The sequence below is a fragment of the Phoenix dactylifera genome, chromosome 2, assembly GCF_009389715.1.
Source record: "Phoenix dactylifera cultivar Barhee BC4 chromosome 2, palm_55x_up_171113_PBpolish2nd_filt_p, whole genome shotgun sequence".
Lineage (NCBI taxonomy): Eukaryota > Viridiplantae > Streptophyta > Magnoliopsida > Arecales > Arecaceae > Phoenix > Phoenix dactylifera.
The window spans coordinates 3,590,041-3,732,510 of NC_052393.1; the positions used below are offsets into that span (position 1 = coordinate 3,590,041).

General features: G+C 40.5%; 9 protein-coding genes and 1 non-coding gene across 23 annotated transcripts in view; 7 read left to right on the forward strand and 3 right to left on the reverse strand.

Annotated features, from left to right (window-relative positions):
- Window positions 1-20,655: 20,655 nt before the first annotated feature.
- Window positions 20,656-22,699, reverse strand: LOC103706156 (trans-resveratrol di-O-methyltransferase-like). Its single transcript, XM_008790173.4, has 2 exons — window positions 21,787-22,699; window positions 20,656-21,175 (listed from the first exon to the last, which is right to left on the reverse strand). Exons 1-2 carry the CDS (start codon window positions 22,594-22,596, stop codon window positions 20,873-20,875), a joined length of 1,113 nt encoding a protein of 370 aa, XP_008788395.1. The 5' UTR covers window positions 22,597-22,699; the 3' UTR covers window positions 20,656-20,872.
- Window positions 22,700-37,602: 14,903 nt separating this feature from the next.
- LOC103706157 (thaumatin-like protein 1) lies at window positions 37,603-40,969 on the forward strand. The gene is made up of 3 exons (XM_008790174.4): window positions 37,603-37,992; window positions 38,097-38,790; window positions 40,233-40,969. Exons 1-3 carry the CDS (start codon window positions 37,920-37,922, stop codon window positions 40,411-40,413), a joined length of 948 nt encoding a protein of 315 aa, XP_008788396.2. The 5' UTR covers window positions 37,603-37,919; the 3' UTR covers window positions 40,414-40,969.
- A 3,358-nt stretch (window positions 40,970-44,327) lies between these two features.
- TRNAE-CUC lies at window positions 44,328-44,400 on the forward strand. The gene has a single exon. It is a non-coding gene; the product is annotated as a tRNA-Glu (tRNA).
- Window positions 44,401-45,577: 1,177 nt separating this feature from the next.
- On the reverse strand, window positions 45,578-55,867 carry LOC103706158 (calmodulin-lysine N-methyltransferase). 5 transcript variants are annotated; one of them, XM_026804316.2, is made up of 8 exons: window positions 55,649-55,867; window positions 54,751-54,949; window positions 54,503-54,592; window positions 53,830-53,909; window positions 52,484-52,544; window positions 48,997-49,112; window positions 48,147-48,279; window positions 45,578-46,083 (listed from the first exon to the last, which is right to left on the reverse strand). In XM_026804316.2, the coding sequence occupies exons 1-8, from the start codon at window positions 55,740-55,742 to the stop codon at window positions 45,768-45,770; spliced, it is 1,089 nt and encodes a 362-aa protein (XP_026660117.2). In that variant the 5' UTR covers window positions 55,743-55,867; the 3' UTR covers window positions 45,578-45,767. The 5 variants fall into 5 exon arrangements, with proteins under 5 accessions (XP_026660117.2, XP_008788399.2, XP_038973632.1 ...); XM_008790177.3 differs by having other exon boundaries at window positions 54,494-54,592; XM_039117704.1 differs by having other exon boundaries at window positions 54,494-54,592; window positions 54,751-55,486; window positions 55,699-55,824.
- Window positions 55,868-57,036: 1,169 nt separating this feature from the next.
- On the reverse strand, window positions 57,037-61,914 carry LOC103706159 (endo-1,4-beta-xylanase 5). The gene is made up of 8 exons (XM_008790185.4): window positions 61,595-61,914; window positions 61,481-61,515; window positions 61,152-61,308; window positions 59,590-59,762; window positions 59,404-59,508; window positions 59,141-59,287; window positions 58,374-59,012; window positions 57,037-57,809 (listed from the first exon to the last, which is right to left on the reverse strand). Exons 1-8 carry the CDS (start codon window positions 61,662-61,664, stop codon window positions 57,474-57,476), a joined length of 1,662 nt encoding a protein of 553 aa, XP_008788407.2. The 5' UTR covers window positions 61,665-61,914; the 3' UTR covers window positions 57,037-57,473.
- Window positions 61,915-66,846: 4,932 nt separating this feature from the next.
- On the forward strand, window positions 66,847-76,985 carry LOC103706160 (acyl-CoA-binding domain-containing protein 5). 5 transcript variants are annotated; one of them, XM_008790188.4, is made up of 5 exons: window positions 66,851-68,654; window positions 72,604-72,709; window positions 72,823-72,917; window positions 73,023-73,089; window positions 76,600-76,985. In XM_008790188.4, exons 1-5 carry the CDS (start codon window positions 66,925-66,927, stop codon window positions 76,606-76,608), a joined length of 2,007 nt encoding a protein of 668 aa, XP_008788410.3. In that variant the 5' UTR covers window positions 66,851-66,924; the 3' UTR covers window positions 76,609-76,985. The 5 variants fall into 5 exon arrangements, with proteins under 5 accessions (XP_026660121.2, XP_026660122.2, XP_008788410.3 ...); XM_026804318.2 differs by lacking the exon at window positions 76,600-76,985 and adding an exon at window positions 76,455-76,478 and having other exon boundaries at window positions 66,852-68,654; window positions 72,820-72,917; XM_008790186.4 differs by having other exon boundaries at window positions 66,853-68,654; window positions 72,820-72,917.
- Window positions 76,986-78,701: 1,716 nt separating this feature from the next.
- LOC103706162 (WD repeat-containing protein 25) lies at window positions 78,702-85,983 on the forward strand. Of its 2 annotated transcripts, none has more exons than XM_026804322.2 (4): window positions 78,702-79,057; window positions 82,187-82,351; window positions 83,635-84,119; window positions 85,295-85,983. In XM_026804322.2, exons 1-4 carry the CDS (start codon window positions 78,757-78,759, stop codon window positions 85,595-85,597), a joined length of 1,254 nt encoding a protein of 417 aa, XP_026660123.2. In that variant the 5' UTR covers window positions 78,702-78,756; the 3' UTR covers window positions 85,598-85,983. The 2 variants fall into 2 exon arrangements, with proteins under 2 accessions (XP_026660123.2, XP_008788412.2); XM_008790190.4 differs by having other exon boundaries at window positions 78,706-79,057; window positions 85,226-85,983.
- A 13,235-nt stretch (window positions 85,984-99,218) lies between these two features.
- Window positions 99,219-101,712, forward strand: LOC103706163 (protein HIGH ARSENIC CONTENT 1, mitochondrial-like). Of its 2 annotated transcripts, none has more exons than XM_008790193.2 (6): window positions 99,219-99,380; window positions 99,582-99,659; window positions 99,755-99,828; window positions 99,907-99,977; window positions 100,081-100,134; window positions 101,310-101,712. In XM_008790193.2, exons 1-6 carry the CDS (start codon window positions 99,364-99,366, stop codon window positions 101,400-101,402), a joined length of 387 nt encoding a protein of 128 aa, XP_008788415.1. In that variant the 5' UTR covers window positions 99,219-99,363; the 3' UTR covers window positions 101,403-101,712. The 2 variants fall into 2 exon arrangements, with proteins under 2 accessions (XP_008788415.1, XP_008788413.1); XM_008790191.3 differs by having other exon boundaries at window positions 99,224-99,380; window positions 99,579-99,659.
- Window positions 101,713-103,222: 1,510 nt separating this feature from the next.
- Window positions 103,223-120,521, forward strand: LOC103706164 (choline transporter-like protein 3). The gene is made up of 3 exons (XM_008790194.3): window positions 103,223-104,320; window positions 116,506-116,854; window positions 119,909-120,521. The coding sequence occupies exons 1-3, from the start codon at window positions 103,296-103,298 to the stop codon at window positions 120,170-120,172; spliced, it is 1,638 nt and encodes a 545-aa protein (XP_008788416.2). The 5' UTR covers window positions 103,223-103,295; the 3' UTR covers window positions 120,173-120,521.
- A 7,794-nt stretch (window positions 120,522-128,315) lies between these two features.
- LOC103706166 (26S proteasome non-ATPase regulatory subunit 4 homolog) overlaps window positions 128,316-142,470 on the forward strand; it is a 15,983-nt gene continuing 1,828 nt past the window's right edge. For 2 of the 4 annotated variants that reach the window (XM_008790195.3, XM_008790196.3), the window contains exons 1-9: window positions 128,316-128,427; window positions 128,548-128,661; window positions 128,821-128,926; window positions 130,563-130,677; window positions 130,759-130,968; window positions 131,056-131,368; window positions 135,573-135,699; window positions 136,963-137,066; window positions 137,156-137,242. In XM_008790195.3, the coding sequence (XP_008788417.2) occupies window positions 128,416-128,427; window positions 128,548-128,661; window positions 128,821-128,926; window positions 130,563-130,677; window positions 130,759-130,968; window positions 131,056-131,368; window positions 135,573-135,699; window positions 136,963-137,066; window positions 137,156-137,242 (1,188 nt within the window). In that variant the 5' untranslated portion in view covers window positions 128,316-128,415. The remainder of the gene's footprint in view (window positions 128,428-128,547; window positions 128,662-128,820; window positions 128,927-130,562; window positions 130,678-130,758; window positions 130,969-131,055; window positions 131,369-135,572; window positions 135,700-136,962; window positions 137,067-137,155; window positions 137,243-142,470) is intronic. The other 2 variants (XM_008790197.3, XM_008790198.4) reach the window with 1 other exon arrangement.

Sequence of the window (142,470 nt, forward strand, 5' to 3'; positions counted from 1 at the left end):
ATGTGATGCTTGCTATGTAGGATTTCGTCTTGAAACGTTAATTTCATTGCATAATTCTATTGGTCTCCAACTATTGCATGCTATCAGCACGTCTGTCCTAGAGAAAAAATACAACGAAGAAAGGATGATGGTGAAAGATAAAAAACTAGAGTTGTGAATCTTGGCTCGTGACTCCTGAGGGCTGAGAAAGGGTAAAGAGCCGTGATACTCGTGCAGGTCTTTCTCCCAAAAGAAACGAAAGAGTTCTGGGGATCTCGGAGGGAAAGCGCTCTCTTCGGGCGCGAGACAAGAAAGGGGAGTGTGCGGGGGTAAGTGTGCTTTGAGATTCGTGGGGTGGGGTGGGATCTGTGGGGAGATAGGTCGAACAGTTTGCGGGGTGTGGGCCATGGATGAACCTGGAGCTGGGCAGGACGCGCCGGCGGTGGGGAAGGCCGGAGGGGTGGATCCCAGTGCTCCCAAGTTTGTACCGAAGGGGCGGTCATGGGCGGATGTGGCTAGGGGTGCGCCGCGGGGAGCGATGAGGCAGCCGGAATGGACGAGTCATCGAATCTCTCCACGCGAGCTCGACGTGATGCAGAGGAGATTCACTGAGGTGGTGGTGGTGCCGGAGGAGGAGTTGGAGGCGGCTCGCCTGGAATGGAGGAGCACCACCGTCTTGGTGAGGAGCTTGGGGAGGAGCGTTCCCGGTGATTGGGTGGCAAGGGAGATTCAACGAGCGGGGCGGCTGAAGTACAAGGTTGGTTGTTTTCCGTTGGCGGAGGGCTTCAACGCCATCAGGTTCGCAAACGAGGAGGACAGGGAGGCTGCTTTGCGGAATGGCCCGTGGATGGTGGGTGGCCAGATGATGGCCATGGAGCGGTGGCGGCCAAACTTCATTCCGGGTGCCGGAGGAATCGGTCGAGTGGTGGTTTGGGTCCGTTTGCCGGGTCTTCCGTTGGATTACTGGAAGAAGGAGACTATCTTCCGGGTCGCTGCGAGGGCCGGAATTCCTCTGGAGTTGGATGGCTTCACAGAGAAGGGAACCCGGTTTGGTTTTGCTCGGGTTAAGATCGAGTTGGACGGCTCCGTTCCGCTCACACCGGGCACCTTCGTGATGGGAAGCTCGGCAGGGGTGGAGGTGAAGTTCTGGCAAAGTTTTGTCTACGAAAACTTGCCGGATCCATGCCCTAGTTGCGGGAGGATCGGTCATGCGGAGGTGGAATGCACATTTGTGTCCCCGGCGAGGGAGGCGGTGGAGAAGACGGGGTTGGAGGCGGGGAGGGAAGCTGCTGCGGAGAAGGAGATTTTGGAGACTACTGGGCAGGAGGCAAGGGAGGATGACAGATCCGGGGGAGAGGAGAGGGTTTATGGCCCGTGGCTGGTTACTAACCAGATTGGTTTTCAACGGGCGCCGGTGCCGTCTAGCCGGAGGAAGGTGGTGACCGAGCCCAGGGTGGGGAAGAGCACGGTGCCTACTTCTCCACCTCCTGGGCAAAGCGTGATGGGGACGGTCCGTCTTCGGCGTCTTCTCCGGTGGATCTCGAGGGGTGGCAGAAGCCAACCAAGGTGGCTCACCGGCGGACGCCGGAGAAGGACGTTTCCCAGGGCGCGGCCACAGGCGATCCGAGTCAGCTCGCGCCCGGGTCCGGGTCGGGTGCCGAGTTGGGTGAAAGGCGTGGGGAGCGGGCCATTTCTGAGTTGGGCCCAGCTGTGGGGAAGCCCAGTTCTGGAGGTGGGCTAGGCTCGGGCGGACCGAGCCCGAGTCCGTCGAAACGGGCGAGGAGCCCATCCAAACCGGCGGGCCTAGAGGTGGGAGGCCCATCAGAGGGTGGGACGGCTCTCTCCGCGGCGAGACCAGGGCGGCCGGGGACCCCACTCCACCGGAGGTCCAAGAGCTCCCCTCCGCCTCTTGCGGCGGCGCGAGGCCGACCTCCCCGGAGGGAAAAGGGGCACAGGGCCGGCAGCCTTAACCAGCGGTCGTCCGGTGGGGCGGGGTCGGCTGGGAGAAGTCTGGCTCCGGCGCTATCCACGGTGGCAAGATCGCCTGAGGAGGAGGCGACGGGACAGTTGGGTGCCGGCAGCGGTCCGATGGTGAAGTGCCAAGGTGGAGCAGCCAGGGGCGATGGCTTGGATGCTGGTGCGGGTGCAGGAGAGGCAACCGGTCTGAGGGACTTTCCTACATTCAGTGGGTGCCATACTATGGCACGGGGGCAGAGCTGTGAATCCTCTGAGAGGGGTTTGGGGAGGAAGGCGGCGGGTGAGTCCAGCTCTCTCATCTCTGGTGGTGGTGCTAATTCTGAGGTGAGAGGGGGGATGACAGAGGGATGTGTGGCGAGGGAGATAGCCACAGGAGATGGTGTGTGTCATTTGGCTCAAGCTGGTGATGGAAGGGATCACCAGCGATTGGTTGTTCAGATGATGGAAGCAGCAAAGGGGGTAAAGCCGGTAGGCCCGGGGGGTGGAGGGGCAATTGAAGAAGTGGTGTTTCATGATTGCAGCCCCGGGGTTGGGGGTTGTGAGGTATCATTGGGTGACCAATGAAGGTCATCTTATGGAATTGTCGTGGCGCGGGGAAGCCCTCTTTTGCGCCGGCCTTCCGCAGGATTGTGCAGCTGCATTGTCCGGATATATGTGTGTTGTTTGAGACCCGGCTTTCCGGAAGGAGTCTTCAGAAGGCTAGGAGAGCGGTTCCTCGGTCGTGGGGATTTTATGCAGTTGAGTCCCAGGGGTTGTCAGGTGGTATTATAGTCACCTGGGCGCAGGGCTCTTGCAGGGTGGATGTGTTCCATGTATGTACTCAGGAGGTAGTTATAGTGATTTCGGAGGGTAGTGGTGTTTCTTGGGTGCTTGCTGCAGTGTATGCCAGTACTGACTTCAGGGAGAGGCGGACATTGTGGGAGGAGGCGTCTCAGCTGATTAGTCAGGGGTGCCCTATAATGGTGGCTGGTGATTTCAATTGCATCGTTGATCCTCAGGAGAAGATGGGGGGAAAACCTTTCTCATATGAGAGGAAGGTTAGGGAATTTCAAGATTTTTTGACATCGAATGGTTTGATAGATCTGGAGTTTTCTGGTTCCAGATTTACATGGTGTAATAATCAGCAGGGTCAGGCTAGAGTATGGGAGCGACTTGACAGGGCCTATGCGACTGCTGGGTGGGTTCAGTGCTTTCCGGATCACCGTGTGAGCCATTTGCCCAGCATTGCGTCGGATCACTGTCCATTACTGGTGAGTACAGACACTTTTATTCCAGTTCGGCCCCCATTTAGATTTGAGAAAATATGGCTTTGTTATCCGAGATCATGGGAGATGGTGAGGGAGGCTTGGAGTGCTCCGGTTAGAGGAGATGCTATGTATCGGGTGTCTCGTAGACTGGAGTTGACGAGGCGACGACTGAGGAGGTGGAACCGTGAGGAGGTGGGAGACATTTTCAGGAGGATTGAGGAATCTGAGGAGGCAATTGCTAGGTTACAGGCTCAGGAGGACCAGAGGGGAGGTCTAGCAGATGGGGAGATGGGGGAGCTCAGATCACTATTGACACTGCATGATGGTCTTCTTAGACAGCAGGAGATATTTTGGAGACAGAAATCGAGGGTACAGTGGATTGTGGAGGGGGACAGAAACACTAGATTTTTCCACCAGGCGACAGTTATCAGAAGGCATCAGAACAGGATCAGAGTTATCAGGGATGAGAGGGGGCAGTTGTCAGAGGATCCGGAGAGGATTCAGAGGGTTATGGAGTGTTTTTTCAGGGCCAGGTGGACAGAGCAGCCTACAGGTGGGAGCATAGTGGATATCTACTCGCCTGAGGTTGGGGTGTCAGAGGGGGAGACAGCCGCATTGACCAGACCAGTATCGGAGGAGGAGATCAGAGAGGCAGTGAGGTCCCTCGCGGGGGACAAGGCCCCAGGGCCGGATGGTTTCCCACCCTTACTTTTTCAGAGATATTGGATGATAGTGGGCCGAGATGTGATGGCGGCTATACAGCAGTTTTTCAGTATAGCAGTGATGGCGGCAGATTGGCAGAGGACTTTTATTACCCTGATACCGAAGCGGCAGGATGCCACGGAGCCGAGTCATTTCCGGCCGATTAGCCTTTGTACGACCCTGTACAAGGTGACAGCGAAGATTCTCGCTGTCCGTTTGCGGTGTGTCCTTCCTAGGCTTATTAGCCCAGAGCAGGGAGCTTTCTTGGAGGGGCGGAGTATATCTGATAATGTACTTATTGCCCAGGAGTTTATGTTTGATCTCGGCAGGGCCCCGGTGAGGAGGAGCTTGATGGGGATCAAGCTAGATATGGAGAGGGCCTATGATAAGGTGAGATGGGACTTCTTGCAGCAGTCTTTGCAGGGGTTTGGATTTTTTGAGACTTGGATCAGATGGGTGATGGGCTGTGTACGTGCCCCTTCCTTTGCTATCTTGATGAACGGGACGCCATCCCGTTTCTTTGTGTCGACAGGGGGGCTGCGTCAGGGGTGCCCCCTCTCTCCCCTATTATTCATTATGTGCTCAGATGCATTGTCTAGAGCTCTACGACGAGCTGTGGTCTCTCAGGAGCTGGAGGTTTATAGACCGGTGGTGAGGGCTCCTCCGATTTCTCACTTGTTGTTTGCGGATGACTGTTTGCTCTTGGCCAGGTCGTCGGTGCAGTCGGCTCGGATCATCTGTGGGATTATTCGGGACTACTGTGCAGCTTCAGGACAGCGGGTCAATCAGTCCAAGTCATCTATTATTTTCAGCCCAAAGACCAAAGTAGCTGTGAGGCGTTCGATAGTGGAGATCCTGGGGGTGGGAGAGCAGGAGGGCATGATGACATACCTAGGGGTCCCACTCTCCGGCCAGCGGCTGCGGCGGAGGGATTGTGCAGCGCTGGAGCTCGGTATCAGACGGAGACTCGAGGGGTGGCAGATGCATACACTTTCGATGATGGGTAGGATCACTTTGGTTCGTTCAGTTCTTACCTCGGTCCCTATCTATCTACTTTCCAATACTATCATTCCAGTTACAGTCCTGAGATCCCTTGAGCAGCTGTTTAGGGACTTTATTTGGGGGAGGTGCAGTGGCAGAGGGGGACTCCACTTGGTGGCTTGGGATGTTGTGTGCCAGCCGGCTAGCTATGGAGGATTGGGGGTGCAGTCGTTGGTGGCCACGCGGGAGGCACTAGTTGCTAGACATGCAGTTAGATTTATGCTTGAGCCCGAGGGTATGTGGTCTTCACTGATGAGGGCCAAATATGGTGCCTTGGTTCCTGGGGTGCGAGCTAGCTGTCACCATTCTCCGATTTGGAGGGAGATTTGCACTAGAGTTGGGGTGGTGCTTCCAGAGATTAGATGGATCATAGGTGATGGACGGTCTATTGATGTGCTGGAGGACAGTTGGGTGACCGAGATACCGATCTGCCGTATGCCGACCATGGTTGATGCGACGAGATTAGCTGGATGCAGGGTTAGTGAGCTGCTGACACTAGAGGGGGCTCGATGGAGGGAGGAGATGGTCCGGGAGGTCTTTGGAGAGCGACTGGCGGAGTCGGTTCTATCTATTCCGATTCCCACTGGAGGGGGGGGCGACAGGCTAGTATGGGTTCCGACGGGACGGACGCGGGTACGGGTCAGAGATCTCCGTGCATTGACTGGTAGGGAGCCAGCTCGTCAGATTGAGGGCGGCTGGATATGGAGGTTGCGGATTCATCCGCGAGTGGCTTTATTCATCTGGAAGGTGGCCTGGGGCTGCCTTCCTACGAGGAGCTTGTTAGCCCGGCGTGGCATGGCGGTCTCTCAGTGTTGTGAGGAGTGTGCAGATAGTGAGGAGACGATCGAGCATGTCCTCCTGCAGTGCCCCAGAGCCAGAGAGATATGGAGGAGATCACCGGTCCTACTACCCGACTCGATAGTCTCTGCACAGGATATGATTCAGATGTTGAGAGCCTCCATGCTGAGTCCCCGATCTGTGGAGGTAGGGGTTCTGGTGGCATACCTGTCCTATCACATCTGGTTGGATAGGAATGCCGGTCTGTTTGAGGGGAGGAGGTCGCCTCCGAGGAGGGTGGTGGATAGAGCGACGCTAGCTGCGAGGGAGGTTCTTGCGGCTACCATGCGATTTTCTTCTGGGATAGCCAGGGACATCTGGGGTACTCTCCACGCTGCTTCAGCACCCCGGTTTGCCCTTGTTTCTTGTGTACCCCCACCCCTTGGCTATCTTAAAGTAAATTTCGATGGCAGTCGGTCAGTGGATGGTGTGGTTGGAGGAGTTGGATTTGTGGTTAGGAACCACTATGGCAGGATGATAGCGGCAGGAGGGCGGCGTACGCCTGGACTCTCTGTGGTCGGAGCTGAGCTGCGGGCGGCGTGGGAGGGTATGTCCTATGTGTGGCAGGTTCTTGGTGTGGAGCGGGTATGCCTTGAGGGGGATTCATCTGTGGTTGTCGAGTGGCTCCGAGGGGCGGATCGGTTTGGGGATGGCCATCCCCTCATTAGAGATATACGTAGGATGGTATGTATGATGGGCGACGTTCAGATAGGACATGTGTTTAGAGAGGCGAACAGGGCTGCAGATTGGGTCGCCTCTCATGCTGCCCGGCATTTCGGAGACTTTACTTGGACGTCTGATGATGATGTTCATCCTTACTTGTATCTTTTACTTTTCCGCGATTTAGCAGGTTGTACTTACGTTAGAGTTATATGAATGAGTAGCCGTTTTACCAAAAAACAAAAAAAAAAAAAAAAAAAAAAGAAACGAAATATATAACAGTCGGCGGTGAACGGTGTGACTCATGAGGGCTTTGTTTGTCATCGAACGGACTTGCTTGTGATGCGGTATGAGACCCTGTCCCCACCATGTCACAAGTGATGTGCTGATGACGTGCGTGACGCAAAAATAAGCGTTCCAAGACGGAGAACTTATGGCCTACACGGCATACACTTGGGACAATGCATTCCCCGCTCGTTCTTAGGAGCTGTATTCATCAAGCACTCAGCTTGATATATAATTATAATAATAAAAAAATATACATGGCCACATAGTGCATACCATATATGTATATAGCTATTTTTTTTTTTTGCTTAGGAAAAAAGGGGGGGGGGGGGGAGATAGGGACAAGCCCACCCCCGCGTAGCAGCCCCCATTGGGCCCCCGTTCCACTAGGGGAATGTTTGATGCGGGCAAAAATGACCGTGTGTTAGGCATCCCGACCGATTTTACTCACACTCTCCCCATCCGAAAGGGACAAGCCCACCCCCGCGTAGCAGCCCCCACTGGGCCCCCGTTCCACTAGGGGAATGTTTGATGCGGGCAAAAATGACCGTGTGTTAGGCATCCCGACCGGTTTTACTCACACTCTCCCCATCCGGCTCAGCTACCCTTCTGAGCTCCGGCTCGAGTCCCATGTGTGAGTACGTCACACCTAGCACCACCCCGGTTACTAGAAGTCCAAGATGCGTTCCTATGCCTCATATCCAAGCAGTGGCCGAAGCCAATTTTTTTTTCACATTTGCATAATAAGTAGGCAAGATCATTACCAACTCTAAAACATAGCATGACATTTAATTAAATAGCAACAAAATGGATTAGATACTCGTCTCCTTGATGGAACTCAAACCGAACCTCTCTCTCTCTCTCTCTCTTCTCTCTATTCTATTTTCTCTCTCATCGTGTTTGTTATGCTAATCAGAAGTTTTAACTCTAGAGGAGTGTCAAGGGAATGACCCATGCATCTAAGATAGCTATTGTAAATCCTATTTGGCTTTTAAATTGAAAAATCCTAATCACGACAGACGAGATGTGGACTTTTAGAAGAGTGTCACAATCTTGTCGGATATTTAGATTTGAAATAAGATTAAGAAAGATCAAACAAATACGGTGAGGAAACAAGACTGACGTTAGATATATTTCTTTTAGGCTATGATTATTCTTATCAGAAGGATATTTGACCTTAGTTATCTGGACTGTGAGTTACCTCTACTCCTGGTGTTTTATCATATACATGATTTGATTTATAATTATTATCTACAATTTAAATAATGAAAAATATCTATAAATATGTTATATGCTATATATAAAAATGATTTTTAAAATACTGGATCAAGTATGGCAAGATTTACCTCCACATGAACCAACTTTGTTACATTGATAATTGGTGTTGTACATGTTATATATTGATTTTGTTACTCTCTAGTACGACTATGATCATACAAGTTTAGGATCCAGTCTTCTTCCAGACTTCCAATAAAGCAATCATTGACACATGCCAATTGATGATGTGTTGTAGTTGGAAGTTAGTTTTCTTTCAGATCTAGCTAATCGGGGTTGATTACCTTCTAGGCCTCTAGTGGGATGATCGCTGGCGCTGGTGCATAATTGATGGATGGCATGTTATAGTTAGGATCTAGTCTTTTCTGAGGCTTGCCACAGGTCAATCATAGCTATAGTCGTAAAGGTTAGAAGAGTGACAATCGATGGTCCATATCTATATTGATTAGAAAATTTATTTTTGTTAGATACATTAAATATCTTAAAATCAATATTTGATAGGCATACTCTATGTTATCCATTAATTAGCATGTTTTTATTTGTGATTGAAAATCTTGTTCTATAAAAAATTATATTCCATGCATGACATGCGTAATTTGATTAGAGATATTGGTAACTTGCTGAGCCAGCTCACTGTCTCCCTTCTTTTTTTTTTCCATCTGACGCAAAGAATAGACAGGGGGGACTGAACAAATAGGAGCTTAGGATCTAGAAAACACGTGAGCTTTTCAGTTGAATGAGTAAATTTGTTTGGACATTTGTATGAAATCCCTTTATTGGTTTCTTGACATTATAGACTTTCTCTTTTAAATCATTACATTAGATTAATTGTTCCTTTTGCTACCACTGCCTAAGTTGGAATAATTTTATGTACATATATGTATATACATATGGTGGAAATTATGGAAAGAACACGATGCTAGGATTTTCAATTTTGAAGCCAAATCAAGTTAGTTGTTAATCTCCAAGATCATTAAGTGATGGTTTGTTTGGTTTTCTGTCATTGATATCAAGTTTGAATCAGTTGTTTCATGTTTCATGCTCTGTTTTTACTGCTTTTGTAAGTTGTATTTCATGTCTACTAGATTTAAGGCCTGCCAAGTTCCTTCCATTGTTGGTGGATGAGACATGATTAGCATTTATTAAGGGGAGGTCTATTATCGAGAACTTTCTTTGTGCATATGAGATGGATTGCTTATTGCAATAGATCTAGCCATAAATGTGTCTTATGTAAACTTGATTTTGAAGAAGCGTGAAATTTCTATTAGATGTGCTTCAAAGTAAAGGTTTCTCACCAAAATGGATTGAATGGATCGGTTCCTTGCAGCCATCCGCCTCAATAGTAGTAGTAGTGAATGGAACCCCGGGCAAATGGATCTAGTGCATGCAGAGACTATGACAAGGCGACTCTCCCAGTCTCCCTCCCCAACTCTGTTTATTTTGGTGATTCACATGCTTTCCAGAATCCTCAAGCAAGTCGAATTAAATGGCATCATTGAAGTTATTAGATCTAAACCTAGTTTTTCAAATCTGAGAAGCCTTTATTTTTGCAGATGATACCCTTCTCTTCTGTGGCAGAAGAAAAGAGAGCGTCGTGGCTATCAAAACAGGGTTGCTTCGGTTTTAACAAGCTTCTAGACTCAGAATCACCTTTCACAAAAGCTCCATAATGTGCATGAACATGGAAAGTGATGAAGCTAAACACTTGGCCACCCTTCTGAATTGTAAAAGATGTACCTTTGGCTTCATTATCTTGGTCCTCCATTCAGTGATAGGAAGCTTTCAAAACAAAGCTGGATGCCTCTTACTGGAAGAATTACTTCAACACTGGCATCTTGGAACTCAAGATAATTGACAACTCCACTCTATCTTCAAACTCCTCCAATGGGTGGTGAACAGAATCAACCAAATTAGGAGGACATTCTTATGGATGGGCACATATTCTATCTCCAGCTTTAACTGCCTTGTAAACTAGGATTGTGTGCGCAGAGACAAGAAGGAAGGAGGGATATGCATCAAAAACACCAATGATCTAACTCATCATTGTTAGCTAAATGGGCATGGAAGCTAATCAAAGGTCCAGAAGCAACATGGAGCAGCCAAATAAAGAATGCATACTATGCAAAAAGGAAGTTTGGTATTAGAGTAAGAAAAATATTTATGAGAATTTCACCTATCTGGAAGGACCTTAGCAAGGACTTGAAGGCTTTGTGGAATGGCACCGCTGTCAAATTGGGGAATAGGGAAAATATCAGATTTTGGGAGGATGCTTGGGCTGGCTCTACCCCTATGGCATCCTTATTTGTTGAGCTTTATAAAAGAGCGGTGAAAATTAATGCCTCTGTAGCATCTCACTGGAGTTGGAAGAAACAAAAATGGCTTATAAAGCTTTATGGTTCCCTATCCCTCTTGAGACTCTTCTCCAACTTCTGGACTCTATTAGATGATGTAGGACCAAATCCGGGAAGGTAGACTTCAGTGGCTTCAATGTACTCACGTTGCAAATTCTAAATCAGGAACAGTAGAAAAGGGAGAAGAGAAGGAGGAAGAAGAAGAAAAGAAGGAGAAGAGAAGGAGAAGAGAGGAAGAAGAAACGTGGGGAAGAAAATTGTTAATCTTTCATTAAACCCTAATCATGAAAAGAGGTCCCTATATATAGGGCCAAAATACAAAATTTGCATAAATCCCCTTACACAGAGATAAATCCTAATAAACCCACAAGTAAGCCCTAAAAATGCAAATAAGCCCAGAATAAAATAAACCACAAATAAACCACAAATAAACCCTAAACACAAATAAACCCAGGAATAAAAATAAACAAATATGCAAATAAAATGGGGACCTAGCTGATGTCCCCATCAACTCCTCCCGGGTGAGAAAAACTCGACCTCGTCGAGTGTAGATCGGGTCGGCTGTCGTACTGCTCCAGAAGATCCGGGTCAAGGCGCTGCAACTCAGCTCGCGAAATCCACGACACATCTGATTCGGGTCGACCTTTCCACCGAACAAGGTAACGTTGGTAGCTTCCTCTCCTGGTAGATATAACCTGCTCATCTAATATATGTTCTATGTGTTCTCTGCGTGCATGAAACTGTGGAGGTGGAGGCTCACTAGCAGGTGCTAGATCAGGGTGATCAACAACAGTGGGTGTATCAACAAAAGGGTCAGAAGGAATGAATGTTGATTTCTTGTATGGGACTAAATCTTCAATATTAAATGTCGCATTAATCCCATAGTCTTCAGGAAGATCTACAACATACGCGTTCGAACTGATTTTCTTTAGGACTTTGAACGGTCCCGCACTACGAGATTGCAACTTTTTGAACGTCCCCGAAGGAAGTCGTTCAGGTCTAATTCTTACCATGACTGAATCACCTACATTTAATTCTTTATAACGTCGGTGCAAATCAGCAAGGAATTTATATTTTAAGTTATTAGAGTGAATAAGTTTGCTGATCTCCTGATGCAATGAATGCAGGTGTGAAGCAAATGATTGTGCAGACTCAGAGACTCTATGTTGATGAGACATGAGAATCAAGTCTATGGGTTGCCTAGGTTTATAGCCATTCACCACTTCAAAAGGACTCATGCCTAAGGTCCTATTGACCGAACTATTATATGCAAACTCGGTAGTTGGTAACACGAGATCCCAAGTCCTAGTATGCTCACCTACCAGATATCTGAGAAAACTCCCTAGACTTCGGTTGACAACTTCGGTCTGGCCATCAGTTTGGGGATGATAGGCAGAGAAAAATTTTAACTTGGTACCCATCATATGCCAAAGAGTTTTTCAAAAATAGCTCATAAATTTAACATCCCTATCGGACACAATAGATTTAGGGAGACCATGGAGTCTAACGACTTCGTCAAAATAGAGTTTCGCAATCCTAGAAGCATCAGAAGTCTTAGAACATGGGAGAAAATGAGCCATTTTAGAGAACCGGTCCACTACTACAAAAATAGAATCATGTTTGGTCGAGGTACGTGGAAGCCCTAACACAAAATCCATGCTAACATCTTGCCACAGACAATCAGGAACAAGTAGTGGAGTGTAAAGCCCAGTGTTCTGTTTACGTTGTTTGGCTAATTGACATGTGCGGCACTGAGCGACGATCTTGGCCACGTCTCTCTTGAGACTCGGCCAGAAGAAACGTCTTTCCACCATCTCAATGGTTTTGTCTCTCCCGAAATGCCCAGACAGTCCTCCAGCGTGTACTTCCCATACTAGAAAATCTCTCAAAGAAGTTCGAGGAATACACAATCGGTCGGAGCGAAAGAGATAATCATCTTGTAAAAAGAAATCATCGTGCTCTCTCTCTACTCCATCTCGTAAGGTCAGGTATACATTACTAAAATCGGGACAGGTGGTATATTGTTCCCTGATCCTTTCAAAACCAATTACTTCAGTGCTCATCATGGATAGGAGGAAGATCCGTCGACTGAGCGCATCAGCAGCCTTATTTTCGACTCCAGCTTTATGTTTCAGCACAAAAGTATAGGCTTGTAGAAACTCAATCCATCGGCCGTGTCGAAGGTTTAGTTTCTTTTGAGAATTGAGATACTTTAAAGCCTCATGGTCTGAATACAGGACAAATTCTTGCGGTAGCAAATAGTGTCGCCAATGTCGCAAAGTTTGCACTACCGCATAGAATTCCTTATCATAGGTGGAATAACGCAACCTGCCGTCACTTAACTTTTCGCTAAAGAACGCGACAGGGTGACCTTCTTGGCTTAGCACACCACATATGCCAACGCCAGAGGCATCACATGCGACCTCGAATACCTTAGTGAAATCAGGGAGGCGCAAGACAGGTGCTTCGGTCATCCTATGCTTAATATCTTTAAATGCTTGGGATGCCGACTTAGTCCAGATAAAATCTTCTTTCTTCATGCAATCTGTGATGGGAGACATTATTGAACTAAAATTCCTAATGAAGCGACGATAGAAAGTAGCCAGACCATGAAAACTACGTACTTCTGCTAAGGTCTTGGGCTCAGGCCAATCGACTATCGCGCTTACTTTTTCTGGATCAGCGGAGACACCCTTGGAAGACACTATGAATCCTAAGAAAGTGACGTGATCAGTCAGGAAGGCACACTTCTTAGGGTTTGCAAAGAAGCTTTCTTTTCGCAGGACTTCACAAACCTGCCTTAGGTGTGAGAGATGGAGCTCTTGAGTTTGACTATAGATGAGGATGTCATCAAAATATACAACGACAAATTTGTTCAAGAAAGGTCGAAAGATCTGTGTCATCACCCTCATAAAAGTACTTGGAGCATTTGTTAGTCCGAAAGGCATTACTAACCATTCGTAGAGTCCATCTTTGGTTTTGAATGCAGTTTTCAATTCATCCCCAGGACGAATCCGAATTTGGTGGTACCCACTCTTTAGGTCGATCTTGGAAAAAACTGTAGCACCAGACATATAATCTAAAAGGTCGTCCAGTCTAGGAATGGGAAAACGATACTTAACCGTGATTTTATTGATAGCACGGCTATCAACGCACATCCTCCAAGAGCCATCTTTCTTGGGAGTGAGGAGTGCAGGTACAACACAGGGACTCAAACTCTCACGAATATACCCTCGAGTGACGAGTTCGTCAACTTGGCGTTTCAGTTCAGTGTGCTCGTTTGGATTGAGTCTATGGTGGAGAAGATTTGGCAGGGACGCTCCAGGAATGAGATCAATTACGTGCTGGATATCACGCATTGGAGGAAGTGCCTCTGGAAGATCAGTTGGGAAGACAGAGTGAAACTCCTCCAACAGAGGAACTACGGCGGCCGGATGTTCGGCATTTGACTCCACATTGATAACTCTAGCCACAAGGGCGAACACAGGTGAATGGCTTTCGATATATTTCATTACCTCTTTCGAAGTAATGATGTGAAGTGACTCATCTTTTTGTGGTGTAGCACCCTTCTTCTCAGGGCCGGGCTATCTAGGAGGCAATGAATTCAGTATAATTTTCCGACCATGGAACATAAAACTACACGAATTTGACCGACCATGAAGTGTGACGTCCCTATCGTATAACCAAGGTCTTCCTAGAATGACTTGACCTACGTCCATCGGAAGGCAGTCGCACCAAATCTCGTCTTTATAAGATAGGAATTGAATCGGGACAAGGCATCTTTCTGAAACCGAAATGGACGTCTTATCTACCCAGGCTACTTTATATGGATTAGGATGAGGGGTAGATTTCAGGCCAAGGCGAGATACAACTCCAGACGCAATGGCATTGATGCAACTCCCGCTATCAAATAAGATTTTGCATGTTCTACCATTGATCTTAATAAGTGTATAAAATAGGGAGGTTCTTCGCCAGTCTTGTTCGATCTTTGTTTGGGCTAGTGTGCACCTAACCACATGGAGCCTATGGTTTTGGTCATCCTATCAGTGGGCTCATTTTGGTATTCAATTTGAACAAACTCTAATCCGGTCTTTTCGTCTCCAAAGTCATCTACAAAATCCTCGATGTTTGGTTCATAGACTTCTTCGACACATTCAGTATCCTGGGTTCCTGCTTCCAGTTCAGTCATTAAATAGGTCTTGGCATTACATTGGGACCCAATATGGCCAAACTTTTGGCACCTGAAACACTGAGTTTGGTTTCTTAAGGGCGGATTGGACCCTAATATGCCTTTTCCTTTATCAGTTGATGTGCTTTGAGCAGGCACCGAGAACGTCCTAGTCGGTGTTTGGCTAGAACCGGGCTGGGAAGGATGATTGGAGAGTGGTCTAGGTTGTGGGAGATAGCTTTGATTAGGTCGGGCTCCTGGGGGTAAGAACCGAGAGTCGGTACGTCTCACTACAGGGACTCGTAAAAAACTATCCACATCTTGAGCCAATTGGTATGCCTGGCCAAGGGTAGTAATCTCTCGGAGGATCAATTCTTTCTGGATCTCCTTGCGGAGTCCTGCCCGAAACCTAGAAAGAGTAATAGTCTCCTCTTCGATTACACCGCACCTCATATGAAACTCCTCAAATCGTGCAATGTAATCGGCAACAGTTAAAGTTCCTTGAGTTAGTTTCTGCCACCTATCCATAAGGCGTTGTCGGTAAGAGAATGGCAGATACTTCTCATTCAGTTTTTCTTTCATATCCTCCCAAGTGGTGATGCGTGGAAGCCTCTGGGTCTCACGCCGATGTTCAACGTTATGCCAGTACCAGTGAGCTTGCCCAATAAGCTTCATTTTGGCAAATCGTACTTTTCTATCATCAGTCATATCGTACCACTCAAAATAATTATCCATGGCTGCTCTCCAATCAAGGTATACGCTCGGCTCTAATTGACCAGCAAATGTGGGAGCATCTACTCGTACAGTACGAAGTAGTCGCTCGTCAAGATCGCGCTGGTGATCAGGAGGAAGTTGGTTCCTAGGAGGAAGTTGGTTCCTAGGTGTAGCCAAACCAAGCTCAGGGTAAGCCGCGAATGGGGTTGACGGCTCAGGATTCGTAGGATGTTGCACTAGAGCACGGATCTCTTGTTTGAATTCGTCTTGATCAGCTCGTAATGCAGCTAGTTGGTCCAAAATATCTTGTAAAACTCTGGGGTCCATGGTGGGTAAAGGGGACTGAGAGTCAGTAAGGAGGTACTCTCTACCACTACGGGTGGGCATGCAGGAACTACTCTAGTTGGTGATATGATATGCAATGCTACTAATGAACCCTAATTGACCAAATGTGATGCAGGACAACCTACTAATGCAACCTACTATGAATTCGGAAATCAGCAAATTTTCACAAAAGTAACTTAAAATTAAATGTTACTAATTGGTACTTTGGTTATTTCAGAATTAAAGTAGAAAATTAGTCACTATAAGAAATTAGGTTGCAAGCACGTTTTACGGTCACTCAAAGTCCGAAAGTAATCTGATCTATGGATGTTGAGAACTATCCTGTCGCTAAGGTGTGCTAATTTAATATTTAGATTTAAATGGTGGATAGGATGGGTGTGGTAGTAATTGTTCTAGGTTTTGCAGTTTGACAGAAAAATAAGTTTTGGCATCATAGGAATGTCATGCAAGAGAACTAGAACATAACTAGATAAACAAGCCCAAAAGAAAAAGAAACCTATCACCTGTCGTGAGGTAGGCGACCAAGATGTGTGCTTGTGGGCTGGGCGACGATTGGTGCGCGGTTGTAGCTGATGGACCTTTTCAATTGACTTCTATTTGGATCTGATCACAGCACCTTGGCTAGTCTGCTGGGCTTGTAAAATGGAGGAGAGTGGACCTGCTGAGTTCGTGAGTTGGGATCAGGCCTCAGTAGTGAAGGCCTGCTGGCTTGGGCCTGTGAGGAGGCAGTGGGTGGCCCGGCCCAAAAAAGGGGCCTGTCTGGGTCGATGGAGAGGTGCTCGGGTGAGTTGCAATGGGCGAAGAAGAAAGGGATGAGGGCCAGGGGAAAGGGAGGACGGCGAGCTGTGGGTGAGGAAGCGGTGGTGAGTGGTGGAGGGGTGCGGCAGTGGTGCAAAAGATGGGGAGAGGAACACGGCGGGGCAGTCGGACCGTGAGGAGGAGAGGGCGGCGGAAGGAGGGCGGCGGGCGGCCTGTGGAATCGGTTGGTGGTGAGGAAAATGGGAGGGGATGTACAATGAGGCCGTCGGCGTCAGCTCGGGCCCCGGCGGGATGGTGGCGTCGGCTCGGGCACCGGCGGCTCGGGCGGTAGACGACGGAGGAGAAGGAGGATGGAACGGATCTCGGCGACGGCAGGAGGCGGCACGGGCGGAGGCGGCGAAGGCGGAGCGACACGGACGGCACAGACACAGGGCGGCGCGGCTCGGTTGACGGAGGAGAAGGCGTCGGTGGCAGAGACGGCACGGCAGGGGCGGCGGCAATGGCGTCGGCGGCGGAATCCCTAGGGTTTCCGTTCGACAGAAACAGAGGTTAGTTTTTTTTTTTTTTTGAACCTTAACGGGTTCGGGTTATCGGTTTCGGGTTTCGAATGAAACCCGCTCCGATAACTGTAAAGACCGGCATGTGCAGATCACGTGATTTTTTTTTTTTTTTTTGGAGACCCGGGTTACCGGGTTGGGGTAACGGGTTTAGAACCGACCCGTTACCGTAACTCCTTCAACCTCCCGATCGATTCGGGAGGGCGTTCCGGCCGCTTCGGCGGTGGTTGCGGAGCGGCCGAACGGAACGGTGACGGTGGCTCCGTTGTCGGCGGCGACAGGCGGTGGATGGTCGTGGTGGCGGCCGGGATTTCCTTGTGCGCGGTGGTCGGCGGGTGCGTCGACAGTGCCGAGGGACAAGGTCGAAAATAGGTCGGCGACGCTCTTCCTCTTTCCGGCAGTGGGAGTCACACGTGGTCTTTCGACGCGCTCCGGTGTCCGTGGTCGACGTACGGCGTAGTATTCGTGCGGCCACAGGAATCCGGGAATCCGGCGATGCTCGGCCATACACCGGCTGTCGGTGGTTGCAGGTGGTGGGGCAACGGCGACGACCGAGGGATCAAATCAGATGGACGCGAGGGGAATCCGGCGCAGGGACTGTGGCCCTTTCTTCTCTCTCGGCTGCAGAACTTTTTTTTTTTTCGGTTTGGAAGATGTAGCCGGGAGATGGATCGGGGCTTTGGCAGCAGGGGCAAAACCAGCCTTGCTCTGATACCAAGTTGATGTAGGACCAAATCCAGAAAGGTAGACTTCAGTGGCTTCAATGTACTCACGTTGCAAATTCTAAATCAGGAACAGTAGAAAAGGGAGAAGAGAAGGAGGAAGAAGAAGAAAAGAAGGAGAAGAGAAGGAGAAGAGAGGAAGAAGAAACGTGGGGAAGAAAATTGTTAATTTTTCATTAAACCCTAATCATGAAAAGAGGTCCCTATATATAGGGTCAAAATACAAAATTTGCATAAATCCCCTTACACAGAGATAAATCCTAATAAACCCACAAGTAAGCCCTAAAAATGCAAATAAGCCCAGAATAAAATAAACCACAAATAAACCACAAATAAACCCTAAACACAAATAAATCTAGGAATAAAAATAAACAAATATGCAAATAAAATGGGGACCTAGCTGATGTCCCCATCATTAGACCTTCTAGACTATCAGATTTTCCGGTAGGGAAGCTCATTGTAAGTGGGTCTAGCCCACTTGAGGAGGCCCAATAGCCCACTAGGGCTTGACCTCTTTTGTTTTTGCAGGACAACATGATGTGAGCGCGCGAAGGAAAATAAAAGGAGGCGCGGCAACAGTGGGGCTGCGGCAGAGAAACAAAAAATAAGTGGAGCTGCAGTGAAAAAGAAGAAGAAAAAAAAAGGAGAGAGGGCGGCGGAGCAGAAGGGAGAGTGAGTGAGTAAAAGAAACAGGTGGTTTTTCTTGTGTTTTTTTTTTAGGTGTGATTCTCATATGAAGATTTAACAAACTGGATTTCTATCTAAAAGTTATATTAAATATTATAAGAAGTTGTAGTATTCAATATTAAGAATCTTATTTCATTCTTGGGTTCATCACATTGTGATAGTTTGGGTGAGATCATTGTTACTTTTAAGGAGATGATATTGGAGTTTTTCTAATTTGCTGAGAACTCAAGTTTTGGGCATAAACTTGAGTATTGTAAACTCTATATTCATTATAGTGGATTGATCGGATCTGCCTCGTGGTTTTTTTTCTTTACACTAGAGGATTTTTCCATGTAAATTTGGTGTGTTTTCTTTATACTCTTCAAGTGTTTGATATATTGCCTGTGTGAATATTACTTTTAGTTGGTTTTAGTTTTGGCTTAGTTTTTTTCGCCATATCTCTGTGTTGGCCCCAACAAGTGGTATGAGAGCCGAGGATGTGTGGGTGTGGAGATATTGTGAGAGTAGATGGAGAATTCTTCGGATACCATGATGAACTTAGTGTTTCTAATTATTCTATTTGGAAGCCTATGATGGAGGATATCATTTACTGTAAGGATTTACATGAGCCCATTAAAGGTGCTAATGCTAAGCCAAAAGACATTAGTGATAGTGACTAGAAGAAGATGCACAGGAAAGCTATTGGGTATATTAGATAGTGGATTGATCTTAGTGTGTTCCATTTTGTATCTCAAGAGACAGATGCCTACAGCCTTTAGATGAAGTTAGAGGGTCTCTATGAGAGGAAGACAGCCCAAAACAAAGCCCTTGCAATTAGGAGGCTTGTGAATTTGAAGCTGAAAGAGGGAAGATCTGCTGCTGAGCATTTGAATGAGTTCCAAGACTTGGTGAATCAATTGGCCACAATAAAGATAGTGCTAGATGATGAGTTGCCGGCATTATGCATGTTGAGTTCATTGCTTGACAGTTGGGAGATTTTGATGGTGTCACTTAGCAACTCTGCTTCTGATGGGATGCTACAACTTACTCTGGTAAAAGATAGCTTGTTTAATGAAGAAACAAGAATAAGAGATATGGATAAGGACAGTGCACAAGCTCTTGTTACAGAAAATAGGAGAAGAGGTAAGAGTACATATTTTAAGGGGCGCGGCACTTCTAGAAGTCAGTCTAGTGCAAGAGAAAAAATCGAGTGCTTCTACTGCAATAAAGAGGGTCATATGAAGAAACACTACAAATCTTGCAAAAAAAAATTGAAAGAGAAAAACAATCAGAAGAAGGCCAACAATGAAAATTATTTCGGTAACAAGAGATGGAAACTAACGAGGGGGTCAATGGTATTTGCTAGAGGAAAGCTCTGTTGCACACTTTACAAAATACAAGTAAAGTTGTGCGGTGGTACAGTGAATATTACGGAAGATGATGCTTTACTTGATATGTGGCACAGACGGCTGGCTCACATGAGTGAGAAGGGATTACAGATTTTGGGAAGGAAGTCCCTCATTCCTTTCCATACAGGTATGTCATTGAATCCCTGTGATTATTGTTTACTTGGCAAACATCATATAATTTCTTTTCAAAAAGCCTCTAATAGAAAATCCAATATATTAGATTTGGTATATTCTGATGTGTGTGGTCCCATTGAAGTGGAGTCTTTAGCTGGACGCAAATATTTTGTTACCTTTATTGATGATGCTTCACGAAAAGTGTGCATTTATGTTTTAAGAACAAAAGACTAGGTATTTCAATGCTTCAAACAGTTTGATGTCTTGGTGGAGAGAGAAACAGAAAAGCAATTGAAATGTCTTCATACAGATAATGGAGGTGAGTACACATCTAATGAGTTTGAGAATTACTGCTCAGAGCATGGTATTAAACATGAGAAGATAGTTCCTGGTACCCCACAGCATAATAGTATTGCAGAGAGGATGAATCACACCATTGTAGAAAATAAAAAATTATCTAGCAGTGTAACGTGACGGCGCAATTTTGGGCTCTTTGATTGGACTTTCAAGAGATCTATGTACGTTATGATTGTCCCAGTTCTTGGGCTATCTATCGATAGCCCAATCTTAAATTGGCCTACAGCACTTCACATAATTAAATACTTATTACTATTTCTTGGCCAAGCGCCTAAGATTTGTCCCATATCTCAAAATTAAGCTCCCTTTTTCTTAATTTCCTCTCATGCAGAGAGCTGCTTGAAGCTACATTCATGCTAATGCTAAAGACGGCGAACCAGGTTAAGTGTTGTCTTTAGCATTAGCATTAGCATTGCTGTCTTCAACTTGTTGAGACCAGATTAATATTGTCCAAAAGGATTCCAACTCTTAACGCACAGCAAACCATCTCTAGAGAGGCAAGTGAAGAAGTACCTTCTATTATTTCAGCTCTGAGAAAGCCAATCAACTTTAACACGACGGACAGATGACAAACTCAACGAAGACCAACACAAACAGACTTGCAATACGTTACATAATGAAGATCTGAAATTAAACTGGAAGGAAGCAGTAAACTGATCGATTCATGGTCACTAGTAGATGACTTCCCTTATCGATCCATCCACTAATCAATGATAAACCTCCATAACCGATCGCAAGCCTAATGCTGGTATGATTTTGTAGTTGGTAAAACCTGCATCAGTGAAAATATTTTTCCATTCACCTTCATTCCTTTGCTTCCCTGCGGTGTGGACCATCATGTGCATGTCAAAGAGCAGCTGCGTTTCCACCAACTCCGGACGGCCAATATCGAAGTCGACTACCATTTCGATAATAATCACCTTCCCCCCTTCTTCTTTGGATGGAACAGCCTCCTTGCATCGTTTCAGTATCTTTACGCACTCCTCATCACTCCAATCATGCAGGACCCACTGCAAACATTGACGACAAGAAGTAAGACGAACTGCAAGACTGGACGTTATCAAATACATGGTCATGCTTTTACAAGGACAGTTTAGCTGCCCAAAGAGCTCTGCCAGCTTTGGGTACTTCAGCTTTATCACGACATAAATCAAGACCACCCACTAGGTGGGGTAATGATGCAAGCCATGATTTAGCATGCGATTGATTCTCTAATGTCTTTTAATCACCATGAGCAGATTGACTATGAGAATACTGTAATTTTATAAGGAAACTTAAAGTTCTCCGAGGTCCAAACTTCTCAAACACACAAACTGATGCCGGAAATAATTCTAGATTGTCAAATCCAAACGTGATAAATTCAGGGGATTCACGTTAATCTGCAAGCAGATCATATCAAAATTCAGATATTTAATAAAAATATCAAGTTTATAACTGTTTTAGCTTCTTCTTTTTTAACATAGGATGTGACAACCATATCAAAGTTATGATCCTTCTATCCTCCATCCGAATCTTTAACAAACTACTGTAATTAAGTTTATAACGAGTACTATGGCGTCGAACTGAGCTACTATATATGTATACACCAAGTGAAAACTAGCTAGACCCGGAGTATATATACCTTGAGCAGCACCGCATCAGCAGGAGGAACATACTGAAACATGTCTCCCGCGACAAGCTGGACCGTCTCGCTCGCTTCCGAGCTTGCTACGACGTAAGGCAGCTCAAGGACGGTGCATTTGACCTGTGGATAGGCCTCGGCGATGGCCCGGGCCATCGCGCCCGTCCCACCACCAACATCCACCAGCGACCTCAGGCCCCGGAAGACCTCGGCGCACTCCTCGACGACCAGTTTGGCCACGAACCGAGCGTCGCTGGCCATCCCTTCGTTAAAGAAGCTGTTGAAGCCTGGGCTCTGGCTGGTGGCCTCCACAATACCCCTTTCAGGCGCTGCCTCAAAGGGAGTGGCGGCGGACACCTTGTCTTGCTTGAACCAGCTACTGAGGTGATGCCATGGGTTGAGAAACATTTGGTCCAGCATCAGGAGAAGGGACGAGGAGATGTTCGCATCCTTCTCCTTGACAAGGAGAGCAGACGCGGTGGTGGGGATGTACAACTCTTCGTCGTCGTGGTCCTGACTGTTTCCATCGCGCTTTCGAGCGAAGAATCCCGAGAACACCAGGAGGCGCATGAGGCGGCGCAAGTCATCGTTTCTGATGGGGGGAATGGATAGTTTGGTGGCTAGCTCGAGGAGGGAGATTGGCTTGCCATGGGCGTGGATGATGTCTGCTATGCCGAGCTCCACGGCACACTTGAGGGACATGGAGTTTATGAAGCTAAATATGTGGTTCCAACCAAGAGCTTGAGCCTTCAAGAGCTCCAAAGATTGACATTCTCCATCCAAGGATTCCATCACGCTCGCAGTACTCATTTTCCAGGCTCCGAGTCTCTAATGGATTTGCTACTTGCTAATCTGCCACTAGTATAAATAGATCTTTAGGGTGGCAGCGTCCCAATTTTAGCAGCACTTCTTACACGCTAGATCATAAAATAAGAACAGTATGGAAACGTGAAAATTTCCGAGTTTTAGTTTATTATCAATCTTCTCGGTGGCGGACCCTGCTGTCGGCGGACCGTATTCTCCTTTTCCATGCGATTGCAGTGTAATCGACATCGTACCCGCAGAAGCTGCCCGAATGTAGCGATCTCAGTCACTAGTCCGGACGTGTCCTTGACGCCTCTCAGTCACGGGGCCATGGCTAGCTTCCATGCTATAACGCCAATTAATTCTACGTTTTTCACCAATTTCTTGGGTCGACGTGTCATGGCTTGATGTTTCTCAGTGCCATGTATTTGATTGAGAAACTTAGCGTCACTTTGTTAGAATTTAATTTAATATTATGCAAACTTTTAGGGCCCGTTTGGTTCGCGGAAAAAAAAAAAAAAAAGTGTGGTCAACAGAAAAACAATAAAATGCCTCTTGTTTGGTTGGAGTTTTCAAAGAAGAGAGATAGAAAAGTTGTATTTTCATGGGAATATGATTCTCACATTTAATGGAAAAGTCTTTCCCATAAGAAACATGGGAGGCGGCAATCACTTCATTTTTTATTTTTTCCCAAAAAGATCCTTCAACATTAAAGAAGCATTAAAGGAGCATTAAAAATCTAATTTTTATTAAGGGTATAATAGAAATTATATATAACTTTCTCAGAAAAGTGGATGATCAACCAAATATAAGTATTCCGAAAATCTGTCACTTTTTCATGGTTAACCAAACATGTCAAAATTATTTTTCTAGACATCCTTTTTCTAGGAATCTGCTTCTCAGGAATCATATTTTTAGAAAAAAAAATCTTTCCGCGAACCAAATAAATTGTTAGAGTTGCCAACCATTCCACCTACTTATTATACAAATAAAAAAAAACCTTCAATAGCCGTGCATGACGTGCATTATGCAGCCGTGCATCCATCCATCACAGCCGCTCATTAATTTTTGTGGCAGTACTCGTGTAGGTCTTTCTCCCAAAAGAAAGGGTGACTCGTGAAGGCTAAGAAAGGGTGCAGAGGCGTGAAACTCGTGAAGGTGTTGTCGGGGTTGGCGACGGGCCAAATATTTTGCTATCGAACGGACGTGCTTGCGATGCGGTATGAGACCCTGTCCCCACCATGTCACAGGTGATGCGCTGATGACGTACGTGACACAATAATTGGCATTCCGAAACGGAGAATTTATGGCCTACACAGCATACACGCGTGACAATGCACTCCACCAACCAAAGCCGTATTCATCAAACACTCATCTTGACATATAATTATAGTAAAAAAATATGTGGATGGCCCCATAGTACATACCCCATATATACATATAGCTATTAAATTTTTTTCACATTTGCATAATAAGTAGGTAAAATCATTACCAACTCTAAAATATAGCATGACATTTAATTAAATAGTAACAAATTGGATTAGATACGCATCTCCTTGATGGAACTCAAACCGAATCTCTCTTTCTCTCATTGTGTTTGTTATACTAGTAAGAGGTTTTAACTCTAGAGGAGTGTCAAGGGGATGACCCATGCATCTAAGACAACTATTGTAAATTCTATTTTGGCTTTTAAATTGAAAAATTTTAATCGGGGTTTTAATCGAGTGACAGATGAGATTTGGACTTTTAGAAAGGTGTCACAATCTTGTCGGATATTTAGATTTGAAATAAGATTAAGAAAGATTCTGGATTAAAAAAAATATGGTGAGGAAGTAGGACTGATGTTGGATATATTTCTTTTAGGCTATGATTATTCTTATCAGAAGGATATTTGACCTTAGTTATCTGGACTGTGAGTTACCTCTACTCCTGGTGTTTTATCATATACATGATTTGATTTATAATTATTATCTACAATTTAAATAATGAAAATTATCTATAAATATGTTATATGCTATATATAAAAATGATTTTTAAAATACTGGATCAAGTATGGCATGATTTACCTCCACATGAACCAACTTTGTTACATTGATAATTGGTGCTGTACATGTTATATATTGATTTTGTTACTCTCTAGTACGACTATGATCATACAAGTTCAGGATCCGGTCTTCTTCCAAGCGATCACTGACACATGCCAATTGATGATGTGTTGTAGTTGGAAGTTAGTTTTCTTTCAGATCTAGCTAGTCGGGGCTGATCATTAGCACATACTAATATAATGAAAGCATATTTTTCTGTATGATTTCGGAGTTGATTACCTTCTAGACCTTTAGTGGGATGATCGCTAGCGTTAGTGCATGATTGATGGATGGCATGTTATAGCTAGGATCTAGTCTTTTTTGAGGCTTGCCACGAGTTGATCATAGCTATAGTCATAAAGGCTAGAAGAGTAACAATCGATGGTCCATATCTATGTTGATTAGGAAATTTATTTTGGTTAGATACATTAAATATCTTAAAATCTATATTTGATAGGCATGCTCTATATCATGCATTAATTAGCACGCTTTTATTTGTGATTGAAAATCTTGTACTATGAAAAATTATATTTCATGCATGACATGCTTAATTTGATTAGAGATATTGGTAACTTGCTGAGCCAGCTCACTATCTCTCACTTGGGACTGAACAAATAGGAGCTTAGGATCTGGAAAACACATGTTAGCTTTTCAGTTGAATGAGTAAATTTGTTTGGACATTTGTATGAAATTCCTTTATTGGTTTCTTGACATTATAGACTCTCTCTTTTAAATAATTACATTAGATTAATTGTTCCTTTTGCTACCACTGCCTAAGTTGGAATAATTTTACGTACATATATGTATATACATATGTGGAAATTATGGAAAGAACACAATGCTAAGATTTTCAATTTTGAAGCCAAATCAAGTTAGTTGTTAACCTCTAAGATCATTAAATGATGGTTTGTTTGGTTTTCTGTCATTGATATCAAGTTTGAATCAGTTGTTTCATGTTTCATGCTCTGTTTTTACTGCTTTTGTAAGTTGTATTTCATGTCTCTACTATATTTAAGGCCTGCCAAGTTCCTTCCATTGTTGGTGGATGAGACATAATTAGCATTTATTAAGGGGAGGTCTAGTATCGAGAACTTCCTTTGCGCATATGAGATGTGTTACGGGGGGTTTCCCGAATTTAGTCCCACATCGACCGTGTAGCGGGAAGGTCTGTGCCATATAATGGGGGGCTCAATAACCCTTCCCATAGGAGGCGCCTTTTGTGGGGCAAAACCGTAAGGCGTCGTGAGGAGGGCTCCGGGTACGCTCGACCCCCGAATCGGACCCAAAGCGGACAATACCTTCTGGGGGACACTTTCTCTTCCGTTGCTCAGATCGGTGGGGACTCTGCTGGTGACGGGGTGCAAATCCCGCATCAGATGGCGCTAGAAGGAGGGCCTCGGCCCTCCGCCTATCCAGTAAGGAGCCGACCCGGGCACAGGACCTCCTCGCTGGGGAGCTGTGTTACGGGGGGTTCCCCGAATTTAGTCTCACATCGACCGTGTAGCGGGAAGGTCTGTGCCATATAATGGGGGGCTCAATAACCCTTCCCTTAGGAGGCGCCTTTTGTGGGGCAAAACCGTGAGGCGCCGTGAGGAGGGCTCCGGGTACGCTCGACCCCTGAATCGGACCCAAAGCGGACAATACCTTCTGGGGGACACTTTCTCTTCTGCTGCTCGGATCGGTGGGGACTCTGCTGGTGACGGGGTGCAAATCCCGCATCAAGATACATTGCTTATTGCAATAAATCTAGCATAAATGTGTCTTATGTAAACTTGATTTTGAAAAAGCGTGAAATTTCTATTAGATGTGCTTCAGAGTAACGGTTTCTCACCAAAATGGACTGAATGGATCGGTTCCTTGCAGCCATCGGCCTCAATAGTAGTAATAGTGAATAGAATCCCGGGAAAATGGATCGAGTGCAAGCAGAGACTATGACCTGGCGACTCTCTCTCCTCAACTCTGTTTATTTTGATGATTGACATGCTTTCCAGAATCCTCAAGCAAGTCGAATTAAATGGCATCATTGAAGGTATTAGATCTAAACCTAGTTTTTCAAATCTGAGAAGCCTTTATTTTGCAGATGATACCCTCCTCTTCTGTGGCAGAAGAAAAGAGCGTCGTGGCTATCAAAACAGTGTTGCTTAGGTTTTAACAAGCTTCTAGACTCAGAATCACCTTTCACAAAAGCGCCATAATGCGTATGAACATGGGAAGTGATGAAGCTAAACACTTGGCCACCCTTCTGAATTGTAAAAGATGTACCTTTGGCTTCATTATCTTGGTCCTCCATTCAGTGACAGGAAGCTTTCAAAACAAAGCTGGATGCCTCTTACTGGAAGAATTACTTCAACACTTGCATCTTGGAACTCAAAATAATTGACAACTCTATTGTCCTACTTTATGTCTGTCTTCAAACTCCTCCAACGGGTGGTGAACAGAATGAACCAAATTAGGAGGGCATTCTTATGGAAGGGCACATATTCTATCTCCAGCTTTAACTGCCTTGTTAACTAGGATTGTGTGTGCAGAGTGTAACAACCCAGGACCTCACCCAAAATGGCTAGCCGGAATGTATTATTTGGGTTCCTTGATCCTGTATAAGTACCCAAGATCTACCCAGCGAATAACCGATGTGGGACTAAACGCACGCCGGTCTCACATACTCCCCTCGTTCAAGCCCTGACGTCCTCGTCAGGCTAAGGGTTCAAATCTATTCAAATCTAATCACAAACACCGCGATTGGCCCGTGGTTAGCCCCAATAGATTCGTGCTGCAGTGTCCCCTACTCCACATAAGTTATGGGCCGGGTCCACTCTGATACCATTTGTAACAACCCAGGACCTCATCCAAAATGGTTAGCCGGAAGTTATTATTTGGGTTCCTTGATCCTGTATAAGTATCCAAGATCTATCCAGCGAATAACCGATATGGGACTAAACACACGCCCGCACGAATCCTCACATACTTCCCCGTTTAAGCCCTGACGTCCTCGTCAGGCTAAGGGTTCAAATCCATTCAAATCTAATCACAAACACCACGATAGGTCCGTGGTCAACTCCAATGGATCCGTGCTGCAGTGTCCCCTAATCCATATAAGTTATGGGCCGGGTCCACTCTGATACCATTTGTAACAACCCAGGACCTCACCCAAAATGGCTAGCCGGAAGGTATTATTTGGGTTCCTTGATCATGTATAAGTACCCAAGATCTACCCAGCGAATAACCGATGTGGGACTAAACACACGCCCGTCTCACATACTCCCCTCGTTCAAGTCCTGACATCCTCGTCAGGCTAAGGGTTCAAATCTATTCAAATCTAATCACAAACACCACGATTGGCCCGTGGTCAGCCCCAATAGATCCGTGCTGCAGTGTCCCCTAGTCCACATAAGTTATGGGCCGGGTCCGCTCTGATACCATTTGTAACAACCTAGGATCTCACCCAAAATGGCTAGCCGGAAGTTATTATTTGGGTTCCTTAATCCTGTATAAGTACCCAAGATCTACCCAGCGAATAACCGATATGGGACTAAACACACGCCCGCACATATAGAGACAAGAAGGAAGGAGGGATATGCATCAAAAATACCAATGATCTAACTCATCATTGTTAGCTAAATGGGCATGGAAGCTTATCAAAGGTCCAGAAGCAACATGGAGCAGCAAAACAAAGAATGCATACTATGCAAAATGGAAGTTAGGTATTAGAGTAAGAAAAATATTTATGAGAATTTCACCTATCTGAAGCACCTTAGCAAGGACTTTTAAGGCTGCGTGGAATTGCACCGCTCTCAAATTGGGGAATAGGGAGAACATCAGATTTTGGGAGGATGCTATAGAGTATATGATCAGTAGTTTTACTGAAGTCTCCTTACTCCCTTAGGAGTTGCAGGAGATGTATTTTTATATTGGAATGTTTTGTAATTGATTACAGAGAAGATTAGTATACTCCTAAGATCAAGGTAAGTTAGAACAATTCGAGAACAGCTTAGTTAGTAGCTGGGAGTAGTTGTAAACAACTCGGTTGTTCACTGAAACCTCCCAGGATCTTTCTCAAGGCGGAGGTGACAGTAACGGTGTAACAGCCTCAATAGATGCTTGGGCTGGCTCTACCCCTATAGCATCCTTATTTGTTGAGCTTTATAAAAGAGCGGCGAAAATTAATGCCTCCGTAGCATCTCACTCGAGTTGGAAGAAACAAAAATGGCATATAAAGCTTTATGGTTCACTATCCCTCTTGAAATCTAAGCAACTTGAGACTCTTCTCCAACTTTTGGACTCTATTAGACCTTCTAGACCATCAGATTTTCCGGTAGGGAAGCTCATTGTAAGTGGGTCCAGCCCACTTGAGGAGGCCCAATAGCCCACTAGGGCTTGACCTCTCTTGTTTTTGCAGGACAACATGACGTGAGCGCGTGAAGGAAAACAAAAGGAGGCGCGGCAACAGTAGGGCTGCGGCAGAGAAACAAAAAATAAGAGGAGCTGCAGTGAAAAAGAAGAAGAAGAAAAAAAAAAAAGAGAAAGAGCGGCGGAACAGAAAAGGGAGTTGTTCTTAATAAATTGAGTTTCTATCTAATAGTTGTATTAGATATTATAGGAAGTTGTAGTATATATTATTAAGGATCTCATTCCATTCTTGGGTTCATCACATTGTGGTGGTTTCGATGAGATCATTGTTACTCTTAAGAAGATGATATTGGGGATTTTCTAATTTGTTGAGAACTCAAGTTTTGGGCATAAACTTGAGTATCATAAACTCTATATTCATTATAGTGGATTGATCGAATTTGCCCCATGTTTTTTTCGCTTTAAATTAGAGGATTTTTCCGCATAAATTTAGTGTGGTCTCTTTATGCTTCAGATAGGGACAAAGTTTTCTTTATGCTCTTCAAGTATTTGATATATTACCTGTGTGAATATTACTTTTAGTTAGTTTTAGTTTTGGCTTAGTTTTTTCCGCAATATCCTTGTTTTGGCCCTAACAAGTGGTTTGAGAGCCGAGGTTGTGTGGATGTGGAGATATTGTGGGAGTAGATGGAGAATTCTTCGGGTACCATGATGAAACTTAGTGTTCCAATTATTCTATTTGGAAGTCTATGATGGAGGATATTCTTTACTGTAAGGATTTATATGAGCCTATTGAAGGTGCTAATGCTAAGCCAAAAGACATTAGTGACAGTGACTGGAAGAAAATGCACGGGGAAGCTATTGGGTATATCAGATAGTGGATTGATCTCAGTATGTTCCATCATGTATCTCAAGAGATAGATGCCTACAGTCTTTGGAGGAAAGTTAGAGGGTCTCTATGAGAGGAAGACGGCCCAAAACAAAGCCTTTGCAATTAGGAGGCTTGTGAATTTGAAGCCGAAAGAGGGAAGATCTGTTGCTGAGCATTTGAGTGAGTTCCATGACTTGGTGAATTAGTTGACCACAATGAAGATAGTGCTAGATGATGAGTTGCAGGCATTATTGTTGTTGAGTTCATTGCCTGATAGTTGGGAGACTTTGGTGGTGTCACTTAGCAACTCTGCTCCGATGGGTGCTACAACTTACTCTGGTAAAAATAGCTTGTTTAATGAAGTAACAAGAAGAAGAGACATGCGTAAGGATAGTACACAGGCTCTTGTTACAGAACATAGGGGATTTGGTAAGAGCAGAGATTTTAAGGGGCACGGCACTTCCAGAAGTCAGTCTAGTGCAAAAAAACAAATCAAGTGCTTCTACTATAATAAAGAGGGTCATATGAAAAAATATTGCAAGGCTAGGGTTGTTAATGAGCCGAGCTGCTCAGGCTTGGTTCGGTAAAAGCCCGGCTCAGGCCGGCTCGTTAGTCAAACGAGCCCGAGCCCAAGCCCAATATAAGGCTTGTTTACATCCGAGCTCGAGCAGCTCACGAGCCCAAACGAGCTCTAGTCTCCTAGCCCAAATGAAAGACTCTCAGCCGGCTCAGCCCAAATGAAAGATTCTCGGCCGGCCCAGCCCAAACCAAAGTCTCCCAGAGTCCCTCGTATCGAGCCCGAACCCGAGCTCGTAATTGAAACGAGCTTTACGAGCTCAAGCCCGAGCCTTTGCTTTGCCAAGCAAGCCCGAGCATGAGCCTAATACAGAGCTCGGTATCGAGCCCGAGCCGAGCTCGAGCCTGAGCTTCTGTGAAAGGAAGGCTCGGGCTCGGCTCGGCTCGTTAACAGCCCTATGCAAGGCTTGGAAAAAAAATTGAAAGAGAAAAAGAATCAGAAGAATGCCAACAATAAAGACACCACTGCTTGTGTTTCAGATGAAGCAGTGGCAGTTCTCTGTGTGGGAGAGAATCAGTGTTGTCATATTGCAGATCCCAATGTGGAGTAGGTAATTGACTCAGCATGTTCCTGTCATATCACTTCAAGGAGAGAGCTCTTACACTACTTATAAAGCATGTAATTTTGGCAGGGTAAAGATGGAAAATGATAGTTTTGCTGATATTGTGGAAATTGGTGATATCTGTTTTGTTACCAATGTTGGATGTTCCTTTACACTCAAGGATGTGCGACATATTTCAAATATGCGTCTGAATCTGATCTCTACTAATGCTCTTGATATAGCTCGGTATGAAAATTATTTTGGCAACAGGAGATGGAAATTATTGAGGGAATCAATGGTATTTGCTAGAGGAAAGCTTTATTGCACACTTTACAAAACACAAGTAAAGTTGTGCAGTGGTACAGTGATTATGACTGAAGATGATGCTTTAGCAGATATGTGGCACAGACGGCTAGCTCACATGAGTGAGAAGGGATTATAGATTTTGGAAAGAAAATTTCTCATTTCTTTCCATACAGGTATGTCATTAAATCCCTGTGATTACTGTTTACTTGGCAAGCATCATAGAATTTTTTTTTCAGAAAGTCTCTAGTGGAAAATCCAATAATTGGATTTGGTATATTCTGATGTATATGGTCCCATTGAAGTGGAGTCTTTAGGTGGCCGCAAATATTTTGTTACCTTTATTGATGATGCTTCACGAAAAGTGTGGGTTTATGTTTTAAGAACAAAAAATCAGGTATTTCAGTGCTTCAAACAGTTTCATGCCTTGGTGGAGAGAGAAACAGAAAAGCAATTGAAATGTCGAATAATGAAGGTGAGTACACATCTAATGAGTTTGAGAATTACTGCTCAGAGCATGGTATTAGACATGAGAAGACAGTTTTCGGTACCCCACAGCATAATGGTGTTGTAGAGAAAAAGAATCGCACCATTGTAAAAAAAGTCAGATGTATGTTGAGAATGGCTAAACTGCCTAAGTCATTCTGGGGTAAAGCTGTACTTACTGCGTGCTACTTAATCAACTGGTCTCCATCAGTTCCTTTAGGTTTTGATATTCTTGAAAAAGTATGGACAGGAAAGTACGTCTTCTACTCTCATTTGAAAGCATTTGGATGCAAGGCATTTGCACATGTACCTAAGGAACAATGGACAAAGCTTGATGATAAAGCCATTCCTTGCATATTTGTTGGTTATGGAGATGCAGAATTTGGCTATAGGCTATGGGATCCAGAGAAGAAGAAAATCATCAGAAGTAGAGATGTGGTTTTTTATGAAGACTAGACCTTGGCAGACTTTGAAAAAGTAAAGAAGCCCAGTCAAGCAGTTCAAGGTGTTCCTGACCTTACATCTAGCCCTTTGCCTCCCGAAAGTGCCACTAATGGAGAAGAGATGCAAGTTGAAGACTAAGGTGATGAGCCAGTTGTTAATGAGGATAATTTGTTTGAGCAAGAGGAGCAGTCTACTCTGTCAGAGAGTGTTGAGCAGGGGGAGCAGCCTACTGCGGTAGAGTCTCAGATTAGAAGGTCTACCAGAGAGCGTCGTCCATCAACTAGATACTCTGAATTAGAGTTTGTTTTTCTTACTGAAGAGGGGGAGACAAAGAGTTTTTAGGAAGTGCAGACTTACAAGGACAAGCAAAGTTGGATAAAAGCTATGCAGGAAGAGATGAGTTCTTTACAGAAGAATGACACTTATGAGTTAGTAGAGCTTCCTAAAGGTAAAAGAGCTCTAGAAAACAAATGGGTGTTCAAGCGAAAGATGGATGGTGAAAAGCTAGTAAAGTACAAAGCTTGATTGGTGGTAAAATGCTTCAAGCAGAAGAAAGGTATTGACTTTGATGAGATATTCTCTCCAGTTGTCAAGATGAGTTTCATTCGAGTTATCTGGGTTTGGCAGTTAGCTTGGATCTTGAGCTTGAGCGGTTAGATGTAGAGAATGTTTTTCTTCATGGTGATTTAGAGGAAAAGATCTACATGGTTTAGCCAGAAGGATTTGAAGTAAAGAAAAAAAACACATGGTTTGTAGGTTGAAGAAGAGTCTGTATGGGTTAAAGCAGGCTCCAAGGTAATGGTATAAGAAGTTTGATTCATTCATGGTATATCATGGCTTTACCAAGATAGAGACAGATCATTGTGTGTATGTTAGAAAATTTTCTGATGGTAAATTCATTATTCTTCTGTTATATATAGATGACATGTTGATAATAGGACAAGATGTTTAGTTGATTCGCAGTTTGAAGGCAAAGTTGTCCAAGTCCTTTGACATGAAAGATCTCGGTGCAGCACAACAGATTTTGGGTATGCATATTTTTCGTGACATAAAAGCCAAGAAGCTATGGTTATCATAGGAGTAGTATATTGACTTGAGCGAGTACTTGAAAGGTTTAACATGAAGCAGGCTAAACCAGTTAGTACACCTCTTAGTGATCACTTCAGACTGAGTAAGAAGACTTGTTCTTCTACAAAGGAAGAGAAAGATAGCATGGCAGTAGTTCCTTACTCTGCAGTCGAAAATTTGATGCATGCTATGGTTTGCACACGCCCAGATATTGCTCATATTGTTGGAGTTGTTAGCTAGTTCTTTGTTAATCCTGACAAAGATCACTGGCAAGCAATAAAGTGGATCTTAGATACTTGAGAGATACTCTAAGATGTGCTTGACCTTTGGAGGCTCAAAACCAATTTTGTAAAAAAGGGTTATATATATACAGATATGGCAAGTGACCTTGATGGAAGGTAATCAACTTTAGGGTATTTGTTTACTTTTGCAGGAGGAGCTGTATCTTGGCAGTCGAAACTGCAAAAGTGTTGCCTTATCTACCACTGAGGCTGAGTATATTGAAGCTATTGAAGCAGGGAAAGAGATGCTTTGGATGAGACAATTTCTTCAAGATTTGGGTTTGAAATAAGATGAGTATGTAGTTCATTGTAACAGTCAAAGTGTACTAGACTTGAGCAAGATGCTACATATCATTCACGCATGAAGAACATAGATATGAGATACCATTGGCTATGCCAGACAGTTGCAAAGCAGTTAGTACTACTACAGAAGATTCATACTGAGAAGAACCCAGCTGATATGATGACGAAAGTTGTGAGCAGAGAGAAGTTGAAACTTTGTGTTGGATTGGCCGGCATGGTTCTAACTAGCAAGTTAGAGTACAATCTCTTTTCTCAATGGGCTGGAGAGAGAGATTGTAAGTGGGTCCTGCCTACTTGAGAAAGCCCAATAGCCCATTAGGGCTTGACCTCTTTTGTTTTTGCGGGACAACATGATGTGAGCTCGTGAAGGAAAATGAAAGGAGGCGCAGCAACAGTGGGGCTGCGGCGGAGAAACAAAAAATAAGAGGAGCGGCGTGCTGCAGTGAAAAAGAAGAAAAAAAAAGGAAGAGGACGACGGAACAGAAAGGGGAGTGCGTGAGTGCTCAAGTCCGCGGAAGCCGTAAATTATTTTTGCACGCCGTACGGAGAGAAACAGGTTTCTTTTTCTTATGTGTGTTTTTCACACGGAGATTTAACAAATTAGATTTCTATATAAGAGTTGTATTAGATGCTATAGGGAGTTATAGTCTTCATTTTTAGGGAACTCATTACATTTTTGGGTTCATCACATTGTGGTGGTTTAGGTAAGATCATTGTTACTCTTAGGGAGGTGATATTGGAGTTTTTTCAATTTGTTGAGAACTCAAGTTTTGGGCATAAACTTTAGTATTGTAAACTCTATATTCATTATAGTGGATTAATCAGATTTACCCTGTAGTTTTTTTCCTCTATACTGGAGGGTTTTTCCTCGTAAATTTGGTGTGTTTTCTTTCTACTCTTCAAGTGTTTGACATATTGCTTGTGTGAATAATGCTTCTAATTGGTTTTGGTTTTGGCTTAGTTTATTCCGCAATATTCCTGTTTTGGCCCCAACACTCATCACCAATGGCAACCTTTTAGTTAATTCCTTCTGCAAGTTCATAAACTATGGAGGCATTCTTTGGCCATTTCACAAGGCAATATGGAGAGCAGCAGCCAAGAGAAGGTTAAAGTGTTTATGTGGTTGGCTCTCAAAAATTGCACTTAGGTGAGGTGATGGCAAAAAAAGATGGGGAAGAGGATTGGGTGTTCTCTATGTGGAGCTGACTCAAAGTCCATTTCCCTGTTAATTGTTTCTTTTCCAAAAGTTTGTGGTTCACTCTTAAAACTCAGCTCAAAATCATTGGTCGGCCAAAGGACATTAGAGATCGATTGGCAGCTTGGAGGCGAAGGAGAGCCTAGGGCATTCTTAAGAAAGGATAGGACCAACTCACTTTGGCCATATGTCGGCACATCTGGTTAGAATGAAACTCCAGAGTTTTTCTTCATAAAAAGTCTTTCATCAATGCAATCCTCCACAAAGCTCTTTATTCCTTCATTTAACGGGGGAGCCTGTGTTAAAAAAGCAAAGACGGTCACCAAGCACTTGTGAATCTTCTTGGTCCCCGATGCCAAATCAGAATATTTAGATGGTCTGTGGCTGTTCTGTTTTTCTAGGATGTCATTTGTTCCTTGGCATCTTACTCTGGGAATCACTGTAATTCAGCAAAGCTGTAAATTTTGTTCATATTAATATAATTGGGGGAAGTATGTCGCTTCCTTTATTATAGTTCAAAAAATATACTAAATGCAATGCAAATTGCATTTAGTATGCTGTCCTTCCTACCAAAGTTGGTTAATCCTCACCTGTCATCCCCCATCACCATGTTTGTATCATCACGTCCACCACCATGTTTGGCGTAGCATCAATGTGGCTGAGGACCCATGGGTCGATGCCCTCCTTCTGCGTCTTTGACCGACTACGGTTAGTGTCGAGGCTGAGGAGGGCCTACATGTCTGTGATCTTATGACCCCTGGGGGGGGGCAATTGGGATGAGATTCGACTGGCCCAGTTCTTCGGGAAGCATCTAGCGGAGCGGGTCCGGTCCCTCTCTTTATCAAGGAGTGGTGGACCAAATGTGCGGGTGTGGAGTTTCTCTACCAGAACCAAGGTCAGGATGGGCGATCTTTCCCGCATTCTTAGGCGGGAGTACGAGCCTGGGCCGGACTGTGCTTGGATCTGGCAATTGGGACTCCACTCGAGGGTCGCGTTGTTCCTCTGGAAGGTGGTCTAGGACCGCCTTCCCACGAGAGCTATACTTGGAGAACGCGGATTGAGAATCTCATTGGAGTGTGGGGTTTGTGGTGTGGACGAGACGGTGGACCATGCCTTGTTTCAGTGTACATGGGCTAGGGCCACTTGGTGTCTGGCAGGAGTCCCACAGGTGGTGTGGAGCCGTAGGGACCAGTTCTTACAGGCCATGCATCAGGGCTCGGTGTCCCCGGTGCTTCGTCAGGAGGCGGTCCGAGCGAGCTGTACTGCCTACCAGATCTGGTTGGCCAGGATTGCTCGTATATTCGGCGATCGACGTATGTCGCCGAGACTTGTGGTGGAGAGTGCTCGCGATCAGGCGGCAGAGCTGTGTCACACCATCCCTGTTGGAGGGACTTTAATAGCTCGGAACATCTGGGGTTCCCACTCTGCTTCGACAGTATCCCGTACGGTGTTTTTCACCTGAGAGCCTCCACCCCCGAGTTTCCTCAAGGTCAACTTTGATGGGTCAGTCCTGGACGGTGGCATGAGGGAAGGTGAGAGTTTTGTTATTCGGGACCCGTCTGCCAGAGTTATGGCTGCTGGGGGTAGTCAGTTATTTGACACTTCGGTTCCGAGTGCAGAGTTGAGAGCTGCTTGGGCGGGCCTTCGCCATGCCCGGTGCGTGTTACAGGCTAGGTCCATCATCCTGGAGGGTGATTCAGCCATCGTTATCAGTTGGATCCGGGGGGGGTTCAAGGAGTTACGGTTGTAACCATCTATTGCTCCGAGATATTTGGGCTATGGTTAGGGTTGGAGGGGCCTTTCAGGCCAAGCATATTTACCGTGAAGCCAATGGTGCTACGGATTGGGTAGCTGCGTATGTAGCTTGTCACTTCGGAGGTACCTTATGGACTGAAAATGGAGAGGTGCCTTTGGTACTCCGAGATATCCTAGTGTATCTGTACCCGCCAGGTATGATCCACCCGTTCTAGCAAAAAAAAAGAGGCTAAAAGCTTTCCATCAAAGAAGAAGCCATGGGCCCATTGGAACGGAGCTCAGAGCAGCATGAAAAGGTATTACCGATACGATACGCGTACTAAGGGCTGAGCATATCCTACTTGAGAAGAATGTAGCTACAGTAATAGATTGAATCTGGGAGGAGGGGTGAAGGGGGTTGTAAATCTTCTGCTAAGCGACATCTGGTGGATAATGGATAAGTGCAGTGCCTTTTAGGCCATGTAATGCGTATCGAGAGGCGAATAAGACTGCTGACTGGGTCGCCTCCTATGCTCCTCAATATCTAGAAAGATCCTTTGGCCAATAGAAGGTTTTTTTTTAATTCTGTTGGCCGCACTCAGTAGTGTGAGCAATCGTTGGGTACGTTGAAAATTATAATAATAATAATAATAATAATAATAATAATAATAATAAAATCCGCCAGCATGGGCATTAAGCTCATATTGTTTCACTAACGCTGAAACGAAGAAAACCAAAATGATGGGTGAACTGCCTATAAATGGAGGCTAAAAGGGTGTGCTTAGATTTCCCCCTCCCTCCTCATTAGATAATTTTATGAGTGGTGGTGCCATCCACTCTCTCCTCCATTCCTCCTCCCTCTCTGCCACCTATCACTGTTCCCCTTCGTCCTTTCCTTTCTCCCATCACCACCACCCAATGCACCCCATACCCCACTTCAACTATTCCCATTACCACCAACACTAACTATAGAAACATCGACCCACCAAATTTGTCAAGGAAAAGAGGAAGCAAAAAAAGAAGAAGAAGAAGAAGAAGAAGAAGCAAGAACTAGACGGGAAGAGAGACACAAAGCCCACCAATTGGTTCCTTCTAATGGATCCCTTGCCTCCATCTCCAATTCCCTTTGTAGCACTCTCTCTTTTCCTCCTATTTCTCCTTTCTAGTGGTAATAGTTCTTGCTCCAACCCCTTTAACCTAATTATCCTAAACTTCTTCTTTTTTCTATTTAGAGACTGGATCTGGAAAATTCTTTGATGTTTGTGCTTACAGGGCTATTGGTGGTGGGCGGCACCACATTCACATTCGCGAACAAGTGCGGCTACACGGTGTGGCCGGGGATCCTGTCGAGCTCCGGCAGCTCGGAGCTCGAGACGACCGGGTTCGAGCTGGCCGCCGGCGGTTCCCGGTCGTTCCAGGCGCCGACCGGGTGGTCCGGCCGGTTCTGGGCCCGGACGGGGTGCACGTTCGACGGCGACGGCAAGGGGTCCTGCGCCACCGGAGACTGCGGGACCGGGGAGGTGGAGTGCAAGGGCGGGGGGGCGGCGCCGCCAGCGACGCTGGCGGAGTTCACCCTAGCGAGGCCGGCGTCGGCCAAGGACTTCTACGACGTGAGCCTGGTGGACGGGTACAACCTGCCGATGGTGGTGGAGAGCCGCGGCGGCGCCGGCGCGTGCGCGCCGGCGGGATGCGCGGCGGATCTTAACCGGCGGTGCCCGGTGGAGCTGAGGATCGGGGAGGGGGAGGGGGAGGCGTGCCGGAGCGCGTGCGGGGCGTTCGGGAAGCCGGAGTTCTGCTGCAGCGGCGCGTACGCGAGCCCGGCCACTTGCCGGCCCTCCTCCTACTCCCAGATGTTCAAGTCGGCGTGCCCCAAGTCCTACAGCTACGCCTTTGATGACCCCACCAGCACCTTCACCTGCTCCGGCGCCGACTATACCATCACCTTCTGCCCGGAATCGCTGCCGAGGTATGCATCAACACTAAAAAAAATGAATGAAAAATCTCGATCAAAAACCATATAATGTTCGTTTTGCTTGCATTATTGCAGTTACAATTAAAATTTTGTGAGTCTCATTCTTACAATTAAATCGTTCTTGCTCATGAGAACCTGGATTGCTTTTTCTTTTTCTTTTCTCTTATTTTTTTTTTGGGTATTTGGTTGCCTTCTTTGTTCATCTTTGTTCGTAAATTTGGTATTTAGTATGACAAGTGCTCAAGTAGAATATATGCTTGCAAACGGTGGGTTCCTCTGCATAATTTTTATTTTTCTTTTGATTTTTTTTTTGTTTGCTCTCAATTGCTTTTTCTTTTTCACTGAGCTAAAGATGATAAACAAGAGGAAAATAACAAAGTAAAAAAGAAAAGAAAAGAAATAATGTAGTGAATAGCGATGATGATCTTTCCACTTTGTTCCTCTTGTTTTTTTTTTCACTTTGTTCTTTTCCCACATACCGGTTTAGAAGGTTTTATGACATGGTTGGGTTCAGCTTCAGCCAAGTAACTTGGAAGATGTGTATAAAGTTTGGTCGTTTTTATGTCTCAACCGTGCTTTTAGTCTTTTTTATAGAACTTCCTGTTAGGTAGTTGATTTCGTTAATCAGCCAAATAAACTGGAAAAGTGGCTTTTTAAACATCAGTACCTTCTTTCCCTTTGCTCCACTAATAAAAGGTCTTGTATGGGGGTGAAGTTTAGCTGCTATCTAGGTAGCACTATCTAGTTCATTATGATGCTATTTGCTCGGTATGTGTAGCACTCAGATGACCTTGATGAGTGAGACGTATTTCCTAAACGAGAAGCCGACAATTATTAATTAATTGTCTAAATTTTAGTAGATGTTTCAACAATCCTGACAATATTAAACTATATATATATATATATATATATATATATATATATATATCTATATATATATATATATATATATATATATATATATATATATATATATATATAAAGAGGGACATATTTCCTAAACTATAAACATACAATGATTAATTAATTTTGTAAACTTTAATTGATATGCATCAACAATGGAAACAACATTATGTCCGGATGGTAGTATTTGCATGTATGGTAGCTGATTTCATCACTCAGCCAAGGAAGCTGGAAAAGGTATCACTATCTTAACAGGTAGCTCATTAAATTAAGTTGATGATTAACTGGTTAGCCACATCATCCTAATTTAATTTTCCCCTGAAACAATCATTAAAGTCAGAACCGCTTGTCCCACCTTTTTTAAAGAAAAAACTTTGTTCAGTCTGTAAGATATTGTTTGGTGGTTGTTGAGTTCATGATTCAGCCAAGTTCGGAAACTGGACTTATATTGTTTGAATTGTTAACTTATTGAAATTTGTTATATGAATTGATCAACATAACTCACTGATTTCTTTTGTTGTCATCCAAAATAGTCAGAAATCCTCTACAGATTCTCCAACTCCAAAAACAGGAGGAGGGGTGCTGTTGGAAGATAACTCTTGGCTTGCAAGCTTGGCAACTGGGGCTTCTCCTCCCACCACAGCGAGGTTGTCTTTCATCCACCAATCCCTGGTAATCGTCGCCACCATGGCTTGCATCCTATTGTCGCTATAGCATTAAAAATTCTTCTAGTTCCTCTTCTTATCCACTGCTCTCGCTGTCTCTCTTTGAGGACTGGTAAAAAGGAGTTTCCTTTTAAAGAGAGGTGATGATCCCGCAGCCTTATCGAGGAAGAGAAGTTTGACTCGAGTCAAGTGATGTAAGGCAATGGTTTTGTGCAACTATATTCTATAGATTTCATATTGAGTGTTGGTTAATTCATATGGTGAAAACAAAGATGTATATGTATAGAATAATGTACGGTTGGTGCTTTTGATGGTCATGGGGGGCGTGGGGATGTAGGAATCATGGGGGATGGCTTTTACTCTCCGATTCTTTTTTATGGGGTGGAGGAAAAGAGTAGTTCTGTTAACTTTAGCAACTTGGGTGATGATGGTGGTCAGCTGGTCCTCTGATCACCTTGCTGCAGTGGACCCATAGGTGGTTGGATGCAATGATCACCCTTATGGACTACTTCAATTATCTTTGTTTTTAGTTCCCTTAATTTTGTTCTCTGTTGTTTGGTTGGGGAAGGCCCGGAACTATATAAAATAGTTTTCCTTACTCAGGACTTTAAGATATCTGTCATGTTATCGTTTGAGCTACTAATTGCAAGTCAATTGGCAGACTTTAATAAAAATTCGACTTGAATGATGAATTAATGGCTCCACAAGTTAAATAAGTATTGGTTAATGCAGTTCATGGATGTTATGGTTGTTTTGGCCTAGTTTCAAGAAAGCCAGTTTAGATTGTAAATGCTCTAAATGTTTGTTTTTCTGAAATTTGCAAAGCTAGCGCTTCTGAGAAAAAAAGTTATTGACAGTCCGATTTGTAGCTTGGAACTTTGCACGCGGAAAGAAACGTCGTCAGAGGATGTTGGCTATGAAATGAAGGGACGATGCTAAACGCGGAATGGGACGAAATCGCTGCCAAAAATTTTTACAAGGCGAAAACAAGAAAATCATGCAATCTGAAAGGTCGTGCAACGGGAGCAGATAATTCGACGCTCTCGGTGGATTGGGGTGGGTGAAAAATAGGATTCACGAAGAGCCCCTAAGAAGCTGGCCTACCCAAGACATGGAAGATGCACCACTGCATCGTCCCTTGGGTTGGCTGGGGGAATTTGGAGTTCTTATTCTGCTCTTGTAGCGCTCAGGACCATATCCATATCTTAGGAGCCTTCATCCTTTGGCTTTCTCAAGGTGAACTTCGATGGCGATGTTAGCGAGATTGAGGGCAGCGGAGGTGCAGAGTTCGTCATCAGAGATTAAGAGGCCCAATTGGTGGGAAGGGGGGGCGTTGGATCTTCGAACAGATAGGCATGGGAGGGCGTCTCCTACACAAGACGTGTGTTGGGAGCGGATCGCATTATCCTTGAGCGGCACTTGGCCACGGTGATCGAATGGATCCGGGATCCGGGCAGTATCGCTGGCGGGTTGCGATTGATTCATGATATCCGCCAACTTTTGAGCGAGTGTTCCTCCCCCCAGGCCACTCACGCCTATAGGGAGGCTAACAATGCGGCTGACTGGGTGGCATCCTTCACAGCTCATCACTCCGGAGGGTTTCACTTGGGATACCTATCCTTGGTTCCATTATCCTTGTATTCTCTTATTCTTTTTGATCTTATAGGCTGCATTCACACTCGTTGTGTGTGAGCCGCTATTGTACCAAAAAAAAAAAAAGTCGAACAGCCCACAAGGGCTTCCTACACTTAGTTGATAGGAGCATTACGCACCCACTTCATTGGCTCCTAAAAAATAGTAAAAAAAAGATATTATTTGAGTTTTTTTATACAATCTAAAATCTATCTAATACATAATCGATATGAGATTAAATATTCGCCAGGTCCTCATGAGGCTAACTTTGACCACACGATCCGAAGATGGCAATCGGATCCTGACTCCGCTGCTTGGCCTTGAGTTTCTCATCAACCTCTATGGAATAACCTCTAGAACAGCATGCTACTCGATGTAAATCAAATATAATGATTCAAGGTGCAAAATAAATACATCGAGTAGTGTACTGTTCTATATGGTACTAGAATATAGATTTTGAGATTGATGGTTTGCATGTTTGAGATTCTAAGGACTCTCAATATGGCCATGCCGATAGGGATGGTCGCACGCCTCGAACCAGATAGGTACAGGACCACCTCGTGCCGCCTCCACCGACGTTAGTTGAGATGCGGCACCACCGGCTTATCGGAGCCCAACGGCGGTCGCTCGTGACAATGAAATTAGGTTCTCACAGTGAACTTGGGGGACCATTAATTAGAGAGAGTCACATGCAAACCTTCCAGCAACTGCAATTTGGTGCCAAGTCGCACTCGAGGTCCGTCGTCATTACGTCAACTAGGACTACCCTAGACATCTTGGACTTGGTCTAGAAGCAAACAATATCGCCCGCTGCAAATCTATTACACCAGCACAAGGTGACACCAAAGAATTAAATATAAATTAGCTTCATATCACTCCAAATCTGTTTGCTTGGTGGGGGTGACGATGTTAGTCGATCGTATGACATGGGATTCCAAATCATTTACCATAAGATTGAGTATATTTACAAGCTTGCACAAGATTGCCATTTTTAGATTTTTTTTTTATTTTATTTTTGCGACTATAAAGTGCAAAACATTCACTTTATAATTATATCATATAAATTATAAATTGAATTGTTTACCAACCGCTGCAAAAATACAATTTATGTATTTTTAGTAATATAGAGAGTGAAAATTGATGTACTTTTTGTTTGATAATCTACGCTTATGAATGTCAAAATAAAAAATAAAATAGCCCATGCTTTATTTGATGAATGGTTGTCTATCCCATTTATGATTTATCATTACCATTTGGAGTAGCTTCAAAATACAAATTAAATAGAAAGAGTTATATTTACCAAAAAAAAGAGAGATGCATGTAGAAATAGAAAGAGATTCGATAAAAATGATCATCCACCCATGACGATTTTATATTTCTGCTTATATAGATACAACATACTGTACAATCGGCAGACTTACACACTAACTCTAGCAACTTGCTAGCAGACTCTCTTAACAAATTCAAGTTACAGATGGATGTGTAATCTGGTCAAAATATTGTAATCCGGCCATGCTAAGTTTGAAAATCAAAAAATAGTACATTCCGGAGAATACTAGACACTTTCACCTGGACCACCTACTTCACCTCGCCCACCCATAGGTGGTCCTCCGAGTGGTTGGCGATAAAGAACGCTATCCAATCAGCCACCCCATTGACCTTCCGAAATAGATACTGCGTCTGAATAGCCATCCCATCGCAAATCATGGCCCAAATGGTGTGAATTTTTCTAAGCACCACCACTTTCTATTGGTTTTAACTTGAGCAAAATGTTCGCGGCAAGAAGTCGACTGGGAGGTCTTATGCTGTCCATCCACCACCATATGTCCTAATATGCCGCCAACCCAATCCAATTTATCTCCGTGTGCATCCACGCGTTCGCCTCGTAAAGTTCATGCTCTCTCAATCATTGGCAAAACGTTGGCCTTTCAAAGGAGTCTCCAAGACATGTAGTCTTCTAGCTTTTCGCCAAAGTCCAGTGCGAAAACGAAGGAAAGGAGAATGTTAATAAAGTGAAAGAAACCCGGGAAAAGCTCGAGCAAGTAGCCTCAAAGGGCTCTGGATAGGAGGAGGATTCTCATTCTTAATCGGTAACAAGCTTTGTGCGGTGCTCAACGCTGCCGTCGCAACTTGTGTGTAGTGGGGGGCTGCAAGGCTTGGAAACAAACAAACAAACAACCTTTAGGCGCTGATGGTGTTGCCTTTATGCGTTTTCCGCGGCTCTCTTCGTCTCGAGGCATTGCCAAACCACAGGGCTAAGAAGGAAGAGGACGCCACACCATACCATACATGAACCCATCTTAATATTTCAACGGACGGTGTTTTTCACGTTCCGTTGTAGTCTAGTTGGTTAGGATACTCGGCTCTCACCCGAGAGACCCGGGTTCGAGTCTCGGCAACGGAAGTCGTTTTATATTTTTATTTACTTTTTCTTTATTTTGCGTTTTGTGTTACTCTCAGCGTCTCCCCTGAATGAATAGAGTTATATATATCGAGAGAGAGATTTTTTATTCACTTTTTTCACCGTAAAGTCACCTGGGAGTCATTTGCCTGTGGGTATGTGATTAAAAGGGTATATCATCATTTATTATTTTCTACGTCAACAAGAACGGAATTCAAAGAGATTATCTGATAGCAAGTGACTCAACCAAAGGATCATCACGCAGATGAAAGACCACAGAGCGAAGAAAGCGATGCCACACCAACTATGCAATCCTAGCATCCTAGATCTATATTATCTTTAGATTGGAATCCAACACCACTTGCAGGCATTCATAAACTATACTTTCCCTTCAATATGACGAGAGAATTCCAAAAAGTCGATGAAAGCAACCGCGCCTAGCATTTCCAAATGATGGCACTTACCCATCAAGATAGGAATTCATTCTGGACCAAGCAATTCGCAATTGATTTCGAATGCACGAGATGTTGAAACGTAGCATTGGAAGTCAAACAAGGCACCTATTGCATTCCTCAATCATCTTGATGCTACTTGAACGACCATACTTTTAGGATATTGCTATTTGGCTATGACTATGATGCCTGTAAGATATTTGTCTACTCCCTGGAAGCCACTTAATGAGATTTTAATATGCATAATTTTGCATTCAGAGAGGATAAGGAATAATCTTCTGCGTAAAGGTTCCAGGTGCAGTGACCCATCATTAGTGACCAAGCAATATAAGATCAAGAAAGAAGAATAATCAAAACTTGTTCAGTTGGCACCCACTTATGGATGTACTCAAGAAAGATGTGTAAACAACAATGAAGAGACCTCCAGTAGGCGTAACACTCAGATTTTCAAGAGTAGCAAACTGTGATTCTTACTCTTAACTAATTCAAGAGCTAAAGTTACCACAGTCGAAATCGCCTTCTCTTTGTACACAGACGGTTATAACGTGACAAGCAAGGATGTCTGCATTAAACTTTCACATGAAGTAATCCACACAACTAGGACTAAAGCACTTCACCAATGCACGCTGCAGAATTTACCAAGAAATGTAAACCTAATATAGTGGTTCCAGAACTAACATTTCGGCCGTTTTTGTTCCAAGCTAATCAAAATTAACAGGCTCATGATATGATTAATAATTTTACCCATTGATGATTGATCTTAACCATGAAGCATGTCAAGAATAAGAATGACAATAAGGAGCCCAGCAACTGCACAAAAAAAAAATCTTAATTTCTATATACTTGTTCTGATTAATAAAAGTCAAAATCATGAACACAACTTCCTTTGCAGACCTTGCATTGACGTTCGAAATGACATTACAACGAGAGATGACAGGGTTGTTCAGGTTCATGATGAGTGATCTTTACCAACAAAGGGTAGCAGTGATCTTTGAGATAGTTGGGCCACGAGGTGTCTCTACCTTCTAGGAAATTCTGATGAAGATTCCACACTCGGCTGTCATATTTCTCAACTAATTCATATTGCAAGCCAGCCTCCATGATATTTTCTAAAAACTTGTCCAGTGAATCACCTCTCTTAGGGCTGAGAAAAATAGCTTCAGAGCCCTCTGAATATTTCAACAAGGATTTGACTATACGAGCAAGGCTTTCATGGAATTCCTTAAAGAAAGTACTACAAACAGGAAATATGCAAGTCAGAAGGACAAAAATTGAACATAACAGAATACTGTACATCATTACAATACCTCATAGAACACGATGATCTAATAGTTGCAAACAGTAAAAAAAGAGTTTAACAAGTAAAATAAGAACTTCTATAAGGAAAAAAAGAAGATTAAAATGAGAAAAGACCAGACAAATTTATGTCTGTATGTCAGTGAACAATAGACCAGACATGTACTTGTCAAAGGCGGAAACAATATACCAGACATGACAAACTGCCACAGGACTTCTTAATTATGTTGTTCTAATAATTTCTTTCAAAACTAGCGTTAAAATCATCCCATGTGCAATTTCTACCTCCACTAAATTTGCATCAGGACAGTGAAGAAACATGGCTGTAGAACAACAGTGCTAGAGGTTATACCTGGTGAAAGCAACTAGCATTTGATAAAATAAAAGGAGCTAGAAGAGGTGCAGGAGTGAGTTTTCTGAGAGATTCTAAAGCAGATTGAAGCACTTATGAAGCGGTGCGGAGTGAATTCCTGGAGATTCTATCACAGGTGCTGCACCACAAATATAAGCTTCCTGCGACTAAGATTGATAATTTAGGCATGGGATTGTTTGGAATGGGTTTCTGACAAATAGGTGTTTCTATCTTTGCTTTTAGCATCTATGCTATTAAGATTACAAATAATGCAATGTATCGTAGGCAAGATAGGCATATAGGGACCATTCCCTCCCATCATACACTATCTGGAACATTATTACTGCCTCTTGTTTCAACTACCTTGTAGCCCATTAAATTATTTCAGAGCTCCACAACCAAAAATTTCCCATCTTGTTGAAAAGATACATTGTGCATGATCCATATTAAGGGGACTGTGTGTCTCTGTGCAAGTGTGCATTTATATTACATGGGAAGTATATGCCCTTGATGATGTATTACAATTGGCTGTATAGTATTTATGTACTTATACAATTCGACATGGGAAGTATATGCCCTTGATGATGTATTACAATTGGTGTATATAGTAAATATGTACTTATACAATTCGACAGAGAATGCGAGAGAAAACCATAGATTTAGTCAACCCTTACCTTGAGCACAATATTCTATTTCCATTAGTTATGGATCAGTGACAACAAGGTTCACCAAACTGAGTATATTACATTGATGATGTATTAATTAGATTCATAAAAGAGCGGATGGAAACAATGTGTCCATGGAGCAGTCGGTTATTACTACATGGAGTGTGAGGTGAGGGAAATCTCTTGAAGATAGCAGCAGGGCTAGAAGCATTTATAGCTTGCAGCCTTGTAGCAAGGAGCAATAAATGGTCTGCAAACGAAAATTACTAAGGTGAGACCACCAAGGTTAATCTTTTCAAACAATGTGATAAAGGAGCACATATCAAAAGTCTTAGGCATTTAACTATAGACCACGGTCTGAATCATGCCTTCATCAGGGTGTCAAGAGGAATGTAATACATTTTACATCAAGGGAAATGAACAAACATTACAACAATCTTAAATATTCGATGGATTTTGTGCAGTTATTAGGACTTTTATGCAGCAGTCTGATTTACATTGTTCCACGAAATGCAGTATGCTCAATCTGCATTTTAAGTTAAACATGGAACAAATATTAATTCATTTTGTCAAAGGGCGAAGCATATGAGTTTCTGGTTTAACAGCAAATTATATTTCATTTTGCATGTCAATTTGGTTGAAAGGTAAGGATTTGAACATAGAACTGTACAATATAAACTATAAAGTATAAGCGAAAAGGCTCTTAGTATGCCAGCACAGATGAAGGTGTCACTTTGCATGAAAGCTATTGCCTAGGATTTCCCACATTAATGTTTGGACAATATCTGAAAAGATCTATATTTTTTATACTTTATGCACTAATATTTTGTTTGTAATATTAATAAAATAATGGTTACATAGCCAAAATGAAAATCTTACATATTAGAGTAGCATTCAAAATTTCAAATCTTCATTTCCTCAACAACATACTATAACAATGGGAGAAAAGACAAAATAGTGATTATGAAAAGCAGTGGAACTTACCAGTCACTTGCAACAATAATATCAAAGGAATTCAATATATCTGAAGCTGGCTCTTCATTCCAGTGCAATGTCATTGATTTCACTTTTGTATTCCCAAAAGCTCCAGCATTGACACTTATGTTACGCTGAATATCTGAATGTTAAGGAATCAAGTTAAGAACTCAAACAGCAAACATTAGTTTGGCAGATTCTACTAATGGCAAACACTTGGGATTGTTTTTAGTAATGACCACCCAAAAAGATTTCACAAGACCAAGACAAATGGCATTGTTGACCACTAACACATTTGAAAGTCCTAAATTTGATTAAATTCTCATATAATTTGAATTAAGGTCCGCAATCTCGGTATTAGATATTGTACCAGTAATATCCGCAATCTCGGTATTAGATACTGTACCAGTAATATCTGCAATCTCGGTATTAGATACTGTACCGAAATATTACCGGTTTGGTACGATGCGAGTCAATACAGTACAGTATACACCTTGCGCTAAAACAACTATCAAACTATTTTTCTCACTTTTTATATCGGTATGGGTCAGCCTACAGTTCAAAATGAAGAAAATTCCTAGCTAAATGGTGTTTGATGATCATCTCATGGGCTTCAGCTAACAGCAATTACTCCATGTCATATAGAGTTAAACTCATGTTATTATAGATTACTGTTATGAACTTATGATAATTTAACTACAGCAGACTTCAGAGAGACTTATCCTAATACAACACCTGCAAAGTTCGGATAAGCAATACATAACTTTAGAAGTATCTTGGTGCATTTTGCTGGACAACATCCATATATGCTACCTTAACTATAAAAGAAAATGGAGCATTACCTTGCTGGATAGGATACAATCAACAACCTGTGGATTTCCATCAGAAATTACTACCTCACAAGCATCTGAGCTTGCTGCAATAGCCAATCCAGCTAATCCATAGCCTGATCCAAGTTCAAGTACTCTTTTGGACCTTCATAGTAACATTTGTTTCAGTCAAGAATCATATTAAGTTAAAAACATATATATAACTTTTCAAGAAAATGTAGAAAATGAACACAGGCCTGCTTTCTTTGGCATGAAGTTTCTTCTGTATATATTTACGCTCAAGTCTTAGTGACAAAATGGATGGAATTTTTGAAAGAAAGCTTTTCAGTTTGAAAAACTATTCATTTTGTGCCCAATTGATGCAGAGACAATGAATTCTCAAAATATCTTGAAACTGGTTTCTAGGTATTTTGAACAATGGTCATCATGATGTAAAGTGCAGATTATTGATCACCATGCATTTAACACGAGGTTATTAAACAAAATTACCCTGTGAACAATAAAGCTTTAAAGCCATCCTTTCCGCACATACATATACTGTACATAAAAAGTGGGGAGGGGAGGAAAGTGGGGATAGAGATTTGAATTACTACCCTGCAGGTCATATGATTGACAACCCAAGTTGCTGGTTACGATTAAGAATAATTAAATGTTTAAAAACCCAAATTCTCTGGAAGCATCGCATTTATGAATCAAGTAGAGATCGAGAATAAATTAGAGACACTGGGTGATATATAAATTACAAATTCACATCATAGATCTAAATATGCATAAGGAACAAAAGTCTAACTAGGATACATCTAAACCAAGGTTTGAAGGATCACTGTGTTGGCCTCATAAAGGCCACAAGACATTATATTGACTGACAACTGATACAGCAGGATACGCCCGATTTGGCAAACTGCGCCTAAACTGCCTGGATCGTTGTAGAATGAGCCCAAATTGATTAGTACTGATTGGGACTCCTTTAAAAAACTACCCCACCATATGAAATTGGGAATTGCAGCTAGAAGTAGTAGGGAGTTTCTCACAATGAAGATATGCACCTTTGAAACTTGATTCACTAGTAGGTAAATCTTTTTATTCTTTTTCTCCTTTATTTGAGATTATGAGAGGCTAATCCCCACCTTCTATCCTATACCAACCCCATCCTGAGGCTGACTCCAACAATAATTGAACCCCTGTCCCCCTACCCAAGAGGCAAAGGTGATATCATCCAAGCAGGTCACTAGTATGTAAATCATTAATTACAAGCTAGAACATTGCTCCAGTTGTTAATGTGCAAATATAGTTGTTCCATGCAATTTTTATAACAAGTTATATAAAATTATGTATTGCATATTAAAATGCATGTCAAATAATGATGAAGAAGCTTCAACACACACAAATAGGATGATTAAAGCATTTAAATCAATAAATTTACCATATCTATGCACAATCTGGGCATTAAAATAATAAAACATAAAGAAAAAAAAATTGAGGCCAATAGCCATTCCAAGGCATACAGAATGGCAAGCTGTCTTGGTATGGTATGCGGTATGGCACAGACCATACCAACAAAGGATCAGTATGGCCCCAGCAGCAATACTTAAAACATTGATCTAAATATATTTCGAGTCAATATGTCTTTACCTTGCCATGAAAGACTTACATTTGTAAGCAATATGATGAATGAGTGCAAAACCCTCTTAAGGAAGGTCAATATATGTATCCAAGTTAAGTCATTAACTAGAACAGATATATAAGAGTACGAACCAAACCAGCAGTTACCTGTAGAGAAATTTGCTAGTGTTTCCTCTCTTCCAAAGGGGAAGAACAATCTTACGAAAATTAATCGCAAAGGTCAGGAACAATTCAAGTTGGATAGTTTGTGATGCAGGGATCTGAGGTGGAACGGAAATTCTTTGTGGGGAGAGGACATCTTCACTTCTATATTATAAAGCTATTTCATTCTTTTCTCTAGACAAACATCATAACCTCTCACAAGTTTCCTAGACAAGGATCAAGAGAATACTATCCTCGTGAGCCTCATCCTCATAAATACTCTCACACACACCACAATAATAGTGATACTGACCACTGTTACTTGCGTAACTTAATAACTATGTAGTACTGATGAGCATCTGCAACTACCTTGAACTGTTTTGGTAAATAATAGCTACTATGCTACTTGATGTAGTTGGTAACTGCATTGGTGTTATACTTCTTTCATGCATTTCACTCTAACACACTGCGAAGTTTCAACCTAAAATTACTAGAACCATGTATATAAATCCAATAGAACACAATATACTCCAAAAAGGTGTGTAATAATTTTTCCTAGCTTCTTTTATTTTCATTTTCTATTTTCTATTTTTTCATTCATAACTCAACAAAATGAAACTACTAAAAACATCAGTCCATCCTTGATTAGAGTGTAAATCTTTAATATTTGGCGAGCAATTATAGTTTAAGTTCTGTTGTCTAAAAGATTTTCTAAACAAGGTAGTAAGTTAATACCAAACCACCTCTTGACCTACACACACAGACAGCCCCAATTAACCAACCTCTTCCCCTCTTCCATCTTGAATGTTGATTAGATCACCTCCTCACAAACCTTTGATGTGTCCCCACTCACATTGTGGATGACCATCTGCTTACAAAATTTATGATCCCATCCCTTCCTAACTCCGCCCTAAAACTCATGCTTCATCTCCCTTCTGTCTGCAGCACAACTACGCGATAATAAAGGTCGATTGGAAGCTAAAATAGTTAGGAATGCTTGTGGGGATTAGAATGGACCAAGAGAGGTTACTTTTAGGGGCTTCAAGAGGGGTAGCAACTTGAATGGACACAAATCAAAGTTGATGAGGAATAGGGGAGAGCAAAGCTGAGAGAAATGTTACTGAAAGGATAATAGCAACATAGGGAAGGGTTAGAGAAACAAATTTTTTAGATCCAGCAAAAGGAATAAAGCTAGTGATTGCGTATGCAGAGAAAGGGGTCAGTGATGGGGGTGGGGACTAGGGAAGCAGGAATTAAGATGGAAGAGCAGACATCTAAAGAGAAGATAGGATGGAAACCACTATACAAAAAAGAAAGGAACGAAGAGATGGGCTTCAAGTTTTGTTTCTCATATACCTTCATGAACAACTCTATGGGGCTCCTATCTTATTGATGACCAGCTCTTTACATGTGTGGTAAGGTATCATGCAGAACGTATTATAGGAGTCCGAACATCACATGGAAATGACTGACAACTCTTTTGCCTTACATGAACCAAACTTCCTTGCAGATATTTTATGCATGTCAACACCCCAAAAGGGTGCTTTCATAATTTCCATGCTAGACGCATATTCTTCTCATATGCCCATGTAGTTGTGCATGTGTGATGTATGAAATGGATAAAATTAGGGGAAAAAATAATGCAGTTCATCTGGGTGAAAGCAATTAATGACAACAAAATCCTAATTTCATCTTTCATTGACCAAAGTACTTTTAATAATAGTGAAAGCATATCATGTTTTTCTAACAAACCTGAACATGTCTAGGTGGCTTATACAGAAATAAGCAAGGACATCTTCTGACGGCCAACAACCTGCAGGCAGGGAAGAAAAAAAGAGAAAATATTCAGCCTTAAACGGATCGCAAGTAACTTTGTGTTTAGGATCTCAAATATCATATGGAAGAAAATTTTACAATAATAAGGATGGTAAAAAAGAAAAAATATCTTGAGTAATAGCATTATGTTGATTTGTTTATTTTTTTAATATGTAGTATCAGTTGTTTGCTGATTAAATATAAGCAGCTCAGATAAATAGAACCCATAACATACGTATCAATCTGCATAGGCAGACTACACTATAGATAAAATGCCTAGGAAAGAACATACATGATGGCCAAACAAGCAATTGGAAGATGAAATATGTTAGGGGAACTACATGTATTGCAAGTTCAAACCAGAGATCCCATATGAAGCTTTGTAGTACATGAAAATTAGAAGCATAGATAAGATTGCATGCAGTGATGAATGAAAGCAAGTGACAATCATATGTAGATTGCAGGCCAGGAACTATATATGTACTACTAGAAAAATGGCGGTTACATCCACAAACAATTTGATGATTTTTTATTACCAGTTCCCGTAATCGTAAATGTCACATTCAGAGGACACAATCCGTGTGTGGCTTGCATTATATAATTCTATGTTCCCCATAAAGTTGAATTTAAAAAACCAACATAGTCCTTCTCCCTATTGAGAATTGTCAACTATTTGTTTGTTATAAAGATAAAATCATGTTACTTGCAAGCATGAAAAGTTAGGTTAAGATGTTTTGATAAAAATCCCTGATTTACTGCATCCCATTTTTTTATGAGATGTGCAAAATCTACAAAAAAACTGTAAAGTCACTGACATGCATGGTACTTAATTTTAGCACTTGTGCAGGCAACAGTCTGTTCTTGAGATGCGAAATAAACATGACAAGTGCAGTAGCCAATTACAGAGTACTAACAGTATCAATTCAGCCACTCATGTCTCATTCTACTAGATAGAAGAAAAAGAAAATAGTGTTATGTATTGTTGCTCATGCTTATAAAGAATGCTTCTGTGACCAGAAGATGCATAAAGAATGCTTCTATGACCTGCAGATGAGATCTCTAATGAATGTAAATATCAACTAACCAGCAAATGAACATTATATTCAGATGGATCAACATCAAATAAAAAAAGGAAACTGACAGTCATTTGCTATATACTAGGATTATCGAGGAACACTGCTTTCGATCTCCATAAAACCAATAGATGAGTGCAACAGGATTAGAGAACAACTAACTCTATGCACATTTGGTAGGACCTTTCATCAGGCTTCATGATAACTTACATACAAGCCCTGTTGTGTCAATGCTATATCCCGTAGAGATCTGAAAATCATTTAGGTCAATGCAGTCTTCCATTCTTTGGCTGCAAGGAAATGCCACATGAGAATAGTAACTGGTCATATGACAAGTATTCTTATATCTGAAATTAAGCAGCGGTATTGTTCACATAGCATACTGGCTACTTTGAAGAGCTATGTAATAAAAGCTCTACTTTATAAAGAGATAACAGGTCATATTATCATAATACCAGAAACTTCTGATTAAAGTAAGTAATTTTAGTCAATAAATGAGCTAGAAGGGTACCAAATACATATTGCATTGTTTGTCTTAACATTATTACATTCTTCTGTTATGCATACAAATGCGCTAACTACATCAAATGATGTATTATTGGATTATAATCAGTTTAGTTCTATTATACCTTCTAAGTTTCGTTCCTCAGTTTATATGATGTCCAAGCCCTTTTTGGCATATCGTGAGTCTTTTTTACAGGAGATAGAATCATCATATATCCATTTTTCACTATTAGGAACCATGAATAGGGCACTTAAAATGATACCATTCCATATGTCTTCCAAAAACATAGCACTAAGATAATACAATATGGTAAAAATATAACTATACAAAAACATACTTGGAGAATGCAATAGGCCAACAAGGGTGTACCAAGTGTACCGGTCAATACACTTTGTCAGCATGGCAAAAGGATAAGATATCCCACATCGACCATCAGTTGAGGTGGGGCCAGCTTGTGGTATTTTGAACCTTTATTTAGAGAATAAATAATAAATTTTTTTATGCATTTTTTGTCTTTACGTAAATGTGATTGAAAAGAGAAGTTAATCGATATCAAAATTTCCAAGGTACATAAGTACTTACACCATAAGCACCAGCAATTTGGACAGAAAAACTTTAATACTTACACTAAAGTAAGATTTGGAACACTTGCCACTGGCAACTTGTAACAAATGCACACATCTCTGTGACCAGCTAGATCTTTTGTTCTGGGTGAAGTGCCCAAGTCTTCTGATAAATGGCCCCTTAGTGGGTGACACGAGATCAATTTAAAGCCACCAGCTGCCTTTCTGGATACGATTTTGGTGCTCTTTTGAGATGCATGATCTGCAAACCATAACATGTAAGCAGGGCCAGCACTAGGGCAATAATTCTAACCTCCAATATTCCCACCATTATCGGGTCATCAGAAGCTCAATAACCATATATATCGTTTTACCAGCTGTTATTAACATTTGCATACTTTTTTTTCTCTCTTTTTTTTTGCCCCTAAAAATTGTTGACTTGTTATAGCAGGCAATTTTTTTTAGGAAAAAAAAAACCTTCTATCATGAAATAAGGAGCGCTTTTTATATGGAATATTTAATCTCTTAAATACATCAAAGAGTTAACGAGAAAGATGTTGTCTTTTCACAATAAGCTTTTCTTTTCGATTCATCCACGCGAGTCTAGCTTCCTCTGCAAGAAATTGAAAGCATCCCCGAAATCAGGGTTCATGGTGAAGCAGGCAGGCTCGATTTACCAATAACTAGAAGCTGTGCTTGCAAGTTGATGCTATTGCTGGTGCGCTATTAGGGGTTACTCGGACCGATTCAACCAAAGCACAATATGCCTCGATTCTTGAAAGCAACAGAAGGTCTCCTCCTGCTTTCAAGAAGTTCTTGCAACTTAGATCTGCCTAGGATTCTAAGAAACTGATGCTAAAACTACCACCTAAAAATCAAGAAAAAACAAGAAGAGAGGAGAGAGAGATGGGAGACGGAGGGAGAGAGCGAGATGGAGAAGAGAAAGAGAGGAAGGGGGTACCGGGTTCGGGAGAAGAGCGAGAGAGGAACGAACGGCGAAGGATCTCCCACCTTAGAGATGCTGGGGATGACGGAGAGCCAGAAGCCTTCTCCATCGTATCAACACGGTCGTGATCGGAGGTCGATTCTTAGCCGGGAGGAATCCGGCGGTGAGCCGGCGAAAGATCTTGATCTTGCAATAGGGTGAAGGCGTTGAGGTCTGTCCGCTTATTAGCACTTATTTATCTAATTTATGCACTTTTTTATGTTTAAAAAAAATTAAAATAATAAAATATTTAACCTTTTTTTTTTTTGACACAAAAGGTGTTATGTAAACTACAACAGGAGGCTATTCAACATCTAATAGTCCGTTTCTTCGACTTCCAAAACGGTGATAGAATCCACGTCAGTGGCCTTTTTTTTTTTTTTTTTTTTTTTTTTTTTTTTTTTTTTTTTTTTTTTTTGTGGTGCGGAATGTGTTCTTCTCAAGAGAAACTCAACCATAGTGATCAAAAAAATTTAGAATCCGAAGCTTGATGTCAGTGAGATGCGGCTACTACATAACATTTCTAGTATTTTAGAAAAGTGCACTTCCTCTCAAACTACTTATATTTAAAGAGAAGCAAATAGTGCTGCGAATTAGATGGCATTCTTTAAATGTCATCATTTTGAAGATTTTATTTAGAAAAATCACGTACTGGTTTTTTCTCCTTTGTATTATTTTTTTTCTTCTAATTTTATAGACTAAACCTATGCCCGTTGGGTGTAAGTTGCCATTGTATAAAAAAAAAAATGGTGTTAGAATCCACCCCATCACATCCATACATATGAGGAGGGCTACTAATATCTTTAGATTTGAATAATTCAATGATTCTAAAAGCCTGAAAATAATTAAACTACAAGTATTTTTTCTCTAATGGATTCATCTCGGTGCTGCCACCTGGTCAAGAAATATCACAATTTATCCTCTCACACAAAAGTTCTGATGCGTTAAGATTTCTTTTTTTAGAATTTTTTAATTTTTCTTGTTTTACTGAATCAAATTGCTCAATTTTTTTCCTTTTATGCTCAATAAAAAAATTGATATTATACAATCATATATAAATGCAAAAAAAACATACCTATGTATGTCTATGTATATACACATATAATTAGGTTAGGTTTTTGGTTTTCAAGTACAAATCTATTTAAATCCATACATGATCCAATAAGACTTCAGATCTAATTTTGGGTTCAAATCAAACCCAATAGTTTATTAGATGTATTTTTCATAACCAAATCTTATTTTTTTTTTTTTTATCAATTTCGAATTGAGTTAGTAGGTTATCAACCTCCTAGGTATAATAGTTGGCAACAATCCTACAAGCCGTATCAATCCCCTTCTACTACATTGCAAGAGAATTATTCATGTGTCCATAATAGCAGCACTGTAACATCACTCTTAAATAATATAATCCAAGAACTATATCCAAGTCTTGAAATCAAACATATGATCATTCCCTCTCCAAACCTAATGGTGCATCAACTCTGTTATATCAAACTAGGTCCGGAGTTACATGCAATTTTGCACTTACTATCACACAAACATTGGAAGAGACCACCTTGTAGAAGGTCTAGTAATCCAGTTCAGTAAAACGAGAACAACCTAAGAGAAAACCCTCATATACTTATCAACAAGCACTGCCATAGCTAGAGATCATTTTTTTTTTTTTTTGGGTGATGAACATAGCTAGAGATTGGTAATTTCAACTATATAGCATCTCCAGTTCTTAGCAACCAAACAAGCCACACGAAGACAGTCTGACACACGGGAATATCTAAAAGAACACACCCAAATAGATGAATGCTCAGAGTTGAATGTTCAAATGCTTTGTCTCATCCCCTGGCGTCAAGGACAATGTGGTCTCGGTCGATTTGTTTCCATAACTCACGGACACCTTGTACTCCCCTAAAAATCCAATAAAGCTATAGGAACCACGCTCGTCGGTGGCCCCTCTTGCTTCCTTTGTTTCCCATTCTTGGAGGAGACCATCCACTGCATCTCCTGCAGGTAGGTTGTGAAAATTTCCATCTGTGAGGCACATTTGATAGCAGCCATATGGATGGATCGCAGTCCACAGCATTATTCCATTCACTGATGGGTGGGAGAACCCTTCTCTTAACACTTCTTCCAGATATATAGCCTACAAGAAATTCAAGGAAACAAGGATTACATTACTCGAACCACAGTAACAATACTCCACTAGTTCTTGACATTTTTTTTGTGTGTGTGTCAGCTGAATGGTTTTCTCAGTTATTCCCATGCAAATGGACTGGTCCATAATAATTCAATGATTCATAAGTTTTTATGATATGTTTACGGGTCGGTTCTTGTTTCTATATGAGTTTTTTTGATGTAAAGAGAAGCAAAAAAGAGCCCCGGCTTTTATTGGAGATTAATCGTATTTACAAGATGAGGAGCAGAAATGAGTTATATTACGAACATATCAGAATAGGGAATGTTGATGTCTGTAAAAAGAAACAGTGGATGAAAGAACCTCATCTAGATCAACAAGCAAGCAGGAGTTGATATATAGATATATGATTCTTTTCTGTCGAAAAAATCTTTAATTTTTAGTATTTTAACTCTGTTAGACTAAAACTTTTGGATTCTGAATTGTTGCATGTATTCAGATTATAACAGAACTGCTGAAGTTGTGATTAGGAATTAGGACAGTGTCTTTAGTTTATTCACATGAATTTCACACCTGTGTTTGCTGATCGAAGCTGTTGCTTATGTCAATCTCTGTTAACCAAATGGGAAGCTTCAGAGTGGCCAACTTGTCCAGCACAGCTCTCATTAGAGGGAAGTTTGGCTTAGAGAAATGTCCCTCCAGTCCAATGCCTTCCAAAACACCCCCTCCTTCCTTGATCTCTTTCAGCCTCGACGCATATGAATCGACGGTCGAATTCACATCGTCGCAGGTCTCGATTACGTTGAAATCGTTCATGAACAAAGTAGCGTAGGGGTCCGATTGTTGCGCTGTAGCGAAGAAGTCGAAGGTAGCATTGTATCCGAGACGTTGTTCGTAGAAATCGAAGTGAAGCATCTCGTTGCTCACGTCCCAGTGCACAAACTCCCCTTTGTATCTGGTCAACAGGCTATCGATGCGAGACTTGACGGCTGCCCGGAGCTCGTCGCCGGTGAGGTTCTGCACCCATGATGGAGTGTACTTGGGGTCCTCCCAGAAGATGTTGTGGCCTCGGGCCACAATCTGGTTGGCCCTGACGAATTCCAGCAGCTCATCAGCCAGAGTGTAGTTGAGCTTCCCTGGCTCAGGCTCCGTGGTGTACCACTTGAGCTCGTTCTCAAAGACTGCAGCATTGAATCTCTTTGCGAACCATGCCTGCAGTGGTGAATCAGCCATGAAACGCCATTTTTTTTTTTTTTGGTTAGATCACTCGAATTCTATCAGCTGAACCAATTTTAATCCACTTGTTTGCTAGTTGAATTGGATGGAACGAGAAGAAGAACCTGATACGCTGTGTTTCCTAAGATAGTTTTGGCTATTGCAGAGCCAAATGGGAAGTCTTTGGAGAGCTGCTGGGCTGTGACAGAAGCTCCAGTGATGTGGTTTCCTTGCGAGTCCGAGACGTGAACTGTGGCCACACGCTTCCTTTTCTGCGAACAACAGGAGGCCCAGCTGCCGAGTTACAGACTTGTTGGTCGAGAAGATCATAGATGTTATCATAAACAACACCTCAAAAACATGAACAAATGAAGCATGGGAGGATTACTGTTCTGATTTTTTCTTCTTGCTGCGTCTTCCATTGCTCGACCGAGAACGGTTGCAACGATGGGCTTGTGACCGAGATTTCGATTGCATTGTTCGCTTCGACATCCTGCAGAGAAAGACTGGGATTATATTTGTCTGATAATTCACCATGGAAGATTTTGTGTGAAAAGTTCTATGGTTGAGGCACCTGGAAGTAGAGAATTGAAGTCTGAGAGGGTGAGTCGAGGACAAAACCTCCCTTAAGAAAGGACCAGCAGCTACTCTTGGCCGATGCAGTTCCTACACATTTTGATGTTGAAGTTTCTGTAGATAGTCTTGCCTTGAGAAGAGTTGAAACTGTTCCTTTAATCTTCACCCAACCTATGAAAGATAGCATAGATTAAAGTTTCCACAAAGTGGCTTCTACACCATTCCAGTTACAGAGTTTGGCATCGAGCATGCATTGTGTGTAATGAGTAAAATAGATTTTGTGAATTTAGAAACTGAAATCTTTTTTGAAAAATTATACCAGCTAATAACCGCACTTGGACTCTTGATTGTTGCACTTTTTTTTCTTAAGCAAAGAGGGATGGGAAGAGATTGACTTAGGAGGATTACCAAACCCATTGAAGTCCTGATTGCATAACTTTTGAAGGTTATAATTTTTCTCATACCGTATCCGGTTTAAATGTGTCAAAGCGACTGGCTTAATAGGTTCCAAATTGAAAGAGATCCGAGTTTGATGTCCCAAAATGCTAGATCAAACTTATTCTGCTACTAATATTTTCGGAACCAAGACAGACAAGAATTTGTTAATATGACAGCAGGCAAAAGTTACAATAGGAATTGAGATCTAACTTTTTTTCAAATAACTAGTATATTTTTTAATATATGGAAAGATTCATCATCTCTAACTAGAAGATAAATTTAATTTTCATTAGTAAAGTCAGATCTCACTAATATAAGAGTAAATCTTGGATTTTCTACATTAAGAAAGTAAGAAGGATGCAAATTCTACTGTCAATTTTTGTTCTTCCATTTTGTGAGGGATTTAAATCAAATCCCTCACAAAATTTCTTCTCTCACAATCGGATTAAAGATATGCGGATGTACATTCTGTTAGTACGAAATATATGTTTAGAAGAAAAATAACCTCATAAAGGTACGCAAACTCAAACATTTTGTTAGGAGTTAAGCTTTATGATACAATCACATAAATGTTTAGCTATTTGTGATTATCATCATACTTGAAGGACCAACCTTCATTAGTGCCCAATTTCCCACCACAACAATAATATGTGTTACCTATATACTGTCTCTGCAATTATTCGACTCACTTCGTGCTGATATAATAGGTGTCCATATATTAACTAACCGATCGATCCTAAAAGCTTATGTCGATAAGAAAAGAGTCAATAATGTATGTATTCTAGGCTTGAGACCCATCCTCATGTTCAGCCCGAATCACACACGTAGAGGAATTGAATCTTCGTTCGAAAATGAGGGTAACAGATAACCGGGGATAGTTAGGATACTCTGTATTAAATCGCACAACAGTTGATGTCGCATGTCATGAGGATGGAGTTTATTTTACTTATGAGTTGTTGCATGCAACTCAGTTGTGATTAATTCTGTTCTTATTAAAGTATCCAAGAATAACTTTGTGAAGGACAATTTATTCAAGAGCCTCATCCTCGAGTGCAAGTTTTATTGAACCATAGAGAACACGATAAGGTTATGGAGGAAGAAGAGCAGGTCAAGAAGACTTACAAGAGAAAGTGTATCGTGTAGTCCCGGTTAAGTTGTCCAGTACAAATGCTGGAGAATAGACCCCAGTCTCCATTTTATAGTATGTCATTGGAATCTTCCCTGTCCTGTCAGCCAGAATTCCTCCATCATAAAGCGGAGCTTCAGGATAAGTCTTGCACTGGAAATGTCAGAGCTCCATAATTAAACATTAATCTTAATATTTAGTGATCTGTGTTTAGATTTAAATCTTATAGCCAAATCATAGGACATGGTACTTTATGTTAACTTCCTAATGCAGTGATACCATCAATAATACTCATGATTGCAATATCAGACTTATAAAGATATACCTCAGTAGAAGCATAATAGTCGTACCGCGGTCCGTCTGAAATGAAAGAAATATTGGTTCAATGATTGCACAGAGACTCGTAGAAGTAAAAGGGCACGGGTGGAAGACCACAAACCATAAGAAGCACCAAAGGCAAGTTGCCACTGGAGAAAAACCCAGCTTAAGAGCATCAAAAGAGCTCTCATTTCTCCCACCTTTGGTTAGTGACTTGCAAGAAGAGCTTTCACGCATACACAGACACACACAGCTCACTCTCTCTCTCACTGGCTTGCAGTGCTCTTCTTGGTCCTCTATATAGCAGTCAAGTAAGAGAACGGCTGGGAAGCCAAGGAGGAGGAGAGGCCCGAAGCGTGAGGAGATTGATGATGGTGTCATGGTGACTGGGGGACGGCTGGGGAGCCATTGCCGGGTGAAAGAAAGAAGGGAAGAGGGAGGGGGATAAGTTCACATGGGGAACAGTGGTCCTTTGTTTATGATTCGCCCGTGCCTTGGTCACATGTTGTCTTGATGAACGACGCCTACACGTCCACTCCCCGTCTTCTCGGTCCGTGAGCACAGAGGTGGTTCATCTGTTCATAAATGGACAAGAAGGCATCAGCTCCTGCTACTGGCTTTATTAGGCTGCACCTGTTAAGGCTTATGCAGTGACTTTGGAGGGTTGAATTTGTCTTGGAAATCATCATCTGTGGTTTTAGTCTATGAGCTAAAGGACACGAGGACCATGGCGTCATTCTTTACAACCATTCCCTTGTAGTGGGCGGCCAAGGTTTTTATTTGAGTTAGGGGACCATCTTTAATTTATTGAACCTTCAGGGCCTTCTTCCTAGCGTAAGTGGGAAGTCACAGTACATGCGTTGCATGCGCCTGAATAAAGGTTTTGTATCTTTGGCTTGGCGACGGAATTGATTGCAGCTGCAGGCCGAACGGGAGAGGATGGATGGTTGCTGAATCTTTTGCAGCATATTGTATACTTATATCTTAAGAATTTGGTTTCGATGACCAAGAAAATATTGATAAATCTCTTCGGGAGAAAAACCACTCATGGGCGGTGTGAGAGGAGGTGCGGGCTTTATCGTGAGGGGCCCAGACTCCAAGATGATTGCTGTTGGGAGTTGCCAGCTGTTTTGACACCTCAGTGCCCGAGGATGAATTGAAAGCGGCCTGGTCGGGATTGTATTACGTGCGGCATGCTTTGCATGCTAGAAGGGTCCTCTTGAAGGACGATTTTGCGACCATCATTGGGTGGATTCTACGGACGTCGGAGGGGTTGGTAACTACCACCTGCTGCTGAGAGATATTCGAGCTATGATTCGTGATGGACTGGTCGTTCAAACTAAGCATGTCTTTCGGAAGGCCAATAGGGCCGCAGATTAGATGGCTTCTTTTGTTGCCCAGCACTCGGATGTACACTTATGGGTAGGCGAGGCAAAGTTGCCTAGTGCTCTCCGAGATGTATTGTTTTTTGACTTTTTTTTTTTGCATCCGTATACGTTTGGTATAATACTTCCGTTTCAGCAAAAAAAAAAAAAAAAAAAAAAAAAAAAAAAAAAAAAAAAAAAAAAAAAAAAAAAGAAACAACAACTATAGATACAAGTTCATGACCTTTACCGATCTTTTTGAAATATTTAATGTTTCCAAGCATTTTTGTATATTTTTTAAACTGAAAAAATAAAACAAAAAGATCCAAGAAGCTTGAGGTTCAACGTAATGGCCGGCCCGAAGCTCCTCAAACCTAAGGCCTGAGCAAGTACCGTGCTTGGGCCTGAGAAGTAGGCCTAAAGGCTAATTTTAATTATATTTTGGCTGAGCCTGATCAAACCTAGTCCAGCCCATCCATCGAGTAGATTTAGAGGTGGATCTAGAAATAGTATATTGGTATAAAGAAATGTGTAGATAAATTACAAAGGTTTCGAATAATGGATGGGATAATGGTACAATTGTTTAGTTCTTACACAACTATTTAATATAAAGTGAGTCTTGTTTTTCACGAAACTATATCATTCTCTAAAAAAAAGCTGTCACGGTGCATGAGACTTTTATTCTTGTTGGTTTGGAAAGAATTAAACATGCAGAGTCTTATCCTACATGCCAAGATATTATTTTTATATTTTTAAATTAAGATATTTGAGTCAATAGAGCAATCTTATCTTTGCACTAAAGTCCGTTCTCTAGAACTATATTATTTATCAAAAAAAAAATTATTAATTATTCATAAATATTTGTATTGTCAAAACATTAAAAAGTCTATGAAACTTTTTACAAAAATTAATCAACCAACGTCAAAGATAAAATGGCGATTAACGCATGAGCAGAATCTAGTTCCCCCCCTTCCAATATTGGCATCCCACCACAAATGCACAACGAGGGTTCAAAAGATGACCTTTATTTTCCTGAGTTGGGAAGAAGATTATTATTTCTAATTATGATTGTTGTGGTTCAAATTTGGCCCTAGGGTGACCACACCAGTGGAGTCGGGGGAGTCGCCGTTGATTATAAGGAGAAAACGGGAGCCACCTCCTGCGCGACGGTCGTGGACTTGCACAAAGCCTCACCGGTGTTTCCGGTGAGGGCCCTCCAACGATCAAATTAGAGTGGGATCAATTTGGTCCGGCCCAAAAAAGGTCCCTTAGAAGTTACATGACCGAGCTATTTATAGTCCCGATGGAGAGGCCCAGATGGCAAAGACACTGTCCGCCCTCGTCATGAGGGAGCGTGGCTTTGAGCCGAATGGCGCGCAGCTTAGGCTGATTGGTGGCGTGTAGTACTGTCCGTTCTTGAGAACGGTAGGGTGTTGACAGTCACAGCAGGATATGGCCGGAGTAGTTAAGGTGTCATCTGACTGTTGAAGGCCAGCTATGGAGATGTGGCACGGTAGTATTTGTAATGTGCGACCATGTAAGTGGACATAGGCGCGCATATGGGTGCAGCCATTGGCGAGGCCAAACTCGTTGAGAAATCGTATCATGTGTTTGGCGAGGTCAGCTTGACGGGTGCTGATAGTAGCTCGGCTTCTCGGGTTCCGAGGTGTGCTCAGTGGAGCGCCCGAGCTCGAAAGTCGGGGCGTACTGCTGAGGTAGGCGCCCCGAGCTTGATCGGGGCGGGTCGACAAATATCTAAAGGCACCCCGAACTTGGTCGGGAGAGTCGACGAATATCTGAAGGCACCCTGAGCTTGGTCGGGGGAGTCGGCGAATATCTGAAGTTGGTGAAGCTTTTAGCGGAATCCCGAAGTCGAGCTGACTCTGGATCGAAGTAAAGATTCAGCCGATTGGTGTTGATGTTTATTGGGCCAAAATTAGACGGTCTTTTAATTGTGGGCTGGACGATCCATTTTTCTCCCTAACAATGACAATTATTATATGATAAGAATATCAATTGGCTTTTTTTTTTTGATACAATGGCGACCCAATATATATATATATATATATATATATATATATATATATATATATATATAATATGAGCACATCTAAAAGAGTCATAAAATAGTATGCGATATAAGGACTGCGGTATAGAAGCAGTATCCTCCAGCAAAAAGCACTTGAGTGGTGTGCAGCAACATTCATCATGTTAAGGACTTGTCTTTAAAAATCCGAGTGTACTTTAAATCTCCATGCTAGTACGTAATCACATGTGTCAATGCATAAAAAATGAAAGAATATACCTTGTCCTACCAAAAGTGGCTCGAGCAAATAAAAAAATTATGTCTGCTAGTATCCATTATTTTCATCTTTGCATTAACAATGACCATTATGATAATCCCATTTTATTCTCAGAAGAATGAAGACAATACTTGACAGCGAATGTCAAGCATCTCGTTATTAAAAAAGAAAATAAAATAAAATATGAGTACCTGACATTTGGTGGTTTATGCCTGCTGCACAACAGACATACTCCCACCTCTGCATGTCTCCTAACAAACCTGGCTAAACCTTTAGACATTTTCATCATACAACTAAATGATCCTAAATATGGATCTTCAAACAAAATGAGGATGGAATTCAGTTTCCATAGCCTCCTGCAGTCTTGCTATTGGAGCTTCTATGCCACATTTTCTATAGCATCAGTCTTAAAATCAAAATCCAAAAGTCAAATAGGAATAGAATTTCTTTTGCTAACGAAATCCGTCGGCCTCCTAACTCAAAAAAAAAAAAATCACACGCCATGAAAGATTGCCTACGAAGAGAGACCATCCGCATCCTCTTTCTTCCTCATCAAGCCTCTCCTTCTATCTTATTTCATATCAAGTCGTCTCTTCCATTCATAAGGTATTCCTTCTCTTAAGTCTCCTTTTCATCCTCCAAAACTCTCTTTCTTTTAAAAAATCTCTACACCCAAGAGTTCACTAAATCCGAAGAATGATAAATATATATTTTTTTATATCAGACGAAACTAAAAAATTATATATCAATACTGATGAACACCATATTCTAAAAACTATATATCGATCTACCTAAAGACGTGTATTGGCTTGTTGGATGATTAATTTGCTTGGTTTATATCGTCTGGCTATGTAGTATACTAGTAAAAAGTATATTCTAAAAATTATGATATTTTAAAAACTATGTATCAATTTATCTAAAAACGTGCATTGGCTTGTTGAATGATTAATTTGCTCGGTGTATATTATTTGGTCATATAGTATACTAGTAAAAAGTATATTATAAAAGCTATGCATCAATTTACTTAGAAGCATGTATTGGATTATTGTTCGGTGTATATCAAAGAAACTTGCAGTATGTATCAAAAAGTCGATAAGTGTGCATCATTTGGTTATTTAGTATCTACTGATAAATATAATGTTCTGAAAACTATATATCAATTTGCTTGGAAGTGTGTGTTGGGTTGCTAGATGGCTAATTTGTAAAGTATTTATTATGTACTATATATCGATGAATACCATATTTTAGGCTTAGTAGATAACTAATTTGCTTATTGTGTATTTTTTGGTCATATCATATGTATCGGTAAAATATATACTTTAAAAATGAGGAAGAAAAATGATGCTACATGCTTTTTTTTTTTTTTTTTTTTTTATATAATTACGAGACCGATGACTTTATCAGTAGAAGGAGTCTTTAATTTTTAAATGTTTTTAAGAATACTGAGGAATATATGATAAAACCGGAAGTTCAGCCCAAATTTTCTTCTTTGCCGCCCGCCCCATACGATTTTAGTTCATTTGAAACACGCTGAGAATCACATTACACACGATAAAGAAAAATAAACCCTGCGTGTCAAACATCAAAGCAGTGCGTTGGAAGAAAGACAGTCGTGATGGCTTACAACAACCGCAAACTCACGGACTCCGAAAGCGAAGCTCCTTACGGCGTTTCAAAAGCAGCCTCGGGAAACACAGCAAGGGGGAGTCTTTTCCGAGCCCGTTTGGGATTTTTTAACATTAAAAAGTGAAGGCAGACGGCTCCGCCAGCCCAGCCCTTAGCGGATGCAACCGGAGAGCAGCCTTTCCCTTTCTTTCTTTCTTTTCCCCCTCTTCCATTCTTCTTCTTTTCTTTCCTCTTTCCTTGGCGTGCAAGCGCAGGAGGAGGAGGAGATGGAGATGGGGTTCCTCCTCGAGCTCTTTTTAACGGCCGCCCTCTCCGTCCTCTTCGCCTTCCTCCTAGGCAAGATCTTCGCCGTCGATTCCTCCGCCGATGACCCCGAGGAGAAGCGCGAGAGATCGCCCGAGACGGTCGGCGGAATCCGTCGGGGCGCGGTCGACGGCGACGAAGATCGCCGGCCTGCGGAGGAGATTCTTGAATCGGATCATATTGCTGCGGAGTCGGCGGTGGGGGCTGATAAAGCGAGTAAAGAAATCGACGATGTAGGAGATGGAGGAATCGTTGTCTGGTTGGAGGACGACGGATTGGTTGATCACAGCTTGGAAGGTGGATTTGAAGTAGTGCAAGAACTTGGATTGGATGAAGACTCTGCCAAAAGAATGCCCGAGGGGGTTGGATTTGAGAAGGCTAAGGAGGAAGGAAGGTCAGAGGAGATGAGAGCCAATGAGATTGACCTGGAGAGCGTCAATCTAGAGATGAAGAAACAAGAGGCTAGGATATGTGGAGGAAATATAGAGGGATTGGCAGATGAGTCCTCAAGAGATACGACGGACGAGGTCAAAATGGTAAGCCTTGAAAGATTGCATAAAAAAGAAGAGAGATTAATAAAAGATGCGGACGTCAGAGAACTTGAGCCGACGATGGAGAAAGGAGAAGAAAATAAGCCTGAAGTGAATGTGCTGAATTTGGAAGATGAATCCATTAGGAAAGTGGCTGAGGTGGAGATTGGAGAAGTCGAGAGGTTGCTAAAAGAAGAAGGAAGGCCAGAGGAGGTGATGGCCAGTGAAATTGAGACCCCAGAGAACAAGAATGAACGAGAGCAAATATCTGAAATAGATGTAGGGAGATTGGAATCCACTAGAGAAATGCCTGAGAAAGTCGCACCTGAAAGAATCAAGGAAGAGAAAAGATTATTAATAAAAGAAGATCGCTCAGAGGACTCCAGAGCCAGTGATTTTGACATGGAGAATAAGACTGAAGGAGAGAGACGGCGTCAAGTAAGTTTGCTTAACTTGGAAGATGATTCTATGAGAGAAATGCATGAGGTAGTAGTCGAAGAGACTAGAGAGGAACAAAAACTGCTTAAAGAAGAAGAAAGATCAGCAGAGGTGACATCTAACAATTTTGAGCAAGATAAGGAGATTGAGCAAGAGCAGAGATATGAAGCTGATGCAGTTAAGGTAGAAGAGGACTCTATACAAGCAATGCCTGTGGAGGTGGGAATTGATAGAGTTGACTTTCCTAATTTGGTTGAAAGGGAAGAACGATCGGCTGAAGGTGAAGTTTGTGCTGAGAATGTTGTTCAATCACCTGAAGAAGAAAGGATAGTACAAGAAGGATCTCAAAGTGAAGCTAAAGGACAGAAGATTTGCATCCATGAGGAGGGATCTTTGCTTAATGAGGAAGATGATTGGGAAGGGATTGAGAAGAGTGAGCTGGAAAAGCGCTTTGGTGCCGCGATAGCGTATGTGGGTAGTGGTAGTGGTGGAGATGCATTGTCAAAGCTGAGTAGTGATTTGCAGATGCAATTGTATGGACTACGCAAGGTTGCAACAGAGGGCCCTTGCTATGAGTCGCAGCCATTGGCTTTGAAGGTTTCTGCTCGTGCTAAATGGTACTGCTGAACTTTGCCTTCCTATTTCGATTGTTTCTTTCCGTTCATTTTCTAGTTCTTTTCCTTTACATGGTTGATGAGTTGTTTATAATAGGTACATTTTGATGTAGTGTTGGGTTATATACTCTACTGGCACAATTGGATATGAAGAATGCCAGATGAAACTGATCAAGAATTCCATCAAGCGATACTAAGAAATTCAAGCACCTGTTCAAATATTAAAAGACCGAAAAATGAAAAATGAAAGAAATATATTGATGTCTCCTAAATTTCAAATTTTGTACTTCAAAAAGGAATCTAAGTAATGCAAACTTCTGAAGCTTTAAATGAACTGAGGGTAAGTTCTCACGCTAATACCAAGAAACTGACAAATTGGAGCTTGAGAACACATGAAAGCATCAATGCAGGGAAGATTACTTGATGAATAGAAGGAACATAACCTAATATAATGTCAACTCAAAGAACAACAAGCTTATTGGATGAAGGGAAACTTTAAACATGGAAAATCTGTTTACACAGGTAAATAACTATTCATGAATATCTTACTTTCTGTTCCTTACGACTGCATTAAGAATCAAATGATCTAATTATGAACCTGCCTTGCCATATCGACTAGTTAACAGTTTTTATCTTGTCATTTGCTTGAGTTCCCATGATCTTTTAGTTATTTATGAATTGGCTTTGATTAGCATGACCATTGGATTCACCTAAATGGAGATGCCATTCTGCATCTGATGGTGTGCGGAGGTGTCATGCCTTTTAATTTACCCATTGTTGTTCTAACTCTAAACAAAAGATTTACTCAATATGTGTGGAACGATTCAAGATCCTTAGTGGACAGATATTGGCCATAGATGTCATGAAACTTCACATATTGGATTTAACAGCCGAAACAATTGCTTAGGTACCAACCTTTCAAAATCTGTTAGCAAAAGCCTCGAAGGGTAAAGGAAACATGAAATAGAATAAACTTGAAAAAATAGAGCATAGATATTGATGTTTTAGGATAAATGCAATAAGGAGAAAAGAAGGAAGAGCAAAGAGGGATAAGAGGTGACAATAGAAGAGAGGGGGGGGGGGGGTCTGCACAGCCTGACTGATCCCCTGTTTTTTCATATTTGTAAGGTTGGAGCAAATCAACTCTGTCAGAACCCAAAATTCCCTTGATGTTATGATAGCTATATCTCATATATTACTACCTCATAATGTGATTTTAGAACTCATTTGTTAAGGGTCTATTTATATGGAATTCCCCTCTATATATGCAAAAGCCACTAATAACCATCTGCAACTGACATGTTCAAAACATCATTGAACTAACAAATCTTAAGTATGCATCAAAATGAAGCCTATATATCATGCCAAGCTAGCTTGCAAATGACGCTCTACAACTAAAAATAAGTGAACTTAACAACAATAAACTTGCCTTTTGAGTTGGTAATTTGGTGGTTGTATTCCTTTCTAGTTTTTAAAACACCAGACAAAAAAAAAACCATAATGGAATGACCAAATTTGTCTCCAGAGTCCACAAAATAAACACACTCAAGGACCTTTGAGACAATAGGGGAGAAAGGAGACTCAGTGGAACATGAACTTATGAAAGTGATTTTTTTTTTTTTTTTTTAATTTTATAGTAGAGGCATATAGGGAACTTTTCTACCAAGCACAAGAATCTTAGCAACTTTCTTAATGGAGAAAACTTGTGTTCTACAACTATGCCCGCTACTTAATATAGAAAAATGAGATTTGTTGAAAAAAAACCATTGGAAACAACAAGTATTGTAGTTCAACTATTCACAAATATCAGTAGATTTAATAGTTTTTCAGCAACACTGCATTGAGTATGCATTTTAGCATAGAATAATGTAATATATTAAGCAATTCAAATTGATTTTATTAAGCTCCAACCAAGTTAGCCTAGTGAAATTGTCTACAGATTTGACGGTCTGCCTGAATTTGGGACCCATAGTGTCTATGAATATAGTATTATCCAAGCATATGTGGTCTTTATTTGTATCTTCTCTCATTAGAAAAAAATAGGCCTAAATGCTCTCTTTGTTCATGCTAATTCCTTGCATATTTATTGATAGATAAAAGACTTTGTACAAAAAAGGTGACAGTGCCATTTGTAAGGAGCTATAGATGTAGGGCATTATGCAACATCATGATCCAAATAATTTAACACTTGGACTCATGTTTGTCTGTTGGCATCTTAGTCCTTAGGTCCCAGAAAGCACATTAAGGGAAAAAATAGTTACAAACAGTTTGATGGCTTTGTTAATTTACTGATATATATAGGATGCAAGTAAAACTTAGATATGAAAAGTATCTGGAGTAGACAAGTTGAAAAGAGGGCCCGCGGGGACCCTTCTTTTTAAGACAAACTATCTGTTGTCACATGTGCACAATAACTTTTTGATCCATAGAAGAAGAATTCAACATCTTTGGTCAGTTGACTGTAATCCAAAAACTAGAGGCTAGAATCACTTGATACAAAACCCAGTGACTACTTGACTGCAATATTTTAGATGAGGCGCTGACAGTCACCTAAAGAAGTCCAGTTTTAAATCAACCGATAAACTTTTCCTCCTTTAATAATGTATATGTTATTTTGGAGGTGATACATGCTTTAGGATGACTACTTGCTGGTTGATAATTGATAAGTGATATTACTAGTTGCACATTACTTGTGTGATTGGTTGACAATTTAGGTCCCAACAAATGTTACTTGCATCATTAAATAAGCCAAAGTGTTCTCCCTACCTTTCCACCTGTGAACATTCATAACTTCAACACCACTCCTTTCGTTTTACAACAATAACACTTTTCACTAGTCTTTACAAAGTAATAGGATATAAGGATTGTCTCTTTTCAGATGTACTTGCATAAGAAGATAAATTCACTCCACATAAAACTAGCAGTTGTGATTAGAATTTAAATTACAGTAGTCACAACAATCAGCTCGAAAGGCAACAAATATGTGTCCCTTGACATCCCACAAGCACTTTTGTTGCACTATTGACAACACCAAGATTAGATTCATTAGAACAAACAATGTATTTCAGATGATCTTCTATAGACAAATCAACATTTTCTTCTCTTCACTACTGCATTTGCATGTATAAATTGAAGAGATGATCTTTGTGCCATGAATTGAACGCAAATATCTACAGAGAAAATAACAAAACATATGAAGGGAAAGACTTTAGATTTGCTCTAACTAAGACAGGGAATGATATTACAAAAGATGATGTACAACTTATAACTAACCTGGAGATCATGCTGACACCATTAAACAACAATGGATGGTTACATTAATTCATTTGTTAACCATTATTGTTGAGAGATGCTGTATGTAGCTTTATAGACCAAGATCACTAACATGTATACTTCAACTGGAAAGCTGAAATCTATTAGAGAACGTTGCATGCAAAAGAAATTTTAGAAAAATATTTAAAGAATTGTAATAGAGTATATACTCTTGATGTTCATATTGTACAATAAGAGCTCAATAAAAGAAGAGGGAAATAGAAAGATGAAATGTAAGTAAATGGCCACTGGCTGCCTCATTAGTCTGGCCAATCACCCTATTCTCTTCCAATTATAAAGTTAGAGCAACTCCCTAGCTATAAGATCAATATAACGCCCATGGTATTTCTGCCCACTTAACCCCTGTTATACCTCACAATGTGGGTCAATTTACACTTGCACATAACATCATCATGAACTTAATTAAACATGATGAGAGGAATAAATGATCAAGACCATTTTATAAAATGTGGTGATGAGAAGACAAGATATACTTTTTGAAGACATGCAATGACAGTGAGAAGATGGCTTCCTTAAGACCCATGCTTAAGTGGATCTTCGGTTGTACCTTGATTGTTAGTTATGTTAACAGGGCAGAGAGCTGCTACTTGTGTGATTAACAGTGGTTACATTGTGCAAGGCATGCTTGGCAAAGATTGGGGAGCATGAATCCAGAGATGGCAATGGAGCAGTATATGACTGTTCTGTCTGAGAACATTCCTAGGTGGATCGAAGGGAAACCTGGAGTAAGTCCTATTTTTGAAAGACAAAAATATTCTTCTTCAAATAACTGCTTTCCTCCTTCTAACAGACAATGTGAGGTGAAATCATATATACTCTGATCTTTCATGAACAGCAGGAAGGCAATACTAATCCGGAAACAATGAAATCTGGAATAGGGAAACCTGATTCATGTTCAACTTCACATGACCAACATAGTTCTGAAACTAAAAGGTATCCTGTAAACCTTAAATTTTCTGCCATATGTAATGAAACAATTCTTGAAGTTTTCCCAACTGTCAGTAGCATAGCTTCCTTGATAAATGAAATCCTTTGTAGGAATCTAGAAGGCCCTTCTTCGAGTGAAGAGGAGCATGCAACTGCTGGCTTAGAGCACCAGAAGAAGGTATGTCCATTCAGCCACTTAATACAACATTGTCTACTTAATCTTCATAGATTTATACTTAAACTGTTATGCTTCTAGAGAGGACTAGGAGTCTAGAAAATGATCTGAAATAATGTAGACACGAGGCCTAAGAGTCATGAAATCCTCAAGTTTACTGCCTTTATTCTCTTTGTTTATCTACTGAAATTATGTGACATTTGTTCGATAAGTTTCTTACCATCAGATTTACATAAGCTGTTTGTTACATTGCTATAAAAAAAGTGTTCAATGGATCCAAATTCCAGTTACTATGACCAGCTAACAAGGTAAACAAACAAACATGTACATATTCCTAACAGTTGTGCTGGAAATTTTTTTTGAACCATTAACAGCCTACCAGGTAAATAATCATATATTTCTGAAGTTGCATGACTAAATGGTTAGATAATGTGCCCAGGCAGGGAAGATCTCCTTTAATTGTTGTTCTTTAAAATGTATATTGTATAAAAGATCCTACTTAATTGCGCCCCCCCCCCCCAAAAAAAAAAAATAAAAATAAAAATAAAAATAAAATAAAATAAAATAAAATAAAAAATAAAATAAAAAATCCCTTACTAATCATCCCTTTGCTCTTTCCAAATTATCGACTATTAATCTTTTCTATTCATACAAACATGGAGTAAAGTTCCATTTAAAATTTAAATGTTGAGATAATTAGATAAGGATGTTTAGGTGGGCTCGACTTAGAAGATTGCACCTATCTTACAGTCTCTCCATTTTCCCCCTTCTATGAATTTCAATCATATGGCTTACGCTATCACACATTCAGATCTCTATCTACCTTCTATCTCAACCACTCCCAAAACTTTCTTGCTCCCTCCATCTAAAATGTAAAAATTCTGGTTTCTACCAATTTAGAATACATCTTTTGGGAAAATGAACCATGAGAGAGAGGAGGAGGTGGAGGAATTGATCAAGGAAGAAGAAGAAGAAGCAGATGGAGGAGTAGTAGGAAGAGGAGAAATTGATCAAGGAATAGAATTCAAATTAATCCAGCCGTACCTTAAAAAGATTTTTCACTGATAAGATTTAATGTTTTATTTTTTATATGCATGTGTGTATATATCCACCCCCACAAGGGTTGAATCCTGGCTCCACCCATGTGCCCACGTTTGCTCTCTCTCTTTTATGTTATTGTGTGAAAGAACTTGAGTTAGTTAATGATCATGATATACTTTCACATTAGTCAGTTTAGTCAGGTCTCACACATAAGTAGGGGTGCAAATGGGTCGGGTCGGGTCGGGTCCTAGGTGACCCCGATCCGACCCGGTTTTTTGTTCGGGTCCCAATTTTGGACCCGGACCCGACCCGGTTGAAGATCGGGTCGGGTCGGGTCGGGTCCGAGTCGGGTTCGGGTCGGGTCCGGGTCTGATTCGGGTCGGGTCCGGGTCCGATCGGGTCCAATTTTTTTGTATTTTTGGAAAAAAATTTGGGTAAATCTAATTTGGTCATATCATAATTATGAGGTGCTGGGTGACCCATGACTTGAAAGACTTTGCAATTGAGCTCCAATCAGAACAAATGACCCATGACACACTATATTTAATCTATATGACTGATTGGACGGAACTCGGTGTCTCCCAGCTCCCCTCTCACGAGGACAAAAAAAATCCCAGACCTTCTTCCAAAATCCAATTCCATTACAGAAAACTGGCACATGACCCATATTCAGTTGCAGTGTTCCCTCACTTTCTCCCTTCAAAAGTTAAAAGAAACAAAAACCAAAAAACAGAAGGAAAAAAAAAAAAGGCAGCTACCGAGACACCAGAGGTCTCAACAGTGTAATAGATCGAGAGAGAATCCTGACGGGCCGACGTTCCTTTGGATTCTGTGAACCTATGCTTGTTGCTAACTTGCTATCCTCCCACACTGACCAACAGTACCACAACCCATGCCAAAAAAAAAAAAGAAAAAAAAAAAAGAAAAGACTTTCTTTTGCTTTTCCTCTCTCTCTCTTCGGGTCCATTCGGGTCGGGTCGGGTCCGTTTGGTAAACCCAGACCCGACCCAGAAAATGATTCGGGTCCAATTTTAGGACCCGACCCGGACCCGCGGGTCCTAAAATTCGGGTCGGGTCGGGTCGGGTCGGGTCACGGGTCGACCCGACCCATTTGCAGCCTTACACATAAGCGAATTTTGATCATTGGCTTTTTTCTTTTCCTTTTCTTCTATACCGTTGATTCGAGTAATATGAAACTAATGAGTTCTGTAATGCTTGTGACAAGTTTTTTATATTTGTAGTTGAAAAAAAGGTTGTGAATTCATTAATGTTTCAGTAAACAACTCCTTATCTTAATTCTTAGAGGCTCTTATGTTTTTCTAACATTTATGTCATTCTTGCTTCAAGATATCATGCCTCTAGTTTTTAAGAGAAGTTAACAGTGCCATCTATTTATTATTGCTTACATTTGTTGAATGCTTCTTTAGATTTATGCTATTGTGTGTGACATCTTATGCTATTAATTTGCTTATATTAATTGTATCTTATAAATATTCATATTTGACAGATCAATATTTGTGGGAAAAGCAATTACTTTCTAGCCTTCCTGTATCATATGTCAGAATCCTTCTAAACTTTAATCATTTCATCCTTGAAGTTAAAAATTTTGTTGGCTGTCCGAGGAAAATATCTCAGTTCTGCCTTTGTTGGACTGTTCACTTAATAGATCATATAAATTGGCTGAGCTCTCAGATTTTCATTGGACAAGTCAGATCTTGCAGAGGGGAAAAAGCTGGCTTACTGGCTAGGATTAGAGTGAGAAGGACTTGAGGATGAACTAGGGTCCAAGATGCAAAAATGCTTGAGGCCTGTGTAGTCGTGGTTGGGGCATAGGTGGGGTCTCCATAAGAGAGAATTCTGGATGGTTCGGATAGGCAGTGTTAGTAAGATGACCGGCAGGTGGTGGAGAGAGGAGAGCGGAGAGTGCTAGCTTAAAGGTAGTGTTAGGAGTCGGTTCAAAAGAATAGGGAGCCAAGGGTTTATTAAATGGCTAGCCGATTTAAAGTGAATGAACCATTTCAGATTGGCTTGATACTTCATGGTTTTGATGTTCATGCTGGTTATATAAATGCTTGTTTAAGCTTTCTCAGAGTCTTGGATGATTTCCTGCATCATTTCTAAAATGTTGTATAACATAGATCAGGGGGAAAAGAGTTGGAATTTCTTCATTGTTTTGATATGTTTGTTCAAACTTTGAACCTTATTATCATGTTTATTCTCATTCAGTTATTTGAAGAACTTATAGAACATTCTTCATGAATTCTTCACCTGTTCTGCCATTTTGCCTAGTCCACACATATCAAACAGTTTGTGATCTACCATTTCAGGTTATCTAATGCTACATCAGGCTGTGCTGTTTCCTGTACAATTTCCAATGCTTCATGTTTCAATATTTTTCTCAATTCATCCATTACATCTTTTTTTTTAATACATCATTTTCTTCCATTAATTTAAGCATTCTTTGTCTTACAGGAGTCATAAAGGCAACCTTCTTTTTCTTTCCTGCTCTGCCTAACCGATTGGCATCATATAGTTTCTTGATGGCCTGTTGGCTGACCTTTCTGCCTGCTGTGTCAACGACTCTATCGTGGACGCATTTTTCTGAAATAGGGCCTGTATTGCTGATTATGGTGGGCCGATGGGGATTCTTTAAATAACGTCTGGAAGGTACATGAGACTGTAAATTTGTATATACAATTGTCTTAATGCTGCTGTGTGACAGGAGATATTTATTCCTTTAGTTCTTACACCTCGCGCGTGTGTATATATATATATAAAGACAGCCGGAAAGACATAAATTCCAAGTGTTTGCTGCATGTTGCTGCAAGTTACATTAATTCCAAGAGGTTTCTCTCTGATGCTTGTTGTTTGTCTCTCCACTGGACGATGAAGATACTTCAAGCTTTAAGGGAAATGCATTATAACTATTTAAATCATGGTTTGTTGTGCTCGTACCAGGCTCCAGACTGGTTGCTCGGCGGCACGAGTTGGTATGGATGTGCACCGTGTTGTACTGCGCTTGTACCGACACAGTAGAGGAGGTGGGAGAGAGAGCGAACGGAAGAAAAGAAAAAAGAAGAGAGGGAGGAAGAGAGGAGAGTGGCGGAGAGTCGTCGGATGTCGGCAACCCGGATCAGAGGTGGTTTCATGTTTCATTCGAAATAAGGGTCTGCCTATTTTTGTATTTCACGATTTTTAAGTGAAGCCGGTAAGCAATTCGCTGTAGAGCTCGGAGCGTCCTCCACGTGGCTTGCTGGTCTCTATTGGCCGGTCTCAACCTTCCTCTCTCTTTCTTTCTCTCCCCCCCTCTCTCTCTCTCGCTCGCTCTTTTTTCTTATCTTTTCTTCTCCTTTTCTTCCTCTGGTAATTGATTTCATTTCCGTTGTCCAAACCATTTTAGTCTGCTGCCCGGCCGGCTCGGTATGACCGAAATCGTTCGGTTCAAGATGGTTCACCGATATTAATTTGAATCTTATTGTTATTGATAGCCGTGCACTAAGCGTTTTCTAGTTTCTAGTTGGGGCAGATATGGTTGGTTCAACTAGTTCCCAAGTTAGACCGGTTGGGTTAGTTCCAAGTTAGATAGGAAAAAACATGATCCAGTCTCGACCTGAATTAATCAGTGGGTTATCTTTCTAAATCAGTCGCCATTCTTGAGCCTAAACCATAAGCTTGGTCTGGCCCTACCTCGGTGGAGCAACCGATTGACCCTATCTATTTGTGGCCTTAGTTATTCTTTGCAAGAAGACAGGAGTTATAATTATATGATTTCGCATTAAACCTTCACTTATAGGTTGGATTAGTTTGCAACAAGCTAAACAGTTCTGCGGGATTTTCTTTTTTACTTTTATTTTTATGTATTTGTTTTTAACTGTTTCGAGACCATAGTAAAATTTTGAAATCAGATCTTAATATTGAGTCAAATCAGGCTTATAAATCTTGTAAAAAAGACCCTCAAAAGGGGAACCTGTAGTGATACCATCAGAGAAATGAGTTTGGCATATATTGAATACTTTATAGCCTAATGTCCTAGGCTAAAGAGTTTGGTACTATAGTCATCTAACTAGCCAAAGCCACAGAGCCTTTTCTCGGATGGTATTATAGGGTACCAGTTTGTTTCTTACTCGGTTCTTGCTTCCACAGAGCATAAGATAGCTTTGGCTCGGTGTGTCTATTGGCCTAAGCTCTGACTTAGATGGGACGGGGTTGGTATGGTTAGTGGCTAGAGATTAGCCATCCCTGGCTTTAAACAAAGAAAAAAAAGGAAAATTGCAGTGATCCGGGACGCTAAAAATTTTGAAATGGTTCGAATTACTGATCAAATTCCAATCCTATATACTGACAAAGGGACGAACATTTTTCAGAGAATCACCCATTTTAGTACTATTCTTGTCCAACCATGCTTAACTATATGGTTCTGATGGGATCTCGTGCATTAGTGTTGCATCGGTGACGGTGCTCAAAGAACGTGCACTTGGCTTAGCCTGCGTTTGGGTCCTCTAGAATCTAGACCCGGACCCGACCTGATCCGCTTGCCACCTTCCTAGTTCGCCGAATGCACCCGTTGGTTCTTATATTTGTGATGAACGCCGCAAGGACTGGACCGGACTTGTGCCCTTCTGGCGCGCCATGGATCTCCTCTTCCGTGCCTACGGTGTTGCCTCCGACGACGAGGGAGGCGAAGGCGAAGGCGAAGGCAAAGAGTTAGCAGCCCCGGCTTCCAAGAGACCCCGATCGGAAGGGCATCCTCCGGAGCAAGGGCCCTCGCCGCTGGTGGCCGTTCGGCACCACCGCCCCTCTAGCGGCACAACGGAAGCCCCCCTCGCCGCTGGGAGGTACGTGTCGAAGAGGGAGAGGGCGATCTTGGCGGCATCTTCTAGCGTTTCCGATCCGTCGCCTCCTTTTCCTCCCACGGTCATCACATCTCCTGGTGTTTTGATTTCCCCTATGTTTATCTTCTTGTTTCCCTTACTTACGAGATTCCTTTTAATTATGGTGCCACTAACTCGAAACATATTAGAGCAGAGATAGGGTAAAGAAAATAAAAAGCTCTCTCTCTGTTTTTTTATTTTTTTTACCGAATTAATCGATGGGAAGTATAAGAATGAAGCCTCTTTGTGTCCCTGAGGAGACATTGTTCTTTGTGATTCTTCTACTGAACTTCCAGAAAGAGCGAGGGAAACCCTATGTTTTTCCTGATAACTCGCCATTTTTTATTAGGAAATTTTATGGATAAGTTGTTTAAGTAAATAAAACAATGACCACTTGCCAATTTGGCAGTTGTTTGTCGCCTAACTCTACATCACATTATGAAATTCGAATCTTAGATTGCAACGTTGGGTAGTTATAAAATTAGCCTCAGATGTATTCCGTTGCAGGACTCGTCGGTGAACTGGAATGGTTCGTTCAGTTTTTCCCATTTCAATCTCTAGTACATTGAGCGAAGTGGGGATAAAAGTTTTTGATAAAAATCTCCAGCTTAGTAAATTGTAGGAAAATAATACTACAATATGTATGAAATATTAGAAAAATCCAACCCATAATGTCAATACTGATTGAGGAGATTGAAAAAAAAAAAATTCCAACCAAACATTATATAGGGCGTGAATATAAATTGATAATGTTGTTTGAAATATATAAACATACCATTCAAGTGGGGAAAGGCTTGTATTCTGAAATATGTCAGAAGTGAAAAGCTTGAATGCTGAAATAAAATTAAACCTTATAATTGAGCAAAAAGTAGTTAATAGCAAGAATGTTCTTATAACATAAAATAATGAATTGAAATTTTGATAGAATTGATAAATTACCTTTGATCCAGAGGAATGTTTGTTTGTGTTCAATGGAATTGAAATGTCTCGCTTCAATGGAATGTTCGATGTTTGTGTCTATGTCTAGGAAACTAGACTGGATGTTTGATTATTGGAGCATGCAATTTGACTTGTTGCTGTGATTTTGATCTCAACCATGTAACTCATTGAATTGGATTGAACTTCTGAGCATTAGATTTAATAAACTCTATGTTTGTTTATTTCTGGATTACTTTTAGAATCTTATCTAGAGAAGGCTGGGATTTATATGATGTCAATTTGGGATTGAATCAAGTTGTGTAAAATGATGATTATTTTATGCCAGTCTAGGGTGAAATTTTGAAAACCCTAGCCCAACTTAACCCAAACTGTGCTGGTGTTTTTTCTGACCCTATCCTGATGACTTCTATGTTTATTTGCCTACATAGATATATAGTTTGTGTTACCTGGAACCTTAGGATTAGCATAAAATATCCGCACTCAACAGTTGAACATGCATATTGGTATGACATGAACATAGCTCTATAAGAAGAAAGTCTTAGATATTGAATGAATCTGTTGCTTAGACATATGATCACATCCAACACATGTACCAAACCCCATGTAACAGCTTATAGTTTGGGTTGGATTCAGACTAATGTGGTCCATGTTGCACCTCTAATTCCAATTGAAATCATAAACTTTTGTATCAACTACGATCGATGTTTTACTATCAAGCCTGAGAATAAGAGATACAAGGCAAAGACTGATTGAGTAGATTGCTTGATGGGACTAGGCAAGAAGATAACAAGTGCTGAGGGGGAGAATTATGTGTCTCAAGTACATCATAGGACATATCTGAAACTCAAATCTCTTCTTGTAGAAATGGTCAGCTTGATCTTTTCTACACCATTATTGTTGAACTATGAACATATACTAAGTCTAGGTTAGAAGGTGTAATTGTGGTTTGTACATAAATCAGTTTTGGGGGAAGATCATGTGTAACCAATGATAGACATATGTATACATGCATGCATAATTTACACTGACGAAAAGCGCTTCATTTTGTGGCAAATGTTTTGTAATTCTAAATGGAGTTACAAGAATAGTTAGATGGAAGTGGTGGAAAAGGACCTAAGAAATCTTATGATGCCGCATTTGTTGAAGTGGTTATGAATAATAAAGTGATTCAGGAGGATCACCGAACTGGATGTGAATCACTTTGGCTACTATGAGTATTCAGGAGCATCACCAAACTCAATGTGGATCACTTTGGCTACTACGAATATCTAAGGGGATCACCAAACTCGATGTGGAACATTTTGACCACTACATCTATAGGAGCTTTAGTGCATGGTCCAGTTGCGTGAGCGATACAAGCAGCCAGAAGAATGGCTACCCGTGCTTGAAGTACATTGAAGGACAAAGACGAGTATGACTGCTACTTCTACCTTGACGGATGATGAGATAATGGAACATCTCACACAACTAAAAGGGGAGCTTTGATCCAGAAGGATCATCGGACTCGATGTGGACCACTTCGGCCATTAGGAGTGTTCAAGAGGATCACCAAACTCGATGTGAAATATTTTGGCCACTACAAGTATTCAGGAGGATCACCAAACTCGATATGGATCATTTTGGCCACTACGAGCAAGATTTTCTCAATCAAGTTGCCAAAGTGTTTCACATCAAGTTTGGTGATTTTCTTGAATACTCGTAGTGGCCAAAATATTCCACATTGAGTTTGGTGATCTCTTTGGATACTCGTAGTGGCCAAAGTCCTCCACATTGAGTTTGGTGATTTTTCTGGATACTCGTAGTGACCAAAGTATTCCACATCGAGTCCGGTGATCGTGTTGGATCACAAAGCCCCTAGATAGATGAGATAAATGATATAGTAATGGTCTGATACACTAATTAACTGATGTGCTATTTATCGGTATATACTATCTTCACTTTACTATATGAATGCTGCCACCAGAAAAAATGTATAATGCTTCATTATGCGAACTTCTTTCATGATTTTTTTCAAGACATATGTAACACTAGATTATATTTCCAGGTCCTGTTTACTGCTGAGTAGTTCCTTATGATCTTGCTTTAGGATTCTAGACTAATTCTTATGCAAACTGTGTTGTCACATTTGTTATGCCAGGCTTGTATCACTGGAGCATTCTGGTATAACTTTCCACCAGATTAGATCTTTAATTCACCTAAAATCATAAGATGCTGATAGCTGTCTTGGTTTGGTTTCTGCTTGATTTCAGTTGTTGGAACTCTTTTGGATTCAGATCTACCATCTGACATTTTGGCGTCACTAAAGTGCCAGAAAAACGTCCATGCTCGGAACAAGAAAGTTCCTGATAGACTCTCTGTTGCCCTACATGGCCACACTAAAGCTGTCAATTCTGTACAATGGTCACAGAGTCATGGTTAGTATTACCATTTGGTATTTAATGCCCACAATTTGATAATATTCATCTTCCAAACTTTTAGTAATTTCTGTTTTTTCTGGTTTTGGCTATACATGGTAGATGATACATCTGTACGATATTATGATTGATGTGGAAACTAAGCTTCAGATAAAGGTTGAAACTAATATAGCTTGGCCAGTTTAAACTTTATCCTCTCAAGCTTCTTCTTCTGTCATATTGGGTTTTTGTCTCATAAAACAATAATCTATTTGTTTCAGAACAGACCAATTTCTTTTCTATAGAATGATAGCCTCTAAGTAAAAGCATAAAGATCGAAAGGGGAAAGTGCATCTTAATCATTTTATCAAAAACTAAGGCATGTCTTCTAGCACCACTCTTTATTAATTTTTATGGCCGGGAGTAAACTCTTCAAATATGCTCAAAAGTGATCCATGTATGTTGTAACAATTTTCACATTCTTAATTTAATCTTTCAAGCATGTTGCATTCTTCTATTTACACATTTGGCTTGTTTCAATGCTAAAAATCATCGAACCAAATTTTGAAGTTAGGCGAGATCTGAGCATAAGATGTATCTCAGCCTCAGCACACTTTGGGTTCTATAGTCCAGCAGATGCTTTTATTAAGAGGAATAGTCACATGATAAATACTGATTAAAACCATTTTTCTCATTAGCACTGATGGGGCAGTTCTTGATAGCGAATGACTATTAAATATCTATTTTTCTAGTAATTTCATCATGTTTATGTTTATAGGTTCCTTTATTTAGCTTTTAGGCTGTGTTTGATTGTGGGCAAAGGCCGGTTTAACCCATTTATTCTACTTTAACCCACAAAATGTCATAAAAGCAACCAATTATTCTGAGGGCAAAATGGACATTTTAAAAAAGTTTTTAAAGCATCTTTTTCCTCATAAACTGGAGTAAACTCTTTCACGTGATGGTGTGGAGTAGTTTATAAAGAGGGTTATTAGTAAATTAACCTATTTACTCTAGGTTAACTTATTTCGCATCCAAATGCAACTTTAGTACTTTAAGTGATTTTTAAATCTTTTTTTTTTTACCAGTGTATAGGAAAATTACTACGAGCATAAAACCAATAGTCACTTATGGGACTTATTCAGAAGTACTTTTACTCTATATTGATCATCTTTCCGTGCTCAAGCAACTTTGACTATATACTTGAAGAAAACTTTGAAATGTTAAAAGAAATACTTTATCCTTAATTTGCAGAAATCCTCTCTACTATTCACTTTTGCTTATCAGTATGCTGAATATTACAGGCCATCTTCTTGCTTCTGCTGGAATGGATCATACAGTCCATGTGTGGAATGTATGGAGGAGAAATCAACAGAAGGCACGCGTTTTCAAATTTCATGATGCAGCAGTGAAGAATGTGAGATGGTCTCCACAAGGGCTCTCTTTGCTTTCTTGTGGATATGACTGTTCGTCACGGCTAGTTGATGTTGAAAAGGGGATAGAAACACAACTTTTCAAGGAAGATCAAATTGTGGAGGTGATCAAATTCCATCCCGGCGAATCCAATCTCTTCCTTTCTGGTGGATCAAAGGGCTTCCTTAGACTCTGGGATATACGAGTTGGTATGGTGATACAGGAATATCTCAGAGGTCTTGGCTCGATCCTTGACATTGAATTTAGTGCCGATGGAAAACATTTCATCTCTTCCAGTGACACTTCCAAGAGCAGGGTTTCTGAAAACTCTATCATCGTATGGGATGTCTCACGACAAGTTCCTTTATCTAACCAGGTATTGCTCAATCCTGTTTTCCCTGGTAGTTAAATGGTAATCTTCCTATGTCCTAAGAATAGGAAAGAAAAATCTGTGAAGGTTCAAATTAAAGGCTACACCATGTTGTTTCATTCCTCACATACTGAGCAGAGGCCATGCCACACTAACATAATATACATCTTATGTATCTTGTTTGTATGCATCGAGCTACTTATTTTCTGTTTTCAAATCATATTAGTCTGTGGACCTTGCTTTGAACTAGGAGAAGGTGCAAGAGCAGTCTTCTAACATCTGTGGTGCAAAAGAGCCTAGGGAGTGTTTGTATAAAGCTATAAAATGTTGTAAACAAGAAAAATCTGTTTGCATTTTTGAGAAATAAATGAGATAAAATTGTATAGACTAATTAAACAATGAAGAATAAATTTGCAATTGGAGCTAATATTACTTTCGATAAAATTTAGCGGCAAAAAATTACTTGAATTTTTAATCTTAAATTAAATACACCAGTAATATAATTGTGTGTGCCTCACTGTATAAATTCTCGTATTTTGTTTGTACCTACCATAAATCTACAAATCAAATGCCCAATGGTCCTCAGGATGGACATGGGATGGAAAAGGTGGCCGTTTGATAAATTTATTAGCATTATATGTGCAATCAGTGTGGGAAAACAATTACTTCCGTTGTCAAAACCCTTAATTCTATTTTTGTCCTTATTAACTATAGGTAGGCAAAGGCAGCCAGAGATTTTATTTCAGAAAGTATGAGATGTTCAAAATTACCCTGCTTATTGGGTGTGACAACACCTACTCCTTTTGGGATTAGGAATCCTTTATCCCCAGATACAATGGTGGCACTTGCTTTCCTAGTTAGAACTGATGGCTATCAGCCCTTATCTTCCTTCCATATGTTGTTGAACATGCAACAAATATTTCCTTCAGGCCTGTCTTGAGTGCACTGGAATTGGAGAAATCTATATGATAAAATTATCTTCACTTGACCACTAAAAATGGGTTGATTAATTTTGAAAACCAACATTGTTAGATTTTTTATTTTACATTAACTGGCAAATAACAATTTAATTGGTTACCAACCTGCTGAGTTCATGTTCATGTTGTTATCAGGTTTACACGGAAGCATATACCTGCCCTTGTATCAGGTATCACCCTTCTGACGCTTGTTTTGTTGCACAGTCAAACGGCAACTACATTGCAATTTTCTCTGCCAGAGCCCCCTTCAAGTTAGATAGGTACAGGAGGTATGAGAATCATGGAGTATGGGGCTTCCCCATCAAGTGTAATTTCAGTCTGGATGGCCAAGAACTTGCTTCTGGCTCCTCAGATGGCTGTATGTACTTCTACAGCTATAAATCTTCCGCGCTTGTGAGGAAAATCAAGGCATTCGAGCAGGCGTGCATTGATGTTGCATTCCACCCCATGATGCCTAATGTGATAGCTTCATGCAGTTGGACTGGTGAAGTTTCTGTGTTTGAATAAAACAATATTCCTGCACCTTATCCTTAGAGAGATAGCTGTGTTCATTTTAGTGCGAATTGGCTTTCCAGCCGAGCTCATTCCTTCTGAAAACTCAGTTCGGTTCACTAAAAGTTCCCAGAGGACCTGGTAGATTGTGCATGCTGCTATCTCAGCTGTGCTCTGAAGTAGACCTTACAGGTGAAGCATGTTTGTAAAATAGGAAAGTCGTTGCAAATGCTTGCCGGTTAGATAAGTGGTGAATATAGTACCATGTCATATTTATTGCGTTGTTACTGATACACTGAATGCCAAGTCCTGAATGGAGGAAGTAATGCATTCCTGGGACTCAATATTAGATCATATGGAACTTTGTTCTTGAAATGATACGTAAGACTGGAAAAATCTCTCATGTTTGGTTTGCCTTTCAGAACTTTAACTTTATTTTAACTTGTTGCACTAGAAGTCTTTGTTATTGTTCTTCACAGATGATCTTAAATCGAAATCTTTGTTAATTGAGGGTAGCTTCTTCAGCTAGGAAGTACGTCCTACAGGGCTGTCCTTGTTTAAGCCATAAACAGGGAATTCCAAGTGCTAAAAGATAGCTTTGGTGCTTTTGCTTCTTGAAGTATATTGATATGATAACTAAGAGGCATCATATTTATACATTATATATGTACTTTGAGCTGTATGGACCACTAACAATTGTTTAGGATGTTACATGTATTTATAATGCGACTCCCAGTCCTAGGATCCAAGTTTAAACATTTTTGATATCTCTGAATACTGAACCTCCTCCAAAAACACATCTTCAATAGAATGGAAATATTGGCTGTTAATTGTCCCCTCGGACTTCCGTTTGGACGTAGTAATCATTTCTGTGAGATGACTTATCTATCCCTGAAAAATAGGGATTAGATACTCCTCTATCTGCCCTGTCACCTTCAGATACTGGTCCCTTTGTAACTTTGTTAGTAACGCTCTGCTGGAGGATCTTTCCGCAACACTAAAAACATAACGATTTTTGCAATGGCCGTTGTTAGCTGTCATGAGAGGCCAGGATGTGAAAGATGGCTGTTGTTCGTTCAAGCAGTTCTTTTAGATGATAGCGAAATGCCAAATAACAATTGTTGCATCTCGCAGAAAATAAAAAAAATATATTTTTAGCGGTTTTTTTTTTATAATGATTTTGTTCGAAGCACTCCTGCACTTTTTGTGTAAAGTACCATTGAAAGCAAAAAAAAAAAACACTGTGATTCAATGAATTCAGTTTATTCTTTTCAAATATGTCAATTATCCGTTGAAATAAGCAAACTAAAAGCTGGCTTTTTTAAAAAAAAACAGGCCTTTCAAACAAATTTTCTTGCGATCAAAATGGATTGTCCTGCTCACAATAATAGGACCACCCAATTTCAACCAAATAGACTCTAGCATCAATTGAGCCAGACCTCGGTCCCGCTAAGAATCCGTCCGAGCTCGGACTTCGTCGAGGGCTCCGCCGACTTCAGACAGGTGTCTCCACTGCTACGATTTGCGCCAACCTCTTCTGATGATCATAGCAACGGTCTGAGCCCGAGCTCAAAGCACCCAACTATTCGGGTTACGAGCCCAAGAGCTCCTTCAACCATAGGTCTATTCGCCGACGTGCCCCGACTCGAGCTCAAGGCACCCCCTTTATATTCGCCGACGCGCCCAAGTCGAGTCTGGAGCATCCTTATGTTCGCCGACTTGCCCCGACCCGAGCTTGGGGTTCTTTTTTATATTCGCCGATGTGCCCTGGCCGAGCCCAGGGCGCCCTTATGTTCGTTGACTTGCCCCGACCCAAGCTCGGGACGCTCTCTTTATATTCGCCAGCGTTCCCTGACCGAACTCGGGGCGTCCTTATGTTCGCCGACTTGCCCCAACCCGAGCTAAGGGCGCCCTTAATATTCGACGATACGCCCCAAGCAAGTTCGGGGCGCCCCATCTAACAGTGTGCCTCGATCCTTAAGCTCGGGGCGCCCTACCGAGTAAATCTTGTAATCGAGGAAGCTAGGCCAACCTCAGTGCAGGCCAAGCAGACCTCGCTGAATACATGATGCAACCCCTCATCGAGCTCGGCTTCCCCATGACCACATCCTCATGCATGCTCACACCCGCCTACGTGGTTGTACATTACAACATTACCGCGCCATGCTTTGCTTGCTGACCAACGATAATCGAAGACAACACCATGCTGCTTCAGCTATACCCCGTCACATATATCGACGCCTTACCATTTACAGGAACGGCCTACGCCGTGGGCCTCAAGCTAGCTCTAGCTGCACGTCATCTGTCTACGACCTATCTCCTCCCATGATGAGGATGGGCCATACCTCCGCCACCTGGACACCTCTCCGAGGACTATATATATAGCCCCATCAGGTAACACTACGGGGACTCTTTTGAGCTAACTAAGCTTCATCCTAACTTGAGCGTCGGAGGGCCCTCACCGGAATTACCCGCGAGACTTTGTGCAGGTACACCGTCGCGTGGGAGGTGACCCACCTTCTTTCTCAACATTCCGGCAGCTCCTTCGACTCCTCTGACATGGTCACCCTTAAGCCCAATTTGAACCACAACATCAATTATCCATTGAAATAAGCAAACTAAAAGTTAGTTTTTTTCAAAAAAAACAAGCCTTTCATGCAAATTTTCTTGCGATCAAACAGGCTTCGAAATTAAGCAAATGAGAAGGTGAATTGTGACTTCTAAATCATCCACGAAAACGACCACGGCCAAGCGCTCTCGTCAAGTCCCAGTATGCTGTGCACCCCACGTGTTTTCGGTCCGCACCTTCTTTCGCGATACGGGCCGTAAGTTCGCGCTCTGCACAAATCTCAAAGCAAATCGAACTCTGCTATTCATCGGCCTGTATATATCTCAAAGCGGCCGCGCGAAGGAAGGTGGCGAATCCTTCTTTCGAACGAAAGATACAACCCCGTTCCATTGTCGCCGCGCCTGCGCGACCCTCGTATCATTCCCTGCTTTCGAGTTCGGACCCCTACCTTCTTCTCCATTGCCCATTTCCTGCGGTGCGGTGCGGTGCGGACGCATCCCAGGGAGACGGAGAGCATGATGAGGACAGACAGAGCGAGATGCCGTGATGAAGTACTGTCACCGCCCCCACTGCATCTGCCGCCGCTCCTCCTCCATCAAAACCTCCATCACCACCGCCGGGTTCTTCGTCTCCAACTCCTATTTCCTCCTGCTTCTCTTCTCCTTCCTCCGCCCCGCCAGCTCCTTCTCGCCTTCACCTTCCTCGACGCCCCCGCCCGCTTCGGTTTCCTTCTCCCAGGGCTAGTGCTCCCGATCAGCAAGAAAAAATAGGGGCTAATCTTTTTGTCTATTGCCAGCTGCTCCCGTTCGCGGGTCAGGGGTTTGTGGAGCTCTGCACATTGCCGATCCTATCGACGCTTGCTCTCCAATCCGGAGCAATAGGACTCCTGCGGGCGGAGCCGGGCAGTCGGCGCATTCCGATTTTGTTCTTATCGTGAGAGGTGTTTGCAACTTCGAGAACAACGTCAGGATTGCTCAGGACGCCGGATACCAGGCCGCCATCATCTACGACGACCTGGAGAATGGCAGCTTGTAGTCGAGTGAGTAAAGAAGTTGTCTTTCTTTATTATCGCATCACCTGGATTTAGAGAACCCATGAATCCCTTTCCGGGTTCTGTTTGAGTCTTTGTGTACTGTGGGTTTCACGATGTTGACTCACAATCAACACAATAGGATTTAACCCATGTGTCTATTCTTGTTTTATATTGTTTCCTAATTAAAGTGAATTCCATCTTAAGGTGAAGGGATGCTTTGATCTGAAAGCACTGTTGAAGAATTCATCTTTGTGATTACACAATCATGAGGAAGTGTTATCAACTGAAAGACGCGCGAAGAAGTTTGCCATGCATGTTGAGAGAGTGATGTTAATGTTCAAGTTCTCAGGTTGAGTCGTGGCTGTTCAGATGCTGTTTGGGAAATGGTGATGGAGATTTAGTTGGTCTGAGAGAAGGCTTGAGATGGTAAAAACTGGTGCTGCCGAGATATCTTTGTTAGATAGGAGAGCAGTAAGATTATTTCTGAAGGAGTAGGAATGGTTATGTTGTAGGAGATATGTGCAAGTGCGACCAAGTATATTTACGATTGGAGGGGATTTAGTATTTGATGGTAAAAGCGCTCATCCTAAACGTTCTTTTTTGACCCGCCTGCTTGCAGAAATGAATGGATCAGAAGGGGGGCTGGGTTCTATTTCCGGGCCGGTATCCTTTAGATGCTAATAGTTAATAGCTTTTCAGCTTGTTCCAGCTTCGCGGCTTCAGTTTTGTATGAGAGCGGGCGCACTTTCTTCAGACGGAATGCTCAGTGACAACCTCTCAATTGTCCCTGCCTGGCCTCTCTTGCTACCACAGTAGCACCTCGTGTGGTCAGCACCAATCGTGTTCGGGCAACGAAGCTTACACGCCGGCGAGGGGGGAAGGGAAGGTTTTTGTAAGCGAGACAGAGCAGCTTGCGGGAGATGATGGAAGAGAAGGGTGCGCTAGCACCGGCGGGGAGTTACAAGATTTTGTTAGAATGTATATCTGTTTGCTAGGCCTTTTGGTTATCTATAGTTTCGGTTTTGAATCTAGTGTTGTATGAACGCAGAAACAAGAATCAGATTGCGGCACATAACAAAGTTTCTAAGTTGGCAAAGCAAACAAAAGGAGGTAGAGTGACAGATAGGGAAAAGTTTCAGTGAATTTTAAATAATTGTGTAGTAGCTTTCGTGGAAAGATATTTATTTGCTGATGTGTTCTAGACCCCAAAATTTATTTAATGATACAAGAAAGATTACATTTTACAAAGTTGTTTCAATGCCTGCATCCTTATCCTATCTCTTGTGAATTGATACAAGCTAATAACTAAGATGTTTAAATAGTCTTAGAGAGAGAGAGAGAGAGAGAGAGAGAGAGAGAGAGAGAGAATTAGGGATAGATGTATAAATTCACTTGCAAAGACTTGAGCTACAAAAAGAAGAATTCACCTTAAGGACACTAGAATCTCCCATGTTATAGCACAAAAGCTTCATTTCAGTATATAATGATACGTATGTTACAGAAGTCGCATTGATACCACAGAGGTTGTAACAAATTTAGCTAAAGCCTTCTAAAACAGAATCAATCTCAGTAGGAAGGTGACATATTGAATCTAGCGGGTCCCAACTTGAATTTTGGACAATCAACATGTAACTGTATTTACCACATCAATCTTGAGCGAAATATCAGTAGTTCATCTCTAACAAATTGGGTCTACTTATAATTTGGGAATTTGAGGCTCCCATTCTGATTTATAAGCATTCTTTCTGGTTTATGATTTTTATGATGTGAATAAAGTGAACATTTGAATCAAGTGCTGGTTTTATCCAAGAAATTTGAAAAGGTCGAACAATAATTACAAGGGGCACCTCTAACAATAAAAAAAAAATCAATATTCTAATATTCTGGTCCCAATATAGTTAAATATTTAAGCCCAAGCCTGGCACCAATTACTTCAGGCCTAGACGATGAAGTGGGTGCCAAATCATTGGACTTGATTTTTGAGCTTAAGCCTGACATTTATTGAGATGGGTGTTTAGAGTTGTTAGGTTGGATCAGCATGTTTAACACCCTACCGAGTCATCAGTATAATGAGATGGTCATAAACAATCTTTTGTGTATATGCTAAAGTAAAAGATCTTATATTATAACTGCAACCCTTTTTCCCTATTAATTGTAGCAAACCTACATTAGCCTAATACAGTCCTTTTGATGCTTGACTGTCAACTAACTCAAATCCCTGTCTCTTTTGATAGCTTAGGGATCTTGTCTTTTGCATTGCATGATGCAGTTACTTGGTTTAAATTTGTGCAGTAGAAGTAAAAAGGCAAATATTTCATTTCTAAGCAACCAAAAAAAACTTCTTCTATTATGATGTAATAGGAATCTGTTTCATGACACTTAAGCATATTTTTTTTTAATTTGAAGGGAAAGAATTGTAGTAGTAATTCAGGACTTACACATTCTTAAGAAGCATTATGGAAGGCTGAAGGATAGTGGAATGAGGCTATGTTGATAATAAAGTATTCTCCTTCGTATAGGTTGATGAATTGAAGGTATTCATGTTTGAAACCTCTATGAGCATAACGAAATGACTCTTATATTAGGTGTGTTAACTTTCGTGAAGTTTGCTAGTGATGGCGTTATCTGAATAATCAATCACTGGGATCATATTATCTTGAAATAGATTTCAAATATTGTCACTATTATCTAATGGTTGAATTTGATGCAATCAATTTTGAAACAGCTTCTCCTTTTCAAGCAGGATGTAATATGAAAGGGTTGATCAAGCTTTGATCTAGAGGAAGGTCTGACTGGACTGGAATTTTATCTGTTAGGATATACAGAAGATCATGGGGGTCCCAATTGCTGGAAAATAATGATGGAAGAATATTTTTAAGTAATATCAATAAATAAGATGTAAGGGTTGGGGATCGATGTGTTAGAGGTTGGATATAAAGGATAAATCTCAAAGTATCAATATACATTCTATTTTCTTTTTTTCCTGTTATTGGAATTGCTTAGGTTACATGTGCAGGATGTAGTATAGGGGAGAGAGTTATAGTGGTTTGAATGTGTGTACAGGGAAAATTGGGGATTAAATGCACAGAGGTATGTTGAGCTGATGGAACAAGTATAAATACTGTTTAAGATTGACAAAGTTATTATTCAATGAAACTATGACAGTGATATCGTCTTTATCAAACAGACCTCATAAACATGGCTTCACCACAACAGATAGATAAGCAAATCAAATTTTACCGATTTCTGCCAAAGACAACAAACATAAAACAGATTGCTCAGCGACCAATGATGATGTTACATGCAGTATTTGTTTCATAGATGGCGGGTGAGCCCTAAAGAAATTTGCTCATGGTGAAGGAGAATGCTGTATAGGTTCTTCTAATGGATGAGACAGGTGCAACAGTATTGGTAATTTCCTTTGTATCAATTGTTGTCGTAGTATCAGCTCTTGCAGCATTTCTCTTTGCTCGAAATTGTCGGCTTCTAAGGCATGGAGCCCATAACCGGCCTCCCAGTATGAACAGACAGGCAGTGGGTGTCCTACCTTGCTTCACATTCAAAACTTCTTGTGTAAATGGCAAGCACATGACAGAAACTTGTGCCATTTGTCTTGAGGATTACATAAGGGTTCTTCCCTGTCTTCATGGTGAGCTGAATTTCTATATTTATTTTTTATGATCGATCTTTCTTCATGGTTCGAAAATATCCTTATGTGTATCTAATGAAAAGTTATTGTGTTAAACTGAACCTTTTACTAAGACTGCTGATAGACTATTGTCAGTTGACAATTAGGGGCTTGCTTATTCCTGAAAAGCAGTTGCTTGTTTGGACAAGCATCTGAGGCATCGATGAATCCAACATGACAGCCTTTCAGCATTTCATTCTTTGGCTGTCACCAGAGTTCATAATGTTAGATCCTACTGTAATATAAGTCAAATGCAATGTTCCCTGCATAATGAATTTTGAAATAGCATGCTTGTTCTTCAAACGTAGGACTAATTAATATGTTTCGATACCTGAGTATTAACAAGTCAAAACCCTTTCTCCTGATGATGAGAAACCAGCAAAGTTACTTTCTGCATTTAAATATGGTTGCATGAAGACAGACTCAGGTGACTGCTTACCTGATGTCTGAGTTTCATTACAAACTCATTAATCACAGAGGATGCAATTTGCATCTTTTTTTTCCTTTTTTGCTTGTCAACGATAATGCACTTTCCTTCACATATTTCCATACAATGTGTGTGGACTCATGGCCGAAGTTAGTGATGGATGGTCAAGTGCTTATGATTCGACCTCCCTACAGGATGTCTGTCTTCTGTTTAGATCGCACTTATAAATGGAAAAAGGTTGGTCAGTTATTGCTTCCTTTCCAAATGTCTTCAGGGAATTTTGTGCCTTTATGTAAGACCAGAAGGGTGTGTTTATGAAGTTATAGCATGCACTTCTCTATCTACAAGGCAATGCAAGCAAAAGCAGGCAGCCATCAGCTTTCCTTTTGAAGCTTCTGAATCATTTTTCGTTCCTGTCATCATGTTTGCTTCATCATGCTATCGTTTTGTTCGCAAATGGTAGAACGGATGATTCTTTTTTCCTTTTTATGCATCTTCTATATTCTTGCTTATCCATCTGAGAATAGATGATGTTTAGCGGTGTTCTGATGCGATGTGTTTGTATTGTGTGTGTAATTTGATGAGCATGAGGGGGTGTTGAGCTGATAGATCGAGTTGCTTGGGAACTGACATTTAATTGATCTCTGCTTTTAGAATAATAGACTATGTAGCTATGTCAACATGTAGTGCTTCTACATAATATTGTTTGTTGTAATCTTCATATTTTTCTTCATTGTAACAGACATTGTATCAGAATCTCGTGCCCTTACCTCCGATGTTGTGACATTATGTCCGCTACGTGGAACTTTTCTCCATTTGACACGCTACCATTGTTGTTGATTCTACTCTGGTGTGCGTAAATAATGATAGCTTTTCATCATCTAATCGGATATATTTTTTATTTGAACTTGTATTTTTATTTTTTATCCTTTTTGTTTGAAAATGAACTAGCTAACCATGGTTAATTGTCAAATAATCTGATCCAAAAATTTAAGCTAGTAGCTGGATGGATCCTTGAGTATTTAAGAGATTAGAATTTCTAACCTATTTGATATGACACTATTCCTATACTGATTACATGATTATTTCTAAATAAATCTTTGTTGCTACAATTATGTAGAAATTGCAGGTGATATTTATTGCCCAGAGTACGCTTGACTGTCAATATTCATAAGTAAAACAAGAATTTATACATATATATTTATAACATGTCAGAAAATAATTGGAGTGCTTTGTGTTTGAATTACTTTATAGACAAGCATGGAGGTCTGTATTCGTATTATCGTATAACGATGAGCAGCTAAAATTAATATTAAATAGCTGCACTTTATCCATGTTAATTATCAGATGATAAAAGGGAATATTTACCAGAGAATAATTCTTATTAAAATTCTTATTATTAACAGATATAATGAGAAACGTTTCATTCGTTATAACTGTTACGATATTTCAATCAGTATCCGTCTGCTGTTCCGCTACCCGCTTAGAGCACCCGTCCATGATGGTATGTGGGCTGGCACTAGAGACCTGTCTGTCATATAGGGCTCGTTTGGTTCGCGAGAAGCATTTTTTCTCCTAGAAATATGATTCCTGGGAAACAAATTCTCAGAAAGAGGATACCTAGGAAAATACTTTTGGCATATTTGATTGACCATAGGAAAGTGACAAATTTCCAAAATGCTTATGTTTGATTGACCATCCACTTTTCTGAAAAAGTTATATATAATTTCTATTATGTTCTTAATAAAAATTAGGTTTTTAATGTCTCTTTAATGCTTCTTTAATGCTGAAGGGTTTTTTTGGAAAAAAGTAAAAATAGAGTGATTCCTATCTCATGGGAAAGTAACTTAAAGACTTTTCCATGAAATGTGGGAATCATATTCTAATGGAAATAAAACTTTTTCATCTTTTTTTTTAAAAAAATTCCAACCAAATAGGAGGCATCCCATTATTTTTCATTGACCGCATTTTTTTCTATTTTTTTACCTGAGAACCAAACGAGCCTACAGTGATCCCATGTACCGCACCGATCCCCGCAGTAGAGACGCGGCTGATTTCGTACGAGGGACGAAATAGTGCAGGGGTGATCTCGTCACGGCTGCTTTTTGGGACTTCGGCTTAAATACAATATTCTTCTTGGGAGGTTTATTTTATAAACAAACCAATTAGTACAACGCTCATAAAGAAAAGGCAATCTAGTCGTACTCATAGCTGCGGTACCCAATAAAATTACCAAACAAGTTACCATCTGATGCGGCACAGGAATTCAGCTTCTTGCACGAGAGCTGGGCCACTTATGGAGTGCCACCTTGGATTGGAAACGTGCTTGCTAATCGCTTCCTAGGAAGCCGTGTTCCCCTTGTAGCTTGTGGAGTCGACGTACCGGACGGCCCGGTACGAAATGACCTTATCCGACAGGCCACGTTATCTTCGTGTCCTCTCTGCACCTACCGCTCGTCCACTTGCGGTGTCTTGGGACATCTGATTCGGACTGCGCGGCCGAGAGCGGAAAATCGACGGTGACATGCACGGCGAGCCTTTGATCAATCTCCAATCACCAGACGGATAGAATAATATTTATTTGAATCTATTTTCATATTTAAATTTATTTAAATATAAATAAAAATTTAAACGTCTAACTAATATTTATACCTATATCTATATTTTTAAAATATATATTTGTGAGGACACGTGCAGACTTGTATTTAGTCTCACATTGATTATTCGCTGAGTAGATTTTGGATATTTATACAAGATCAAGTAACCCAAATGATACCTTTCGGCTAACTATTTTGGGTGAGGTCCTGAGTTGTTACAATATTAATAAAAATAGACAACTATCTAATTCGTATTCGTATTTATATTTGGATCTGTATTCTTATCCGTAAAAAAAATATGAATTGAAAACTATCTGATCTATATCCAAATACTCGATTCTATTTATAATACTATTTAATTTTATATAATACTCATAAACTTTTTAAAAAATATATATGACTGCATTAACATGCTAATAACTTGATTATCATCTACTTAGTAATATCTTTGATTTTGTGCTCATAAAATTAATTTATCCTATTTATATCTGATTTATATCTATACATTCGATATCCGATTTGTATCTGAATCCATTTAAAATAAATATGGATATAAACTTTTACATCCGACTAACATCTGTATCCATATCTATATCCGTCAAATAAAACAAATATGAATATGGATATATTGATATCTGATCTATATCAAATCCGATTTCAGCCCTAAAGATCGCTTGCTTCGGTGATGATAACTTCCGAAATAGTGATAATTTCTTCTATCATTCTTAGATTTTATATAAAAATGGAGAGTTATTTGATGACTTAGATTTGATGTCGTATCTGGTTCTCAATCCAAAAACAAAGGTTATAGGTTATGTGATTTATCAATTAATTATTCTTAAAGAGACATTAATTGATTAGGAATTCATGATATTGTCCTCTGCAATTGGCCTTCAGATGTTGTTGCTATTATTTGCCGTCGGTTCTTTAGAACTCTTATTTCATGTATCTGAGTTATTTCACAGCTAGGACTCATCACATTCCCACATCCAACTCTTTTACCTCTAGACTATGAATCATGCACCTCATCTCACTACGAGGGGAGACTTGGTTCCACAAATGCAATTGTCAGACAGATAATGAATACTCCACAACCCTAGTAGTAGAAATTATCTCCAACTTGAGTATACGACTAAGTTTCGATTGGCTGAAAAAATGCTGTCGAAGTTTTTTCTTCATTAAAAACCAACCACACCAAAGTTGGATGCAGGCCTGGAATTTCCTAGCCAAGAAAATGTTTGTGCTCGGTTCTAATTTTAGGAAGTTCTTACCAGCTAAGATTGTAGGGCTTGTAAAAACATCTGTAAATAGGATCATGAACCAATCATGAAAGGGAAGCGTACCTGGATCCATGAGTAATCTGAACGATCAAAGCTTCGTTTGTTTCTCCCTCTTGGCCCCTGTTCAAACACCCGGTGATGGAGACCGATTCCGTGTTCACGTTCTAGGCAAAGGGTGAGACCCGTTATGTTATTCTACCATCAAGAATAATGCTTCCACTTTTCAAGGAGACAGTTACGGTAATCCTCGTAACTGACCACGATGTGGTCATGTGAGTCAAAACTCAACAGGGCTAGGACTCCTCCAAATGATAAACCTAGCCGTTGCTTGGAGGTTGGTGAGTCAGATTGGAGGTTGATGTTCTCCAGTACTTGCAACATAAAGAAATGAGAATATGCTAGCTATTTTTGGTCTTTAGTCTATTGAAGAAAAACTAGAGCCTGCAAGTGGAAAATAGAAAACAAAGATAAAAGAAGTTGACTGCAGTAATTTTAAGAGAAAAGTATAGATAAACCACTTATATAATCAAATAATGAGAGATTTGTTTCTGATTGATAAGTGTAATTCTATAAGAAAGTTAAAATTCAATCAACTGAAAAAGTCAAATAATGAGTATATGACCCTCTTCACTGGTGGATGCTTGACTATCTCAACATTGGAAAGAGTTTCTACACCTTTCATCCTGGTCAAAAGTTCTGTACTAATGAAGACTCCAAGCGAAGAATCTAGCCCCATTGATGATAGTTTGAATTCTGATAAATTACTACTAGAAATATATATATATTTCTCTTTGCACCTAAGCTTAATAAATAGCATTTATGCTTATGTACGATACTGCATTTAAATCCAATAAGTATCGGGCGTAACACGCCACTAATATTTCAAACTCTTACCATCAGACTTGTCTTCAACTTAAGCAAAATATATCAACCTATATACATATCAGGATTTTCATATTAAAATATATTTTATATTTCAACCATTCAAATATTTTCAAAACTACAATGATGATTCCTTCTTCTAGATCAGGAATCTTTGCTTATCCGAGTCAGACCCGTGAGATGGCTACTATTGTACATTCAAGAAAAAAACCCCACTCTACTATTGTACAATTGACTTATTTTATTTGCAGATTTTTTTTTTTTGTCGAATGCTCTTTTTTTTTTAATACTAATGCTTAGGTATATATACTTAAAAAAATAATTTTTACAAATTTTGTTGATTATGAGAAAGTAACAAATTTCATAATAGCATATTTTTAGTCGAGCAACTACTTTTTTAGAATAATTATATAAAATAAATGTTATATGTTTAATAAAAAAAATTTACTCCATTCTATCTAAAAAATTAAAGGTATTTTTGAAAAAAAAATTCCAATATCTAGCTGATGAAAACTAATTTTTTTTCATATTCTATATATTTTTTTATACTATATATATTATTTTATAAAATACTGGATTTTTATTTTTTTTAAAATAAGTTTTTTTAATACAACAATAGCTCAAACAATTCGAGTACGAGTACAATCAATAGAATCAAGAAAGAGAAAAAAGTGTAAACATAGAGGGGTAGTTATCTCAGTAATCCTTATGACTGCATTAAAATGCCGAGCAACAAAAAAAGCAATACAGAAGGCCACCCTATTAGCCTCCTTGAAGACATGGACTGCCTGAAAGGAATTCAAATGTCCCACCAGTCGACGGATATAATATAACAACAGGTGCCCACACCTATATCGATCCTCTTTCCGAATTCAATCAATCATAGAAGAGTCCCCTCAAGATACATCCTATCCATACTAAGCACCTACTTCGCGAAGGTGATATCCTCTTAAGCTGCCTATAGCTCAATTAAATATGGGGTACTTCTTAATTTTTTCATTAACCTCTTTTTTTTTTTTTTTAGCCCTTTCCTTGTCGTGGAATCAAGCGGGTCCGACGGGTAATCTCGGGTACACCGCCCCGCTCAGCCGTTACGTCGGCAAACAGAACGTTGAACCGTTCTCCTCCTTGGTACTATACTAAACTATAGAAAAAAAGAAATGGGGCCAGGCCGACTCCCTTCTTATATCTGGTGGCGCCGTCGGAGAGGAAAACCAGAGCCTGGAAAGCCAACGGCAGCACCCACAGACACTCCCTCCTCCGCCCTCCGAATCTCACCTCCTTTGCTTCTACTTTGACCCTTCCATGGCTCCCACTTTAAGGTAACCAAATTCCCCCACTTTCTCTCTTTTCCTCGTCCCTCTCCCTCTTCCTCTCCCTCTTATTATTTCCTTACCATCTCAAATCCAGTAGTTAAAAGAATACAAAATCATGGCGGCTTCTCTTTGGGTGATGAAATGGTTTTGGTTTTGTAATGTTATCTCCTTGTTTCTTCTTTTCCTGTGGCCGCCTTTTTCCAGTAGCTCGGAAGCAGTCGCGACCGTGGACGTCCACGCCGCGAAACGTCTCATGTGCTCCGGCCACCGCTACTTGGACGTCAGGTCCTTTAATCTCCTCTCCTGCTCCTCCATTTCCTTTCTATTTGCTCTTCCCCTTGTTCTTATCACTAAAAATTTATGTATTCATTACTGTATAGGACCGTGGAGGAATTCAACAAGGGCCATCTAGAGAACGCCATAAACGTCCCGTATCTGTTCTTCACCCCACAAGGTAAGCCTCTGCTTAGTTTGTACTTTTGGCATGGGAGTCGTGATGCATTTCGATTGCCTTTTTTTTTTTTTGGATCAGGAAGGGAGAAAAATTCGAAGTTTGTGGAGCAGGTGTCGTTGGTTTGCAACAAGGATGATCACATAGTTGTGGTATTTCCTCTTGGTTTTCACATGGAAATAAATTCCATGATTCGAATGGCCGAACGTTAATCATGTTCTTTTCTTTTCGTTTTTCTTTTTGTCGCCTGGGCAGGGATGTCAGAGTGGAATGCGATCCCTCCCAGCAACCGTGGATCTTGTCAACGCTGTGAGTGGTTTTCTTCCTTACAGGTTGAACGATAAATTTAGCGAGCAATCCGGTTTGACGGTCCGCCCGTGGATCGTGCATGCAGAGGGCGCGATTCAAGAGGCGGTTGAACCTCTCATTTTGGTGCCTCCACGGCGCACAGCCAATCAGTCACCTCGAGTCTTGATTCAAAGTAGACAGATTATGTCACACATGAAGCACACCTCAAATCTTATCGATTCTTTTAGTTCCATCTGAAAATAATATTTGGAATCTTGTCCAATATGATATCAAGCTAGGTCCTATCCATATGAGTAAGGATCAATATACCAGTATCGAAGCCTGTACCAATCAATTTGTACCAGCATGGAGAAAAAGAGGTAGAGAGGGAGGAAGGAAGAGGGAGAAAGACGATAAAATAGGAGGGCTAAGAGGGCTGAGCCCCTCCTCTAACTCTCTACAACCCTCCCTCCTCCTTCTCCTGTCTCTTTCTCTTGTTTTCTTTTTTTTCTTCTCCCTCTTTCTCTTCTTCACCGGTTTCTTTGTTTTGAATGTTGAAACCATCCGGATTTATTGCAGGCACGACTCGGTATGCTCTGAACTGTACAATTTGAGATAATTTCGCATTCCTTGCATATAAAGAACTCACTTTGCAAGCTCCTAATAGGCTCCTCTAAGATACAATTATCTTTCCTCTATAGCAGCTTAAGCCCAAGGAATAAATTAGATATTCCTTGTGCTGAATCCATCTCAGGACTCTATTATACTATTAAATGGAAAGGCGGTATATTATAAAGTGATTATTACAAAGCTATTATTGAGATGACCTAAGAAAACTCTGTCTGCACATTTTAGGTTATTTCTCCTTTTCATTTGTTATGTGTGAACGTGTGTAAAGATTCCTCTTGATATTATCTCACAAGCTAGAACTTTTACTCTCATGACAAGTTACGAGAATAGCTCTCGCGTGCAAGTTTCAAGTAAATCAATGCAATTTGATTTACATACTTGGTTCTGTGAATCAAGAACTATTAATTTGATTCCCTTTTAGCTGATTGATGCTAAAAGGAAAAGGACTTTGCTTTCAACCTTCAAATTAGCTGGTACCAAAGAAAAAGGTTGCTCTTTTGTTGTTTAGGTACATAAGCTTTGTTTCTGTAGATGAAATTGAGCTGGCGTTTTTAATTAAATTGCAGGGTTTCAAGCACGCAAAGAACATGGGAGGTGGTTATGCCGCATGGGTGGAGAACGGGTTTGTCGTGAAGAAGCCCAAGGGAGAGCTGCAGTGATCGCGTTACGTTTAAGTTGGCCGTCCATTGCGTATGCGTACGTCTAATTATGAAATAAAATAACTATTAAACTAATATTAGCTAATAAACCTCAGGTTGACTCTCCGTGAGCTCACTTGCTGTTGCAACCTTTCATGATTTTTGTATAATTATTTTGTTTTCGAGATGCAGTGCCTGTATTTTAGTTGGATTGTTTTCTGGTTTTGTTGGTCGTGGAATATGAGCTCCATTGTACCAACCAAAAAAAAAAAAAAAGTTAGATTGATGGGTTGGCCTTAGTAATGATAATATAGCCACTTTTGCTTTGCTACCTTGGTAGTAGTCACCATACTAAGTTGTATTTATTAGTAACTGGCATGAGTATTTGATGGTTATGTTGAATTTTAGAGTTAAATGCTTCTAAAATTTTGCCAACTTTCTCTCGTTGCTCCGAGTAATAACTTCAAAGAGGAGCGAACCTTTTGCCCTAAAAGGTTCGCACTTGATGCTAAACCTTTGGTGAAGGTGCATGCATATTAGCAATCGTGTTACATACATGATTATAGGAAACCCACCCTCGATATGCTCGAAAGCTACTCTAATCGCGATCAAGGCTGGATTTGATACAAGGTGTGTCCTTCACCACTAGGCTACATAGATGAGTAAATCTGTGAATACTCGACTCCGGAGTACATCGGCAACCCACGATCTCTTTAGTTCCTCTCTCGTACGACTATTATTGATTCAAACACCCAACCCATTGGAGATGTTATCACTAGATAACCCCAAAGCAAGTGTTTTGTTATTGGGGTTGACAACTTTCAGAAATAACTTCTTAGAACCATTTGCTATCGAGCCCATTCTTCTTCATTTCGTCTATACTATTTCAAACAAATAGTATTGGGGTTAACAATTTTAGAAATAACTTTAAAAGAACAAAGTCTACGAAGCTCTCAAATTGCCCATGATATTTAGTGTACCCAATACATCAAGTTGCATTCCTTAACTACTAAATTTTTTTGTACAAGATGCATAGGTGATCACCTTCCTTGTTATTTAATAATCATTTGTGAATAATGCATCTGCATTGTTTTCAAGCTTTCATGAGCTTATCATCCGTTGGATCACCTCATGAAGGTCTTTTTTTTATTGCATATTCCCCATGGCCTGCACCAGACAAAAACAGCCGGACATAATAGTTGTGATTATTGAAGAAAATCATTATCACTTGAAAAAAAGTACGATAAAGTCTGATTCCCTTAATAACCCATCCGACATGGCACCTCATGATTGGTCTAGCTTCATGCGGACCACTCCAACTTCTACGAACTACACTAATCTCGTCGTGCCACGTCGAACGGCTACGTAACTTTTCAAGTGGATCGAATTGGATTTAATTCTTAATCGCATGCGAACCGTACCTTCGGTCTTCGTTAGTTAACGAGAAGCCGCGGTCCTCCGTACACCTTACAGCAACAGTCCACGTGTCTCTCATACGCCCTCCACAGCATGCCCCATCGTCCCCATCCAAGAGCCAAGCTAATGTCGCACCCGTGGTCCCCACACGACATGTTCTCCAGCCACGTGGACCGAAACGGGTGGTGAATTCGGTAGAATTTGTTCCGGTTGGTGGGTGGCAAGGGAACTTCTCACGTGCGTGAGCGGGCGCCCCCAGAGAATTTTCCTTATAAAAAACGGCTCTGCAAACAAACAAACCTCGACACTTACTTCAGCAAAAAAAAAAAAAAAAACAAAACAAACAAACCTCGCGCTGCTTCCAAAAGACTAAAACACCCTTTCCCTTTCCGGATCTTATTTGATTTCATCAGGCCTTGGACGCTGGCATTTCCTACCTTCATCGTCCAACTCCGGACCCGGAGATCTCCAACCCGTCCATCCCACACGAGCCGTCTGATGGGAGGCGGCGAAGAGACCAAGCCGTCCATCCTGTACGACCCCTCCGCCTCCACCCAGCCCCTCCTCTCCGCCGCCGACCCCGCCGCCCCCCCGCAGGACGCCGACGACGACGACCAGTACCCCCCGATCTCCTACCAGCACGGCCCTCGCCCCCTTCGCGACCTTCCCGCTCTCATACTCTTCCTCCTCCTCTCTCTTTCCACCATCGCCCTCGGCCTCGTCGCTGTCGCCCGCCGCAACCCCGCCGCCTCCCGCGTCTCCTCCTTCGTCTTCGACCCCGCCTCCTCCTCCTGCGTCCTCCCCTCCTCCAATACTCTCTCGCTCTCCCTCTCCCTCTACTCCTCCTCTTCTTCCCCTTTCTTGAAGGATCTCATCTGGACTCTCGTCGTCACCCTCCTCCTCTCCGGCCCCATCGCCCTCGCTGTCCTCTGGATCCTTCGCCATTACCCCAAACAAGTGGTGTACACTGCCCTTCCCTTCTTCATCCTCATCCCGGCCTTCGTCAATGTCTACTGGTTCGCCGCCTGCGCCCTCAGCCACGGGTGCCGCCACTCCTTCCCTCTCGCCTACCGAATCCTCACCCTCATCTTTATTTTCCTCCTCATCGCTATCATCCTTTGGATCATCGTCGCCAACTGGCACCGCGTCGAGCTGACCGTGCGGATCGTCCGGATATCCGCCGCCGCCCTCGCCAGCAACATCAGCCTGCTCGCCATTCTTCCTGCGTTGGGACTCGGGCTCCTGGTGTACTTCACCCCAATTGTGGTGTTCTTGGTGTATTCGACCTGGAACGGGAAGGTGGTGCCGAAGGAGAAGGAGGGCGCCGGTGGGGAGTATTATTTGTGTGTTTGGAGGCAGGATGGATGGGTGCCGGCATACTTTGCGCTGGCGATCATCACGATGGTTTGGTCAGTGGCGACAATGGTGGAAGCACAGGTGTATGTCATTAGTGGGACGATCGCTCAGTGGTACTTCTCCAAGGAGCGGTCCAAGCATATCCGAAACATAAGGAGCTCTTTGAGGTATGATTGATGTTCTTATCCCCTTTCCATCTTTCTTTCTGCTAGCTGGAAAGAGAACTAATGGTGGCTCTCTGGTTATACTGGCCGGTTTATACAGTAATTTCCCTTGTTCAAGATGCATCTCTTTTTCGGTAGATTGGTATGTAGTTTAGATTATGTGGTCACGATGCTGCATTCGTGAACTCATGAGGTCGACTTACAATTTAATTGTCCATGTAGAAACGAGATGTAATCCATGCTCTGGTTTTCATTTGCTTGCTTGCTTTTGATCTTTAGGACAAAAATTGAACTTTCCTTGTTCCAGCAAAGAAAATATATATGATGCTAGATGAGAAAAGAAAACTAGATTTCGACTTGCTTAGATTTCTTTAGTTGTAGGCTGAAATTTTTATTGAGGTGAACATAGGTGTGCGTTTCCTTAACGTAGCACATCTAGTAATTTTCCTTTCCAAAATATTGTGGTCGTAGAGAAAGTTGGGTGGGCATTTCTGACCGGGCAGCGCATCCTGATCACTCTTGCCCAGAAGTTATCCTATTTGATGAGGTTGACTTGTTAAACTTTGCAAAGCATACAAACTGCAAGAGCTTCTTTTAAACTTAGAGAGCTGACAATATGGGTAACTGCTACCAGATTCTTTGTGTAAACTTTAGAAGTCTTATTGCTAGATTTAACCATAGTCACTTAACTATGATCATATTTAAAAAAAAACTTATACTATTTACTTGAGGATCTCAAAAGTATTCTCAGAATGGCACTTTTTCTGACAATGGTGCTTCATTTCCCAAGAATTCAAAGGCTGCCAAGATTAAGGATTTCATTTTTGTCCTGAATAAAAGGACTATGACAACCTTTGGAAATTGGTGAACTTTTAATATTCTTTTGATTTAGTTGATAGTTACACTAAGAGTAAAATATAAAGGAATCCCTCAATTGCAATTTAAAAGGACAACAAAATGGCTTTTTAGTTGGGCACTGTTGGTATGGCTGTGAGGTTGGCGAACTATTAGTTACATACTTGAGTTTGGACTTAATGTTGGGAAATTGTATGCATATGATGAGATTAGTTGGATAAGATCTTTTGAGGTTACAGTAAAGTGATAAACTAGCAACATTTAATCTATTTGTGCTCCTCATCTACTAGTAAGCCTTCTTGCGACAATGCAGCTAAGGATTTTCCCTAGCGACTTCTTGTAGAGATTAAATGGTGGTTGACCAAAATGGGAATTTAGTGTTGGCTATTGGGATAACGTCGCAAGGACAAGACCAAGAGCTAAGGCGGTCAGGTTGAAAAAGCTGGACCAAATGAGAGCACTTACTTGTGAGTAGTTCTGAAGGTTTAGGATTGGAGAAGAGGTGGTTTGGGCTTTGGAGAAATATGATTGATTACAAAACTGCACAGGAAGAGTTTATTTGGCTAAGATAGCTATATTAGGTTGATTCATGGATTGCACAAAATATCATTAGTGGGAAAGGTTGCTATGATAGTTTGGAAGAGGTAAAAAAAAAAATGAAACTGCAGCTATTTTGGTAGGGATGCGGGCCTTTTGGTTATGTATGTTATGTCACGCCCCGGATCCGGATCCGTGACACGGCCGTGCTATTGCCGACTACCGCCCACAATAGCACGCAGCCTCATACCTGGGAAATAGGGTAGTCAAACCAACCAAATCTTTTCATGTGTATTCATCTAGTACAACATGCTGGTCAGTACCCAAATACAGAGCTTCTACGTAGTTTATATACACAAAAGTATATACTTGCTTTACCCCAAAAGAAAGAAGCGCTAATACCAAATTAACGTGTCTCTGGCAGCTATCAGTGGTGAGGATCTGAAAAAAAAAAGTAAATAAACGGATATGAGCTACACGGCTCAGTAAGTAATCCTGCATAATCCTACCGGATCAACCAGTAGACTAAACATGTAAATCAGGGTTTTGAGAAGCTGACATGCATGTTTATCTAATAATCATCATGGCATAATAAGTATGCGATTTAAACAAAGCAGTAGTGCAAATCACAATAATTTTCATAATATATGCATATGAAACCGTGCCCCCCGGCATGCCGTGGTCCTTTTTCTCTCGGATGCTACTACGAAGTCCATTCGGCCACTGGCGGGGCCAGCTAGTCATTCTCGGCCACTAGCAAGGCCAGCGAAGTTATTCTCGGCCACTAGCAAGGCCAGCTCAGTTGCATTCGATCAGTAGCATCTTTGAGCCCGTTACAGTGCCTCTTGGCTAACTAAGACTTTATAAACTTACATGCATGATTAAAATATCAGTATCATCATGTCGCATACATAGCCATAGCTTCTGGGATCATGCAAGTTACTTATGCATTGTAACATATCAGGCATGAAACATATATACTTAAAATAAATGCTTAGGAAACATTAATAACATAATATGATCCATAACAGGATTAGGACAGGTTACTTACATTCTTCACTAATCATGCATACAATTCAAATTGTATAAAAAAACACTGGTTCATCTTATAAAACGTATTACAAGATCTACGATAGGATTAAGACAGATTACTTACCTCAATTCGCTTTCCAAATTGCTCAAGTCCAGGTGATAGATCCTTAATCACCTAAAATCATGTCATAATAACAATATGTTATTTTCTTTTCTACCTGAAATTTAGCCCAAGCCTAATTCCTCTGTATTGGGGTCTTGGCTGGGCTCATAAGTCTTAATTGGCCTTCCAATTGGCCACTAAGCTTAATTCCCAGCTTAATTGGGTTTAATTTCGGGTTTAGGGTCACTGTGACCCGTTTGGGCCTGAGTCAGGGTCAATCCGGGATCAATTTGGCCCCCAAATTAATTACATTGGCTTGAATTGGGCTTTAATTGGTTAAATTTATAGTCTGGCTTGTCCAGACTTAGCCCAATTTGATTGGGCTCGGGTTTAGTCAAATTTGGCTAAACCCTTTCCCTTTTTCTTTTTCTTTTTCTTCTTTTTTTTTTTTTCTCCTTCTTCTTTTCTTCTCCTTCCCGAAGCTTCCTCCCCTCCTCCTCTCTTTCCTTCCTTCTCTCCCGATCCCTCTTTTCCTTCCCCCTTTCTTCTCCCGTGAAGGGAGGAAAGTGAGCTCGAGAGAGGTCGGGCCACGGCCGGCGGCGCCTGCCGCCGGGCTCGCGGCGTCCTCGGCCGAAGCTTCTTCTCCCTTCGTCTCTTTCATCCCGATCTCCTCCCTTCTTTCTTCTTCTCTTCTTCCTCTCACCTTCCCCCTCTTCTCCCGTGAACACAAGGGAAGGAAGATCCCAAGCTGGAGCTTGAGAGGAGGGCGATGGGGCTCTCGGGAGGGCCAGTCGAGACCGGCGGCGCCTACGGCGGCCCTCCCTTCTCCCGCGGAGGAGAGACGCGCCGGGAGAGCTAGCGGCGTCGCGGGATGCCCGCGACTGAGCCCACGGCCGCTCCCCGCGGTGGTCGTGGCGCTCACGGCCGACTGCAACGCCGCGGTGCTCGCGGCCGGGGCCAGCGGCACCGGCGATGCTCGCGGCCGCACGCGGTGAGCCCTGTTTCTTCCCCTTCCTTTCTGTCTTTGTTTCTTTCTTTGTTATCTTGAATAAATCAGGAGGAGAGAAGGTAGAGGGCTTACCTAGCTTTTGGAAGAAGCCACGAGCACCTTCTCCGGCGACAGAAGTAGGTTTGGCAAACCCTCTCTCTCTTTCTCTCGTTCGGTGTTTAGGGGGGTCTGTGATTTGGGGTTGCCGGCAGAGGCTTAAATATTTGTTTAGAGGATGAAACCCCCCTCTGAGAGGTCCCATCCTCTCCTTTCCTCCATACTTCGGGACTGGCCGCCGCCCCCCCTGTCTCCGGCGCGCCGGCATCGGCTGCCAGCAGGGGGTGCGGTAACCCCTCCCTGTCGGTCTTATCCCTTCGTTTTTTTTTTTTTTCAATCATTATACAGCACTGCCCACAGTGAAATTTGGGCCCAAACCCTTAACTGGGCCCATTTCTTATTGGGCCTAGTAGGTTCTGGGCCCGGACATTACATCCTACCCCCCTTAAAATAAATTTCGTCCTCGAAATTAGTCATACCTTAAGGTTCAGGCTTTAAAAGTATTCAACCATCGAGTCACCCTCTAGTTCTCGGTTAGTCTCCCTCTTAAAATGCTTGCTGATAAGATTTTAGCAAAATCATGGCATCTCAAAACTTGATCCCTTCTATTTATGATATAGGAGTTCTTTTGATCTCTTCCAAAAGAAGACTAATCTTCCCTCCTTAGATGCTATAATCCTTGGCCCGAGAAATTAATTGCTTTCAGTTAAGTCCACACAAAGATCGTAATCGGCTTAACAAAAATAGGTGAGAGCATTAGCATCAAATACTTTTCATAATCTATAATCTTCTTTCTTCTCTTAACCCTGCCTACAATTTTACGATCAACTTTTATCCTAGCAAAACTTCAAACCCCTTTTAGATAGGTAGATCGAAGATGTCATAGCTAGGAGTAGGGAACATTTCAGATCTAAGCCCAACCAAGGCACCATCAATCCGTTAATACTAAATTTAAGATGCCAAGATTCTCCCGGGAGTTGCCAATACTAGAAAAACTCACTGGTGAAAATTATACAGCTCTCTCTCTCCAGATTATTCATAGAATCAACATCTTAATTCTGAATAAGAAGATCAAGTTTCTTTGTCAAAATATCAACTTCTCTTGATTAACCGATCTATCACAAGATTAGATCATAAACAACTCTAATCCACTCTGGATAGAAATTCCTTGTAGTCTACTGACAACCTCAATTTCTTTCAATCAGATGGAGGGTTGATATTAATTAAAGAAACTCAAGCTTCAAGTTTAGGAGGACGGAGGTTTATATCAGCATATTCCAGATCTGAGATCAAAATTGATGATCCGTTAATTCTAGTCTCGAGATGCTAAGAATTTCTTAGCACGACATAAAACTGGAGAATTTAGGATAGCACAGTGCTATCCAGAAATCAGAACATTCTCCTTTTATTTATCCAAAAAAAATCTTACTATACAAGAAAACAGATCAAAACTTTTTGAATCAAAAGAATAATACTTCTGGCCAACTTAGATAAATAATTCCGATCACTATGTTTTCGCTGCGCATTCTGATCAAATTCCTTTGAATTCACAAATAACTTTTGATCAACATACTATTTGCCTACAAACAGAACTATTTAATTCCTCATCTGTATTTGCACTTCAAATCTTTCCTCCATCTAGATCGTATGTTACTTAGCTAGAACTTCCTTTTGCCTTTTCATGAACGAGTAAAGAAAGGGTATCCCAACATAAGATCCCCTTAAATAAGTAACGATGCTTTAAATAAATTTTACATTTTCAGCAACTTCATTCATATAAAATGAGCCAAAAATATTCTTCAAGATTGGAAATTATCCCAGAATTTACTAAATGACTTCCAATCAAAATACCAATCTTGCATTGTAATTTGAAAAGATCTAATATGTCACATTCCAAGTAAACAAAGGAGAAACTCTTAAATGTCATTCTCAGATATATTTTCCTTCTATACAATAGTTTCATGCATAATTGTCATACAGATTTTAACCTCGAAGAATATAAAAGCTTTCCTTGTCCAAGCCTTAAACAACTTATGAATAAACCCTATCCTGCTATCAAAATAATTAACTTCAAACTAGAAGTATCATCCACAGTACCCAGTACCAAGTTAAACTTCCAATATCACCTATATACTGATACATAAATAATCACAATGTACTTTAATATTCCATGGCTAGTATTCCACTTAACATCAGTCAAAATTTAATTTAATCATAATCCAAAATACAAATTACTCCGTCGAGAAATCTCCAAAATAGCTTTTTCTTATTTTGGCATGGCTCGTTAGCATTCTGATTCAAAACACCAAAATCCTTAGTAGTCTTAAATCTTAAGCTCTAATACCATACCTGTCACAATCATGCCCCTAGAATGGCTTTGTATTAGCCCTAGCTTCTTTCTTTTTGTTGCTCATTATCACCTATCAAAATATTTGTGTCAAGCAATTTTCGTGACTGACCGATGATACGACCAATAAAATCTTTTCTTTCCTTTCCGGTTATGCGGAATCTCACTAAATGAGACTTAACTACCCATTTCCTTAAAATTTTTTTTTTTTTTTTACTCATGGTTAACCTATTGCTCTGATACCACGAGATGTCACGCCCCGGATCCGGATCCGTGACACGGCCGTGCTATTGCCGACTACCGCCCACAATAGCACGCAGCCTCATACCTGGGAAATAGGGTAGTCAAACCAACCAAATCTTTTCATGTGTATTCATCTAGTACAACATGCTGGTCAGTACCCAAATACAGAGCTTCTACGTAGTTTATATACACAAAAGTATATACTTGCTTTACCCCAAAAGAAAGAAGCGCTAATACCAAATTAACGTGTCTCTGGCAGCTATCAGTGGTGAGGATCTGAAAGAAAAAAGTAAATAAACGGATATGAGCTACACGGCTCAGTAAGTAATCCTGCATAATCCTACCGGATCAACCAGTAGACTAAACATGTAAATCAGGATTTTGAGAAGCTGACATGCATGTTTATCTAATAATCATCATGGCATAATAAGTATGCGATTTAAACAAAGCAGTAGTGCAAATCACAACAATTTTCATAATATATGCATATGAAACCGTGCCCCCCGGCATGCCGTGGTCCTTTTTCTCTCGGATGCTACTACGAAGTCCATTCGGCCACTGGCGGGGCCAGCTAGTCATTCTCGGCCACTAGCAAGGCCAGCGAAGTTATTCTCGGCCACTAGCAAGGCCAGCTCAGTTGCATTCGATCAGTAGCATCTTTGAGCCCGTTACAGTGCCTCTTGGCTAACTAAGACTTTATAAACTTACATGCATGATTAAAATATCAGTATCATCATGTCGCATACATAGCCATAGCTTCTGGGATCATGCAAGTTACTTATGCATTGTAACATATCAGGCATGAAACATATATACTTAAAATAAATGCTTAGGAAACATTAATAACATAATATGATCCATAACAGGATTAGGACAGGTTACTTACATTCTTCACTAATCATGCATACAATTCAAATTGTATAAAAAAACACTGGTTCATCTTATAAAACGTATTACAAGATCTACGATAGGATTAAGACAGATTACTTACCTCAATTCGCTTTCCAAATTGCTCAAGTCCAGGTGATAGATCCTTAATCACCTAAAATCATGTCATAATAACAATATGTTATTTTCTTTTCTACCTGAAATTTAGCCCAAGCCTAATTCCTCTGTATTGGGGTCTTGGCTGGGCTCATAAGTCTTAATTGGCCTTCCAATTGGCCACTAAGCTTAATTCCCAGCTTAATTGGGTTTAATTTCGGGTTTAGGGTCACTGTGACCCGTTTGGGCCTGAGTCAGGGTCAATCCGGGATCAATTTGGCCCCCAAATTAATTACATTGGCTTGAATTGGGCTTTAATTGGTTAAATTTATAGTCTGGCTTGTCCAGACTTAGCCCAATTTGATTGGGCTCGGGTTTAGTCAAATTTGGCTAAACCCTTTCCCTTTTTCTTTTTCTTTTTCTTCTTTTTTTTTTTTCTCCTTCTTCTTTTCTTCTCCTTCCCGAAGCTTCCTCCCCTCCTCCTCTCTTTCCTTCCTTCTCTCCCGATCCCTCTTTTCCTTCCCCCTTTCTTCTCCCGTGAAGGGAGGAAAGTGAGCTCGAGAGAGGTCGGGCCACGGCCGGCGGCGCCTGCCGCCGGGCTCGCGGCGTCCTCGGCCGAAGCTTCTTCTCCCTTCGTCTCTTTCATCCCGATCTCCTCCCTTCTTTCTTCTTCTCTTCTTCCTCTCACCTTCCCCCTCTTCTCCCGTGAACACAAGGGAAGGAAGATCCCAAGCTGGAGCTTGAGAGGAGGGCGATGGGGCTCTCGGGAGGGCCAGTCGAGACCGGCGGCGCCTACGGCGGCCCTCCCTTCTCCCGCGGAGGAGAGACGCGCCGGGAGAGCTAGCGGCGTCGCGGGATGCCCGCGACTGAGCCCACGGCCGCTCCCCGCGGTGGTCGTGGCGCTCACGGCCGACTGCAACGCCGCGGTGCTCGCGGCCGGGGCCAGCGGCACCGGCGATGCTCGCGGCCGCACGCGGTGAGCCCTGTTTCTTCCCCTTCCTTTCTGTCTTTGTTTCTTTCTTTGTTATCTTGAATAAATCAGGAGGAGAGAAGGTAGAGGGCTTACCTAGCTTTTGGAAGAAGCCACGAGCACCTTCTCCGGCGACAGAAGTAGGTTTGGCAAACCCTCTCTCTCTTTCTCTCGTTCGGTGTTTAGGGGGGTCTGTGATTTGGGGTTGCCGGCAGAGGCTTAAATATTTGTTTAGAGGATGAAACCCCCCTCTGAGAGGTCCCATCCTCTCCTTTCCTCCATACTTCGGGACTGGCCGCCGCCCCCCCTGTCTCCGGCGCGCCGGCATCGGCTGCCAGCAGGGGGTGCGGTAACCCCTCCCTGTCGGTCTTATCCCTTCGTTTTTTTTTTTTTTTTTCAATCATTATACAGCACTGCCCACAGTGAAATTTGGGCCCAAACCCTTAACTGGGCCCATTTCTTATTGGGCCTAGTAGGTTCTGGGCCCGGACATTACATGTTATGCTACCAATACTATTTTTAATTTTTTGTCATCTAGTGGTGACCCTCACGGTTATCCTAATTATGATCCTTAAATTATGAGCACTTTGTTTCCATATTCATTTCCATACCTAAGGTGGAAGGCTTCTAAGTTGAAGGATTTAAAAGGAGGAAGGGAAAACCTAAACTGAGAAAGCTAGAAGTTGTGTTAAAAAAAGGATATTGAAAATCTTAATATAATGTTAGAGGACTCCTAGATGGGAATGCTTGGTGATGGATGATTTATATAGCTGAACCCAATTTGTTGGGACATGGCTTCTGATGGTATGATTATGATCGTTTCCTTAGCTGGCATTATGCTCTCAAATAAGCCAGTTTTTCATTTGTTTTCTTTAAAGACCTTTTTTCATTAAACACTATTCACTACATTGCAACTTATGCATTGAACCAAATAGGATATGGAATTAAATGATGGGTTGCAAGGATTTAGGTGTCAATACCTATTGCTCTGCACCATATAGTAAATACCATGCTGGCTAGGTATGGGCATGATGTGTCTTTGAAGGGGGGATGGGGAGGCTTACTGCTGTATTATGCATTTTAATTAGTGTTAATTTGTGCTGGCTGGTGTTAAGCGGTACAGACTTCATAGGAACCCCTTTTTCGTTCTCGGCATGAGCCATTGCATAAAGTTGATTCATAAATTTGCACCAACTGTTAATAAAATCAAACTTATGTTCCATGCTTGGAAATTATGGGAAAGAGTGATAGAACGAAGAATTAAGGCAAAGAAAAACCTCTAAATTATAGCCATATGTTCGGTAGGTAAATAATGGAGGCTATCTTTTTGCTTAGGCAATAGATGGGAAGGTTTTGAGAGAAGCAGAAAACCTAGACATGGTTTTATCGACTTGGAGAAAGCATATGAAGAGTATTATGAGGTGCAATTTCCTGGTCATTAGGGAAGTAAGTTTTGAATAAGTTATACCTTGAATTGTTGATGGCATGTATCTTAAGGCAGTGACAGTTGCCAGTGGTTATGGCGAGGCAAGTAAATTTGCAGCTGCAGTGAGTTCACATTGAGGATTAACTATAAATTCTGCATCCCAAGACTAGTCTTAGTTGAACTTATTGCTAATATTTAAGAAAATGTATTAGTGTTTGTTATTTTTGTAAGATATGGTGAGAAGTGGATGAGATCTGACTGTTCCGTTGGAATATGATTTCAACTGGCATACATAGATACATAAATACATGCAAAGTGAGGCCTTCATTAAAATTAATGGCAAAGATATACCACATTGTTATCAGCTTCACTGTAGATGAACTCGCTGCCAATATTCAGCAAAATATATTATAGTTAATATGTTATGTTCAAATGATATGATGCTGATGTATGAGAAAAGGATGAGGTTAAATTTTCATGTGGAATTATGGTGGAAAATCTTAAAAGAAGGGCCTTAAAGTCAGTAAAGACAAATGGAATTCCAGTGGACTACAAATGAAAGGGAGGTCTCATTTGATGGCCAAGACATACTACATAGCAATAAGTTCTGCTTTCTTGGATCCAATTGTAAAATAAACAATGACACGATAGACTAATGCATTCAAAAGGATTAGCACTAAGTGGATAAAGTGGAGAGATGCTTATCGTGTTATGCATCTCATGTGTTCCTCAGCAGAGGGGATTTTTCCTTTTCTTAAATGGCAGAAAGGACCATACTGTTGTATGCTTTCTAATACTGGGCAACAAGAGGTGTAAGAGAACATGATGAACATGGCATATATGAGAATATTGATGTGGATGTATGGTAAAGCTAAGAAGGTTAGAATTAAGAATGGCTGCATTAGAGGCATTGGAGCTGCCAGTGATCAGTCCCTGATAAGGAGAGGTGTTTGAATCTATGCTAAAGAGTCTAAAGAAGGGAGAGGAGGGCCTACACTAGCATTGATGGAGCAGTAACAGTGGATGCAAAAAGCTCATGGGAAAGATTGTTAAATGAAGATTCATACAGATGATTCAAAATAATTTGGTAAGGCAGTGAGGCTTGATGGTGATGATTAGGGATGGCAGTGTGTTTGCTTTTGCTTGATGATATTGAATATTGTAGATTTTTCAAATTTAGATATGGAACATAATATAGCAGTAACAGTGGATGTAAAAAGCTCATTGGAAAAGATTGTTAAATGAGGATTCATACAGATAATTCCAAAATAATTTGGTAAGGCAGTGAGGCTTGATAGTGATGATTATGGATGACAGCATGGTATGTTGAACCGGCCCGTACCAGCGGTTCAGCACGTACCGTACCGGTCCGGATCCTGACCGGTACGGTTCAGCCGTAGAAAATGGTACAGAGCCCGTACTGGCTGAACCCAGCCAGAGCCGGAAGGTAAGAAGAGGAGAGAGAAAGCGGGGGAGGTCGCGGCAGCGGCCTTGGCCTCCGCCCCCCGCTCCCCCCTTGCGGCCCTTCACGGGCGGCGGAGGCCTCTCCTCCCTCCCTCCCTCCCTCCCCCACTCGCTCTCTCTAGGCCTTCGTCTTCTCCGGCTCTGGCTGGGTCTGGTTCGGTATGGGCCCGGCACCGATTTCGGTTCTGAACAAGCCGAACTGATCTGGTAGGCCACCGGTACGCCTATTGGTACAGGTTCGGCATCTCTTTGATGACAGGGTGTTTGCTTTTGCTCGATGACATTGAATATTGTAGATTTTTCAAATTTAGATACGGACTATAACATAGACTCATGATTCTCTTTGCTGTGGCTGTTTGCTCTGTTTTATTCTGGTTATATTTGCGGTGGCTATTTTGTTCTATTTTCAAAATTAGATATGGAATTTAGCATAGACTCATGATTCTATATGCTGTGGCTATTTTATTCTGTTTTCTGCTTTGTTTTAACATTCTTCTAGAAGAGTGGTTAGAGGCTAGAAAATACTTGAAAACGTAAAATAGTTGGTCACCTATCCAAGTCATTGAACAAATGTAGCTTCTTTTCTCCATTATGTATCTTTTGTACAAGCAAGGTTTGGAAGTTGGGAAGCAATACTTATATTTTATTATTAGCTTTTGAAAGAGAAATTTCCAAAACCAGAATTGTTATTATTTATGAGGCAAACTAACTGCTTTTTTTCAACAAATCCACAATGTGAAACCGACACTCTTCATACAATAGCCTATTACATCTTCATATGACACCATAAACCTAATACCAAATAGGTGCTGGTACCAACACTATAAATCCAGTCATCAGCTCCAAAAAGACAAAACCCGCCCTAATCCTAAATTATGACGGAGAAACCCTAAACTCCCTCAAAACAATCATTAAAATAATAAACAACAGCAAAAAAGGGTGTCCCGATGAATTACTAGGATGCCAACCCAGCTCGAGCATCCAGATAATACTGTCCCAACCCAGTCCTTGACCAATACCATGTTTAGGACTGGGATTTAAAACCTGAGTCACAGATGTTGTTAAACAGAAAGCTCAGCATTGTTTATTGCTTGTCCAATGAATGCTATGATACATTTGTATATAGATACTTTCATATAAACATTTCGTTGGTTTTCATGATTAATTTCCTAATATATGCAGGAATGCTTTTGGTCCCTCCTTTGGTACAGTATGTTTTTCAGGAATGGTAATGGGTGCTATCCGTGTCATCCGTGCTGTTGTAGATAGTGCAAAGCAAGAAGATGTGGCTCAAGGATGTGTGAATCTAATGCTCAAGTGCTGTGCTAATTTCTTGCTGTCAGCATGCGACTTTGTCAACAAGTTTACTGTAAACTTTGCTGCGATAACGGGTGAAGGATACTGTTCTGCTGCTAAGATGGCATATGAGCTTCTAAAGCGGAATCTTCTTTCTGCTGTTTTTGTTGAGACAGTCTCCACACGCATACTGGCTGGAATAATTTTTGTTCTCTCGGCGTTGTACGCTATAGTGGTATGTTGAGCCTATTAATTTCTCATTGTTATATCTAAGGTACACCATCTCGGTACCAGGCTCTGTACTGGTGCCATCTTATTATTATGTCACTACGTCCGGTACATAAACCGGTTCGACATACTGAGTGGCGATCTGCCCCTTCTTACCACATACCAGTATTGAACTAGTACAGTTCGGTATGGTACACCCCGTACCGTCTGGTTCAGTATGGTGTACCTTAGTTATATCTAGTAACTTCAATGTCCTTTTGTAGAGAGCAATGAATAATGCATGTACCTGTGATAGATGAAGTGTTTCAGTTTATGCCATAGTATTTTTCATCTAATCAGACAATTATCGCGACTGTAAACAGGGTCATCACCCAGCTATCTGTTTTTAGGTTGATTAGTTGTCTTTCGTGGTATTTTTGGGCGAACATGTATAGTCTATTTTTATACCGAGATGCTTTGGATAAATTACAGTTTTGTTTGAAATCTCATCGAAATTAGATTCTGCATACTCTTTTCATTCTACTGATTCTTAGGCTTGCATTTTTAAAAATCTCCTTAGTTTTTTTAAATTTAGCATCTATTCAAATCCTGCTTGAAATGGTGAACTGATGTCACAAACAAAGCTGGGCTTAAATGAGTTGATAGTGGGCCTTGGATCAGGCCTTTTTGCCCTCCAGAAATGGTTTAATGTTTGTTGTTGACAACATGACATCCTTTTAATGGTATACTGGAGACTTTTGGGATCTTCAATGAGAAAATAAAGGGGCTTGTATAGCTTTCAGATTTTAGATTTCTTTCTTCCTTTGCAAGGATTTGGAAGAAAATTAGTGGCATTTGTTGTGGTCTTTTGTACTTGTTCTCCGATATTTTATAGCTAGCAATTTTATAGAAGTGGAGAGGTTTGCAGGAAAGGGACTGGTTTGCTGTTGTCTGGACACAGAAGTAGTGAAAGGGCCATCTTCAGCCTCCTTTTCTCCTTGTAACCTCTCCTTTTGTTTGCAAAATCTCCTTGTAGTCTTCAGCCACCTTTTCCTTTACCCTGTCCCTTTTCCCCTCTATTTCTCTTCTTTCTCTCTACTTTTTTCTTACTGCCGTTTCTTGGCTAACATTTACCTCCCCCCGCCCCGTACCGGGCATACCGACACTGAGTAAGGAGGGTGTACATTAGCTTTTTCGTAAGAAATCCTCAATTCACCCTTCTTTGCCCATCAGCAGAAAAATTTCTTGGCTAACATTCCTATGGAATCCCTTAAAAACCTAATATTCATATCTATTAGTCTCCCTGTAGATTGTACATGATCCCAACTTTAGGAAGATGAATCAAAGTGGTATCATGAAACTTCTATACTAAGTCGAGAGTTCTTACTAAGAGGATGAGCCCAAATATAGAGGCTGTAATGTTGGATATCAAGAGGATGCTCATGCTGTTAGCGAGCTGTGTACACCTAAAGGTTCCACCCTTCCATCACAAGATCTCTTGGTCACTTACTACACAGCAATTAGACTTGGAGGATAAGAGAGACACTGAGAGATTACAACTTGAATGGAGGCAAGCCTTCTGTCTTCTAATATTATGTTTAAAATTATGAAGGAACCTGACTGTTTGTCATTCCATAAAATCAAGACTGGTCAACCTTCATATTCACTAGATATTTCACAAGAGACTCGAAAGGTTGAAAGAAACTCTTCCTGCAAAAAGGTCTGTAATGATTTGGAAATCTATTGGATCATGAGGGTTGGAATAACACCAATAATTTAAAACTCTATCATAAACATGCTGGAAAAGTGTGTAAAATGACTTTAGTATGGGAAGCACCAGAACTTTCTTTCCAAGGAAATAGTTAAGAGGTTTTAGTTATAGTTAGAATATACTATTTCTAGTTATGGACATGTTGGGAAAAGGCTTAATGGTGGGATTTATGTTGAGATTATGGGCAATCCAATGTTCTAATCATGCATAATGTTATCCTGTGATTGTTTAGACTTTAGACCAAGGATGGAGGAGGTTAAAATAAAAAACTTGTTCTATAAATAAATCTTTCTGAGTCTCAGTCTAGAAATCTGTTGCAGCGAGCTGAAAAGAAAGATGTTATTAGCTTGGACCAAGGGATAAGTAAACCTCTCTTTATTTGAATGCTTCATGCAATTGCATTTTGGTTTTTTAAGTTTTGCAAGAGAAACTATGTTTTGATGGATTCTGTGAAGACCAGAGCTCATTCAATTTTAGTCTGAAATCATGCAGCACGTATCTGGTCTATGTAAATATTGGATTGTCTTAGTTTTTGAGTCATGTTCATTTTGCATTCTCATTCTTGTTATGCTTATCTTATCATGGCACATTATCTTAGCAGATATCTTCGCAAACCATTTGGTTAAGTAAATTAAAAAAATGCATAGGCTGTGATCCATTGTACATTAGCTTTTATCATCCCTCATGATTCTGGAGCTCCGAAGAACTCCTCCAATACAAATGAGTTCTGAAAATTTATCAGTATTGCTCATTGCTTTGTTCATAATCTCTGTAATGGCAGAACTAACTTAAAAATGTTACATTTCTGAGTGGTTCATGGACTTCCAGAGAATTTGAAGCTAGGAATTTCTGGGTATGCATTGTTATAAAAGAAAACTAACATGTATATACACATAACTAGATGGACACTTCCCTTCTACTGTTTGCAGTGGTCAGAGAGAGAGAGAGAGAGAGAGAGGTCCTCTCTATGATGCTTCTTCACTTTTTCATGACACTTGCCATAATGAGATCTATTGTTTATATAAGAAATTTAAGCATGCGAATTCTAGTTTTCATTTCTGGAGTGCACGACACCAGAGTTGTACAGTAGCAAGATTCTTCTGAGAGCAAACGCACTAAAATTGGAACATCAATAAACTACAATAAAAAAACATATCTACTTTGAGAAGATTCTTGTTTCTCTTGCTCTTATGAATAACACGTGCTAAATGCTGTTACATACCTAAGTTTGATGAGATTTTCTGAATACGAAATTCATGCATTTCTGTTTTATCTTCTGATGAATATCACTACATCTGTGCCTTGAAGCAGGTTTGTGCAATTTTAAAAGCTGCGAGTGCTCTGGGTGCAGAAATGTATCTTGTTGCAGCCCTCGCATGGTTGCTGCTCATGGTGGTATTGGGTTACTTTGTTCACGTATTGGATAATGTTATCGACACCATTTACGTGTGCTATGCCATAGACAGGGATAAAGGGGAAGTGTGTAAGCAGGAGGTCCACGAGGTCTATGAACTTCTCCCTCTCAGTAGAAATCATAGACCCTCCCTTAACAACAGAACTCCATTGGTTGTATAATGATCTGCTTCTTACTCTTTGTATAATTCTGAGAATGTCATTTCATGGAGATTTCACGAGTAATAAGCGCTCTGCTGCCACTAGAGAAGTCAACAAATTGTGTGTACATTTGCCCCCAAATCATCATCGCTTGTATGATATCTGAACTTATGTTCCTCAGCTGTAGAAAATATGTAATCATAATTGTTGTCATGGTATGACATTTTTTTGATGGTGAGTTGCTTCTTATATGCTTTATCTGCTCCAGTTCTGTTTGCATATGGATTGTTATTGAATCCATGGGCGATTCAGAATACATTCTAGTGTTTCTGATGCTAAATATATGTTTGCTCGCTTGCACTGTGTTATACTTTTTCAAGGTTTCTGCTTTCATTTCCAGTTCAAGCATCCCCATATACATTTCTTCTCTCTCTCTCTCTCTCTCTACGCCTCGGGGGTTTCTCACCAGAAAATGACTATGCGGACCAAATCCGAGCTTTGGCTTTCAAGATCCCCAACTCCAGCTTGCAAGAAAAACCGGTGTTCGCTTGTAACGGCCTTATGTGAAGTAAAACCACGGGCGGCTGTTCGACGTCCAAAGCCTCATGACGTCATGGCTGCCGGCCCCTCTTTCTTAGTGACTTCATCCTCTCTCTCCCCCTCAAATCCTTTCAAAGAAACAATGGTTTCCTTCCTCCTTGCGTTCTTTCTTTTTAATGTAGATATTGGAACCCAAGAAGAGAGGGGACTTCAAACTCCGTCGTCATGGAGGAACGGTCGCTCCCTGAGACCGTGAGACGCCGACGTGGTCCGTCGCAACCGTAGTAACTGCCATGGTTGTCACTGGATTTATTCTCCGGCGATCCATACTTGGGCGCAGAAAGGTACGTAGCGGTGTTTCTTGATCTTCTGGCGTTCCTCGCTTTTGGATTTGGTTTCTTCTTTTAGGGTTCCTAACCATGTTCTTGATTTCCTGTGGATGGTCAGAACCCGAAGGAAAGCTCTTCTGGCCGCAGAGCTGATGGTGTTTGGCCTCCTGCCATTGTTGTTGGTCCACTGGACTGAGTGGGTCTCAAGGGTTTGCATCAAAGAGACGGCACCGAGCACCCTCTTCTATCATTGTGCGAAAGAAGATTTCGAGGATCATGTGTCGCCCCTCGGTGATCACTCATATACTCTGAACCGATCAGGGTTCTGACGGTTGGAGAGACATGGGTTCTGCGCCGAGGTGAACTATTTGATTGAGCTCATTCCGTTGAATTAGTTTCCTTTTCTTTTCAAGATAAACATAATGTGTTGTGTTGGCTTGTGTTATACCGGATTAATCCTATATCTCTTACATCTATGAGGTTTCTCCTCTTTGGATACACTTGATTTAGTGGGTCAGCCATGGTTGTATTTAGTTCTGTCTCGGTATACCCAACTTCCTTCTCGCAATTAAAATGACATCAAATTATTAAGTCATTATGCAAATTAATACCCAAGTTCCTTCTCGCAAATACGTCAAATTAGTGATTCATTATGCAATCAAACCGCCAAATTGCCCTATGACTTGATGTCAGACTAGTTGGAATACAGTAACATTTATTTGCAAGCAGAATTCATAAATGTTTGTTCTTGCTATGGCGGAAGGTAGTTTAGTAATATTTCTCACAGGTCAGAATTAGCAAATGTTGCATATTTCTTTCAGATGTCTTTATTTCTTTATTTATCTTAGATCTTTCATATTTGTATTAAATGTATTTATAGCATCATAATTTGATTGCTCTTTTTTTGTACGGTGTGCCACTTTGGGGTTATGCCATAATATGCACTTTTTAAAGTTTCCATGGTACTTTTCTTGCCCCTTATTTTGGTTCTTCAGAACTTAGTGTTAGAAATGTTAAATCATATTGTTTTTTTTTTTTGGGTTCTGCATTAATGTTGTATTGTCGTTACCATAAATGATTAAAGTTTATGCATAGAACAATTTTCTATTCCAAACCTACTATCAAAACTAACTAACAATACTTATACTGTGATAAATAAACTCAAATTGTTTAAGTCTTTCTCTAGTGGTTTCTTTTATATTGTTTTAACATAGCTTATGAAATTGTACTTGGTACATCGACTTTGTGGGAAATCAACACATCCTCTTGTTACATTAGAACCATCTCGTTGTTACGACTCACAATATGCTTTGGGTAAGTATTATCTTGTTATAAGAAATTTTTTTAACATACTTATGTCATATATCAACACTAATTCTTATTGACAGCTGGCATATCCATTCTAATCATATGCTTATTTAGAAAGTCTCCATCAATAACATAATTGAGCTAAGTTCGAAGGTAGTGCCATCAAATATGTTCACCTTTGGTTGCAAAAAATGACAACTAAGCTGTTCTGGTTTTTCCAATCAATATCTAATATGAATAATTATCATAGTAAGATACAATATTTTAGCTATGGCCAATGCAATATCTAGTTGAATAATTTCAGTGATGGTTTAGATTTAGTAGTCTTTAACAAACATTATTCACTTAACACAGGCAGGTCAAACAAGTTATTTCACTTGATGGAGGTTCCTAATTTTGCACTTTTATCTCAAAAAGTTGATATAGCAACATCCATGCTGTGCATGCCTACTTAGATATGTACATACACAGATATGCTTTTCCTTGTTTAAAATGGATTCCTGACTAGATAGGAAACATTTATTTCCTAGTTTTTTAAAGGCACAAAAAGGACAAGCAAGACATTAACTCATGAATTCAGAAAGTTATTTTTATGATGGAAATAGTGGTGGTGAGATAGATGGTGCCTACAAGAGATGGGAAGGAAATAGAAATATGATTTTTATGGGTTATTGGGTTATTGGGTCATGGAGGTCAACATGGTGAGGTGAAGCTATATTATCATTAGTGGATATTATTCTCCCAGATGTAACTCTATACAGGAAACTCTGCCAGAAAATTACAAGAGTATATGAGCCTTACAAAAGGAAAAGTACAATATGATGGAAGGACAACTTCTGAGGTCAGCAGAGGTTGGTGTTTTGCACTGTCTTATCTGGCACTGCACCTGTCTTTCACCATCTAGAGGAATGATGAAAGGACTAACTAAAGAGGATTTAGTGGATTTAAGAAAGTTGGCTCATTGATCTATATCAATCTGGCCATAAACTTTTGTGGAGATATAGACATGCAAATTTCTCAAACTCTAGGTTGGACAAGGGGATCAGGGTACTCAACATACCATAAATTTCTCACTTATATATATGAAATGAAGTCTAATAATGTCTCTTCGAACTTAGAAACAGAAATTGAAACATAGGGAACGGCACTTAATGTTCTAAATATTTGTCAGGGAAGCATTAACATTGCAGTCAACATTAATAGAAGGCAGTTAGATGCTAAGATGTAGGGTGGAGCAGCAAGATAGTTTGCAAAAAGAAACCCTATCAAGAAAATGGTTAAACATTGGGATGAAGAAATCTTCATCTAATAGAGTAGAAGAAAGGTAATATTTGGGGGCAACAAATTACTTTGTCAGTTTTAAAAGAATTCTTCTTTTGGATGGATGGTATAGCTTGGTTGGAAATAGCAAAACTTTAATGAAATTCCATGACTTCCAACACTTGTAGAGACATTTAAATGTTCAAGTATTTGGTAAACCTAATTAAGTATCTAGGATTGTTGTCAAATATTGTTTAACAAATGTATATCAAATTGAAAAGTCCAGAATAAATCATATGATCCTGATTTAACTTAGCTAATCAGATTCAGTATATCCTCTTCCAACCATTATTGCAAGCATCTAAACTTACATCTTAGGAATGGATCTTCCTAATTGCATGACAATAAATATTATAGTATTTTCTCCACCCTTTTCAATCCCTGTTAGAATCAACTTCATGCTGAAAATCCAGTATAAATATGAGCATAAAAGAGATTCTTAGAACAATTTTTTATACTTGTAGGTTGTAACTGAAGTTATGATCTTCATCTTGAGATGACCGTTTCACTATCATGCTATTCATTAGGTTGAGATCATGATTTGCTCTTGTAGCTCATTCATGTTGATGTCTTCAATAATTGTCTCATGCTTCTGCTTGTGTCGATGCATGTAGAACTTTCATAGCTACCTCACATTGGATAGAATAATGTCAAGAAGTGAAGATTTGACCACAGCTTGTCCATGTGAAGAAGGCCAATGAGAAGGGACGAAATAGGAAAGTGAGCACAATGGAATGAAAGGACAGCCAAGAAATGAATCCGCACCATAAGAAGGCAATGATCTCTTAGGAAATGTCTAGCATTGCATTTCATATTGCCAAATTTCCAGCTTGTTTCCCAAGTGACTTAAAATGTAGTGCTATGCTCAAAGCCATGAACTAGCATGCTCACACTTTGAGAACCTCGTTATGGTCTTGCAGATAATTTAGTAAAGCTTACGCTAGAATACTTATTGGTTTACATTTTGTAACGGACTTAGCTCTAGATATGTTGTTTTGATCTCTTAACTTCTATTGTTCCTAGGAATGAAACATCCATGGGAAGCTATTGTCACCTTGATAAATTGAGAGGGTATGCTATCAGTGTAAATTCTATATTTTTTCTTTGGGAGAAAAATTCAATTTAACTCATTAATACTGCTAGCTTGTACAAACAAATTAATTCCTTCTTAGATGTAAGTAGCCATTAGCCTTGGGGAAATAGCTCTTGGTCTTGGTTTATAATGAAATATGATTTAAATGAATTTTAGATACCTCTGATCATCTGTCTGTCAAGACCTTAGAGGTTCATGCTTTTATTTTAATTATGTACCATGTTTCTATCCAAGTATATCTAATTGTTGGTTGCTGCAGGATCCTTTTTCCAGTTTTGGTGCAGCTATTGCACTTCTCCGTTGTATGTTATCTTTACGCAGGTTGGACTCATCTCTCTGAACTAGTGCTGATCTTAGTATATTCCCCTTTGATGAATGCAAAATAAAATATGCATGACATAAACATCTTCATATTCCATTTTGATCGAACTAAAAGTTTTAGGTTCAGAATAAGTTCTACCCACCACCTAGAAAAGATGACGGTCTAGGTTTACCCACCATGTTCTTTAAATCTCATTTTCAGTTAGAGTTAGATTAACACCACTGTACTTCACAGCCAAAAAAAAGGGTGTGATGGAACTAACCCACCTCTCAGAGGAAAGCTAGATGATGTCATTTATTTTTAGGCTATGATTAACCTGATCCCATGAAATTTCACTTGCTGATTCATAACTATTTAATTATTTAGTTGTCTTTATGCAGTTTAGTTCTTGATGATTCTTCATGTCAATTGCTGCTGGGATTAAAATTTTACAATTCATTAAATTATGGATATTTTATTTTTCATCCACGAGTTTTCCACCTAGAATTCTGGTATCTAATGTTACAGATTGGGTCAAATCATAAGAAGGCATTAGTTGGAGAAGTTATTAGAGTGTCACTTCATCGGTGGCGAAAAAGAGCGAAGCATAAACTAGCAGGTGATAGTTGTCGTGCCAGCCTGACAACTGCTGGTTCTAGTGCTTCATTGGATTTGAAGGGAGATAAAATTGATGCAAAAATATGATGCATGCTTCTCCAAGGCCAGTGCACATGAGCTCCTCAAGACTTGAAAGCAGGTCAGGCTGGTGTAATGTAGTCTCTGAGCAGAAAGAGATTTTTGAATTGTTTCAAGATGATTGGCTTGTCCAGGTTTCTCGTTAGTTGGATCTGCTTAACAACAAATGGTGATGATCAACATGTTAAAGTAAGAGTCCTTCTATGGAATGCTTAATTTTTTCATTTCCGGAGTCCAAAGTTCAATGAAGGAGTGAACTGTGAACCCGTGGAACTGCAATTTTTGTTTATACAAGATGTAGTTTGACTACGAATCGTTCTAGTGACATGTTTTTGTCCGTAACACGTGGGGAAAAGAAATGCTGGTTTTGAGGGAAGATCTATGGGATCAGTTCAGAAAGAAAGTTTATCATAGATAAATAGTTTTTACTTGATAAGTTTGCACTTTAAACACATTAAGCTCCTGGTTTTAATGATATTGTGCTTATGACTTAGGGTTTCTTACTCTAAAGCATAGAGAGGGGAGGCTAGTTTATCCACTTGAAAGGAATATTTCCTTTCATATGTTGGACTAACCTAATAAAAAAAGAATATTACAGGGTATAGACCAAGTTTCGAACTTGCATCTACTTTAAGAACCCACTATAAAACCCAGATACAAAGCACCGGATCCGGTTGACACGCGTGAAAAAAAATAAAACCTTCAAAATTTGGGAAAAATTCTAGAAAAATCTTTAACCACAACATCAACAATCCCACGTTTTGGTCATCTATTATTGTAATTAAGGTGCCATCATGGTTGGTTCAACTAGTTAGTGCCCCAAGTGAAGTACATGAGGCATAACTATATGTTGGATATTTGGCTTGTAGACGGTGGCGTTGTTCTTTTTTCATTTTAACGTTATCTTTTTTCGCTTTAGGAAAGAGAGTTATGGAGAGGCAAATTTAGAAGCAGGCAGCAAGTTCAAGTTAAATGACCAATCTCTAGTTCATATACCGAACATGCATGATAATGCGACAATCCCACGTAGATCTACTTGGGCCCTATTTGGCTGAGCTGTTGGTAGTAGAGCTTTTATAAAAAACTATTTGTTGTTTGGTAACTATATTTCTAAAGTGCTGTAAAACTTTAATATCCGTTTGGTAAACAAACTAAGAAAGTATTTTTTGGTATAACAAAATGATCATAAAAAATATTGCATAGTATTATACAATAGAGCATAATAAGATATAATATGTATTAATATATAAATATATGATATAGTATAATATTACTTTTTTATCTATTTTATTTTTGTTCTTATTTTTTTACTACCTAGAGTAGAAGGTACGAGTGAGGTCAGCTATCGTGAGATCAAATATAATGTAATATAATATTATTATAATATAGTAACATAATATTATATACTATAGTATAATAATATAACATAATTTAATATTATATAACATAACACATCAATATATTATGATATAATGTAATATAATATTATATTTATAGTATAATATAATAATAAATATATAAAATATTATAATTATTATCATTATATATTAATATTTTATTAATATAATATTTTTAGGAACTAATTTTTGGGTTTTTTGTTTTCTTGTTGGGACTTTTGCAGATTTTTGCAATATAAAGAAATATTTTCTATAATTATAATATTTTATCATGGGTATTTTAGTTCAACAAGAAATAAAAATTATTAATCAAAACAACTTTTCGATGCATGCTAAAAGTACTTTGCCGAAGAAGTTCTATTTTGGAGCTCCTTTCAAGAAAATATTTTAGTTTTATGGTAAAGTTAAAACAATTTTTTGATTTTTTAACTAATATTTTTATTTTATTCAAAAGTTTGGAGGCCTTTTTAACTCTTTTCTTCCTATAATATTAGGGCTCGTTTGGTTCGCGGGAAGCATTTTTCCTCCTTGGAATATGATTCCTGAAAAATAAATTCTTAGGAAGAGGATGCGTAGGAAAGTACTTTTGGCATGTTTGGTTGACCATGGGAAAGTGACAAATTTACAAAGTGCTTATGTTTGGTTGGCCATCCACTTTTCTAGGAAAGTTATGTATAATTCCTATTATGCCCTTAATAAAAATTAAGTTTTAATGCCTCTTTAATGCTTCTTTAATGCTGAAGGGACTTTTTGAAAAAAAAAGTAAAAATGGAGTGATTCTCGCCTCATGGGAAAGTAACTTTCCCATATTTCTCATGGAAAAGACTTTCCCATAAAATATGGGAATCATATTCCCATGGAAATACAACTTTTTCCTTTCTCTTCTTTGAAAACTCTAACCAAACAAGAGCCATCTCATTACTTTTTCGTTGACCACAATTTTTCCTCTTCTTTTCCTAAGAACCAAACAGCCCTTAATGCGATGAGCCAAGTTATGTGGCGTGAGCCTAAAGTTGCATCTCGCGGCAGCACGCGACGCTGCCCATAAATCTAAAGTTCAAGCCACGGGTCGGCTTATTATTATTTGTCATCATCGAAGTAACAAGAAACAGACTAGACAGCTGATCTATTAGTATAACCGCACTGCCGTAGATTGTTTAGCCCGCAAGCAACAAGTCTAGAAACCCGCCGTCCGACCTCTCATCCTTAAAACCCTCACCCCCCTCCCCTCCCCCCCCGCCCCCCTCTCCCTTCTTCGATCTCCATCTCGCCTCGTCGCCATGGTTCTAGAGGTCTCTTCTCTGCCTCTGGATACCTTCCTTCTTCCTCCCTTCCATCCGCAGTTTGCGTGATATCTTTGGATCTTTAGGGTTTCGCTGACACCTTCTCCTTGCTTTTCTTGGTTCTCCCAGGCCACCATGATCTGTATCGATAATTCGGAGTGGACGCGGAATGGGGACTACTCGCCCTCCCGATTCCAAGCCCAAGCCGAGGCTGTCAATCTCATTTGCGGAGCTAAAACGCAGGTAATCACTCACCTTTCCCTAACCCGTGCCCTTTTCTTTATCTCTAAGCCGATTCTTGAAATTCTTGATTCTAGAGTTCTCTTCGTTGGATTAGTCGGCCATTAGGGTTTTGGATTCTATATCCTCTTGTTTATTTATTTGATGTTTCCAATATTACAGTCAAATCCGGAGAATACAGTGGGCGTGCTGACGATGGCAGGCAAAGGGGTCCGTGTTTTGGTCACGCCGACCAGTGATCTTGGAAAGATCCTATCTTGCATGCATGGTAGGATTTTTCTTTGCAAAATTGTTTCTCTTTTAAAACCGTTCATCTCTTTGTTTGTAATCGAGTTTCTTTCTCGAACGATCCCCTATTTGTTCATAATGATTGTCATAGCATTCGAGTAGCGGTTCTACATTATATAGTCTGCTTTTGCTTCTTTTAGAATTAGCTTGTTTCTCTCACTTAGCTATTCTACTCGCTTTTACAATAGAAACTATTTTCTGAACCTGAAAACTTTAAGAGTTTTTGAATATTGGAGATGGAGGCGCTGCAGAAGGTCACATCTTTTTGTCTGAAGAACCTCGTTTTTGAGTGGTATTTTGGTGGATCATAAATGCGCTCGCCTGTCATTTAAGCAGCGGACTGTAGCACCTATCTATGCATTGTTCCTTTTATTTGTTTTTGATGGTTATTACTTCTCTTTTAAGTTTCCTAATTCCAATGACTCTTGATGGGAAGTCTTGATTGTTGATTTGCAAATGCTCTGAATAAAGAAGGAAAAGCATACTTTTTTCTTTGCATATGGTTAATGAAAACATTAGAAATTTTCTCTAGGACCACATCTAATGAATGTTATACCGATGAAAACTGAAGAAAAATAAGGAAAGCATATTAAAAGTATGAAACAAATTATAGACTAGCTGAAGCTTTTATTTCTAATCTATGGAGGCTGCAACGTGTTGTGCTCATGGAAAGTTATCCTTCTTACGTTTTCGAACGTCATGGCTTGAGATGTGTATGTAATCATTGTGCATAAGCTGGTGGCTATTTGGGCATGTTTATGGTATTGTTGGGGTATTACTATGGCCATGAGCTGTTTTATGTCATGATAAATGTCATTTTCTTCTTAACCAATGGAGAATATTTTTTCCCAATAATTTCTTAAATCTGCTAACATTTTAGGCAAGAATACTTGATCTCACCTTTCATTTCTTTCTCATCATGTTGTTACAAATTTTAAAGTATTGAATCATTGATGTTATGATTTATACCTTAGAGCCATAGCGATAGTCATTCATGGCCCTCGTTTAGAGCATCTATGGTAACATGTTGGTTATTCATATTTTGGCATTATTTCCTATTCAGAGTAGAAAAATAATGTCAATTCAATATGTTCCTTTCCATTCATGTAATATTGTTGAGGACCAGATCACGCATTCTATTTGTAGTTACATGCTAATGTGTGTATATTTGCATTGGTGGACATGCATCCAGATATGCATATGCTATATGGTTTACATCTAATGGCATGCATCATTCTCTATGGAAAAGGTTTATTTCTCATCTGAGAGTTTTTTTTTGAAAGATTTTCATTTTAAAAAGTGTCAATTTGCCAAATATCTTTAATTCTTTGAAGTTTGTGTTCACAAAAAATAGCTTTTTTGAGAGATTCTTAAAAGTTGTTGTTTAGATTTCTCTGAAATAAACGTACTACTGGAGATATGAGGAAATGTACATGCTAAACCATTATTACCTGGCTTTTCTTCTGAGTTGAAACTAGAGTTCTCTTATTATAAAACATGCTTGGCAGAATAATCTAAGCTCTTCTTGGTATAAAGCACAGATTCAGTTTCTTTTATTGTTCTTTGAATAATTTTTTGTATATCAGATATGGTATGTCTATGCTTTCTGTATGTAGGGCTGGAAATTGGTGGTGAGTTGAACTTGACTGCCGGGATCCAGGTTGCTCAGCTGGCTCTTAAACACCGCCAAAATAAGAAGCAGCAACAAAGGATCATAGTTTTTGCTGGAAGGTACGGTATGCACAAGATGTGTATTTGCACTTGCATTATTCCTTGGATTTATGATTTTCTTGTCAACTCTTCCATGTATAGTCCAATTAAATATGATAAGAAGACATTGGAGGCAATTGGAAGAAAGTTGAAGAAGAACAGTGTTTCTCTTGATATTGTTGATTTTGGAGAATGTGATGATGGCAAACCTGAAAAACTAGAGACTCTTATTTCTGTTGTAAACAATAATGACAGCAGTCACATAGTTCGTGTGCCTCCTGGGCCAAATGCTCTTTCTGATGTACTTATGAGGTAAGTTACAAATTGCCAAGAGTCCACGATACCCCTTAAGATCCATAAATCATGTCCAACTTATCTGGTTTATTTATTGTTGCACAGTACACCAATCTTTACAGGAGATGGAGATGGAGGAAGTGGTTTTGCTGCTGCTGCAGCTGCTGCTGCAGCTGGTGGCATGTCTGGATTTGATTTTGGTGTGGATCCTAACATAGATCCTGAGTTGGCTCTTGCACTTAGGGTTTCAATGGAAGAGGAGAGGGCCAGGCAAGAAGCTGCTGCAAAAAAGGCTGCGGAGGAGGCTGCTAAACAAGAAAAAGAGGGGGAACAGGCTTCGAGTTCCCATGATGCAACTATGGCTGAGCCAGACAGTAGTTCAGCATCTGCAGTTGATGATAAAAGACATAAGTTGACTGTCAGTTTCCTTTCCTCCTTTGTTAACTTACATGGAATTAGCTCATGCATATCTATTGTTTCTGTATCATGCTAATCATCTGATTAAAGTGTTTAGAGAATTGTATCATGAAATTTGTGTCTTGTGCATGTGGTGGATACCCACATTTTGAATTCCTTTCTTCCTTCTTGACATGTTAGTATTATTTATGACAATTAAAATGTTTGAAAAGTTTGTTTTTGCTTTGGTTTTGATTGATGCTATGAATTTACAGGGTTTGCACTTTGCACTATCGATGGTTTCAGCACTTTTGCTCTAGATTTCAGAGTTTTAGCCATAGAAATCAGGAAAAGTTCAAAATTTTGAAAAATATGAGATAAGAGGAGCCATGGAGAGATTTTGAGTATTTTGAAAATCTAGGTTTCTTTTTTGTCTGTAGCTCTTTAGGCTGAAGTTAATACTTGCAATAAGTTCATAAAGTATACTGGTATTTCATAACATGAATATCATTTGGCTTTTGAGCTTCATTTCTTTTAAAATTCATTATAATTACTAGGTATGAAGCTTTCTAATGCCTAGTGCATTCAAATATTTTCTTCATCATTTTTTAGTACAATCCACAAATATATTTGATTTGGACATTGCTTTCTTATATTTTCGAGGTTTAACTGACTATTTAATTAAATGCTTGGGGTTATAAAAAATTAAATTTATTTTATACAAAAGATGTCATTGCTATAAACCAAGGTTGCGGAACTGTCCCGAACTGTCCGGTTTGGGGCGCCTTGAGCTGTACCGGCGGCGGACCGAGATGGTTCTGGCAAAGAAACCAAGACGCAGTCGCTGGAGGAGGAGAAGGAGAAGAAAAGAGAAGAAAAGAGAGCGAGCGGGGGAGGGAGGGAGGCCGGCGTTGGTGCAAGTAGAGGCCGCGCCCTCCACTGGCCTCCCTCCCTCTCCCTCTCTCTCTCCCTCCCTCCCTCGCTCTCTCTCTCTCTCTCTCTTTTTCTGTCTCCCATGGTCTCCTATGTCAGTACAAGCTTTTCATAGCACGACGCAGGCCGTATCGACTCATGCCGCCGAGCAACCGGTACAGTGTCCGGTATCGGCACGGCAGACCCTGTTATAAATAATGTATCTTTTATTTAGTGGCCTCATTGGTACATCACGAGACATAATTTTTTAGAGATTGTTTTTTGTTCATCCTAGTTGTTTATCACATATGTATATGAATATGTATGATGATTCTATCATATTGTATATCTCCTTGTATATTAGTCCTTTGAACGTTAGGTATCAAACATTCTTCATTAATCAATTTCAATTTCCAAAGTTCGCATGCAAGACACTTGGGGAAAGTAGATAAACTTCGGCATTTTATCCATTTACATCTTAGTTTTCCTTAGGAGTTCCAATTTTTTGCAACATGTCAGTCTGACCTATTGTAGCCTTGGAAATAATGATTCCAGAAAATCATCCCTTTGTATGGAATTTGGCTCCAAATGTGATTTTCCTATTCTGAACTTAAGTTTGAGTTGGATCTTGGTCTGTGGATTTGGACAACCTGAGTCCAGAGAAGGGAAGTTAAAAATTACTACATGTTGCTTCATCCACCCTTTTGTTTAGCATCCTTGCTTGGGATTTAAGTTATCAATTGGATGACCAGCTACAGCTAGTTTCTGAACTCCTTTCCCTCTTTGGTTCTCAGACTCGCACATACATAGGATCCCTAACAACTCCTCCTTTTGTCTCTATTCGTTCAGTCAAAAAAGTTTTCGGTTTTTGTTTTTTCTTTTTTTTTCTTGGGGTGGGAGAGGCATGCTCATGGACATGGCAGAAAGAAGGGGCAACTGACTTGGCTTGTGGATTAATGACATCTGTAAACCAACTAGGTAGTGGTTCACTTCAAATTCAAAGCCTTCTTCTCTGTATACAATAGCTTCCTTGATTCCTTTGTATATCCCTGACCAGCTTAGACTCTATTATTTCTAGCAATAGCCATCAAAGAATTTAATGTTTTTTTTTTGGATGCCTACCGAGATAGCTGGGTTAAGAGTGGAATTTTTGTTTCAGTACATTTCTATATTTCCATGGGAGGTGGGGGATGGGTTTGGTTAAGGCTCTCTATGTCAGAGAATAGAGTAGAGTAAGTGGAACGCGACAAGCAGAGTTGCTATTTCTCTTTCATTCCCTTGTAGGTTGGCTTGGCTTTCAGCGATTTAGTCAAACTGGGCCACTTTTGGATCGACTGATTTTATGTGTGATGTTAATGTGATTGGTAGGTTTCCTTTAAGTGGTAGTTGGTATTGTTGATGCATGTTTGGTTTTGACTTTATAGGTTTCGTTTAAGTTTGAGTTGCAATAGGAGTAGTAGCAACAATTTTGTTTCAACTTTATTGTAATTTGGGGATTTAGGAAACCTATATAAAGGAGGATTCATGTCTAGAAACTAGTTTTAGATGCAAGTTTGGAATAGTCATTAGAATTTAGTTTGACAAGGTTTAGATGTTTCTTTGATATTTAAAACCTGAAATTTGTTTATGTTTATGCTTTATTCTCTTTGTGTTTGTCCCTAAGAAAGGGGTAATTAACTGTCGTTGGTCTCCTTGGTAAAGTAGTCTTTCTCTTTCTTTATATTTTGTACTTCTAAAGCAGTCCACTAGAATCTATATTAGGGTACTTGTCAAATATAACTTAGTGAGGACTTTGAGTAATAAAGCAAGGTTTATATCATACAATTTTCAAGGTGTAACTTTGTAAGCATGCTCTAAAGATGCATCTCTTCAACCCTAGATGTCATGACTGGGTAAATCATTGTGGCACTTACCTTTGTAATATCTTATCTTTTTTTTTTGTACTCTCCACTTCGCCTTTTATCTTGTCACAATACAACCTCTCAACCCCCCTAATTTATAATCATTAATCTCTCCTACACTTTCCCTTTCATTTTTTTTTAACCTTCATACTACATTTCTGACTAAAATTCGACCTTCATGGCTGGTTCTTTCATAGATGCTATATTAAAACCCACTCCAACCATTCATTTCAATTCCGAGTTCTCGACTTAAAAATTCCATTGTAGTTTCATTGTTCTAGTTCACTTTAGAGGAGCTTTAAGACTTGTCCAAATTGAGGACAAAGTGACAAATGAGTATGTTAAAGGATCTATAAGGGTTGTGCAAATTAAAGACAAAGTGATGGGGCATCAATATAAGTGTTATGGATATGTAGAACAAAGATCCGAGGGAGCTCTAGTAAGGAGTGCCTACATTGTTATAGAATGTAGGACAAGGAGGGGAAGACCTAAAATAATGTGGATGGATGGAATTTGTGAGGAAGGGTATGGAAAACCCTGAAATGACACTGGAAACAGCACTAAGCAGGAATGCTTGGTAATTGGAGATTCATAAAACTGACCACAAATAGTTTGGACAAGACTTGATGGTTGTGGTAACCTTTGTTGTTGATATAACTCTTAATATGCAATGTTGGATAATAGAATTGACTCTAGGCAGCTTGTTATGTGGTTCTGAGTGTTGTTGAATAAAAAAAGTAGGTCATGAACTTTTTATTCTTTAATTGCCTGACACATGAAGCAAAAGGTGTGCTGGGAATCTTTTTCTTTTTTGATGTTGACTTCTCTACTTTGTTCTGTGACAATGGAAAAAAGTGGTCTTATTTTAGGGGAATCACCCGAATTGTCCCTGTCTGTCTAGCCATTTATTGAGATGATGATTGGTCAAGTTGCTCTCAGATTCTCCCTTGTTCCGTCCATATGCTTGTCCTGAGTGTGCATTACAATACAAATGTCTTCTAAAGGTTCCTCTGTTGTGAATCTGAATCGCCAAGAACATTCTATATGAAGTTTTGTTGAAGATTTCGATTATTCAAGGGCCCATATGTGGATGTTCCATGATGAAGTATAATGTTTCTGCATATATAAAGTTAGTACTGTTAGATATATTAAATGCGTCAATAGTACTGACTATTGACATGATGTTGAAAAGGTCTCATTTACATGTTGTAAATGTATAATTATATACTATCATGGATTATCGATGAGTTTGAGCCAAATTTTCCTTTTCATCAATATTCTTAATCTGTGAAGCATGATTCTCTGTTAGGTATTTTTATTGTTTGTGATTCTTATATTATTCCTCTGATGATTCTAGTGAGTGTAGATATCAAAGAATGAGTAATTCTGTGAATGTACTTCTTGTGGTAACAGGATGATGAGACTGCATTGCTAGAACAGGCTCTTGCAATGTCCATGGATGATCCTAAGTCCACTAATGTGGCTGTGGCAGATACTGATATGTCAGAGGCTACAGCAGATGACCAAGAATTAGCATTTGGTTAGTTTCATTGTTGCTGTAACAATTCATTTATGAGCAGGAAGATTAGGCATATGTTTTCTGCTTCTTGTTGAACATTCATTATTTAAGTTACTTAAAGAATCCAAATGCTAAATCAAATCTCATAATCTATAAGAATACTACTGTTACTTGTTTATCTGAAAATTTCAAGGTTAACTCAGAGAATAAGGAGTGAAAGAGGTTCTAACCTTTATTCTTTACTGAAATGAATGTGCTGGTCAGTTCATAAGGTGGAAACATTCTCTTTAATTTCAGATGAAGCCGGAATGTCACTTATGAAATTTAGCTTATCTTCATAATAATCAATGTTATAATATGGTATAGGTCCTATTATTCAGACTTTACATTTCATTTTAAATCTGACATCAGATTCATGTGTTTGTATTATACTTATTTGGCTTAAATTGTTTTTTACTTTTGTTAGTACAGTATCATATCTATCTGAAGTCCAGTCTGTTACACCTCAAAGATATGTACATACATACACATTTGCGTACATGATTACGTGCATAGATCTGTGTTTTCCATCTGTATGTGAATGGCATTCTAGTCTATACTTGTTTAGGCATTCTATGGCGTATGTACTGCCCTGGGGCCCCTCCATAGCATTTGAAATCTCTCATGGGTTCATACCCCTAGAGAAGCAGCGAGATGGTGTGCTCCTTTTTGCTCACTAAGATGTGATTAGAGATAGTGTATTCACAAGTAATCATGTTGCCTTAATCACTTTGGTTTCATTGAGACCCTTTTGTGTGCCTCATAATTTGTACTTCATACTCTTATATAACATAACCTCTTCTGCTAATAAAGATTCACCAGTTATCTGGGAAAAAAGATCAAATCATGCTACAGACTGCAACTGAAATAATGCTAAGATGATTAGTAAGTTGTTTGAAGACATCATGTATATTCTATATCAAACTTTGATGTCTGATCTTAAAGTCATTGTTTCCATTGGAGAAGGAGAAATGTTACTCTTCTTGTTTCTAAGGATTCTTGATCAACATGATTTTTCTTTTTTTCTACTTTGAAAACTTGCTTCCCTGTTAACTTGCACACTTTGCATCCTTACTCCTTAACAAACTTAAAGTAAGGATGCATCAGCATGTCTGACCCTTCCCAGATGCTACAGTGGTGGGAGCCTTATGTAGTTGGATGCCCTTTTACTCCTTAACAAACTTGGTGTCCTTTTAGTCAAATTGCAATGTCATGGTTTTGATGCTTGTATTGCTCTGTATGCAGCCCTTCAAATGTCTGTTCAGGATAATGTGAAGGACTCGTCAACCCATTCTGAGATGAGCAAGGCATTGGAGGACCAGTCATTTGTTTCATCAATCCTGAATTCGGTATATTATTTGAATTTCTATGTTTTTTTAATCTCCGTTCTGTATTGATCCGCTTCACTGACAGCTTATAATGACTATTTTACTCCCAGCTTCCAGGTGTTGATCCTAATGACGCTTCAGTGAAAGATTTGCTAGCATCTTTGCAAGGCCAATCTGAAGTATGTGTACGAACCTTGGTATAGACTGTTTTCATTAGGCTTTCTCATTTACAACATGTTTCTATTTTTGGTATTTCTTCAGGTGCAATACATGCATAAAAAAGAGAAATTAGACATATCGCTACTCATTGTGCATTGTTTAACTAGTATCTTGATTTGGTAAATAAGCATTCAAAGTTTTCCCTTCATGTGGCAATGGGTTGTACATTGTTTGACAACAACAATAACAAACATGCAATATCCTATCTAATTTGTTGGACATTATTGATATCAATGGTTCATCCAATGTCATGTTCTTTCTTAGACATCCGTGACTTCCATTCAGGTTACCTTTAGATTATTCTGCTTCATTTTTCATCTCTTACCTCAATTCCTAATTAATGCTTCATTTAATTTTATTAGACATACCATTCAACAATAAATGACGCTTTGTTTTTTTCTACAATTTCCTTTATATGCTTAATCAAACTCCACTCCTTCACTGCCCAAACATCTATCTCAACACCCACTGCTACTGCCCTCTCTTTATATGCTTGAGAGCTCCTTATAGCAGCACATTTTGAGCCAGTCTTATTACTGTCTGATAATTTTCTCATGTTCCATAATAATATGTCAACCATGAAAATTAGGGTTTCATTGAGTCTGGTCCAAAAAAGTTTGGACTCCGGTAAACCTAGACCCAAGCCTTTTGGGTTTTGGATGTAAATTTTGTTCCATACTCAGTCCATTGAAGGTAAGGGTGCAGTCGAGTCGAGCCGAGTAACTAGAGGCTCGAACTCAACTCGATTCCAAATACTCGGGCTCGAAATTCGAATCGAGATCAATCAAACCTTATTATCCAAGCACAGACTTGACTTGTTCAAAGAAAAAGCGATACTCAGAATCGACTCGACTTGACTCAAATATCAATCGAGCCATACTTGAGCTTGAGCTTGAGCTCGAATTTGAGTGTTGGTCATAATTAAAAAATATAGTTAAAACAAAATATTATGTAATATTTTATTTTAAATATTGAATTAATAATATATATTATAAATAAAATAAAAGATTATTAGAATATATATGCTCAACTAAGCTCACGAGATTTTGAGCCGAGTATTTTGCTACTTGAGCTTAACTCAAGCTCGATAATAGTTTAGTTGCATCGAGCTTGGATGCGAGTCGAGCTCGAGCACCTTGCAAGCTACTCGGCAAATTTGCACTCCTAATTAAAGGATAAGGTCATGTTTGGGTTCAGGTACTAATAGTGCTTAAAAAAGCAATTGCAGTATACAGGCAACAAGGGACCGGATGGTGCATGTGGCATGCGGACTACATATGTGGGTTTACATATGGTTACCTTTTTAAATTATTCAAAAATAAAAATAATACATTAAATACAATAATAGCAACAATAAAGATATTAGCATTTTTTGGATGGATAATCATCAAGTTAATAACAATGACAACAATTAGTATTTATTGCTTAGAATCTAATATCTAAGAATGATAATGATAACATAATCAACATTTCAATATTATTAATACCTAGATTAAGCCCACTTGAAACCCATATTTTCAAAAATTGAAGAATAAGAATTTCATAAGACTGGCCAGTGTGGGTATGTTAAGACCTAGCCTACTCGACGTGCATCAGGTTTGGGACGTTGTGGATAGAGTCTAGGTTCTCATCAAGTACCAAGAAACATATCTTGAACAACTAATCAAAGTAAAATCATCCATGCTTTGAGAAGCTTATCAATGAAGTGTCCATTTACCAGCTCAAAACAATGAAATGATGACCAACAGGCACTTGATAGTTAGGCATAGAACATTGATTCACTAACAATTGAAATGATACATTTAATTTAAAAGTCAAGTACAGGCAACATGTTCTAACATTTGATTTTTTATTCTTTCTACCACACTAAATTATAGAACAAAATTGTCATATATGAAGAGCTTAGAAATGAAGATATATAATAAAACTAGTATTATATTAGAGATGGACTTTCTCCTCTTGAGAGGAGAGGGTAACGTCTCTTGACTCCAAAGTCAATAATAGGGCATATTGAAGATCCACATAATTGATCATGATCTATACCATAAAATTGCCTAGAAATTAAAAAAACACATATTTTATGGTCTCTAGCCTATGCAACATTGGACAAAAATTGGATGGTTTCCGTTGTATTAGTGTGTTAAAATACGTGATAGAGTATTTAATTTGAGTATTCCTCTTATTAATCATGACCTACACGTGTTACTATAGATCTTAATACTTAGACCATAGCAAAATATGGCTTTGTATTATGTTAACAATTAATTTTGATATCCACGTGATGCATAAGTTTGAGACCACCAAAACATGTGATTTTTTGTTTTTAAGCATTTTTAGTAGTATAAATCATGATTATATATGTGGATCTTCGATTTGAATGCCACCTTATTGATTTTGGAGTGGAGAATAGATACTTGTCCTCTGACGAGAAGGAAAGTTCATGTCCTTATATTATATGTATATAAATGAACCAGGTAATTAGCCAGGGTCAGGTTAAATCAAGTCTAAAACCTCAAACCCAGATCTGACCCAAAAAGATTTCAATGAATAATTTTGGAATCATACCCTACCCATTCATCAGCTGGTAGAGATTGTGATTGGATTAGGTACTAAGTTTGTGGGTGGGAGCGACAGCCCTAATTAACAACTCGAACATGGCAGCCATCAATACTCCATAAGCATATCCTCCCTTGATCTACTATTACAAAAATCAGTTTGATATATATTCATCTAGTTTATTCTTTTATACAAGGATTGTTGCATCATTTTGCACCAAATAGTTCAATGCTTACCAAACCAAACCGACATAGAACCAGGATGATTCAAGAAGTTGAAACAAAATAGCATGTGAACTGGACCATACCAGAGGAAATCAGGCCAAACCAATTGGTTTTGGCTGGGTTTCGGGCAATGGTGACTCGGTTTCGCAAAACCCTCAATTGTTCATGATCTCGTTCTCTTACACTCTCTTGTTCTGTCTTCGATCCCCCATGACTGCCATTGCCAATCACCCTCAACCACCACGGCTGAGCATCTAAACCTCCTCTGTTTGTCCCTCTTCAACCCCTCAAGACCCTTGAACCCTTTGTCAACATCACATGCTTCCTCCATGACTGTGACACCTTCACCACCACTACCTCCTTTGTCATTGCCTCCCTAGCTTCCCCAACGCCTTTCATGGATACTGCATGCTGACCTCCCTCCTCTTTCCCTTTTCTCCTTCTAGATTTGGAGACATCGACACTTGTGCATTTGTCAAATCGGGCTAGGTTCGGGTTGGGCTTTTGGTTCTAATATCAAGATAGTTTTGCTAGACTCGAGCCCAGCCTTTCCCATTCTTAGACTTGAAATCTTGAGCCCGATCCCAACTCCATGCCAAATTTGAAAGCCCAAGCTTGACCTGCTGAATTCGAATAAATCGAGCAGGCAACTCGACTGAGCTTGACCCGACAGAGTGAGAAAGAGCAGTGGAACCATGGAGGGTCCGATGGTGCTAGTCATCGATTCCCAATGGTATTGCCAACTGGCTTCCTTGTCACTGACCAGCTGACCTTGGAGAGGGGACTCCTGCTAGTGTTCTTGCCCCAGGGACTGATCGACTTGCTAAAGCTTCTCAAAGGCAGTGAAGGACAAGAAGTGTAGAGAGAAGGGGGTGAGAGACGAGGGCAAAGAGCATGGAATTTGAGTCGAGCCAAACCAGTAGACATTCTTGTCATCTTCCATAGCAAGATGGTTGGAAAGAAGAGAAAAAAATGGTAGTGTTGTGATATTAGAGTGAGGGGGTAGGAGAGAGAAAGGAAGGAGGACGAGGCAGTATTGGTTGGGGGGTGGGGACGCATGGAGGGAGAGAGAGGGGGAGAGAGTTTTTTTTTTTTTTTTGGGGGGGGGGGGGGGGGTTGGAGCACTAGTGGATCATGGTGTGGTGTCAACAGGTAGAGGGAGGAGAGCGATAGGCGTAAGAGGAGCAGGTTAGGGATTAGGGCCCCTATTCTCCCCCTTTTCCTTATTTGCCAAATTTTAAGATAATATATATTATAATATTATATATATTATATGCAAGATAAATAACAAATATAAAATAAATAATATTATTATATGTTTTGGGTAGGGTTAGGTTGGGCCAAGTCAACTTTGAAGAGTTTCAGCTTCTTTCGGATGCTCTTGTGGAGACCTCCGATGTACTTCATAAAAATTGCATAATCTCGATGGAGATTCCAAGAAAGATTGCTTGCTTGTGGAACTCGATGGTGAAGTCTTAGACAGACTGATCATACTTCTGTCATAGGTACTACCACTTGATCCATCGATCTTCCTCGTGGCTGATTGGGTAGAATTACTTCTTGATTAGGCTCTTGAATTTGTTTCATGTCAAATTTAAAACATTATTATTTCTTGTGTACGAATTCTACCAGGTATGAGCATGGCTAGAAAGCTTGAGACGAACAAAAATTATCTTTTGGACACTTGAGTTTCCATAGACGAGTAAAGCTATTTTCTCGTGTACAAATTCCTCCCTTTCACAATTTGGGTTGGATTTTTCTCCTAGTTCGAATAGGACTAAATATCCTAAAATAAATATGATTAATAAAAATATTCTAGAAAAAGCTAAAATTTAGAAATATTTAAAAAAAATGAAATTCTTGAGAAAGTAGATCTCGACTTCGACATCATCTATGTTTTCTATCGCTCCGCCTGATTCTTCTCAGATAGAAAACTACGCCCGGTCAAAGTCTTATCCGAAAAAAAAACTTTCAGTTTGATTAACCCATTTTGGGGCCTAAATGATAGAGTTTCGGCCCAATTAAACCTCCGAGGAGGTTAGCCCAAAGTTGTAGATCTCGAAAAGATACCCAATTTAAAAAAAAAAAAGATTATCTTAATCGGGCATTGTATGACCAAATTATGGTCTCCTGAAATTTGGCCTACAACTGGGCTTCCCAATGTGGTAGATCTCGCTCCTAAACCCCGTCCAGCTCTGCTCATAGTGGTCAAAGTGGTCCACATCGAGTTTGAGGATCCTTTTGGATCAACTCAAACCCTGGTGTTTTTTAATCAACCGTTTCAGTTCCTGAGAATTCATACATACATGTATTGTTTATAAATTTATATTCTGGACAACAATAGTTAAAACAATGTGTCCTTTTTTCTTTGGTGCTATTTGAATTCCACTTTACACGTAACTTTTAATTCTACTTGATTTCACACT

Bases quoted from the DNA above. Each gene is read 5' to 3' on its own strand.
- LOC103706156 (XM_008790173.4), bottom strand. From the start codon at position 22,596: ATGAGTACTGCGAGCGTGATGGAATCCTTGGATGGAGAATGTCAATCT. The intron at 21,176-21,786 runs GTATATATACTC...CAATGTTTGCAG, and splicing joins CTGATGCGGTGCTGCTCAAG to TGGGTCCTGCATGATTGGAG.
- LOC103706157 (XM_008790174.4), top strand. From the start codon at position 37,920: ATGGATCCCTTGCCTCCATCTCCAATTCCCTTTGTAGCACTCTCTCTT. The intron at 37,993-38,096 runs GTAATAGTTCTT...TTGTGCTTACAG, and splicing joins CCTATTTCTCCTTTCTAGTG to GGCTATTGGTGGTGGGCGGC. The intron at 38,791-40,232 runs GTATGCATCAAC...CATCCAAAATAG, and splicing joins TGCCCGGAATCGCTGCCGAG to TCAGAAATCCTCTACAGATT.
- LOC103706158 (XM_008790177.3), bottom strand. From the start codon at position 55,742: ATGGAGAAGGCTTCTGGCTCTCCGTCATCCCCAGCATCTCTAAGGTGG. The intron at 54,593-54,750 runs GTAAGTATTAAA...CTCTAAATAAAG, and splicing joins GTTCCAAATCTTACTTTAGT to GTTCAAAATACCACAAGCTG. The intron at 52,545-53,829 runs GTAAGTTATCAT...CCCTGCCTGCAG, and splicing joins TGACACAACAGGGCTTGTAT to GTTGTTGGCCGTCAGAAGAT.
- LOC103706159 (XM_008790185.4), bottom strand. From the start codon at position 61,664: ATGAGAGCTCTTTTGATGCTCTTAAGCTGGGTTTTTCTCCAGTGGCAA. The intron at 61,516-61,594 runs GTTTGTGGTCTT...CTTTCATTTCAG, and splicing joins TGCCTTTGGTGCTTCTTATG to ACGGACCGCGGTACGACTAT. The intron at 59,288-59,403 runs GTAATCCTCCCA...TGTTGTTCGCAG, and splicing joins AAGAAGAAAAAATCAGAACA to AAAAGGAAGCGTGTGGCCAC.
- LOC103706160 (XM_026804318.2), top strand. From the start codon at position 66,925: ATGCAACCGGAGAGCAGCCTTTCCCTTTCTTTCTTTCTTTTCCCCCTC. The intron at 68,655-72,603 runs GTACTGCTGAAC...ACATTGTGCAAG, and splicing joins GTTTCTGCTCGTGCTAAATG to GCATGCTTGGCAAAGATTGG. The intron at 72,918-73,022 runs GTATCCTGTAAA...AATCCTTTGTAG, and splicing joins CATAGTTCTGAAACTAAAAG to GAATCTAGAAGGCCCTTCTT.
- LOC103706162 (XM_008790190.4), top strand. From the start codon at position 78,757: ATGGATCTCCTCTTCCGTGCCTACGGTGTTGCCTCCGACGACGAGGGA. The intron at 82,352-83,634 runs GTTAGTATTACC...TGAATATTACAG, and splicing joins ACAATGGTCACAGAGTCATG to GCCATCTTCTTGCTTCTGCT. The intron at 84,120-85,225 runs GTATTGCTCAAT...TGTTGTTATCAG, and splicing joins AAGTTCCTTTATCTAACCAG to GTTTACACGGAAGCATATAC.
- LOC103706163 (XM_008790191.3), top strand. The intron at 99,660-99,754 runs GTCCTTTAATCT...ATTACTGTATAG, and splicing joins CACCGCTACTTGGACGTCAG to GACCGTGGAGGAATTCAACA. The intron at 100,135-101,309 runs GTGAGTGGTTTT...ATTAAATTGCAG, and splicing joins CCGTGGATCTTGTCAACGCT to GGTTTCAAGCACGCAAAGAA.
- LOC103706164 (XM_008790194.3), top strand. From the start codon at position 103,296: ATGGGAGGCGGCGAAGAGACCAAGCCGTCCATCCTGTACGACCCCTCC. The intron at 104,321-116,505 runs GTATGATTGATG...TAATATATGCAG, and splicing joins AACATAAGGAGCTCTTTGAG to GAATGCTTTTGGTCCCTCCT. The intron at 116,855-119,908 runs GTATGTTGAGCC...GCCTTGAAGCAG, and splicing joins CGGCGTTGTACGCTATAGTG to GTTTGTGCAATTTTAAAAGC.